Source organism: Chelonia mydas, chromosome 8 (assembly GCF_015237465.2).
Source record: "Chelonia mydas isolate rCheMyd1 chromosome 8, rCheMyd1.pri.v2, whole genome shotgun sequence".
NCBI lineage: Eukaryota > Metazoa > Chordata > Testudines > Cheloniidae > Chelonia > Chelonia mydas.
In genome coordinates, this window is record NC_057854.1 from 93467741 (window position 1) to 93589636 (window position 121896).

The 121896-nt window shown below is 46.5% G+C and overlaps 2 protein-coding genes across 10 annotated transcripts in view; one reads left to right on the top strand and one right to left on the bottom strand.

Moving 5' to 3' along the window:
* The window catches only part of FAM151A (family with sequence similarity 151 member A), a 12818-nt gene extending 7884 nt beyond the window's left edge, over nt 1-4934 (top strand). Inside the window, exons 6-8 of the mRNA XM_007062210.3 lie at nt 835-974; nt 2591-2734; nt 4083-4934. Coding sequence (XP_007062272.2) covers nt 835-974; nt 2591-2734; nt 4083-4750 — 952 coding nt within the window. The 3' untranslated portion in view covers nt 4751-4934. The remainder of the gene's footprint in view (nt 1-834; nt 975-2590; nt 2735-4082) is intronic.
* Nucleotides 4935-6109: 1175 nt separating this feature from the next.
* On the bottom strand, nt 6110-120952 carry ACOT11 (acyl-CoA thioesterase 11). 9 transcript variants are annotated; one of them, XM_043552760.1, is made up of 18 exons: nt 120795-120926; nt 111522-111645; nt 44595-44784; nt 40825-40894; nt 33778-33828; nt 32270-32330; nt 31481-31582; nt 28475-28610; nt 27164-27320; nt 24642-24761; nt 23476-23620; nt 22063-22118; nt 14918-14984; nt 14591-14674; nt 13794-13927; nt 10370-10501; nt 8435-8561; nt 6110-7234 (listed from the first exon to the last, which is right to left on the bottom strand). In XM_043552760.1, the coding sequence occupies exons 1-18, from the start codon at nt 120845-120847 to the stop codon at nt 7079-7081; spliced, it is 1965 nt and encodes a 654-aa protein (XP_043408695.1). In that variant the 5' UTR covers nt 120848-120926; the 3' UTR covers nt 6110-7078. The 9 variants fall into 9 exon arrangements, with proteins under 9 accessions (XP_043408695.1, XP_043408696.1, XP_043408701.1 ...); XM_043552761.1 differs by lacking the exon at nt 33778-33828 and having other exon boundaries at nt 120795-120952; XM_043552766.1 differs by lacking the exons at nt 33778-33828; nt 120795-120926 and adding an exon at nt 118666-118716.
* Between the last annotated feature and the right edge of the window lie 944 nt (nt 120953-121896).

Genomic DNA, 121896 nt, shown 5'->3' on the forward strand with positions numbered 1-121896 from the left:
CTTGAGTACCCCCGGTATCACCTAACTCAATAACTACTTGCCAACAAAGTCAGAAATAAAATTCAAAAGAGTGTCACAGCCCACGATTACTGAAAAATTGCTGACTTTCTCATTTTTACCGTAGAATTATAAAATAAATCCATTGGAATATAAGTATTGTACTTCCATTTCCCTGTGATGCTTGAGCCTGTTTTTCCACTGGTGAGCCGGGTCTGAAGCCCAAGCCCTGCCATCCAGGGCTGGAGCATGTAACTGTTTCGTGGGGGAACCCTGTGGCATGGGTCCCCGGGCAGTTGCCTTGCTTGCCACCTCCTAATGCCAGCCCTGCATCTGTGACCCCCCTAAACCCATCCCATGACCACCCTTGGGGCTGCACGCTCCAGGTTGAGAAACACTGATCTAGATGAGTTGAGTATGCCCTAGAAGACTTCTGAGTACCCCCAAGGGTCCACATACCCCTAGTTGAGAACCACTGACTTAAAGAACAGTACCGGCCACCAGCACCTTGCCTACACTGCAGCTCCAAGTGGTCGGGCCTCTAAGTACAAATTATTCCCATGTCACAGAAACCTTTCTATAGTCAGACACTTGCAAATAAACAACCCTTCTACAGTGTCTCTCATTAAAAGAGAGCTGCTCAGGATGCTGGACAGTGTCGTCTTTCCAGATCCCTAAACCTACAGAGCATCACTTATTTTCAGAACTAAAATCTTCCATTTGAAAGGGACCAAACTAGCGATGGCTAATTAGACAACTGTACCTCCAACTATTGAAAAGCCAGCCAGAGAACCTGCGAGAATCCCAGGCCAGCTCAACGCTCTCTCTTCTCCACAGGTATAGCCTGACTCTGTGGCAGGGGAAGATGGATCCAATCACAGTGGAAGATCTCCTGTTCATCCGGGATAATAGCCATACTGAACAAATCTTTTACGACATTTACAATCCTGTTCTGTCTCAGTTCAAGGAAGCAGCATGTATGTTTGTATTACAGTAGCGCCCAGAGGCACCAAATGAGATTGGGACCCCACTGTGCTAGGTGCTGTACATACACATAGGAGGAGACAGTCCCCGCTCCAAAAAAGCTTATTTAAATAGACAAGACAAAGGGTGTGAGAAGAAACTGAGGCTCAGAGAGGTGAAGTGACTTGTGTAAGGTGACAGCAGCTCAGTGGCAGAGCTGGGAATAGAAGCCAGGGCTACTGACTCCCCTTCCATTGCCCTGTCCCCAAGGCCACACTGCCTCCTAAAGCGACACCAATTTCAAAGGGGCTCAGACCCACGGTGGTGAGACCGTCCAAGTGCGTCTTTGCTAGCAGCTAACTTGAGCCCACTTGAAAGAACAATTATGAAAGGCAGAGAAAATGTCCTGGCTATATTTTGATGTGCACTTATGCAGTGAGGGTGCTCTATACTGTAAATAGGCACTTGCTCTGGGACCTGTAACAAAGTTTCTTTGTTTTAAAGAAAGGGGTTGTGCTCTTTTTTCTCCTTTTTTGATACACAGGAGGCCTGAAAGATTGTTTAAAGGTTTCTTCTGCTAGTTTTTTACCTTGAAGATATCATAAGTCTGGTTTCCAGTTAGTGTTGCCGGAAGACTTGTTGGGGCCATAAAGGATATCTGACTGATGGCACACACTGACTGAAAAGGCACAGGTGTTGAATCTAGAACAAAGGCATCCTTTCTCCTGAGCATCCATTACCCATTAGAGTTAAGTAGGTGTTAACCAAAACAAATTCCCAGAGTTTTAAACAGTCTGGGCTAAAAAAAAGGTCTTCCTCCTTCAGTAGCTCCTAAGCTAGTCTTTTGTGATGTCATGATTTCATTAGATCTCTGGGTTCTTCCAAGGTAGAGAAGACCTACATTTCTAAAGTCATAAAATTAAAGTAGAAGAATTAAAAAGTAAATTCAAGGTTTCCATTATACATCGAAGAAACAAACAAGGAATCATTAGAGAGACAATAATCCATTTTCTCCCCTGCCTTTTGCAGGTTACTCATCCTGTACAGTCAGGAAGTATTCGTCCCAAGCTCTGCTCTCAGGTCCCTCTGCACAACACATGGGATTGGCAGAATTTGAGGCTGACCCTTTCAGTTTGGGAGCAATGAGTCTCTCCACCTTCCCCTACCGCCTCCCGAACTAGTAGGCACCCTTTTCTCAGAAGTGTACTTGCTTCCCCTCTGGTACAAGAAGGATAAACAGCTGTACTCCACTTAGTCAAGATGGGGTTTTATTGGCTCTATTCCAGAGACCCAACTTAGCTTAATGATCATGTGTACTACTTAAGACTATTAGCTAAATTGCTGCTTATTGGGAACACATTCAAGCTAGGTCAAGAGACTAAGCAGTGTTTAACTATATGTGAAATTCTAGGCTGTGATCTAGTTTGAGCAGAGTCAGATGACAAAGTGGTAAATATGGTCTACACGACAGTTTCAACTGTTACCATAGTTGGTACAGCTGTCATGATGGCAAGTTACGGCTCCTACATGGTATCCTACCGTAGCCATAGCCCTAAAGACAAAAGCGCACACAGTACTCTGAAAGGGAATGATTTTACTCAGCATTTCCCCCCTCCTCTCAACCCAACAGTGAATTCAACAAGAAAGAGATTCTACTATCCTGGAGGCAATTTGCTAGATTACTTTCACCCAGCAGACTCCGATGAACTATGGATAGAGTGGTATGGGATGGATCACTATGAGAACAGGCTGGAAACACTGTCAGTTCTTAAAGGTGAGTAACACGTCTTTCCCATGTACCGATCTAACAGAACTGGAGGGGTTTTCATAAGTCGTCACAGACTTGGCAGTTCCTAAGAGGTGTAGCTCATGCTACAGTTCTCAGACTAGGGTCAGTAAGTCCCAGCGAACTTTCTGGTGGCCTATAAACCCAATTTACAGACAGCAGTGAGGCAGGTTAGGTAATTGAGAGCTTGGGAATGGATGACAGGAGTAGTCTATGCATCTCCTAGAACAAAGCCTGCAGAACATGTTGCAGAAAACACCACAATAATGAGAACAGTGTAAGGAGACAGGGTGAAACAAGGGGATATAAATGGGATTAAACTGAGCACAAGGTTATTGTAGGGGGGTTTCAGTACTGCTAACCTTACTGCTGCAGGCGGTGGCGCTGCCTTCAGAACTGGGCAGCTGGAGAGGGGTGGCTGCTGGCCAGGAGCCTAGTGCTGAAAGCAGCAGCGCAGAAGGGTGGCAGGGTACGGTTTTGCCACCCTTACTTCAGCGCTGCTCCTGGCAGGGCGCTGCCTTCAGAGCTGGGCACCCGGCCAACAGTGGCTGCTCTCTGGCCGCCCAGCTCTGAAGGCAACGCACAAATAAGGGTGGCAATACTGTGACTCCCCTGCAACTCCCTTTTGGGTCAGGACCTCCAATTTGAGAAACGCTGGTCTCCCCATGAAATCTGTGTAGTATAAGGTAAAAGCACGCAAGACCAGATTTCATGGGGGGAAACCAGATTTCACGGGTCCTGACATGTTTTTCATGTTGGTGAATTTGGTAGGGCCCTATCTATGACATAGTCTATGAAAGCAGTAGGAGAAGACCCATTGCTGGAGTAATATAAAACCAGGCTGTTTCAGGCAATGAAGAATCTATATGAGGAACAATCCTGGGTTAGGTTAGAAGCAGGATTAAGATTCCCTAATGCTACTGGTCGAAAGGCCAAAAGGTGGAAGGTTACCTCTTACCCTACTATGGATCTCACTATGCTACCAGATATGAATCAATTATTTTCCCCATCCCCAATTAACTATCTGGAGAGGATACACTAGGAACTGGTGGATGATGCACAGAACAGTGAAAGCGCTTGTTACCTGCAGTTAAGAATACACTTTGAATCAATTACGCAGGCAATCAGTATCTATCATTGTTGTATATTAAATATCATAGTCCAATGAAAATTAGCGGTTGAATTGTTTCTACCAAACACATATAATGGAGCCGTGTAGCTCCTTTCCTCCCTTTAAATCTTAGTGCTAATTACACCTAACAAATACATTGCTACGTTAAAGGGATCACTGAGGCTCAGGCTGTTATGTACTATCTCCCTTTCCTTTGTTCTCCAGAAAAGAGGGGCATGATTGCCTTGGACATTGCATTACAGAACAGCACCAGTGGAAATCTCATTCCCGTTGCACTGTATCCATCAGCAGGCCTCCCCCTGGAACAGTGTCTAGTTACAGTATACAGACATCTCAATCCTTGGGGGATATTCCTGAACATAACAGAACCTGGAGCACTTCGCCCTACTCTTGAGCTCCTTAGTAAGCTATATGCCCAGAATCTCTTATGGAACCCCATCTGGATAAGCATGGCTCTCTCCTTTGGAAGCTTTGAGACACCGGGATACATGCAAGGTGAAGAATTCTTAACAGCCATCAACATCATTTTCCCGTATGTTACCATAGCCCCTGGCTGGCCCAGGGAAGTGCTAACTGCTGGTTACACCGGCCCATTGGTAGAAGATATGCTCACACTCTGTAAGGATCTCTGGCAACAAGTGTCATTTCAGCTGGAGGCTGTGGCGCTGAGTAGATCATGGCTGGCAACTACAAAGCTGTTGGAGATTTCACCCAGCTACACCATCACTGTGCAACACAGTTACACAGAGGGTAGCTACTGTGGTGGCTTCCCAGGACTCCGGTCTATCCGAACACATACACAAAAGGGGGTCTATTATAACATACCAAGACAATGCAGAAATGCTTTGATGGTGGACGTCGGGGAGGGATAGCTCAGTGGTTTGAACATTGGCCTGCTAAACCCAGGGTTGTGAGCTTAATCCTTGAGGGGGCCATTTAGGGATCTGGGGCAAAAAGTGGGGATTGGTCCTGCTTTGAGCAGGGAGTTGGACTAGATGACCTCCTGAGGTCCCTTCCAACCCTGATATTCTGTGATCACTGTGTTTTCAAACCAACTTCTTACTCTGGCAATTACAGTAGTGGCAGGTCTGTCACTGACTCCTGACTTGGGGGACTGGGCAGTAGAACTATTCTCTGAGTAGAGTTTAATTTATTTGGTTGTACTTTTTGCTTAGAACACGTCTCCCAAACAGATCCCCTTTTGGTTTGTAGTGTCAGCCTGTTCAGTAGTTCACAAGCTGGCGGGGCGGGGCGGAAGGGACGGGCTTCTCTCTTTAAGGAAGGATGGTTTGTGGTTAAGGCAGTGCACTTGGACTCAAATCCTGGCTCTACCACCACACACACTGTGATCCCGAGCAAATCCGATGGGGCTAGATTATCAAAAGAAGCTCAAAACCCCACCGCTCCCAGTGGGATACTTCTGACTAGATTTTTGAGATTAAGCACCCAACATACCGAGCCCTTTTGAAAAAAAAAAAATCAGTCCTTAATCTCTGTGTCTCCGTTTTCCCCATCTGTAAAATGGAGATGGGATTTTCTCTCTCCTGTCTTTTGTCTGTTTGAGCAGATTGTAAACTCGTGGGGGCAAGGACTGTCTTTCTGCAGGTAGGTGTAACCTCTAGGAGCTGCTGTCAGACAAATAATTGTTTTAAATAAATGTAATTTCATCTGCTTGAGCTGGAGGCCTGTTTTCTGGACACAGTTTGGTTGTGGGGTTTTATCTACGGCTAGTTATTGCTAAGGTGGAACTCTCCACATAGCCCAGTTTCTCCCCCTTTCGCCTTGGAGGGACATTTTCTTTACAGTGGTTTGCTTCAGGTAACCCCCAGGAGATAAGCACAGACTCTAGCTCGTCAGCATCCAGCTCGCTCCCACACCAGTTTCACAGGCACTGTAGTTTGTGATCAGCCTCCACGACAAAAGTAAAGAAGTGGTGGGGAGAGGGGCATATTTCTTCTTCCCAGCTAGGATCTGCCAGTACCTTTCAGAAAAGCGTATGTATCCAGAGTGCGGGCACGGTGTATTTTTGGGTGTGCTTTAATGGTCCCTTCTCCATACACACCTATGGCCGTAGTCAGCAGCAAGAAGTCTTGAGCCTGCCGGAAGAGATCTGGAACTCAGCCACGAATCCAGGAGATGCCTGGCTTGGATGACTAATATTTTAATCAGATATTTGAGTTGCACAGTTGAACATCACAGAATAAAGGCCCAAAAAGCAGGAAGACTGGAAATCCATCCCCGTAGTTGTGCTTTATTTACCAACAAAGGAGGGGAAAATCCTTCAGACAGCAGCAGTGCAGGTTTAAAAATTCTTAAACAAGAAGAATCAATTTCCCACAGAAAACAGTTCAATTTCCCTTACTCTGGGGCTGATCAAGAAAAATACTCAGTAACTAAAGAAAACCCGGCGAGACGAACTCCTGAGGTCAGAAGGTGAATGGGGCTTCTTTATTACCACTCCCATTCTTTTTATGGTGTGTGAAAGACAGAACATGGAATTGCAGCACATCAATGAGGTATCCTGCATCATAATGCCTAGTGTGTCAAATACAACAGTACCGTGTTACAGGAGACCAGGCTGGCCTTCTCCCCCACCCAAATCCTGTCCTGATTTACTTCATTGGATTAAAAGATGGACAATTCCTCCATTGGATTACAAGAACTGGTGAAAAAAATAATCCATTTAGTAACCTTTACTTTTGTACAAAGGTTCAAGTGCGGGTGATGCTGTCAGAAAGTCAATTCCTGAACATGAGGTTACAAGACGGAATACAAATAAAATAAGGCTAGTGCTTTTTAAGCAGATTACACGCTGCTCTAGCCCTAGACCTTAGAGTGAGCTGACTGACTTCACAATGAAACACTGGCCATGTAGGAACCACGTGGACCTCTCTCCCCATCCCACCCCAGGCCAAATTTTGCACTCGGATAAACCATAATAGTTGCCACAGAGTTTGGCCCTAATAATCCCTCTCCCTGATTAGGTAGATTGGCTCCAGCCATTACATTTCTCACCATCATCAAGCACACTAGAGAGAAGAGCGGATTTTAGTCATCCTACAATAGATGATTTCAAGTCATTGTGCTCCTAGCAATGCCACTATCTAAGTAATTACTCTCCATGTGCTCTCACCTACACAGACCAATCGCTTCAATATGTACAAGATAGTCACACACCACTGTGCAAAAAGGGCCAGCAGTCACAGATTCTGAAGCCCGACTGCGATCTCATCCTTGTTCTTCTGCAGGAATCCCTCACAGGCTTTGAAGGTAACATAGAAGTCCGAGGACAGTCCTGCAATGTTAGTTGTGACGTAAGCTAGGTATCCTGGAGCAGCCTGGTTGTAATAGGACACCTGAAATCCACAACACATTAAGACAGCTATGGAGACATCCACAGGCGGAAACCTACATAAGTCATTTTCTAATAAGTACAGCAGCAGCATAGGTACTGGCTTCCTCTTCCCATGGTTCAGCAGGGGCTCTCTCCCCAGTGGCTCTGAATAGCGGAGAGGTTTGGGGATGTACAGACCGTAGAACAGCCAGTTCCTCTGATCCAGTGGCCGTGAACCCCCCTTGGGTGCAGAAGGGTAGTAGCCACTATTCCAGCCCATAACTTGGAATAGCAGCTGTGGAAAGGTTCCTCTGCGGCCTGGGGGCAATGAATACCCAGCTTCTCGCTTAGTTCCCACCAATCCCTCTGGCTTTGTGTGGGCAAGGGTGAATTCCAGCCTTAGTGCTCAAAGCAAAGCCAGCACACGAGGGCTTGGAAAAGTTGGGGTTGGACACAAATACGGTGGCCCAGACTGTTCTGATAGCATGGAAAGGGGACATTTTGAAAAGGTTTTTAGAATTTGAAAAAACCTTTCAGTCCAGACTACAGTAGTTGAAAAGCAGTTCAACTATTAGGCCTCCATTACTTGAACTGTCCGTAGTATTAACATTTCCTCTTGTCAAAGTGACTTGAGTTCACACTCAGACCACACTGGTACATCCACTCGGCAGGGGACAGCCTGGGACATGCAGCCCTTTGGCAAGGGAGGGTTATTGGGACAGGGCTGGAAGTCAGAAAATCTGGGATCCATTTTCAATTCAATGCTTCCTCTGTCCCCGTGTCACGGAATCATGCTGTGCCTCAGTTTCCCCACCTGTAAAATGGGGGTAGCATAATTTATCCACCTGAGCAATGTGGGCAAACGTGTGCACACAAAGGTGAGGTGTTATGTGAGAGTAAGAAGGAGGGTGTTGGAGGGGGGGATGGGGAGAGATTTTTGTTTTGTTTTTTTTAAAAAGGGAGGGGCTTGAAAATTGAAGGACTCCAGATATTCCCCCAAATCCCCAACCCAGCACAGACAGGGATGTGCAGCACCAGACTTGCAGGCCCTTCTGTTTGCCCCCTCTGAACCGGGCACTGGGGAGCTGAACTAAAGCACACTAGTACCAACCACAGGTCAGCATGCACGAGCTCTTGGTTATGGAACACGGGTAAAGGCCACAGTGATCGTCGCTGGGGGACACAGCTATCCTGAGATAGCTGAGAGAGCCGAAAGCCTCACCTTGGTTAGCTCAGCTGTCTCCTGCCAAATACAGAAGCCAGAACACATCGTCTCCCCTCGGGTGTACTCGGAGTTGGGTGGATGGGTGGGCAGCGTGACCGACCTGAACGCGACGACATATGGGTCACTGTAAGAGAAGGAAGCCTGCTTAGGAGCAGTTCACAAAAGTGTATTGAAAAGGTGAGAAAGGAGCAGGATTTTATGCCAACTCTCGAGTTAACCCTGCTCAGATCAATGCCAGGAAAGGCAGGTGGCAGAACTGCCCCACAACTGCTGGCCCAACACATGCTCAGTGACAGAATGGAAATGACCTCTGCCTAGAGATTCATGCATGGAAACACAGCACTACACGGTCACAGTCCACCTTCTGCTTCTGCATTTCTTCTTGTATTGACTTCAAAATAAGTAACATCCAAGATATCTTGGAGTGATTTAAAAAAAAAAAAAATCCAACTGAAAACAATGAGAACAGAAGGTGGGGTGGGGCGGGGCGGGAGGGAAGCTGGCTGTGATCTGGCCTCTATCTACAAATCTCATCACTGTGGCTTCAGTGTCCCCTGTGTTTTCATCATATTGGGTACTGAAAGCAGGTAAGGTATCCCTTCCCCAGGCACACTAAGGCAAATACATTGCAGTCAGAGCGAGAGCTCCCATTCCACTTGGTGCCAAGGGACTGGAGTCTCGGATTTTCAGGAGCCTAAGGAAGTCAGGCACCCAGCTCCTACTGAAATTCAGTCTCCTTGAGACTCCTCTGAAATTCCCAGCCAAAGAACTGGGCTAAAAAGAAGGCTAGGGTGAGAATAGTCAGGATGTGACAAGTATTCATCTCCTAAACGGCACGCCTATGCTCACCCTTCTCTAGGAAGGGGTAACTGGAATGAGTTCCCCGAGTCTTTCGCCAGAAGGCATGATGTCCAGACCCTGAATCATTCTGTGGTTCTTCTCAGAACCATCTCCAATACAAACTCCTTCTGGACTCGTGGGCCCCAGAACGGGGCACAGGATTCTAGTAGCAGTCGCACCAGTGCCAAATAGAGAGGTAATAAACCCTGCCTACTCCCATTTGATAGTCTCTTTTTTAATAGAGCCAAGGATCACACCAGCCCTTTTGGCCACAACATGGGGACTCATGTTCAGCTGATTGTCCCCCAGGATCCCAGTCATTTTCACAGTCACTGCTTCCCAGGAGAGAGTCCCCCATTTCTGTAAGTAGGCTGTACGAGCTTACATTTAGCCATACTGAAATCCATACTTGCTTACACATAGCTTACCAAGCAATCTAGAGTGCTCTGTATCAATCTAGATCTTACCTGCAATACAAAAAGCTACCTATTGAAACACACCCATATTCTATATGCAACAAGTAACTTTAGAACCCTCTTGCAGCCAATTGTGCAGTAAAAAGGAAGTTGTGTAGCAGTGCCAATCACTCCTCTGTGCGATGTTTTCGGATCCACAGAGATGAGGCTATGAATTAATTATTTTCATGGTAAAGTATTTTTTCACTCACTGGCTCATTGTAAATATTTGCCATGAAAATGATCCTTTCTTCAGCAGGTCATAAACCAACCATCTTGCAAGGGCTGTGCGTCATTGGACCTAAGTATGGGGTTCCAGCAACTGATCAATACACTGCACTTGTCTACCACAGGCACTGAAAGACAGCCCAGACACATTTGAACAGGAGAGAAAGCACCATCTGTGGGGATTTTAGAGGGAGCGTAAATACCAAGCTAATACTAAGCACAGACTTTGTAGCTCTAAAAGCTACCACCACACTGACCAAACACGAGACGTTTCCAGCCCCATGGGCTAGTCCCAGCACTGCTGTCCCTGTTCTGTGCATTGACTGCCAGCGAGTGAAGAACGCGGAGCCCTGCACAGGGCAAGCCCGCTAGACCCAACATGCCACTGGAGCCCTGCTAATCTACGTACCCTTCATCACAAGGTTTTCTTCGTGACGCCAGGATGACAAAGTCCTGAGGCTTCTTTTCCTGACTAACCGTCTGACTAAGCACGTGGTAGATCATGTCGTCTTCATCAACTTGCTGCACGAGCTCAGCGCTCCTGGAAAGAGGCAAAAGGACATCCCAGAAAGGATTCAGGCTGACTTCCAAGATGATGTCATCTTCCCAGCACCAGGACACCAGACACCTTCCCTTAAAAGATGTCCTCCCTCTCTCTCTCTTTCAAGAGTGTTCCATCGTACGTAGGGCCCTACCAAATTCACAGCTGTGAAAAATGCATCCAACCATGAGATCTGATCTCCCCCAAGAAAGCTGGTGTCCAGCCGGGGGCTCCTACCCTGTGCATGGTCCAGCTGCTAGTCCCAGCCAGGGACGGGGATGGACCAAACATCCTCTTCCCCTGCAAAGACTGCTCCCAGGGCAGGTCAGACCCACCTCAGGGAACCACCCCAGCCTCTCCATGGCTCCAGCTGTTATTACGCCCACCCCTATGCGGGGAGCCAGTATCTCCAGCTGTTGTCACCTCTCCATGCAGGCAGCTGTGGTTCCAGCTGTCAGCCCCCCACTCAGACAAGAAACAGACAGAAAACCCAGGCCTATGGTAATCTGTCCCCCATACCCCGTGACCCTCACTTCTCTGCTGCTGCTGGCAGTGGTGTTCGTTTTAGAGCTGGGCACCTGGCTAGCAGCCTTCCAGCTCTGAAGGCAGCACCCCTGCCAGCAGTAGGGCAGGGGTAAGGGTGGCAACCCCATGAGCCCCCCCACAGTAGCCTTGTGACCCTCCCACTCTGACCACCTTTTGGGTCAGGACCCCCGCAGTTACAATACTGTAATATTTTAGATGGAAATATCTGAAAACCTGAAACTGACTAATTTTAAACCCCCTTGGCTGTGAAATTGGCCAAAATGGGCCATGAATTTGGTAGAGCCCTAACCATATGGTGTTACTCAGCAGTAACCCAGAGACTTCAGATAGAAGCAGTTCAAAGCCAGAGAAATAACAGCCAAACAAAAGCCAGTTAGGACAAACTTACAATCAGTCATAGGGATCAGGAAAAAAAAAGCTTTCTCCACTGAAGTAGAGCCACCTTCCCAGATATATCAGCTTTCCCAGGGACTACAGGCCAGATTTTTAAACACATCTAAGCACCTAAAGATGCAGGTCATGAAAATCCCCCTGGGCGCCTACCTGCCACTTTGGAAATCTGACTCCATTTGACTACCTGTAGTACAGCATTTTCTTAACAAAATTAATTGCTCCAAACAATTCTCTTTTAGTCACATCCCGAAATCCTTACTTAGGCTAAATATCTGTTGCCTTCTGTGGAAGTTCATACTTGGCTCTCCCTTGGCAAGAGGCTGAGCCAAACCCCACTACTGTCAACAAGCTTTGGATCAGGCCCTGAGTTCTTCAGCTTCTGACCCCAAACATTTCAATTGTATTGTCAAGTAGGATGCAAATCCTTTTCACGTATCGTGACATGACACCTCCTGTACCTTCTCGGTCTGGTTTTGTTTATCTTTGAAGGATGGGATTGGCCTGAAATTAGAGGTCGTTTCTGAGCCTTTCACTGGGATGATTTGGTTTTGGTGGAGGACACGAGGTTCGTGGCTGGGATCAGAGCCACAAAGATCACCGGCTCACTGTGTGACCTGGGAAAGTCATTTCACCTCCTTGTAGCTCATTCAACCCAGCAGTAAAACTGACTAAAAGTCCAGAACGCTCCCACTGACGCGCACACGCACCCCACCCTCTTGGAGCTGACAGTCCCTGGGAAAATAAGTTACAGCTCCTTAAACTTCACAGGCTGCTCCTGGGAGCGGAGAAGTCCTGGATTCAGTGCAAATGAACAACAGGACAGGCCACCCACCCGAGGCTGTAGTACTGGAAGAATGAGGAGCCCTTATAGAGGTGCCCTCTGTGACGGATGCTCTAAAGACTATGGTATCCATTTTATAAGTGTTTTATGTATCTGAATGGGCTAGGGATTGTATTTCTGGCTCCATGGGGCAGTTACAGCATTTCCTGCAGGAACTACAACCACTGGGGGATAATTCATGCAAATTCCCATACAGCTAAGTCTGGAGAAGCCTCATCCCCTGGGGGAAATTGCATAGACTGGTTTGATGGGATTCATGAGGCCTGGCAAACAAAGAATTGAAAACTGTATAAAGTGACCACTTTGATGTAGGGAGAGGGCCCCCCTGCCCACACACTCACACTTTTTCCAAGACCTGCAGGACATGAGACAGTGACCCAGACACACAAGACCTGCTAAGGACCTGAATGACTCTGAAGCCTGCCAGGGTCTCTATGCTGAAGATGGGTGACTGCCTGCTAAGCAAAGACTTGCATGTAAACTGTTCATTGTTCTTAAAAACATTTTCTCTGTAATGCTTTTCTTCTGAATAACTAGTACTTGATTTATGGAGGCTGACTGGTTGCTGGTTAACCCTGCCATTGCCTTAGAGAGAACAGGGCTTGGCCTAAAGTTAGATCTGCTGAGGTGATTACCATGAATTGCAGTCTACAATCCCCAGCCCAGAGAGAATGGACAGTGGGATCCTGCCCCAAGGAGAGCTGAAATCTCAAGAAGGCCACAAAGGGATCAGAGGTGCAGTTACTTTGGGAACTGTGATACCCTCCTGCAAAGGATATTTTAAACCAGACAGGCATATGATCCTGGCATAAGATTCCCCCTCTCAGTAAAACCAATTCTAATGACCATCCAAGGACACGGGAGAGCTAAGAACATATGTTGGTCATAGTGTATAGTCACAGTACAGCAACTTCATGGAGTTGGGAAGAGGAGTACGGCACACTTTACAGGAAGTTCGACCCCTTTATAGAGGACAGCAACAGAATGTTAAAGCTACGGGCCAGCTCACTGCTGTGGTTACACGCCTCTGCCAGCTCGGAGTCTCAACTGCAGTCCTAGGCTAACAAGACTAGAGGTGTCACCAGCATGCGGGCAGAACACTTGACTAACTTGTGCCCGGGGCTGGTCTCCAGAAGATAAAAGCCTTGCTACTGTCACCAACAGCTAAAGGAGAGTCTTCTTCCGCTCAAGTGGCAGAAACTTGTGCTTTAGGAGATAAAGGTCCTGGATTCTATTCCACCGTACAACCCGTGAGCAGTGTGGCAGCCAGCTCCGCCGTCGGTACATATCCAACCACGGACTCCCTACGCTGTACGCTACTGGTTTTGGAGTGGGGTGGATGATGGAGGGGAAAAAGCACTTTGCATGGCTTGAATGAAGAACCGTTTTGGAATGGGAAGTTGCTTTGAGGCAGGAAAGCCAAAGGAAAGAAATTGGGGGCCTTTCTCCCCCCATCCCCAGTAAAACAGGGACCATCACTCCTAACATGTTAGCTGCCCTCCAAGTACTCACGCATAATATCTATCCCATTCGTGCCTCTTTCTTAAGTCTGACAGAAGGAAGAAGGCCTGCGTTGCATCAATGCAGATGGACATCTCTATTCGGAAGGAGAGGTACTGGTCTTCCTCCAGCGTGTACATCCTGACCTTTGAGAGGGAGACAGACAGAACAGGTGAGAGGCACAGCTTGATGTCTTTGTTAAAATGACATTTGATTTTCCCCAAAAAGATTCCTTCATATTTTTACTTTATTATAATATAACCAAACAGCTTTGATCTCTCTCTCCCCCCATTACATTAACATGAAGAATCACATATCCCTGGTGGTACACAAGGCCTGTTTTATGAGCTGGTTCTGGTGACACCATTAAGCCCCAGGAGTAAAGCACAAAACAGTTGTCCAAGAGAAGTTTACAGGCTAGCTAGCCTGGGTGTTGAATGGAAATGGGTGAAATTGAGGACAGCTCTGGTTGGTGGGTTCCGTGGGATTTACTACAGCAGATCATACGGCATCGCTGGAAACCATGTATTTTACATGTACATAAGTGTGTGTATGCAGTGTACATTTGGACGTATATGGAACGTTGATAGTATAGACACATTCATTGAATACATGCGGTACAACCCCATTTATTCAAAGTGTTGTGGGGACATCAAACGCTTTTGGATACACTAGGATTCAAGTAACTGGGGGTGGGGAATGACTGCAACATTTCCTCTGATCTTAACATGAGTTGTTTCCACTCACTGTAGGCAGCTCAAGAGACTAAGAAGGCCGTGTTTACTTGGGGGTGTGGCAGGGTTAAGTACCTTGTCTATTTCTGTGGCGAGTACCCAATTGGTTTTCGCTACAAGAGTCTTCAGTGCAGAAACATTGTTGTAGCTCAGATAAACCTACATTAAAACATCATAAGAAAACATAGTAGAAATCACTCTGACCTTCGGTTATGTTTTCCTATATCTAAACTCATTGCTGTTTTAGGTAAGGTTTCATCCTTCTTGTTTCCATAGAACATATTTATTCATGTATAAACTGCTAGCTGCTACTTAGTACCTGCTGCTGGGCCTTCCTACAGCACATGGGGATTAGATGCCAAGGGAGGATATGGCCAATACCTACAGAGACAGTTATTTTACCTTGTTACTTTGGTCCCAGGGCACTGATAATGGCACTTTTGTCTGTTCACAGGAAATGATGTATTTTCTAGGGAAAGCAAAGAGAATTGCTTTAGTTACAGCAGTACTGATCTTCAGCATGTGGCAGGGAAAAGGACATCTCAAACCCATGCTGGTGAAAGAGAGAGAGACAGTGAAGTTAGCAGCAGTGTTTTTGACTTCAACAGCTTCTCCAGCAATGATCTACAAAAGGAGTGGAGGAAAAACACGGTCATCTTATGAATATCTTGGGACCAGGATCCCAGTGGATTGAAACAGCCATTTCTTCTTGGCTCAACTTGAGGGAGCTCAGAGCAACAAAAGCCTCAGAAATCCTGCACATCATTTGCCGGCGGAAGGGAGAGGCACAGGGTGAAAAGAACCTTTAAGGATTACTTCTGACAAAGGCCAGCAGTGGTCTGGATGGGGCAAGACTAAGGCCTCGTCTACACTAACACTTCTGTTGGTCAGGGATGGGAGGGGCCTAAGCCACAAAGTTCAGGGCTGGATTGGAACAGGAAGGGCTCCCAGCTGGGCTTTCTGGTCAGGCAGGCCGATCTCTGCAGGTGGTCAGGGAGTGGCATAGGCAAGCTATAAATGCATGGCTTCCACCCAGGCACCCCCTCACGGCAGCCCTGCAAGTGGCCCTTGGCCTCATTTTCCCTTGATTTCTCAAATAACCCACGTACTCTGAAGGCTCTACTGAGTTTAATTTATTACCAACAGTCCCACTACCATGAACCAGAATCCCCTCAGCACAGTGCTAACAGTACATTCATCCTAACAGTCCAACTCCTGCATCTCTCCCCCACAGCCCAGCCCAGCCCAGCCCCCAGGTACAGCTGTGGTGTTTCCCACCCCACCCCGTCCCTCTAGCTGGGGTGTTTCTCTGCCCTGTTTCCTTCCTAGCTATGGTTCCAGCTCTTGCCCAGACACATCAGCAGGCTCACGCCTCCATTGTACCCCAGGCTTTGGCCCTCTCTGGCCAGCAGGCATCTCCCTGGGCTGCTCTCAGCCTTCAGCACTCTCTGGCCTGGGGACATTTGCAGATGACCCTCTGATCGCCCTCCTCTTTCACCAGCCTGATCTAATGCCATTGCTCAACCAGGGAACTCTTACCACTCCGTCCTCCAAGGGAATCCCCTCCCTGCAGCTCTGCCTGTGAACTCGCTTTACTTTGGATTCTCCCCCATCCTGAACTCTGGGTTCTAAGCTCGCCTGCCAAGCTCCCTCTCGGAGTTCTCAACTCCCCTCTCAGGCCCCTGAACTCTCATTTATAACTCCCCCAGGCACCCCACCCTCCTCCTCACACCAAGCTGGGGCACACTTGGACAGGAACAGGAGAGCTGAGCCTACTTTCATTTAATGGGCCAGCTACCCTGTTACACAAGCAGACAAGACCCCGAACTAGGAGCCAGGAGATCTGGGTTCTATTCCCAGCTCTTCCTCTAACTTACTGGATAACCCCTTTGGCAAGTCCCTCAGAGCCTCTCAGGGAAATGGTTTTGGGTGCCCACAATCCAGGACCTGGTGGTCTGAAGTGCTGAACACCCACCAACTCCAAATCAGATCAATGGGAACCACACCTGCCCAGGCCCTAGGGTCTAAAGCAGGGTGCCCAAAACAGGTTGCTTCTGAAATCTGGCCTTAGCATCTCCATTCCAGTTTCCCAGTCTGTTAAATGGGGATGGTACTTATCCACCTTTGTAAAGTGCTTTGAGAGCCACAGCGGACGTGTTACTGAAGAGTTCGTCATTCGGTTTGTAACAAAATCTGAATCGTCTGTGTTTGGAGGTGCACAGCAACCCAAGCTTGGATTAGAAGAGCTTGGGTTTTATCACTGGAGCAAACACTATATTTGAACTGTGCACAAACAGCAAGTCAAATTTCCAGGATGCTGTTTATTTAGGGTCATTTGATGGAAACCTTTACTGTAACAGAAAGGATCAGAATTCATCCCTGGACTGGTGTAGTGAGTGAACAGCTGATGCTAGACTCAGACAGATACAGCACTTCTTAGGGAGTTTGTTCTCATGTTGGCCTGGGGCTCAAGGGAAAGTTATGAAACTCCTGGAAGCAGGAGGGCAGATGCCACAAGACATTCCAAGAAGAAAATATTTTCACTGCTTAATTGCCACACTTCACTACAATCTTATTCTCAGGGACTGAGATACTGGGGTATAATTTGTCTGAGAACACCAGATCTGTAATCAGAGACATGATATAACCAAGGTGAAGAGTTGAAAAGTAACAAAATAAAGCAGCTGTCTCTTTTGCAAGGCTTCATTGCAACCACATGACCAGAGAGGACTCCAGGAATAGGGATTCACAATGGGCGGAGAAGACAGGACTCCAATTGCACAGGCAGACAAAACAAGTGGAGAGATTGGGAGAAAAATAACGTTCATAACAGATGTAAAACTGACCAGAGGCCAGCTTCCCACTTTCCTGCAGATCAGGGGCAGCAGTAAGAAGCCTGTTAGGGCGAGGAAAATTCAAGTCCAGAGAAGAGCCATTAAGGATCTAGAAAACAGGGCTGGCTCTAGGCACCAGCAAAACAAGCAGGTGCTTGGGGTGGCACATTTCTTGGGGCGGCATTCCGGCGCCAGCCATGCCGCCCCTAGAAATGTGCCCCCGCTGCCCAAACAGCTGTTTCGCGCGGCAAGCCTGGGAGGGAGGGAGGAGAAGCCAAGCGGTGGCACGCTCGGGGGAGGTGGCGGTGGTGGAGCGGAGGTGAGCTGGGACAGGGAGCGGTTCCTCTATCCCCCCTCCCCCATTACTTCCTGCGCTCCCCCGCCCACCCTTGCTCACCTCCGCTCTGCCTCCTCCCCTGAATGCGCTGCCTCTCCCTCGCCTGAGAGGGAAGGGAGAGAAGCGGAGCAGCAGAGCGGAGGTGAGCTGGGGCGGGGGGTTGCGGTGGGGGGAGCTGCAGGAAGCAATGGGGGGGAATGCGGCAGAGCCGGGGGCAGGACGAGCCATGAAAAAGAAGTGGGGGCAGCCAAAATTTTTTTTTGCTTGGGGCGGCAAAAATCCTAGAGCCAGCCCTGCTAGAAACCACGACCTATGAGGGAAGATTGAAAAAACTGGGTTTATTTAGTCTGGGGAAGAGAAGACTGAGGGGGGACATGATAACAATTTTCAAGTACATAAAAGGTTGTTACAAAGAGGAGGGAGAAAAATCATTTTCCTTAACCTCTTAGGCTAGGCCAAGAAGCAATGGGCTTAAATTGCAGCCAGGACGTTTTAGGTTGGACATAAGGAAAAGCTTCCTAATTGTCAAGGTGGTTACGCACTGGAATAAATTGCTAGGGAGGCTGTGGAATCTCCAGCATTAGAGACTTTTAAGAGCAGGTTAGACAAACACCTGGCAGGAATGGTCTAGATAATACTTAGTCCTGTCATGAGTGCAAGGGACTGGACTAGACGACCTCTCGAGGTTCCTTCCAGTCCTACAATTCTATGATTCTCCAAAACCCAGTCAATTACTGGTCTTGGATGCAACTAAGGCTATTATCAAGGTTCTGCAGATACTCCATTAAGCTGAAAATAGCAGCTTCCAGGGGGAAAAACTGACTATCCAATATGTTACTTTTTCACTGCTTGAGGGGACGACATAAGAGGTGTGTGCACTCTTGTAATAAATAATAAAAAATAATAAAATTTTGCACTTTTTACCCATAGTTCTAAAAGTTTTACAGAGGCAAATGAGCATCATTATGCCTGTTTTACTGAAGGGGAAACTGAGGCACAGAAATTCAATGATTTATTCAACTCTCACAGCAGAGCCAGGAATAAGGACAGCAAGAATATAAGGAGCAATACACAAATGGAACACATGATAGAAGTTGTTTATTTATTCCATCTTACCCACTAAACCGTACTGCTTCTCTTGTCCTCCGAGAGCACCAAATATTCAAGATCTTTAATCCTGGCTCTGGACAAATGCTTCGTAGTCTTGGGCAAATCACTTAGCTCTGCCTCAGTTTCCCCAAGAATAGAGTGAGGTTAATAAATTCTTCCCTTCATGCCCCACAGGAGGGAGATAAAACTGAATGATTATAAAGCACCTCTAAGATGCGTAGCACTAGAAAAGGGCTAATCACTATGATTATTACAGATTAATCTGGTCTAGCTATGTATTTTTGTGTTCTGTATGTGTGCAGATATTATAGTGCATTAATCACCAACGTATCTGGATATTATAGTGTGTTTCGACAATAATGGATGTATAAAATAAGCATAGCCCTGTGATGCTTTGTTTTATACACAGTTTCTCCTTCTGAATTCAGACAGACAGTTTCTCCTGTGCTGTCCCTACCATTTTCTCTCTCTCTCTCCAGTTCCCCTACAGAGATCTGCTTTATGTCTGTGTCTTCCTAACAGTCTATCGTTTGGCACTACACCACTTAGCCCTCAAGTACCTTTTCACAGAATCGTGGGAATGGGACCTCGAGAGGTCATCTGGTCCAGCCCCGTGCTGAAGCAGGACCAAGTTCATCTAGACCGTCCCTGAAAGATGTTTGTCCAACTTGTTCTTTAAAACCTCCAATGAATTACAGAGATTCCACAATCTCCGTCGGATCATCATCGTCTTTATAGCAGCCCTTAACGTATTTGAAGATTGGTCTTGAGAAAAGAAGTCTGGGGGAGGGACCTGATAACAAACACACCCACCTTTAACCTTTCCTCATACATCAGGCTTTCTATACCTTTTTTCATTTTTGTTGCTCTCCTCTGGACACACTCATATTTTTCCAAAAGTGTAGCACCCAGAACTGGTCACAGTACTCCAGCTGAGGCCTCACCAGTGCCGAGTAGAGTGGGACAACGACCTACTGTGTCCTACCTACAATACTTTGTTCATACACGGCAGACTGATGTCTCTTTAGCAACTGCATCACATTGTTGATTCATACTCAGTCTGTGATCCGTTATAACCCCCAGATCCTCTTCAGCCATACCACCACCTAGCCAGCTGTGCCCCATTCTGTAGTGCACTTGATTTTTCCTTCCTAAGAGAAGTACTTTGCACTTGTCTTTATTGAATTTCATCTTTGGATTTCAGACCAATTCTCTAATTTGTCAACGTCGTTTTGCATTCTAATCCTGTTCTCCAAAGTACTTGTAACCCTCTCCCAGCTTGGTTCCACAATAATCACACTTTCCACTCCATTATCCCACTCATTAATGAAAATATTGACTTGTACCAGACACAGGACAGACATCTAGAGGACCCCTCACAAATACCTCCAGTTTGACAGCAACCTGCTGACAATTACTCTTTGAGTACAATCATTCAGCCAGTTGTACACCTCTCTCATAGCCATTTCATCTGGAATGCATTTCCCTGGTTTGTTTATGAAAATGTCATGCGGGACTGACATTTTCCTTACTTAAAAATTCTCTCTCTCTCTCCAGGTAGATCATGTCTACTGCTTCCCCCTATTCACCTGGCCAATAACCCTGTCAAAGGAGGAAATCAGGTTGGTTTTTGCATAATCTGTTACTTGGGCTTGACAAATGCATGGTGTCTATTTCTTATAACCCTATTATCTCTAGGTGCTTACAAACTGATTGTTTAATAATTTGTTGCATATCTTTCCAGGTATCAAAGTTAGGCTGACTGGTCTATAATTCCCTGGGTCCTTTGTGTTCCCCTTTTTAAAGATAAGTACTATGTTCATTCTTCTCCAGTCCTCTGGGACCTCACATCCTCCATGAGTTCTTGAAAACAATTGCTAATGGGTCTGAGATTGTATCAGCTTGTTCCTTAAATATCCTAGGGTACATTTCATCAGGCCCTGCCAACTAATGCATCTAATTTATCTACCTATTCTTTAACTTGTTTTCTCTCTATTTTAGCTAGTTCCTTTCTCTTTGTTGCTAAGATTGCGTTAAGTATCTGGTCACAATTTACCTTCGTAGTGAAGACAAAATGGGCATTAAACACTTCATCCTTCTTGATGTCCATTATTAGCTCTTCCTCCCTGTTAAGTAGCAGCCTACAGTTTCCTTCATCTTTCTCTTCTTCCTAATGGATTTATAAGCCCATTTCTTATTGCCTTTTGTCCCTTGCTAGCTGAAACTCATTTTGTGCCTCAGACTTTCTGATTTTGTCCCTCCATGCTTGTGTGATTCTGGCGTACTCATCCTTAGCAACTTGTCCACGTCTGCCCTTTTTGATAGATTCCTTTCTGATTTTCAGATCCTTAAAGAGTTCCTGATGGAGCCATACTGACCTCTTACTATTCTTTCTATCTTTCCTTCCCATTGGGATAGTTGGGTTGCACCTTACTACTGTCTCTTTGAGCAACTGCCATCTCTCCTGCACTCCTTGGAGTGTCTTTCTGCTTCACGCTGAGCTCAGCGCCGAATACGTTGGGCTAAGAAGGCAACTGGGAGTCCGGCCTGAAGTCTAATCCTGTTTCCAACACTGACATGCTGGGGTGCTTTGAGGAAACCGCTTGAACTCTGGTCTCAAGTTTCCCCAACTGAATTCCCGGAGCGCTGGAAGTTTAAGTTCCTCCAGGCTTTGAGAAATCCTCACATGGAAGGTGCTATGTAAGTGCCAAATATTATCACAGCCAAAGCGTGCAACCTCTCCCCCACACATAGGTGCTGACTTTCTGCGTTCCCGGGGGGTGGTCCACCCCAGGCCCTAACCCCACTCCACCCCTTCCCCCAAAGCCCCCGCCCCATCCCTTCCCAGCACCGCTCCTCCCCCGCCCCGCACCTTCCGTATGCCGCTACACGGCGGGTGGGAGGAAGGGGGAGGAGCTGGTCAGTGGGGCCTGATGGCAGGTGGGAGGTGCTGGGGGGAGGGGAATTAGCTGATCCACAGGGCTGCCAATGGGTGCTGAGCACCCACTATTTTTTTTCCCCATGGGTGCTCCAGCCCCGGAGCACCCACGAGTTGGCGCCTAGGCTCCCCCCACCACCCACCCCTCTACCTTCCATGGTACAGAAAGCCATGGGTTACCTCCAATTATCCCAGCCTTTACCGAGTTACCCACATGTGATCATTCAGAGCAGAACATGGACTGGAATAAAAACACTGTTCTATTTAAAACGCCACATTCCCCCGTTATTTTTCCCTGCTTAGTTTGAGGCGGATCCGTTTCACTCACCTGTCCAATCGGATTTTTTTTCTAGCACTGGCTTCTCGGTACCGTCTCTCGCCATCCTGTGGAACGGAAACAAGTTCCTTAGGTTAAAGTTTTGGAAAAATAATTAAATGTGTTGACCGGAAAAAAAAAAAAAAAAAAAGATTTTTCAGCATTAAGGAAGCGTATGCGCGAACCAATCCCGCAGCCTCTGCTGGTCTTGGTAACGGCCATAGCTAGGGAAATGCATGGAATGTGAATGGAAACACAACACTGATCTTGTCCACGCTCTGGCTACCAAGTTTGTTCTTGGTTAGCTCTAACCAGGGCTATTGTTTGCACACACTATGGTTAACACATGGCAGGCAACCCTAGCCGTTACCAGTGTCTTGCCCCCACCAGCAGCTTAGGCTAGGACTGTCTTCCGGGCAGCAGGTCAGCAGCACTGGGTTTGTTGTTGTTTTCGCAGTATAGACAGAACCTCCCAACTGTGCCTGTGCGACCGGGCTGGCTGATTCTCCCACCGAGCAGTCCTCTCAGCAAGCCATCGCACATGCTGCTGGTGCTACTCCGTGTAGGTGCCTGGCCTGTGGGGAGTCTACCCCCTGAGGAGTCAGAACAGGGGAGTTGATCAGGTTTTTCCCAGAATGCACAGATGCAACAGAGCTATGCAATGTGGTAGAAGTGGATACCTAACGCAGCCGGCGCATCTGTGCTGTGTGGGAGAACGGGGGTGGGGGGCGGCGGCGGGGAGAACCTGCTGTGCAGACAACTCAGTTGTGTTTGTTGTAGCCAGGACACACGTGCATCCCAAATTGGTTACAAAAACGTGGTTGTACTTGTTATGTAGACAGGGCCACTGGCTGAAGGCAAGTTAGCACTGTGCAGCCATTTGACTTAGTGTAGAGGATACTGGTTAAATGCTTGTGTTGCATTACTTCCAGGCTCCCCTGCCACACTCTGCTGGGCAATGCTGCTGCTTGCCAGTTACTATGCTGGCTGTGAATTTCCTCTGATTTTCCAAAGGTGCTGATATAGCACCAACTGACTTACAGCAAATATTTCAGTTTTACTGCCGTTGGCATTAACATTCAAGTCACTCTACTGATTTCACAAGAACTTTTTAAACACACGAGTCCGTCTCCTTCAGATTCCATGATTTGTTTAAATCCACCATGGTTACTGAGAAATTCATTACAGTTGACTCAGCATTGCGCAGTATCTGAGATCTGCTGCTCCAGAGCCAGCCAACCACGATAGCAAGCTGCACTTGTTTCTCAGTGAATTAAATAAATGCAATACAATTAAAGGCTGTCAGGCTTGGGGCAAAACAAGAGTCAGCTACATCCTACTTCCCCAGATTCTTACATCACTGCACAAGACCACCGATGTGGGCAAGGTCACTTTCTAGGCCCTGATTATGGTTTCCATTCTTACCCCAGCTTCTGGTTTCACCATCGGAAGGGTACTGGGCTGACCCTCTCGATCCAAGACAACAAATGTCATAAAGGCACTGTTGATATGTCTTCGACTAACTTCCATTTCCTGTCGATAGGCCTCGACACAAACGCCAACCTCCATGCTGGAAAGAAAAAAGGGAAGCAGATCATCTCTAGTGCCTGGGGCATAAAGCAACGCTACTACCTAGCGAAAGGAATCCAGTGTGCCATACATTTCATTGCTTATTTACCAATAAATAAGCAGAGGAGCCTAAGAGTGGACCGACTAGATCAGTCCAGCTCAATCTGTAGGACACGAAAAAGGCAAGGACTGAAGCAGAGTGTGTGCAGCTTTTCAATTTTGATGCAAGTTTTCAACAACATTTGAAATGTCAACAAAAAAGAGAAATCTTTGCAATGAAATCTGAAATTTTCCCCTCCAGTTTTTTGACTAAATCTGGTCACTGGAACTGGATAAACCACTCTATTATGTCAAGTAAATTTTACCCACAGACACACAGCTCCCATGGATTTTAATGGATGTTGCATGTACTTTGTCTGAGAGCAGATTTAGGGCCCAAAAGTCTATTTTGAAAATTCACTGCTTCTCATATGAGATTTAAGGAGGTTGATTTTGAAAACCCACAGTAACACCGATTTTTTCCTGCCTGATGTTTAAACCTGGCCTGATCTATGTAGGAAGGAAGTAAATAAAGACACACAGTGATTGGCTGCAACAGACTAGATGATTTAACAGGTCTTTTTTATCTTTTATTCCTATTAATTTATTGATTGTGAATTTATTTTTATTTGAACCCATTTCAAGCTATTTGAGCCAATTCAGATTTATTCGCAGAACGATCTACAACCCGAACTTCTGAATCAACCTGATTTTACAGTCAGTAATGTATTCTGCAATTCAAGGGGAAAACATTGCTCTGCCTATCTGTTAACATAGCTGATCCCTTTATGTAGAACCAGATATTGCAATTGTTTTACAACAGATATTGAACATTGACAATTCCTTCCTGTTCGATTATTTTTCATTTGTGTAAATCCAGCAGTCAATAATTTTCACAGTTGTTTCCAAAGACAAGAGTGCAAGCTTCTGTTGAATGTTCTTATCAAAATCCACTCAAAACCCTGAACCAGAGAAAGATGTACCTGTTTTTGAATGCATTATTAACAATAGCTTTTAACAGGAGACGGTCCCCAACTTGTGATGGTCCCCTGAAATGGAACATTTCAATGGTCTTCAGAGTGGGGTGGGCATGGTATAGCCGGCTATGGGAAGGGAGAGATTTGATTTTAAAAAAGGCACTCAAAATGAGGAAACTATTTAGTCAAGCCAACATATCAACCAGTGTGCATGCCCTGCTGCTGGACAGAATAGCAGACCTGCACAAGTGTCTGTGCATAAAAGGGAAACAACTCAAGCCAGAAAGCCCTGAGAACAGGACAGGAGGCTGGTTCTTGCCAGGTGACACAGGTATATGCAGCCACCCCAAACCAAATACTTTGATGTGGCCCAGCTATCACCATTACACAGTCCCCAGCCACGCTCAGCCAGCCTGAGATATTTGGGGCTATTTGCTGCCCTCAGAAAGGCGGCCATTGAAGTCTGTATTCCCCTGAGAATACGTCTTTTGCCTCGGCCCCAAGCCTCTTGGCCCCGATTCCTCATGTTGTGACTAATCATTCTCCAAGCTCAGAGGGTCACTTGTGCAAAGAGAAGCACCCTTTTCCTAGCCAACTGAGGGAGCAAATGACAGGGACCACACTCTGCGTTTCCCATGCGGCAGGGCAAAACTCTACCAATAAGCCACGACCAGATCAGCTCATTACAAGCCAGTCTCTGTAGCCAGGTCACTGGTTATATCCCCTTTCCACTCAAAGAAGGATCCTTACCTCCCCCTTCGTCACTAGAGCTAGAGAGAAAGGAGCTTGATTTAAATAAACGTCATCTAAAGAACAGAGTCCTTCACAGTGCATTTTCCTCCTGCTACTGCACTGCAGTGTTAGCATTTGGTAGGCGCCCAAATGATGGCGCGGGACTTGGGCCCACATTTATTTTGGCAGAGAAGCAAGAATGCAACAGTCACACAGGCAGTGGAAGGATACCAGCAGCCAACCCAAGTGCACCTGGAGCGCTGTGTACATTTTATGATTAAATAATTGGGCAGGGGGGAAGGGGGAGAGAAATTTGGTCTGAATCTCTACCGGTGCCCTTCAAGTGCAGCTGTTCTGGGGCTATCGTTCCCATTCCACTGTAAAAATCAGAACAGAGATTACTCCTTGTTCAGTACAAGTCAACCTGAGAACTCAAAGTTAGTCTCTGAAGATCAAAAAACTAAACACAAAAAAGGTAGATGATGAAAAATGAGATAAGACATTTAACTCCTGCGCTACCTCCCTTCCCATCACATCACACACAGAGGATGCAGAATACCCATAATTAATGCATACAGAGCACCATCTAATGGACAACTGCTGATTTATCTATGACAAAATACATTAGTCCTGGACATCCTTCAAGGTTTATAATAAATATCGCCCAGTTCTTAAATAGCTCTTTTCATCAGTCACTCTCAACGTGCTTTATGAAGGCAGGAATCTTCACTATCCCCCTGTCTACAGATGGGGAACCAGAGGCCCAGAGCAGTGAAGTGACTTGCCCCAGGTCATGAAGAAATGTTTCCAGGATCACAACAATACACTAGAAATCTCTCCCTGGTCACGACATCGCACCAGACTATGCATTTGTACATGAATCAGAAACACTGCCCAGCTTTGCAGAAAAGCTGCTTCCAAACACACACAGGGGAAGAATCCTCACAGGGGAAACGTACTGCTACCGTCAGGCCAAGGGCGTTACGCTCCCCACAACAGAGCTGCCTCACCAGAAGGAAGGCGCACATGATACCGTGAAGCCACAGTCAAGCTGATTCTGTGGGATTTATTTCGATGGTGTGATTCCCACCTCGTGTGAAGTGAGGCTTATGGGACCCAGAGACACCCCTCCATCCCCCACGTCATCTTCCACACCTGACACAATGTGTTAAACCTTGTGGTGTGATGCAATGACGACATCGTGACATAGGAACTTGTCTCACTAGGCAAACGCCAAAGATGGCATCCCTTAGTCAGGCAGTCTATCCAAAGCTGGCTCCCCAAGAGTAGCGCTCGGAAAGGGCAGTTTGAGTCCACCCCATCTCAGGCTGTGAGGGACGGGCCTAGTCAGTATGCAGGGAGGAGATCCGCAAAGCTACATTGCCAGAGAGAGACAGTGCTCTTGGCACCTCAGTGGTGGCGCTCTTCCCTCTGACTCAATGCCAAACCCAGGCCCAAGCAGGGCGCTGGAGTGCTGGACTGTTGTAGGCCCAATGGCCTGACTGGAAAGAAAAATTAGGTCCTGACCATAGTGATCGTTAAAAGTTCAGAGGGTTTTTTCTTGGCAAGAACAGAGGAACTAACCGTTGAGTTGTGGGCAGATAATTACCTGGCACCCTCCCCACGTCATTTCAACTGCACAGAATTCTTCCTCCCTGACTGCTGTACCATCAGGCTGTGCCTCACTACAGGACTAGGTAATGAAGGAGCAGAAGATGCTAACAGCACACGCAATCAGAACCTCTCCTGTGACAGAGGCATCTCCAGCCTTGGGGAGGAGAAGCTCAGAACTGCACCTTGCTGCTATCGTGGCAACGTTTTCCATCCACGCCATGATCTGGCCGCCGAACGTGTTTCCCTGATGATTGGCATGAGGGGGCAGCACCAGTTCCACACTCTCCACCCTTGTCTTTTCAGCAGGCACCACGGTGTTGCAGTCTCCATTCTCACGCTCTGGCATGAAAGAAATACATGTTTATCAGAGTGGTGTGTGGAAAAGACTCACCCCACCGGGCTGATGTTATTTGCACAATTCATCCCTCAACTAATTGCTACAAAACAAAAAACAAACACCATTTTCTCATCCACCACCATGCCCTGCCCCCTTCCAGCCCAGGGGACCGTCTACTGCCTTGCTGCCTGCAGAAGGATTCCCCCACTACACCTATGCCAGTGTCACCAGCCATCCAACTGAGGCTTTGAGAGCAGCTCATTGTCCCCGCTCAATGGAGGAGAGCGTTCACTGGGGAGCAATGCAAGGTGCTCTTCCCCAAAAGAGATTGGATGCGTTCTTCTCAGCAAGCTCCGTCCCTGAAAGCCTATGGAGTGTGAGAGGAGGGATCAGATCCAGCTCATCTCTGTGGCTTTGCAGAACATTACCACCAAGTGCTTTGCACAGACAGCACCTTCCATCAGAGGAACTCTAAGCATGGTACAGACATTCATGCACTTGCCTCACAATTGTTGTGAGGCCGATATTCTCTCCATTTCATGGAGGCAGAGAGGTTCAGCACTGCCCAAGGGTCAAATCCATGACAGAGGCTGAAACAGGACCCTGATCTCCTTCCCCACAAGCCCTGTGCTGCAGACACAACATCACCCTTCTACTAGCCCACCGGAATAAGACAGTGCAACGTGGGGGCCTTTTTACAAAAGCAATAAGCCAAGGCAAGAAGCAGCGATACATGGGGAGTGTATTTTGGGTGGCTAGGACCTTATAGTGGAGGCCAGGTTTATAGGATAGAGGCAGCAGAGTCTGGAGGACAGCACTGGGAGCTAGGAAATGCTGTCTTTTAACCCCAGCTCTGCCAGCGACTCACTGTGTGGCCCTGGCAAAGTCACCGTCTCGCTCTGCCTCAATTTCTCCCACCTGTAAAACGGGGAGAGTATTTACTTACCTACCTGGCAGGGATATAGCAAGGAATAGTTAATACTTGTATAGCACTCTGAATATTGCTACCCGGTAACCGTACCCCAAGTTGTGGAATTATTTTCCTGACACAGACATGACAACTGTTTTTGGACACCAGCTCAAGGCAGTCAGGCAAGCACCGGGCACAGTTATTAGTTTGCTTTTGTTCAGGGGCAGGATCCGCAGGGCAGCTTACCAGTCTGCATGGTGCTGTTGGTGAGGAGATCCTTGAGGGTGTCAGTGTGGGCCAGCCGCATTCGGCGGCGCTCAGCAGCAATGCTGTATTCCATCTTCTCTTCCTCTGTCTGAGGAGTCAGCGGCTTTAGCTTCATCTACATGCCAAGAGAGGACAGAGTGTTAGTGTGTGGCTCTTTCCCCATCTCCATGCTGGTCCCAGGGGGATGCAGTTCAATGATTAAAGGGGACATAAAGGAGGGAAAATGTTCCTATTTATCTGAAGGACGTTTGTATTCTAACGGATGTTTCCAGTGATAAACTCCAACATTCCACATGGGGAAATCTGATTCCTTAGGGGACTGAATTCTTCTACTCGCTTTTAGAGGTGCTGCTTCTCTACGAGAGACAGAAATCCTCCTTGTGCCTTTCTTCCCAAACAGCCCTAAAGCACTTTAATCACTACACAAAGAAGTCCTTTGCATCCAAAGCACCTTCCATCAGGAAATCTCAAAGCACTTTACCAACACGAATGACTATTTGCTTTACAGTAGCACCTGCAGACCTCAGCTGAGGTCAGGACCTCATGGGACTAAGTCCTGTACAAACATGCAGCAAAAGATTGTCAGTTCTTTGGGGCAAGGACTATCTAAAAAAACAAGACAAGGGGTGAGTGGGGAAAATAGAAATGGACGTGACTAGCCCTCACACAGCAGGTCAGTGGTAGAGTTCGGCATGGAACCCAGGCTTTCTCACCCCCAACTCCAGTGGACGAGGTCCCTTTATCTGAGGCAGGCAAGTATTAACCTGACTTTACAGATGGGGAAACTGGCACACAAGTGAAAGGAAGGGGCGTGACTTGCCCACAGTTAGAAGGAAGCTTTTGTCAGAGCCACGAATAGAATACTGATCTCCCGACTCCCACCAGTTTTCCCTAACAACTACCTCATGCTTCTTCCACAAGAATCACTTCTGCCACTCAGATTAATCTGGACCCCTCTGTGCAGGGTGGAGAACAATTACATCAGGCTGATTTCTTTTTATTTAAATACAGACTTGTTTATTTTAAAAAATAGGCCTATTTAAATAAAATTTGAATTGACAACCTATGCTAAGGCTTAATTTAAAATATTTTACAGCAAATGTAAGTACAAAATACATTACGCCGTGTATATTTGCTCCCCAGTTTTAAAGAAAGTCATCCCAGTGAACTGGCAGGCAAGCACCTGGAGCCAGAGTTTGTGGAAGTGCTAAACTAGCTTTAGACAGCTGTAACCTCTTTTGCAGGTGCACAGAGAATATTTGCTTCCTTTCAGTTTATTCAGCTAGTTCAGTTCAATGACTAGTTCGTTCAAGGAGAAGAAATGAACTGGGAGTTGCAAAAGCAGGAGAGCTTGATTTTTATCTTCCAATATGTGAATAAAAACTAGGTGTGAAAGGATGAGATATGCTAGATCTAAAATCTTGAAGGACATGGTGACCGGAAACAATCTGTTCACTTTGCTAACTGAAGATGAACAGTTGATCATCTAAACTTAATAAATTGGTTTTAAAATGAAAAACATGTTCTGATAAGCTTTCTTTTAAGTATCCAGCACACTTAAGGCAGTTTTATTTAATAAATAAATTAAAAGTCTGTTTTTGTGCATTTTTAATTGCATTTCCATCCAAATACAAAATTGGAAGTAAAAATTAATGTAGGTGAATAAAAAAAATGCAACTTTCACCTTTTTCTAACACAAATGTAAAAAAAATCTGAATAAATGTAAATTAAGCTATCTAATTGCTTAAACAAACATATACAGATCCTCCTGGTTAGCAAAAAGCAGTACAAAATTTAGTGCAGGAGAGTATAGCTGGTTGAAACACAATGTGATTTAATGGTTACCAGCCACTGAGAATCAACCTATCTTTAGGAAAAGAATTTAAAAAGTACAAATGCAAAACATCATTGTTTAAAAAAAAAATAATTGATAAAGTCAGGGTTTTCTGCTTGATGGTTAAAATCATGACTAAAATTGGTGATTTAAATCAATCCACCCTGCCCTTATGCACATGTCAGCAGCTGAGCAGCACACTGCATTACTATACAGTGGTGTACGATGTGGGGTGAAGTCTACCCCATATTCACCTTAGACGACAGAGGAGGTTTTAGGTGAAAAGCAATTACCCAAATTGGAGTTTGGCTAGGACTCTGGGACTAGCTTCCAGCAAACTGTCGGATTTTTAATAGCCCTAAAGTATCAGGAATTAAGTTTTAGGTCTCATACAAGACTGAAGAGAAAGTTGGTTATCCCAAGAAATCCTCGGCTTTAAAAACATTCAGTAAACGAACAGGAATGCCATTTATTTGTTAATGTTTATAAGCCTACCTACCAACCCTTTGAGAAATCTAGTCCCTTCTACGAAGAGAACCAGCTAGGCAGGCAGCTAATCAAAAAACAGTTTATACAGATGTTACAGGGTAAGTTATTATTTCACATCGACACTGTGGTAGCACTTTGATGCCAGTCATATCAGGGCCCCATTCTGCTACAACATATACAAACACAGTCTATACAAAATGACCCACTGTCTTCGTACATATGCCAAAGAAATTGTCCTAAATGGTACAAAAATACAACTAAGAATTACATTGTGTCAGACTTAGAGTTCCAGCAGACATCAGTAGTGTCACATTAAAAATAATCTTCACTTGATTTTATGGGCCTAATCAGGGCCGGCTCTAGGTTTTTTGCAGCCCCAGGCAAAAAATTTGCCACCTCAAGCTCCGAGAGCGCAACTGCCCATGCAAAAAAAAAAAAAAAAAGGAATGGCTGGAACGCCGCCCCTGGAATTGTGCCGCCCCGAGCATGTGCTTGCTTTGCTCGTGCCTAGAGCCAGTCCTGGGCCTAATCCAGTGCCCTTTGAAGCACTGGATGTCTTTCCAATAGATGCTGGATCAGATCCCAAAAGTAGGTTCTTGTCAGTGCCAAGAACTGACAGGTAGAAATTACACCAGCTTGATTTCTGCAGGATCTGTTCCTACCTTGCCAGTTGCTTTGCCTTGTGCAACAAAAGTAGCATAGGCCTTACACACATTCCACTGCTTCCCGCTGCACAGATCTTCATAGCTGACCTGTATGCCAACCTGGAGGGGATCACAACAGAAAGGCATTGAACAGAACACGACCGATAGGGGAGACTTGTTCAGTTTGAGTTATTTCTATTGGGGGAAAAGAGGGTTTGAACGACCTGACAAGGCACTACGTGAGAAGTCTGAGGATTCAAATCCAGCGAAGAATTATTTGGAAGAGGAAGAGGTTGTGTTTGTATGCTAGCTCTACACAGCGTCCTGGTGCTTGGTCCCAGTTTAGTAACTGATCATTTTGATTCCCTTTAACAGGAACAGTGAGAGCAACAACTGCATTGCAAGTTACCCTGTTTTCTAGTGAACAGATCACAAGGCTAGTTCCCTGGTCACCAAAATGAAAACCAGACACCCACTGTTCCCTCTAAACACCGCGCACATGGCGAAACACCGCGTGCACAAAAATTTGCACAGATGAAATTTTTTGCGCACACGGCCTGTCAAAAATTAGAGCGAACGTTGATACTGACACTCCCCTGAACAAAGGAGACCAACACACACACCAAAGACTAGCAGACTAGAATCACCCTCTAGGGATTACTACTCGATTATTAAAATGGTCAAAGTTAAGGAAAGAGAAAAGAAGAATCCCTTATACTTGGATACACAGTAGGCACTGACATGCAGGGTCACAGTAAAGCTGGAGAGTAGGAAGCCCCAAAAGATAGCAGGTTAAAGCATACAAACCTCCATGCTAGAGTTAAAGGCTCGGTTTACTTTGGCTTTGATGTTAACAACTTGCCCAACACTGGAAAAAAGAATACAATAAGGTGTCAGTGGAAGATGCCAATCGTCCTTGCTAGAGACACAAAACACAAGTTGGAAACCAACAGTGTTACAACAGAAAGCAGCACCTTTCGCAGCCTGACTGGTAGGAGCAGCATTGCAGGTACCTTCCTCTATTGATAAGAAATGCAGCAGCTTTTGTGCAAAGCTGCCATCATATTGGCCTTAAACTAACTATAAAAGTGCACACACGCAGCACCCTTACTACCTAAAGAAATCAGACCAATCCCTGTTCAGAAAATTGCATTTCTTGATTTAGGATACTGCTAGACACCAGCTAGACTTTGCCAACTAATGTGTTATAAAACTGAACATCCTCCCATCGCCTTTAAAAAAAACAACTAGAAATTAAAGGCAAAAAAAACGTTAATGCTACTGCAACACGGCACAGGTAATCCCTCAAAAGTCAGGAACTGCGAAAGTTAAGTAAATCAGCCTGTTAAAAGACAAAATCAACTTGAAATCTAGTCAGTTTTTACAAGAGTTGGATTCAAAGTAATTTCAGACCCCACTCCTGCCCCCAAGCTTCTTTACTAGTTTTGGGGGATTTAAAACCCAATTTTCTTGTTTTTCCAAAATGTTTCTGTCCCCCAAGGGAAAGACCCAAGGAAACTGATGGGCCCACTCTACACGGAAAACAAGGAAACGGCCAAACAAGATGCAAAAAGAGAGAAACATTTTCCTTCCTTCAGTTCTATTTCCGTTGTAGCCATCTTAGGCGCTATGCGTAAGCAGCGGCATGTAATAGGCACTACTGTAGAACAGTCAGGGCTCTCTTGTAGAACGTGATCAGTGTTGTTGTGTCAGCTCCCGCTAACAAGAAAAAACAATTTGCAAAAAGCTGACAAATATTACGTTTGTGATCACTGCAGCAAGCGTGCGAGTATGGAAGTGGATGTACTGTAAAGTTTCACTACAATTTCATTCCAGTTGAGCATGACACATGCCATACCTATGCCCTCTTAGTGAGGAAAACCATCTGCCTCTGATATAGTGCACATTGGAGATTCAATCCTACAAGATGCAGAACACCCTAGATTCTGGGAGCCGCCCTGAGAGTTTGTAGGCACAGACATGAGCCCTTGGTCCGAGAGAAGAAGCTGCATATCGTTAGTTACGTTTTCTAGAAGCCAGAGCAGTGAACGGCCAGCTAACACTACATTTTACATCACACCTCCTTGGGACCGGCAGCTCTTCTCAATTCCAGTAGAGGCTGGCTTGGTGTTGGCATAAAAGTGATCTCAGATTACAGAAAAAATGCAGAGTTTAAGAGAATGGCCTCAGTGCATGTCAAAGCCAGTAGGTACTGAATACTGGTGTCAATCAGGTTAATGCTACTCTAACACACCGCCACTAGGTTAGGCCAGCTGCTAAATCTAGTCTACTGCTGTAACTTTCCGTATTCATACCAGACATCGTTCTTCCCATGCTGCTGCCAGGGAGGCATTATTTGAATCTGTCTGATACAAAAGAAAAGGAGGGTATGGGTACAAAGGACATTGTCCGCTCTCAGTGTATTGTACGTCATCTACAGAACTCACTTCACCACATTTTAGGAATAACCTTTGGTTTTGTTGGATTCATGGATTATTTCTGTTGCTGTCACCCTGACTGGGAACTCTGGGGATCAGGGTCCCAGTGTGGTAAGAACTATGCAAACAGGGTAACAAGATTACAATTCCTGCCCCTAGAGAGCTCACACTTTAAGTTTACGATAAGATGCATAAGGTGAATGGACTAGACTCAGTAGACAAAGGGAAGGGATGTGGAAGGAGACTAGGAAGAGGTGGTAACACAGTAGAACATTCCCACTTTGTATGGTAAAAAGTAGCCCCAGATTGCCCCCTGCCTAGCCTAGTGTTTGCTGTTTATCCAATACTGTGCATTTTTAGAAGTAGTTTTCCATTTGCTCACGTTGATTTTTGCTGTAGACTGCATTAGAATGGACAGAACTGGAGTCAGGAAGTCAAATCCTTAGTGGGATAGACCTCTGGCCTTAGAGCTCCCCTAACCCCATGAGACCCAATCAGCTTTCTCTCTTCACTTCTTGCACCTCATGGACTGATACAGCCCAGTGCTGTAAAAGCTAAGGGCCGGTGCCAGGGTGCATGAACTCACTCACAGGTCTCTTCTTGAGATGAGCCCACAGTCGAGCCCTCTGACACACATACCAGCACACACGTAAAGGGACACTGTCAATCTGAAATCTAGTCAGTTCTTCTTAAAAGCTAGGTGAGTAGTTTCAGGAACTGCACGTACCCACTGCCAATATCTGTGGTTTTACAAAGTCATATTTTCCTGGGTTTTTTTAAGTGTCTCTCTCTCCCCGGTTGTGGGGTGTGTGGAGGGGGAAATAAAACACACCATGCCCTCAAAGGAAACAAAGAGACAGACTATGGAACTGATCCAAAGCCCACTGGAATTAATATAAAGGCTCCCATTGGCTTCAGTGGCCTTTGGATCAGGTCCTTGGATAAGGCCCACCCTGGGAGGAAGGACAGCCTTGTGCAGAAGGCCCTGAACTAGGGCTTAGGAAATCTGGGTTCAGTTCCAGGTTCTACCACAGACTCCCTTAAGGGATCCCTGCAGGTGAGCCCACAGCGCCCACTGAAACCTCTGGAGCGGTGAACATACAAAGCTTTCCAAGGGGACAGGTTACTGGCCCAATGAACTTTCAGATCTTCTCTGGAGCGGTGTGTGCTCAGCAATCCCAACACTCCTGCAGTAGCAGTGACTAAAGGCAGGAACGTTATGGCACAGACAGCAGCAGGGTTCAGACCTGCTTTAAGATACCGGTGAAATCAATCTAGATGAGCTTACTGAAACAGGACCTCATGTTTCAGGTAATTCCTCCACAGATAAAGATGGCTACAGCTTTTCGGCAGAAGAGCTATACATTGTTCCAGTTTAATCCCTGCTGCCTGCGTTCCCTCCCACCTCACCACGTTTTACATGATGGATCTTCTCCAAAGATACACATGGCTGGCCCACAAGTCCTGGCAAGCACGTATACACACACCGGCACAGCACATGCAATCAGGTGTCCTAGCAGTTGGCTGCAGGGTCTGTAGCAGACGGCTCATTACATACAGCTTCCAGGCTCTCTCCTTGCTTTCGAGTGGGAGGGGCACGTGCTTTATTACTGAAGGCCCGGAGTTCTATCTCCATCGATGACCAAGGGGTGTGTGTATGCAAGTGGCGACTGCTGGCTCTTTATACAAAGCAGACACCACCCCGAGGCAGTGACCACACATGAGGCCCGATAGCACTAATTGTAACGATCACTTCTAACTGTTTCAATCCCGCTCCGTCTACAACAGGAGCCCATTAACCAGCCAACAGAGGCTCAGGCACCCCTAACCTTCGGCCTCTGACCCTCAGATTATGTTATTATTAATCCTGTTTATTATGGTGATGTTTAAGGGCCAACCAAGGTGGTGATTGGCATGGTACAAACACAATAGTAGGTGGTCCCTGCCCCAAAGAGATTACAGTCCAACTAGACAAGACAGACGCCGAGCGAGGGAAGGGGAAGAACACACAAGCCGGGTGACCAATGTGATGAACAGCACACTAGCTCCAGTACATTTTGCGGGGCTCGGTTTAGTTACGACGGGATCAGCTAAAAGGAAAGAAAAGTGAAGGGAGAGGGGACACAGAAGGGAAGGGGGGCGGGGAAGAAGAGAGTAACAGGACAGGTGTGGAGCAAAGATGTGAAGAGATGAGGGAGGGGGAAGGAGAGGGCAGACATCCCGACCTCTACAGCGCTCCCGATCATCCCAAGACACAAACCAACAGCACAGCACACACTGATTTAGTGAGATCACTAGACTGCCCCTGACTCCCATGACTAGGCAGGAGTCCCAGCGAGCTGGATTTCTCTGCCCAGACAGTTCCAAGTCCCGTACAAGGTCTTGGTCTGCACCAAAATCAGCCATGGAAGTCAAAGCAGCAGAGAGCCATTGTTCCGCCCCAGCCTGGAAGTGCAAAAACACGGGCTGCGATGTTTTTACCTTTTTTGTTCTAAGCTGACATTGGGCTCCCGAGTGACCCCAGTCATGCTCTAGAGACAGAGAGCCTTGCCTAGGAAGAGCGTTTTAGAAAAAGAACTCCTCAGCTAGCTGCTTTCTCCAGATCATTCAGTACACCACCAAGCAGGAAAGCGCAGCCCTGGCCCATCTTCACTAGGAGATCTAAACACGACTGAACGCAATTCTCCACAGTGCGTTTGGTGACAGGACAGTGTCGAAGAGGACAAGCCAGGATCAGCATCGGGTCAGCTAGTCGGGGGTAAACCCTGCTCCTAGCATGAAGCTCAATGTGACTAGTCCACATCAAGTCCCCTGGCTCAATTGTTAAAAATAGGAGTTTAAGCTTCATTAAAAGGTTTCTTTTTGAAGAGGATGAGACCTTAGAACAACGTCAAGCTTCCAGCCCAGGACAAGCTGGCAATGATAGTGCCATGACTTTGGAGAAGGAGAATTCTGGCTCTCTACTGTGGCCAGTCACTGGAGCGGTACCAACTACAGCCCTGTGCGGGACCACTTGTAATCCCGCTCAGTTTCGCAGAACACAGCTGTCCCCCTCACATCTGCCTAATGCCTGAATGGAGGAATAGCAAGGATTAGCCTCTATTCCTGGTTTCTATGAAGGTGAATTCTTGAGAACCTCTCAGCCCCTCTCCACCCCAAATGCCTGTGGACAGTTTTGTGATCTCTACTTGGAAGATATAGTTTGGACTCTAACCCTCCTAGGAAAATGGCAACTCTCTCACTCTCATCAAAATTTGCTACGTCAGGCATCTAACTATCATCATACTGGGTGGCAAGGGAGAGTCCCCAAAAGGCCATTCCAAACAAAACAGCCAGCTTTTGGAGATTTCACTCATTTTCAGCTAATTCATTTTTCATATAGGGATCTTTTCCCTGCACCACAGTGGAGAAGCAGCAAGGGCAGGTCAGCAGGATTACAGGGTTTCCACCATGGAGTCCAAATCTATATAGGTCCAAACTTGATGAGTTTTCCCTGAATGTTTGTAGAAACTCTTATGGGAGAACTACTAGTCAGCCCTGATCTATTAGATGGCAAACTGCCTTCCTACCTAGCTGACAAGCAATGCCAGGCCTGAGCCTGGAAACAAATACAAACACAAGACTCCTTTCAGGAGGGCAAGGGAATCTCTCCCCACCCCTCTCAGGTTTGGATCTTGTTCAGTCTTACTCCATGCAGAGTAACCAGCTCAATGGCTGTCCTGGAGAAAGGTGGCCAACTCCCATCAGCCACTGGGGCTGGCAGGTTTAAACCAGGTTCAAGCTTGAAGCCTGCTCCCAGTGGCTGATGGGAGTTGAAGGTAGCCAGCTAGCTTAGATCTCTCCATACCATCTATCGCAACTGGGTCCAACCGCTACCTAGCTTCAGCGCCAGTAGACTACAGAATTAAAAAGGAACGTTAAAACAAGAGTCACAAATACCTGTGTTTAAAGCTTATTTAGAGTAAGTGGTTGAATCCAGAGGCTTGATTTAGTTACTTTAACATTTTTAAGAAGCCTCAGAGCACTCTCTAAGACATACTGGTAAGGCTGTATGTTCCCACGGCATTCTATTTATCAGCCGTCTGCTATTTATCAGCTGTCTACATAACAAGGGCCATAAATTCCTAACACACACATAAAAGGTGGCACATTACATGATGGTGTCTCCATCTCTGGAGCACAAACAAGATGTAGAGGAATTGGTCTTCAAGATTAAATTATTTTAAACAATCACCTGGCCATTTTTCACTTTATTTCATCAAATAAATCAAAGTCTATTAACACAATTACCAAAAGATTAGTGGGAGATTCCAAAACCACCAATCCGCCTCTTTTTTTTTTTTTAAAAAAAGCTTCTCACAAATTTACATTTCCCTTTATTAATTTGATTTTTACTAATATTGGCTACTATCTTGGATCCCCTTCGTGATTTTGCTATAGATTTTAAATGGAATGGAGGATTGCTGAGAGACGTCAAAGTGATTGCACGTGAGACAGATCTCCATTTATCCACTTAAAAGTTAGCAGCATGAGCAGAGGCAATGCCTGCTTCTAGGAACAGGGCTCTGTTTCTCATCTAGTCAATCTCACATAAGGATGATCTAAGAAACCAACCAAAATACCCAAATCATTTCGCACAGGCCACCTATCAGTAGCCAAAGTGGGAACTTTTATCACTACTGGCCTAGGACAGATTGAAACTATTGCTCAAGGGAGAAGTCTCCACAGCTACTCCCAATTCCTGAGCCATCTAGATGTCATTTGTCTATATTTTATATACTGACAGAGCAACAAAAGTACAGTTAAACATATGACATGTTAATGTTCTGTCTGGGGCACTGTAACACTGAAGAAGTCTTGCCAAAGGATTTTTCATCCCGTACATGACTGGTATGCCTGTAATTAATCCTGTGCCACTCCATTATTGAACTAGCTGCCCTTCTGGATCTCTTTCAAACAGAAGAGAGGGGTTTGATCTAGCTTATTATTACTTCACTAAGTTTGCTGCTGGATAGTCTACTCCAGCTGCTGCAGATTAGCAATGAGACACACTTAAAAAAAAATAAAAATAAATAGATGTCAAGGTTTGGTTTAGAAAACAATCCGAACAGGTGACTGAATGCTCATCTCAAGCTCTCAAGGCTCAAGAGCTGGCTGCTTGTCTCCGGAGAACAGACGGGTGTGAAATTTCTGGTACTGTGCCTTCTACCTCCTGTCAGGTTAGAGATACAGGTACCACCTCTCCTCTCCTTCCTGCGTCTGACTGGGACAAGAATCAGATGTAAAATAAATGGAATACATTAAAAAATAAGCCTCCAATAAAGGCTTGAGGTTTGGGTCAAGGTTCAGGTCAGTTCTCCTATCTGAATCAGTTTACCCATCAAGGGACTGTCCATTAGCAGTTAATGCACCATCAGGATTTTCCTAGGACGTCTGACAGAACAGAAGACGCATGACTGCTGGATGCAGCCACTACCTTCAGGAGCAGCCGCGCATTTAGAGCCATATGGGATGGTTTAGAACTGCGATGGTAGCCCCTAATCATGCCATGGACGTTAGAAGAAAGGAAGATATGCAATGAACTAACTGACCTTTTCTAAATTGTAAAGAGGCTTGAGGACATTAAGATATCTTGTATCTACAGCTCTCAAATCTGCTGATGGACAAATGTTGGCCCGAGCTCACGAACTGTGTGTGTCCCTTTACTAATGCAATACCTGCAAATCACAGGGAGCCTTTAACACAGTATTAACATTTTCAGAGAAATGGCATCTGAGATTGCTTGCACTCAAAAGTTCAGAAACTTCGCTGGATCTGAAGTTATACATTCAGTTCTTCACAGAGCCACACAGTGCTCTCACTGTAGGAGGCATTAGGTCTTGTAAGCCAGTAAGATTATGAATAAGTCCACATGCAGTGCAGTACAGTATTTCATTCAACAAAGCTTATGGAGACAGCAAGGAGTTTAGAATTAAAAGTACTTCTTCACTTCTGACTGCACACTAGAATGTTACATTATCACATGCCATTAGACAACTTCTGGGTGTTCCACCCCAGAGCTGGCTGCATTTCAGCTGTGGGTGAAGCAATGATCCCTATATCTCCTTACCTACTCTTCCTGGCATGTTGTCGGGTTTAGTTAATGGTTATCAAGGGACTGGAGATCCTTGAATGAAAAGGTGCTACAGAGGTATTTACAGACAGCCTTGTCTTCTGGGCTATAAGCACTACATGTACACCGCAAAATGCAAACAAAAAAAAGCCATCCCTGCAGCAGCAAGGCTCAAAGCCAGGGTGAAGTGACTCGGGCTCCTGCTGTGAGGCTAAAATTACCAGTGTTAAACATTCCCACTCAGGCAGGAGCCTCGGCTCTGCAACCCTGTGCGGGGGATGAGTCTCAGAGCCCAGGCTCCAGCCCAAGTGGGAACACTGCTATTTTTAGCTCCATGGCATAAGCACAAGTCAGTTGAGCTGGCGCTAAGACTCACTGCCACGGGTACTGAGGTGAGTTTTTGGCAGTGTAGATATACCCTTAATCAACGGGGGCTGCTTGAACAAATAAAAGAGCAGCTAGATGATGAGAAAAAACAAGGAGGATAACCAAGCAAGAGCCTCCCAAATGAACTAAACATCAATATTATTAGATAAGTAACATGAGGTTGTTCATTGTCAGATCCCCGGGGGATTCTAGCCCTTAACATGTAGGCATATTGTAGGGTCCGTCTCAGATTCTGGGTTCAGAGCCACTGTGTCTTACATTCCCTTCCCTCTGGACTGGGTTGAGGGGATGTGGTTTATTTGTCCAGAACAAAAGGTATAATTAACATGGTGTACAAACTCCAGCTCCTGAATATTTGCTGCATGCAGAAGAAGAGACTTTTTTCAAAGCCAGCAAACTGCAAGAGAGGAAAGCAAGACATTTACCTAATCGTGTGCTCAAAATAGATATCATCCACGGAAGCCGTGACGCAGGGGCAGCCAGCATGTCTCTCGGCTAAAAAGGAGAACAAACCGCATCAGTTACCTTCAGACAATCAGTGCACCAAATAAATGGACTTGTTCTGTTCTTGCAACTCTAGTTGCAGATTTTGAACAGACATATGGAACTCTGGTCTCTGCAGATCCACATTGTCCAGTGTGCGTAGGACACAAGATTTCCTCTATGTTGAGGGTCACCACAGGTTGCATGGAGAAGATGCCCATTTGTACTTCCCTTAATCAAAGGCTGTCTGTGTTTAACATCGGCCAGCACACAGATTACCTGTCTGATCTTTCCAGTCAACAGACATACTGATCCCAGTACACTAACTGATCAAATTAATGGAGCAGTTTTCTTAGCTGATTTTCCCCCTAAATCTGTCGAACATATTGTAACAGTTAAACCAATTGTACATTCTACTAAACAGAGATAAATTAGATTAGATTTTAAAAAAAATTATATCCCTGTGTCCTCAAGTCTCCCTCCACATTCTTGTCTGTTGCTAGGATGTCTATTTATCTTGTAAGCAATTGGTGGGTAGTTTATATTTTAAAGACATCCTAGCTATACCTTGGAAACTGCCTTGTTATCTCCTGTGGCTAGAAGATCTCCAAGAGCGTGGGTTCTATAAATACCAATACCTACCTCTTATATGGTGCTTTTCGTCAGCAGACCTTAAAGAGCTTCACAAGCGTGAGCGTATTTAGCCTCAAAACACCCTTGTGAGGTCGGGAAGTGCCATCATCCCCATTTTTACAGATGGGGAACTGAAGCACCGAAAGATTAAGTGACTTGCCTACGGTCACACGGAAAGTCTGTGGCAGAACAGTGAATTGAACCTGGGACTTCCAAGTCCTAGCCTACTTCCCTAATCACTGGCCCATCCTCCCTCTAAAGCTTTCTTGGAAGTGCAATCCCCAAACTGGAAACCCAATTAAGGACAGCATCATGTATCAAACTCTTGCCAACATTTTATTTTAAATCCCAATGCCTATTTGGTTTTTACAACCTCATTTGATAAGGAAACGTGACAGCGGGCAAAGGCCCTGGGTACCAAGTTTCAGCTAGAAGCTATGCTTAGGGCCCTACCAAATTCACGGCCACGAAAAACGTGTCATGGACTGTGAAATCTGGTCTTCTGTATAGTATAGGGTAAAAACACATAAATTTCACAGGGGAGACCAGCGTTTCTCAAATTTAGGGTCCTGACCCAAAAGGGAGTTGCAGGGGGGGCATCACAAAGTTATTTGGAGGGGGAGGGAGTTGGGGAATTGCCACCCTGACTTCCGCACTGTCTTCAGAGCTGGGCAGCTGGAAAGCAGCAGCTGTTGGCTGGGCGCCCAGCTCTGCAGTTAGCAGTGCAGTAGTAAGGGTGGCAATACTCTACCATGCCATCCTGACTTCTGCGCTGCTGCTGGGGGCGGCTCTGCTTGGATCCCGGCCACAATAATCTTGCGACCACTCCCCACACCCTCCCAAACTCCTTTTTAGGTCAGGACGCCTACAATGACAACAGCATGACATTTCAGATTTAAATAGCTGAAATCATGACATTTACGATTTTAAAAATCCTATGACTGCGAAATTGACCGAAATGGAGGGTGAGTTTGGTAGCTATGCTGTATGTAAGGACAGATAACCCTTGAAAACATGGTACTGCAAGATGAGTGGTGACTCAGCCTTAGCAAGCGCTGCATGAACACCATGCTGTGACAGCACCTACAGCTGGACACTGCAGACGGCTAATCTACAGGACTATTACATCTGAGTCTCTCATACACACGGGGGGACAATGTCACCATTTCGGCCCTGCCAGCGTTACATTTTCTAAGAGGGGGTTCTCCAACCTTTTCCTTCTGTGGACCACTTCATAAGAGCCTTCCACAGACCCACTTCCCAGACCACAAGGAAGAACTCAAACTGTGGCATCAGAGTCTTAATCCTAGAGCAGAGTTTCATTACAGTAAATTGCACAATTGTGTTATCTTTGGGAGAGCTCTCAGATCCACCCATCCACCTTTTAAGAAGCAGGATCCTCTTCCATGCTAACCCTACTGGGATCTCACTTCTTCGGTTTCTGGGGAACTCCCGTGAGAGCAGTTTGCCAGGATTTCCCTCACCATCTCACTGATGCTTTGTTCTGAATTGCACCCCAGCTCACCTTCATATTTGATCCCCCAGTAATTTGAAAACCCTTTCATTTAAGGACTAGATCAGTCATCCCCTTTTATTTGCTTCTCCTCCACATTTAAGTTTTCCTGTTTGTTCTCCCCCTTTGTTGTCATGTTAAGATACAGAACCTGTCAACCATATGTCCCACAGTCTGAACACACTCATAGACATAACCCTGTTCTACTGGGACAGAACTGCCGTACCTGACAAGGTTATTGGTTCATCTAGTTTAGCGTCCTCCCCTTGGCCCCAGTTCAGCAAAACACTTCAGCAGATGAGAGTAATCCCACCCCTCACCACCAAAGCACTACTCGCACGTGCTAAACTTTAAGCCTGGTTTCAATGGCACACACTTAACCGTTCTGCTGAACTGGTGTCGTAGGATTGGGATGCAGGCAGTCTGGCCTAGTGGTTAGACCAGGAGTCTGCTCCGAGGTTGGCACTCATGCTCTTGAGCCACTACAGACTGCTTGACAAGCACACTCCTGTATTAGCCAGGAAAGGGACTGGACCTTTTAATAGCAGGAACACATCTGCTAGCTAGTTTTTACCAATGCTGTTCCTACATATTCTCTTTATAGATCACGTTTCCTCTGTTAATACTTGATCAGATGAAACTCCTGTACCAAAGGCTGTACTTTTAGCTCTCTATTATATTTTAGGCTGTCCCTTTTCAGAGGTATCCTGTCCACAACAACTTCCATCCCGATAGTTTGAGCTCTTATGACCTCATCAGATGGGCAGAGAGGAGAAGGAGCTGGGGGGGGGGGGGGAGATCCCACAGAATGGGGGACCCCATGACTCATTTGAAGACAAGCAACGGAGACGGTACCATGGTGGTGTCCCATAGATGTTCAGACCAAGCACTGAACAGATCACTATTGAGGTACCTGGGAATAGAAATCTGTGACAAGTTATTAGAAGGTTACATCCTTTATTCAGGGATGTTCTCTAGTCTCTATAGAGAAATGAGGGGGTACATCAGCTGATTTCATGGCCAACAGGAAGGCGGGCGAGTTCTATGGAGAATGGAGGTGAGTGAAAGAAAACAAGGGTCAGGCAGTGCACAAAACGTGGTTTGGATCAGAACCGGCCTGGCCTACTTTACAAGCAGCCCTGAAGCCCCGAGCTAGCCCAGCGGATGCCCGCGTTGCCAGATGTCCAGTTGAAAGGGGCCCAGTACACAGTGTCTGATCGCATGTACTGACTGGACACCAAAAGTCCAGCTACCACAGGTCAGGGGGCCAAGGGAGGAGGGGCTGGGTCGTCAACCCCCCTGCTCAGCTAGGGCACCTCCTACCTGCATCTCGTGGGCAGGCAGGCTCCTGTCCTAGCCCTGGAGCAGAGGAAACCCAGCTGGTTGGGGGAAGGGATCCAGCGAGGAGGAAGGGGGAGGGGAGAGAGGGCCTCGGGGAAAGAAGTGGGGTGGGGAGAGGTTCCGGCTCTCCTGCTGTAGCGTCCAGTTTTCAGAAATGAGCAAGTTGGCATCCTTAGGGCGTAGCTCCTGGTGGGCGGCCAAACTCCGCGGCGCCGCTCCGCTTACCAGAAAGGCAGGCTGTGGTGTCGATCCACTTCAGCAGCTGCCCGACGCTCAGCTCGCCGCGGTGGTTTGTGTGGCACGGCAGCACCAGCTGGCTCATCTGCACCTCGGTGGGATTGCGATACCGCTCCCTGCTCTCCATGCCCAGCGCTGGATCGGCCAGGTCCCCAGCGGGCAGTGCAGACCCTGAGCCCTATTGGGGAGAACACACTGGAACTCAGTTCCTGGGGCAGCAAGCAGGGGCCCAGCTGCAGCCTGCCCCACGCCACAGCCACAGGTGTGCAAAGGGGCAGGAAGGGCTCATGTCCACCTCAGGCAAGGTGCTTTGGAGAGAGGGACTCTCCCACACCCCGTTGATAGAAGCAGCGTCTGCTTGCCCCTTAAGGCTCAGGGCTGGAAAGGCCCCATGCCATCAGCTTGCAAGGCTTGGGGCTAAGAAATAGCCCCCTACTATAAAGCATTTGGGGGAGCCACAGCAGGAACGCATGCAACAGTCCAGGTTAAAAAAATATTTTCTTTAAAAAGCAAGATTCCCTTTTCCCATTAGCCTCGGGGGAGGAGAGAACCACACACTTTGCTCAGCTAGAATGCAAAGATAGGGAGTGTCAAAGGAGGCCCAGGGTGGTAAGCCCCCAATTCCCCAGCGACACTGAAATTTCATGGAACTGAGCATCTAACTCGTTAAAATCCCTCCCAAAGCATGGCTGTTATCAGAAGAACGCCTGTGTAAAAGTGGCACCTTCTTACATGTCTATCACTTACCTGACTGGCAAACAAGCCGTTTCTCCTTTCTGGTTAGCACAGCAGAACCAGCCCAGATAGGGAGAGTGGGCAGCATTCGGTTCTGCCTTGGGCATCATTATTTATCATCTATACAGCACCAAGAATGGGGCTGAGCACCAAGTGGCCCCTAAGAGCTCGCAGCCAGGGTGGGCAGAATTGTCAGCCAAGTTCCAAATGAATCTTCACTCCTGGAGATGGGGCTAAGCCAGGCCACAAACTGGGTCTGGACCCATACTGCCCCAAAGTTTGGGGTGCAGTGGTGACTGGGGAGGTTTTGGTTCTGGCTCACCTCTTGCTACCAGGCAGGAATTGGAAATAGTGCTGGGCAGAAAATACTCTCTTCTTTTCTCCCTAGGAAAATCTCCACTATGAAAACCAAAATATTTTGATTCAAATGGCACCTTGTGGCTGCTGTAGTCCCATGGTAGGCCAGGGCCAGGGGCTCCTGACAAACTTCCTCCCCTCACCAAGAGCAGAGAAAGTAGTGCATTGTGGAAGGTATAGTCCAGCCAGAGAGTTTAATCCCACGAAAGAGAATGGGAGCATAAGGCAGCTGAGACTACAACTCCCATGAGGCCCCACAATGCCATTTTTAAAACAAAATATTTCAGTTTTCAGTATAGCACGAAATATAAATTCTCCACAGAAAGCCAACACTTTTCAAAAGAAAAAAAATCATTTATTCAAAGACCCAATTTTCTGTTAAAAATAGTTTAGATGGAAAATTTTCCACCACCCTGCTTTTAAATCAGAAAGAGCACAGCATGGTTTTCAGATCACAGCCTGTTTGCAGGGCTGGCCACTCTAGTACTCTCTGAACACTATCAGATCAAAATACAGACCCTACGTTGCCATGCCCGTCTACAGTCAGACTGATAGGAACAGCAACAACTCCTGCAGTAGTTTATTCCACTTACTATGTACCATATTTGAGCCTTGGGCTCTTTGAAACAGGATACATTCCACATCTTTAATAAATAAAAGAGAAAATAGCAACACACTAATCTACTTCTCAGAATTCAGTGTTTTACTAGCCAGATTATCCATAGATCTGGACCTGTCTACTTCTCCATTTGTCCGGCTGCTTTGGCTTTATGCAAATTGAACGTCTCTGACTCATGAAGCCAGATTTGTTCCTGAGTGCAACTCCAAGTAAAGGGACACTAACCTAAAAAAAAAAAAAAAAAGTTTAGAGAGTGGGGGGAGGGGCGGGGGGGAGGAAAGCATATTTATTTTAGTTTGCTTTGTGGATGCACAGTAGTTTGTACCTATCCAGTTTCATAGCTTCCCCTGTAAAGTCAGTTTCCCCTGTTTCAGAGTAGCAGCCGTGTTAGTCTGTATTCGCAAAAAGAAAAGGAGTACTTGTGGCACCTTAGAAACTAACCAATTTATTTGAGCATAAGCTTTCATGAGCTAGCTGTAGCTCACGAAAGCTTATGCTCAAATAAATTGGTTAGTCTCTAAGGTGCCACAAGTACTCCTTTTCTTTTTCCCCTGTTTGAGAATCTTTTACAAAGCAACAGGGGAGAGGAAAAAACCCACCAAAAAACAAACAAACAATCTAAAAAAATGGAAGCTGTGATTGTAAAACCACAAAAACACAGCCAGGGAAAAGTAATTTTTTAAACTGACTGGACAACCACGCTTTGTCCTTTTAGATCAGTGAAGTTACAGCAGGGATGAACTTGACCTCTGATGAGTAACTGACCAGACACCCGTCTAGATTTTGTTCCTCAACTTTCTTCCTCTTTCTGAGCGAGCAGCATCTCTTTATACAAAGTCCGTGCTGCAGCAGCTTCTCTTTCGTACGGTCTGCAGGCGACATCTAAATGGTTTTGTTTTCAAAATTAAGCCTTTGCTGTTGAAATGTCCCTGTCCTTTTGGGCTTGGCACAGCTGAATGCAGCGCATTCTCTCAAAGTAGCTTTATCCTCCTTCCTGCTTGTCTAATAGGAGAGCTCTGTTTCCATAGCTACTGTTATACGACGTTCCAGAAATGGTTCAATTCTCAGGTTAGAGATTACAATGTGTGTCAAGTACATTCGTATTAAAATATCACACCGTCACCCATGAACTGGATTCCAGGTCCTCCACTAGCCACAGCGCACTGCAGGATCGCTGCATTCCGTGGAATTCACAGGCTATAAGTGTTACATGCCAGGAAGAGCTCCGTTTTCATTAACTCTTGCGGAGTCTTTTTAAAATCAAACCTGCTAGTCCATTTTGTGACTTCCCAACCTCCCCATGCTGGCAACATGCAGGAAGACTATTTTTAGAAGTCAGCCTTAAAGTTACAAACCAGCCAATGGCGGTTCAAGATCTGCGATGGAGAGTAAGCAGTATGTGTCTCTGCGGAGACTCCTCCTTTTGACGGGCTCTTTGTTTTGCTAGACCTATAGGAAATAAACTGATGGTACCTATTGGTTTAAGAATGAATTTCCTCGTCCCACACTAACTCTCACACTGATATAGCACTGGCCTGGCCAGGTATATTATGGAGAAGTTATGCCTTTGGTATTGGCTACAGCCAGAAGAATGACACAAGGCTAGGACCAATGGCCTGCCCCTGCTTGACAACGCCTCTGTTCCTGACATCTATGCAATCCACAATCACATGGCATTATCTGCTGTGCCAGAAGAGAAGAATACCTCTGATTAAATTACAGCATGCTGCACAGGACAAGGTTTATGAGTAGCCACAGAGCCCCGGCAGTCTGCAGGATTATTCCAATGGTGAGCAGGGAAGCTGGATGCCATTGCAACAGAAAATACAAGATCATCTCAGTGGCCACACTATTTATTAAGCATTTTTATGACCTTTAGAGACCGGCAGAATGGAAGCTCAAACCAGACTCCGAGGTTCAAAACCCTCCCAAACTTCAGTTCACGTTCCCCCAGCCCTCGAGTCCCATTGGTCATTCTGTACTCCTGGCACGCAGCCAGTGCCAGAAGCAAAAAGTTCCACCAAAAAAAAAAAAAAATGCCACGAGACAGGTCGTTCTTGCTTTATTTCTGGTCCTTCTGAAGCAGGAAGCATTGGGAATCTCAACCAGCCGGGTCATGGGAGATTTCCAGACTCAAGAGCTTTTTGAAGAGGAGAATCTAGGTCAGGCTTTTCAGACTCAGTTGCCTAATGTTAGGTACAGGAATAAGTGGCCTGATTGTCAGCGATGCCGAGTACCTGCAGCGCCCCTTTGAAATCAGTGCAAGTCATGGGTGCTCAGAGCCTTTGGAAGAAGAACAAGAAAGAGTCAGGCCACTTATTCCAGTGCCTCACTTTATGCTCTTGAGCTTGAAAACTCTAACCCATGTATTTAAGTGCCTAAATATGGAGCCAGCTACTGAATGTTAGGCCCTCAACTTTGAAAATTCTGGCCACAAACTTTTGGGGGCTTCTGTGAACTGCTGCCTGCAAGGTAAACTCAGCAGTTACCTTGGCTCTACTTTGGTGAACAAAACGTTTATACAGATTGAAGTTTGCTACTTGATCATTTATAATCCTCTTGTTTTGGTTTGGATGGACTCAGCCTTAGACTTGTATGGAGAAAGCTATTCTTTAGGCAAGTCATACCCTGGAATGTATTTGCAACATACAGATTTTCAAAATGACTGCCCCATAGGGTGACCAGATGTCCCGATTTTCTAGGGACAGTCACGATTTTTGGGTCTTTTTCTTATATAGGCTCCTATTACCCCCCACCCCCTGTCCCGATTTTTCACACTTGCTGTCTGGTCACCCTACTGCCCCATCCTAAAACTATCTAGCGTCTGGGCTTCAACCGCTCCCCCTAAAAGCCTCAGATATTTACACTTACAAATAAGATCTCCCTCTCCTCCACATCTCCCAAAAGATAATTTTGCTTTTTGGGCCCTAATAGATCAACATAGCTCCATTTGAATCTAGTCTTCTGGTGGTTGGATTTTTGTACCTCACAGCTCCTGCAAACCTTGAGCTGGCCTTTCCTTGAACGCCAGCAGGTTTGTCCCTTACAGCGGAAAGCGAAGATGTACATAGAACACAGCCTCTTTCATTTAAAGAATGAAGTTGCTAACCTGGCAGCCTACAAGATGCAAGCCACACACACACACACACACACACACACACAAAAGAGAGCGAGCGAGACACACACACACACACACACACACACAGACCAATGGGATTCAGATTTAGAACGTGGCACCATGCGTGCAAGTGAATTGGGGAAAGACAGCAGCAGCTGATTTCAGGGGCAGGCAGTTTGTTTCTGCCTGGGAGGGACATAACAAGTCTCTCCCATCACTGCACTAACTAGGCTACTGCGCACAGCCATCACCATGCCCTGCTTGGGGGAATGCATGTGACTTTTCTGACTCCTGCCGCTGCGCGCTTTCTCCACCAGTGCAGCAGAAGGTACATGAGAAAAGAGCCCACTGAAGGTGTACCGGGGAAAGCAGGAAGAGAGCAGAAGAAGGGTAGTAGTGTGGGAACAGGAGAACAGCACATAAGTGAGGCATAGCTCTTCCCCCTACTTCCTGGCTCACTGAAGATATCCACGAATGTACCACTCAGGTGACATGGCTTGCAGTGAGACTTCTGGTTATTGAATTGCCACATTCTGCCTACGTGCGTGTGTGTGTATGGGTGTGTACACACACACACACACACACACACATATATATAGGCAGAATGTGGCAATATCTAAACATATGCGTCATACTTCCCTCATTTTACCCACCATACTATTCTTACCCCTAAAGTATTTCATAACTCAGGGCTACTACATTTTCAGAGGTTTATCTGGTCCAACCCTCAAATACTTTTTGCTAGTGGTCCCGGTGCTTGAGAGACAGACAGATTAGAGCAGTGGTTTTCAAACTTTTTGTATTGGGGACTCCTTTCACACAGCAAGCCTCTGAGTCTAACCCCCGCCCTTATAAATTAAAAAAGGGGGGGGGTAATTTAATGGGGGCTCAGAGCTGTCAGCTGCATGGAGCTGAAGCTCATGACCCCCATGTAACAACCTTGTAACCCCCGAGAGGTCACGACCCCCCATTTGAGAACCCCTGGATTAGAGGGATACATACGCTCTCAACTGGAAAATCCTCAAAAATAAACCCTCTCTCTAAAATAATGGTGCCCTCCTCCCCAAATAGGGAGACTGCTGGGGCTGAGTCAGTCTCTCACACACACACAAATTAAATCCCAGGTCTGATTAAGTCTTGTTGTGCAGCTAGTAGCTCAAGGAGTCAAAAGAGAAGCAATGACCCATGAAACTTTCATGCTCGTCACGAATCTTGTATCAGTGTCACCAGGAGCTTGCTGCAAGAGCCAGGCTGCTCTGTGGTCTAGGGCAGTACTTCTCAAGCGATCTGATGTGGGGGACCGGCAATTCCCCCTCCCCCCCCCCGTGTGTGCGCAGACCGGCAACCGATGGCTCGCGGACCGGCACCGGTCCGCAGACCACCACTTTGAGTAGCACTGGTCTAGGGAGAACAATTCCTCCAAAAGAACATGCCATGCCCCTGAAAGACTCCAAGTGCAGGATTCACCAGAACTCCCTGGGACTAGGAATGAGGCTTTTGCTCACTCGAAGGAGCTTAACTCATTAGAGAGTACTCCTATCTGCATATATGTAAATTAGTTACTAGATAACACGCTGGGAAATAGTGCTCAAGAACACGGCATTATTCCTTGGATTTGTAGGACCAAGGCAACTTATTGTGCACTGCAAATATCTTACTTGGGCTGCTCTTCACACCAGTTGATAACAGTTACCCAGCACAAGCCATCATGCTCCAAAATTATGTATCACTTATGTATCCGAGTTGGCTTCTTAAATACCTTCATGCTGTTTCACATCTGATACTCCTTGAGGAAACATAGGAGCCCTTATAACAGGGTTATTCAAAGTGATACAAGGTACAAAAGTGAGATCTTGGAAGAGTGTTGCCATTTTCATAATGTAATAAAAATACTGTAATGGTAAATAATAAATTATAAACAGTGTGTAATAAGCATGTCATAAAAACAAATTTTATATTTCCAAGATCACTGCTTTTATAATTTATACTCAGGTAAAGGAGAAAATCCCTGGAAGTATTCATTTTTAGGAGGTGGTTTGCGAGACTTGACCTTTTAGTGAAAGGGGTTCACAGGTTGTTAAAGTTTGGGAACCACTGCCCTAAAGAGATGGGAGAGGTTTGAAGGAAAGTATATAGCGAAGTTCAGATAAATACCAGATAAACCAAGACGTCGCTGGAGAGTTGTCTGAAGCCCTGTCCTACAATACAATGTTTCTTGTGATCCAAAACGGCTTTCATGAGATGATCTTGGAAGGGATTTCAAGAAGCAGGTTGGTGCTGGAGGGATGCGTGGAGGGGGCTTGGCATGGCCGATACTCTGCCTTTGAACAGCCATTTTTTATTAACCCAACACCCCACCTTCACAGGCTTAAAGTGACCAGAAATCAGACCTTGAAAAACATTGTAGGACACAAAAAAACATTTGGAATGGTGCGTGGGGCTTTAGGTTCACACTTTAGAGTCACAAAGTGACTCTATAGATTACTATTAAGCAATGGAGACACTGTCTCCCCCCCGCACAGGTGGGGAATATGCTGCCTCCATACACATAATACTCAGTCCTGTACGGCCCCAGAGAATGAGAATCAAAAGGCTTGTGGTAAGATAGCACTCCACCACTAGAGTCAGCTGATCACCATATGACAGGGGTATTAACCCTTATTAGAGCAACAGGAGGCAACTGGGAAGAGAGCAATCTTCATTATATGAGGACTAGATCCAGAGATTATATGAAAAAAAAAAAATCCAGTGAGTAGCTTCCTTTAAGGCAAAGTGCTCTCTCTTAATGAGCCAAGGAACAAGGCAAAACTACGGGGTACACATACAGTATTCACATTCAGCTGCACTTCCCTGGAGAGGTTTAGATTCTTCAGGCACAAGTGATGAGTCCATGGAGGTCTACAGCAACGTTACTACAGCCCCACAGGGATGCGCACCTGAGGCAGCCTGTAGTTGGCGAGCCTTGGGTTGGGGGAATACAGAGTGGTCAGCTCATTTCCACATTCTTTCTTGTAGCTCCCAAATGACTGTCAGAAGCTGGCATTTAGAGCAGCGTTTCTCCATCTCAGAGACTGATCTCTGCCAGGGAAGGCATGAGCAACATCAGGGTGGTGGAGGGACTGGTAGGAGAGCTGTTTGTGATCTACGGACCAGTATAAAAAGTTGAGAGAGAGTCCCAAGTGAAAATAACCCAGCAAGAAAGAAGCAGCAGCAGCCCCTGCTCATATATTTGAAAGAGACTAACAAACTATACTGCCGTTTTCTTTGGAGGAGAGGGTAGAAGAGATTCCTTGCAATCAGCATTATAAGGTAACCTGTGAAAGATACATGAGCACTGAGCCAAGCCAAGCCATCTGTGGCAAGTGTTTCCACTAACCGGGTGTCCAGCATGTTTGGTTATAAAGGAATAATGAATCTAAAAACCACATCACATATGAGAAAACTTGACCAAGCTCAGATCTTTATGTTCCAAGTAATAGCAGGACTTTCAGTGCAGAAGTCCCAGAACGATTGCATCCCAGGATATCCACAGCAAACTTTGGACCACATCCAACCTCCTCTTCCTGACTCCACATCCCAAAACACTTTCGGCATTAAGACTTGAGCTGCTGTTGTAACACACAAATAACTTGAGACCCCATTCAGGATTGGCATCCCATTGTGCTAGGTGCTCAGACTTGAAGGTAAACAGTCAGGTGGAAAGTTCCCCCCTCCAGATTTTTTTGGGGGAGGGTAGGGGGGAAGGAGAGGAGGATTTAGTGCTTCTTTCTGGTCTTGATTTAGTTCTCTTTCAAGCAGCTTCTTCATTGAAGGGGTCTGAACTGCTTGCCCCACAATAGCTCCTTTGCTTTGGAGGAAAGGGCCAAGATTTTCAGAAGTGGACTAGTGATTTTGGGTGCCCAACTTGAGACAGAAGCCTGACTTTCAGAGCATGGGAGGCTCAGCACCTTCTGGGGAAGAAAAGCCAAAAAAACCCACACAAAAAACACACCTAGGGCTAACGAGTGATTAAAAAAATTAATTGCAATTAATCGCACTGTTTGTTAAATAGAATACTATTTATTTAAATATTTTTGTATGTTTTCTACATTTTCCAATACAACACAGAATACAAAAAGTGTACAGTGCTCACTTTATTTTTATTTTTGATTATAAATATTTGCACCATAAAAAAGTTGTATTTTTCAATTAATTCAATACAAATACTGTAGTCCAATCTCTTTATCGTGGAAGTGCAACTTACAAATGTAGAATTATGTGCAAGAAAACCTGCATTCAAAAAAGAGAACAAACAATGTAAAATTTTAGAGCCTGCACGTCCACTCAGTCCTACTTCTTGTTCAGCCAATAGCTCAGACAACCAAGTTTGTTTACATTTGCAGGAGATAATGCTGCCTGCTTCTTGTTTACAGTGTCACCTGAAAGTGAGAACAGGCGTTCACATGGCACTGTTGTAGCCAGTGTCACAAGATATTGACATGCCAGATGCGCTAAAGATTCATATGTCCCTTCATGCTTCCACCGCCATTCCAGGGGTCATGCATCCATGCTGATGATGGGTTCTGCTCGATAACGATCCAAAGCAGTGCAGACCGATGCATGTTCGTTTTCATCATTGGAGTCAGATGCCACCAGCAGAAGGTTGATTTTCTTTTTTGGTGGTTCAAGTTCTGTAGTTTCCACATCAGAGTGTTGGTCTTTTAAGACTTCTGAAAGCATGCTCTATGCCTCGTCCATCTCAGATTTTGGAAGGCACTTCAGATTCTTAAACTTTGGGTCGAGTGATGTAGCTATCTTTAGAAATCTCACATTGGTACCTTCTTTGCATTTTGTCAAATCTGCAGCGAAAGTGTTCTTAAAATGCACAATATGTGCTGGGTCATCATCCGAGACTTCTATAACATGAAATATGTCCTCTGGAATGGTGGCCAAAGCATGAAGGGGCATACGATGTTTAGCATATCTGGCATGCAAATACCTTGAAATGCTGGCTACAAAAGTGCCATTCAAATGCCTGTTCTCACTTTCTGGTAACAAGATAAACAAGAAGCGGGCAGCATTATCTCCTGAAAATCTAAACAACCTTGTTTGTCTGAGCGATTGGCTGAACAAGAAGTAGGACTGAGCGGACTTGTAGGCTCTGAAGTTTAACATTGCTTTGTTTTTGAGTGCAGTTATGTAACAACAAAAATCTACATTTGTAAGTTGCACTTTCACAACAAAGAGACTGCACTACAGTACTTGTATAAGGTGAATTGAAAAATACTATTTCTTTTGTTTATCATTTTCAGTGCAAATATTTGTAATCAAAAATAATATACACTTGGATTTCAATTACAACACAGAATAAAATATGTGAAAATGTAGGAAAACATCTAAAATATTTAATAAATTTCAGTTGGTATTCTATTGTTTAACAGTGCAATTAAAACTGTGATTAATTTTTTTGAGTTAATCATGCGAGTTAACTGCAATTAAATCAACAGCCCTAAAAAAAAACAATACACCCTTTTAAAGGGGCACTCTAAAATCACTAGTGTCTTCTGAAAGCCCTGGTTGGCATACTATGCAAGCACTCGGGTAAATCCTGAAAAGCAAGGAGAGACCAAAATGAACAAGGCAATTTGGAGAGGGGTAAAGGCACTTCCAAGTTACCTACTCAATGTTTTAAAAAGCTGGAGGCTCAAGGAAGACCTGCAGAAAATGCACCTTTCCCTGCCTGGTTAGAATTAATTCTAACCAAGGTTTTGATCAGTTTTCAGAAGATAGGCTTTTGTTTACTTGCCCTTCAGGAAGGGAAAGATAATGACACTAATAAACGACTATTCAATCTGAACAATAAGAGCAAGAGAAGTGACAAGCAGTTAACTAGACAGGCGCTATAATTAAGACCATGCCAGTGGTGGGGGCTGACTCCCCCCCAGCCCCAGGAAGGTAGGAATCAGGAGCTACAGCAAAATGTCTAAGTTTAAAAATAAAGTATACTTTTTAACATAACGAAGACAGAAACTTGTCATCCCTCAGTTGTCACATTAAATTGGCCTCGTTCACATTTATTTAGCCACACAGAAAGGAATTAAGGGATAGGTGCTTATTGCTCCAGTTTCCTACAAGGAATTTGTTAAAAGGTTTAATCTTTTAAAGAGAGACAACACACGGTCTCCGCCTTTATCGGTTCCATGCTCCCAAAATGAGCAGATCCAGCTGGCGGACGGGATCCTGCCCTACCCAGGGGTAGAATGATGGACGGGGTGATCAGAAGAGGTAGAAGCTTCCAACAAAGCACACACTCAGACGTAGACAGTTCAGTAGCAGTCATTTTTAAAAAGGACTGCAATAGCACCGGAGACATTTAAAGCCACTGGAGAAAACACACTGCAGGAGGGATGGGTCCCCCGCCCACCATCTCCAAGTTCTAGCCTGGGCTGGTTCAGGCCAGCAATCCCGAGCATGTGCGAGATTCATTTAATATTCACCGTACACACTGAGGAGTCACTGCACAGCTGCGTGCCTGCAGGGATTGTTGTTCTTTTCTAACATGCCTTGGGTAGCGTGCGGCGTGCTGGACTCTGGGTCGGCCGAGGCAGCATGCTTAGTCCTGGAAAAGGGCAGGAGATAGAAGCACCAATGCTAGCTGTGCTAAGGGCACTGGTATCGAGGCCAGCTCCTCTGGTCCTCGGAGCACCAACTCCCAGGGCTCAGACGTGAGTCCAGGCACCCAAAAAATGGTCCAGCAACGAATGCAGTGAGCGGTGCTGCCCCAGTGGATAGGTGGGGGGTGGCCTTTCCCTCTGCTTCCCCCCAAGGAACAGTGGGTTTGGTACCCAGGCCCCACAGATCTCAGGTATCTACCAGCACAGCTTCACACTCCCTTGCAGGCAGAGGAGCCAGGGCTTCCATTTTACAGGGTCTCCCATAGTGAAGGAGGTCTATAGTGATGAGTTCACACAATCTAAGGCGCTGTTAATTCCTAAGCAGACCCCCCACAGGGCTGAGGAAAGTGGGTTACATTTCATAAGCACTTTAGTCACATCAGAGCCCAAGTCCCAATGGGACTTTGTGAGGAGCAGTGACAGGGCCCTAAGTTAACAGGACAGGTGGCTTCCTCACTCCGTTTCAGGCACTTGGCTGCACCAGCTGGGAGACAGGTCAGCCAAGAAACACCTGAGCAGAAACCACCCAGGGCTACCAGCATGGAGAGGCCGGAAGGTGACGAGAGTGCACTCAACTTCACCCTTTGCTGTCTTACAAATTGCTCTACTGGGTCAGACCAACAGCCTATCTAGCTTAGTATCCTGTCTTCCGACAGTGACCAATGCCAGATGCTTCAGAGGGAATTAACAGAACAGGACAATTATCAAGTGATCCATCGCCCGTCATCAAGTCCCAGCTTCTGGCACTCAGAGGTTTAGGGACATCGCAGAACATGGGGTTGGATCCTGACCATCAGGGCTAATAGCCATTGATGGGCCTATCCTCCCTGAACATATCAAATTCCTTTTTTAAACTCTTTTATAATTTTGGCCTTTGCAATGAGTTCCACAGGTTGATGGTGTGTTGTTGAAGTCTTGAAGTCTTTCCTTTTGTTTGCTTTAAACCTGCTGCCTACTAATTCCACTGGGTGACCCCTAGTTCTTGTGTTATGTGAAGAGGTAAATAACACTTCCTTATTCACTTTCTCTACACCAGTCATGATTCTGTAGATCTCTGTCATCCTGCTCCCCCTGAAGCATCTCCTTTCTAAGATGAACAGTCCAAGTCTTTTTAATCTCTCCCCCCCCCATCTGGAAGCGGTTCCATTTCCCTAATCATTTTTGTTGCCCTTCTCTGTACTTTTCCCAATTCTAACATTTTTTGAAATGGGGCAACCAGAACTGCCTGCAGTATTCAGCCCTATAATAAAGTTGGCACCAGCTTTCACAGAGCCCCTGCCAAGTCCCAACCACAGATAAACTCCCCTAGTGGCAGTCAGCTACAGAGGGTTGGAAGTGAGGCAAAACCAAGGGGTGCTAAACCCATAGGTAGGACAGTGCTGCCCCTGCCAAGAACAGCTGCCACAGGCTATTGCTCCACTTCCTCCTCTCCAAGCTCCGGGGCTGTCAGACTTTGGCACCAGCTGCGAAGCCACTAAATGGAAACAGCAGTTTCAGCTCATGAAACATCAGTAATTCCCAGGCCTGGTGTTTGTGTGACTGACTGAGCAGCCCCCTTTGTGTACAGCACTAAGCCAGGCTGCTCTGGGCGCAGCACAGAGACAAATCCAAGTTGCACCCATTGAGCTCTTCAAGGGTTTCGTACCGAACATGCCTCATTAAAGCTGCAGGCCTTCCAGCAGCTCTGCACATTGCTGTTTAAGAACCTCTCCTAATAGGGGCTTGTAATTCAGTGTTGGGAGCTTGCTTGAAGCTCGCACACACAAGAGACCAGTGTTTGGAGTTAAATCTCTTCAGAAAGGATGTTCTGTTTTCCACTATTCTAGACAGAGACACTGGATTGACTCCAGAGGGGATGTATAATGCGGTGCAAGTTACACATTACTGAGTCTAAAAGAACCTGTGGCTTTCATCCTGAGGAACCAGAAAAGAGGGGGTGTAGCAGGAAAACATTTTCTCATGCTCTGCTGCTGTTTAGGTAGCTTCCCCTCACCCAACACTTTAATGTAAGTTGGTATAACTTGCATACTGATGAAGGCATAAATAGGTTTAAGGGAGTATAACTGATCAAGAGTGATGCACGGGGTCACACCGCCACTCAAATTTGACCCAGCCACCCTTCCGTCATAGCGAGCAGCAGTGCCAGGATGAGCAGCTGGTTCCAGTGGATCCACAGCATGGCCAGCCTCCCTGCAGGGAGTGGTCTGAATGGCTGTTATTCACATTAGAAGATAAGGGCCCAGTGCTGGGACAATCCAGCCCTGCCGCCAGGTGCTATCGTGTAATACGAACAATTAACGTCACAGGGTGATGGAGGAGATGAAGGACCCACAATTCAAGTCCTCACAGAGTGTCAATCAGATTACTTCCCCAGCAGTTGCAAATATTCTTAGTTATATCAACACTCCAGCAGGCACTGAGCAGATGGAGGTATTTGGGAAGTACTTATTGTCCGGTTATTCCAGCATTAAGTGGGGTAAGGGAAAATGAGGGGGCAGGAGGTTCCACATTAAAGGAGGGGGAAAAGAAAAAAAAAGTCAGTCATGGCTTAGGAGTTTGCTGGTCAGTGGAAACCACAAACAGGAGAACTGAACTATGCTATTATCATCTCAACAGCTGGGATGCACTCAGCTTTGACAGAATATTCCAGGGTGTCAAGAACTGCAAAGAAAGTGCCTAGGTTATGTACATTAATTTACACTCTGGAGACCCGGAAATATTAACAAGATGGAAGGGTATTTTTAGAATATTCGGCTATTGAAACTAAGCAAGGAAGTGTCTGTCCTCATTAAAATCTTCACTCTCGCTCAACTGTCAAATTTTTAAAGCTGTTGACTGATGCAGCCTTTAGCGGTCACCATGGCAACAAGATACATTACCTAGGCGATGATGCTCTTATGCTGTCACCCCTTGAGTGACCCAGTTCTACAAAAAAAAAAAAAAAAAAAAAAAAAAACCACCTTCAAGTGGAATTTTTTTCTTGGCTTCTGCCATGTTCAGTTTCTGTGCTGCTGAAGGCGTAATGAGCCTACATGCCTCCAACATGCCAGCAAGATCAAAACCAGGACAGCTGGTGGGAGAGAGAGAAGATTCCAGAATATCTCCACAAATAAGGATTACACTGGATTAAGTGCAATTTGGAGGTGGTGATGATTTATCTGTGGGTAAGTCGAGAGCTGGCTACTCGGGAAGCTATTATTCCAATCAGCCGTTTTAGCGCACACACTCAATCTCCTGAAACTTCACAACATAGATTCGCTGGTTAGTTTCTTGCTGGAAAAATGTGTTGTCCAGTCAGGAAGCAGAAACAATACCACCTGACCAATCGCAACCCCAGCCGAGAGGAGACGGCTGTTTGTTTTGGAAACCTACTGGCTGAGCAGACTGTGGAGTGGGCGCTCCGGTTGGCAGAGAAGGACAGGGACGACCGCTCCATCGCCCTGCTCCTCCTTTAACCCGTGGGGGCGCAGGAGAAGACATCATTTCACCCTTGTTACGTACAGAGCTTTGAGAACAGTGCGGACGGCATGTGAGTGGTGACTGTACCTTTACGGTCTGGAACATGCTTGGTTGGATCCGCACAAGGAGAATGTGGGTCTTTGTCCCCCTCTTGTGGCTGGCCCACCAAAAAGGATCACGAGCTGCGACTGCTTGTTGCTCTGAGGCAGAGTCACGGTTAGGTGAAGTGCTAGGAGCTTGTGCTTTTAGCACGGTGAAGACTGGACTCAAGATCACCCCAAAGAGGGTCAGTTACAGGTATTTCACACTGAGTTACTTGGAGACCGAGCTGGAAACAGAGCGGGTCAGACGTGACTTGTGAACAAAGAGCATCCCGGTGCTGACCATTCACTTCTGTTGCTCGTCTCCAAGTAGTCATGGCACCTGGACTGCAAAAGGCACGATTCGGCTGACTGGAATCTGGAAAAACAACATCCCTCCCCCTCTCTTACTCCCTTCATGGCTTTCTCCCAGAGCCAGCGTCTTCACCTCTCCCCCTTCCCCCCCCCCCCCCGGTCACAAGCCCCCCTCCATCTTTTAATCTCACTGCTCTAAATCCTACCATACCTTACTCTAGCTCCTCTCATTTTGCTCTTCTCTCATCCAGCGGAGATTTGGTGACCCTTACAGGAGATGAGTTTGGTAGGTCTCTGATCCGTCTCTCATCACAAACCAACCACCGCACTTTGCACTAACTGAGAAAAATTGCATGGGCCACAGAGATTGAACTGCTATCCTACCCAGAGGGGAAGTCTGTCCCTCCTTCAGTTCAAATGCTGTTCCCCGCCCCTCCCCCTCCCTCCACCATGTCCTGCCTTTCATGGCTCCCTCTGCCAGCACTGTGAGCAGACTGAAGATCTGCTGGGCCAGCAGCAGAAAAGCTGCACGGGACTCTGGGACGCTGAGCAGCCTGCAGAAGATGCACAGTCATCCTGAATGCCTCTCAGCAGATGTCACTTGCGAGGCAGGATAGGAGGACGGGCAAAACTTAGGGTTGCCAACTTTGGTTGGATGAATGCCTGGAGATTTCATCACATGACATAATCTTTAGTTAAAGATCAATCTTTCATTCCTGGAGACTCCAGAACAACCCTGGAGGGTTGGCAAACCTTGGCAAAAGCAGCTGACTGCAGGAGGCCCCCTTCCTTTGATAGAATACATCCAGAGACAGGCTGGCCTCATTTCCCAGCTTCCTTTCTGAAAGATACTCCTTCTCTTTACCTTAGCCCGACCCCCATGCCGCCAACTTTCATGCCAACTCTCCCCATCCCCTTCAGGCTCTTCACCGGAGCTCTCTCCTATCCCTCAGGAGAACTCCCTTCCAGCTGCTGGTCTGGCCTTGCTGGGGCAAGCCAGAAGGAAAAATGCCACCTACAAAGTCAAACACTTTCCTACCGCACCCTGGGATTTTCTCTGAAGTCTCCCATCCAAGTTCCGAGCAGGTCCAGTCCTGCTTAGTTTGAGGAGTTCAAGCAGATTGCAACATGATTGCGGTCACTCATATCCATTCCAGAGTGAGGCCACACCCACATACCAGCTCCTAAGACGGAGCTATCCTCAGCCTGCTAACTGCTCACTATAAAAGTGGCCGAGCTTCTATGCACTGCCTGTTTCCAGGCTGGTCTCTTATTGCCACGGGATTGTCCCTTTCTATGCAGCCTCGTTCAAGGCAACGGTGCTCAGGAGAGACCGGTGCAGAGGCAGAGTGGAGACTGAGAAACAGGGCGTGGCGAGCGTGGGGGCGCTAGGTGGGGATTGTTGATCTGTACCCCGAGGTGAGGTTTATTCAGAGCATTTCGGAGATGGAATGGTGGAATGTCAGAGCAGAGCAGACAGACCCAGCAGACTCCCTCCCAGGCAGGAGAGTAGTGACTGCAAGCCAGTAAAGCTGAATGGGTCTAAACCGGCAAACAGCAAAGCATCATGGGGGCACTCTCTTAAGGCTTGTCAGCATGGAGAAGTTCACCAGCAGTACTAGGTGATGGGATTTTAATGTTATATGTAGTTATCCTGGTGTAACGCCCCATGTGGACACATCTGAAATAAGGGGCCTTTGGGGTTTATTATTATTTATCTGTGTTATCATTGTTCCGAGGAGCCCCAGTCATGGACCAGGACCCCATTGTGCTAGGTACTGTACAAACAGAAGAGACGTGCCCCAAAGAGTGTAAGACAAGAGACAGACAGACAGACAGGGGAGTACAGGGAGTCAACGTAATAGGCAAGGTCTCAGCACACCAGCAACCTAACTCTTGTCAATTTTTTTGTAGGCATGGCAAAGGATGAAAAGACTTCACACCTAGGCCCCGTAACAAAAGCCAATGAATACGAGGGTAATTGGCCTCAAGCACACACCGAGGAGGCAGGGCTTTGAGAAAAGGGAATTTCCTTACTGAGGGGTGGAGGGGGTAGGAAGACAGGAAGGAAGAAAGACCTCACTAGCAAATGAACAAAAAAAGTGCTCTTATAATTGAGTTAACACCATTTTTTCTGCAGTGAAGACAAGGCTGGATTCCAAGAGCACATTGGCCTCCTAAAAGAACTTAAGTTTGGTCTTTTCTTTTCCTGCAACTGCAGAAGGAAGCCCATCTAACTAAGGCCTGGGCTACATTTCAAAGTTAGAACAACTAGCTACGTTGCTCAGGGCAGTGAAAAATTGTGCCATCATTAGGGTGACCTAAGCCAAGCCCCACTGTGCTGCAGGTTGACAGAAGAATTCTTCCATCAGTCAAGCTACTGCCTCTCAAAACTACATCAATGGGGGGGGGGGCCGCACGCGGGACACACACACACACACACACACACACACCCCTTCTGTCAATGTAGGAAGTATCTACACTATGGGGCTACATCGGCACAGCTGCAGTTGTGTAGCTGTATGGTAGACGTATCCATAGTGTCAGGTTTCAGAGTAACAGCCGTGTTAGTCTGTATTCGCAAAAAGAAAAGGAGTACTTGTGGCACCTTAGAGACTAACCAATTTATCATGCTCAAATAAATTGGTTAGTCTCTAAGGTGCCACAAGTACTCCTTTTCTTATATTCATAGTGTGTAGTGAAGTGTAAGGTTAGTCTCCACTAGCTACGCATGGCTCTTTGTTGTTTTCACAGCAGTTTCTCTAACACTTTGTTCTGTTTACGAATAAACCCGCTTGTTTTTGAAAAGTGGTTGGTTGCTATCTCATGGCCATAGGCGCCTGAAGAGAAGAGAGACAGATATCCATTCAGACCTGTGCAGTATTAAGTGGCTAGCACAGGCAGGGTGCTGTATCCATATCCTGGTCTAAAAGTGGGAGAAGTGCAAAATCTCAGTCCCAAGACAGGTAAAGGCATGAGGGCTGACAGCTGAGGGGATGCATGAAGAGAGGCCAGAGATGCAATCAGCTCCATAATCCTGACACAGGTTTTGCACCAATATAGCCAAGCACCTTCCACCCCTAGCTAGGTCACTTTGCTTATTCGTGTAGGTGACCAATGGCACATCACCACATGGTATCCTTTCTGCTCCATGTTTAGATGACAAATGTGAATAGGGGAGCCAGTAAATGGAAGGCAGTGTGACCTAGTGAATAGGGCACTGGACTGGAATTCAGAAGACCTTGGTTCTATTCCCAGCTCTGCCATTGGGTGACCTTGGGCAAAAATCACTTCACATCATGCCTCAGTTAGCCCATCTGTAAGATGGGGATAATGACACTGACTTCCTTTGTAAAGCACTTTGAGATCTATAGAAGGAGAGCTAGGTATTAGTAATTAAACAAACCATGGATGCTCTCATCCACACACAAATGCCTTGATCACAAAGGAGACATTCATGCATGGCAAATAAAAATGGAGTGGGAGGGAGGAAGTATTTACATGGCTGAACTGCCATTCAGAATGTAAGTGAACTCTGTTCTTACCAACTCCAAACAGCTGGAAATTAGAAGTGGAAGAGACGTTCATGATCATCTCGTCTGTCAACCATGCACGGGCGGGAAGAGGTCAGATTAATAAAAATCTCGTGCTCTGTGCAGCAGAGTTTTAGACAACACAAGAAACACACTACCTCCTTTGGGAGACCATCCCACCGTCTTACAGAATACACGTCTTTGCCCTGATATTTAACCTGCATTTTCCTTTGTTCAGCTTCATCCCGTTACTCCTCATTCTACCCCCTTGAAGAATTCTTTCCAGTTCCTGGGGATATTTAAAAATGGGAAAAAATGAGCAGCGACCATGTAGATCTCATGGGGGATTATTGGTGTGTAATTAAGCAATATCCATAGTAACAAGCAAATCTGCATGTGTTAAAAAATTAACTTGACCTAGTTTGAGAAATTCTAGCATCTCAACAGTGCATCGTGATTCCCAGAAATTCACCAGTGCCAACAAAGGGCTCTGTTCTGAGGAGAAGGAGCTTTAAATAAATTATCTGCGGCAAAGGAGGAGGGTCAGGGAGAATTGGGGAAGGATGGTGGTTCAGTGAGTCAAGTCACCTAATGATTGCTGACATTTTACACATCACATCACAAGGCTCCTCAGTAGAGAGAGAAACAGAACAGCCAGTTTCCTGCCAGAACAAAAGGTACACTCAGCGCTGGTCACCAAGCCTTGCTCTGGAGCAGATGAAGTTTAAAGATGTTGTGAAAGTTTAAAGATGGTCACCATGAGAAAACAGGAAAAACGCAAACGATCCAGCAGACGTAGCAACTGAGGTCAGGAGATATATTGATACACTCAGTGGTTCTGAGATGTTTTTCCCTTCACCTCCCTTTCTAGAGAGGCCATCGTTGTAATGTGTGGCCTCTATTTATGGGTTTTACACAGCTGCAGTTTACCATAGTATCTGAGTGCCTTCCATGTAGAAAAACTCATGAGCAGCAGCGAAGTCTGTAATGGACTTTATTGTCTGAGACCCTGGTATTTGTATTTTATTGGTACCTGGTATTTTATCATCGTTGAACACGTATATTGCAGTAGCCTCCGATGGCAACATGCAGGCTGGCCCCTGCATCATGCCATGCAACATACAAACACATCACAAGTGCCCCATAGTTTTAGCCCTTTTTATCTTAACTGAATCTTTGAATGCTGCTTTTTTATGTTGTTTTGTTGAACTAGTGGAGCTGCCTGTCCAAGGAACAGGCTTTAGAAGTTAGTCCTCCTAACTGACTTGCTCCTGGTAAAAAGTTAATGAAATAAAGCACTAGCAAATAAAAGTTTTTCAAATGCACAGTTACCTGCAATGAAGCCACTCTCACGCTACCGAGCGGGGCAAATTCAAGACCTTACAGGTCATTTCAGGACTATAATTTGTGCTGATCTTCGAAGGTCAGTCTTGGGCATCAGGCAAGGCTGCTGATCTTCAAAGAACCCGAGCAATCCATTTAGACTGGGTTGGATCAGTTTTCACATCCAAGGATGACTCAGCAAGCGAGAGGGATAGAATTTGTTTGTTAAATTAAAAGCTAATACCATGGCTCCCCCTGACTTTTGTAGGCCTGGCAAGAGACCCCATGAGGGCACTAGCTGAAGAGGGTAAGAACAGGATTAGCGGACTGATCCCAGACTAGGTGAGGGAAGCAAAGCCTAGCACACTCCCTCCTGAAGGCTGAGAACAGGAGTGTCTGTCTGAAAGTAGCGAGTGTGGTAGTTAGCGGCTGGGCCACCCCACATAAGGGCAAAAGCAAGGACACCCTGCAAAGATTCATCGCCCTTTGGAGAATCCCCCACCCATTGCAAGGATAACCCCTGCAGACGGGTGCCACTGAAAGACACCATTGTAGGGCACTATCAGAAGGTAGCCCTCTCTCTTCCCTCTCCATGCGGAGTATATTAGCTCAAATAAACATCTGATTCTTTTCGGCACCTGTTGTGGCTCAACCTACACGCCCTTGGGAACTGGTCCCCTTAGGGCCCATTAGACAGCAGGGCTTGTTTACGGTTTTCAAAAAAGGTCTTGCCAGCTTGGAAGAAAGAAATCAGTGTGCAAATCCAATGCCTTCCAAGACCTTCCCGTACACTGCTGCCTGCCTGAATGCATTGCTTTCGCTACACTCCCACGCTCGTTTCACACTCGGCCCGTAAAATGACGTAGAGCATTGTTCAGAGGCAGCAGCCTGCTAAGGCACCACACGCTGACCCCACGCAATTCGCAACGTAGGAGCCACTAAGAGACAAGCTGAGTCATATAGCAAGGACACACACCAGAAAAACAAATGGACTAGAATGAAGTCCAATTTGGCTCTGGACGAGCTGGATTTTGAGTGTTCTCTGGCAGCACATACGATGCTGAACTATGATTTGGTTCAGCATTTGAGCCATGCTGTGCTCTAGGCAATTAGGAGAAAGGTAGGGCCAAAACCAACCCTGGCGTAAGTGGATCAGCTTCAGTTTGTTAGCTGAATGGCTCATTTGAAATGGACAGCCCAAGCCACATGAGAAGCCTTTACCACTGACAATCATGGGTTTCTGGTCTGTGTCAGATCCCCTTTCTCCCCACCCTCATCTGTGTCAGATTCCTTTCCTCCTCTCCCCATCTTCGGGGACCCACTTAAATAACCCACCAAACAGCAATAAAGAATAGGGTCAATAGCACAACAGGTAACTAACTACCTTGCTTATTGCAAGCCTGTTGTGTACATGTGCAAGAGGTAACTCTTCCTCCGAGCATTGCAGTTCCAAGAGTAATTTTGTTGGTTTCCAACTGACTATTGTTACTGCCCCTGTGCTCGTTAATTTCTTAAGATCACCTCACAAAAGGATGCCCACAAAAGCTGAAATGAAAGTCAGCTTGTCAAGTCACTTGAAAACAAGTTGTGAAGCATAAGGATAATAAAAAAGGAGCACTTGCATGCTGGGATTTGTGCAGAGATGGAAGGTTTCATTATACAGCCGTCCTACTGAGGATTCCAAAGTCCCTACTGATTACTTTGTGCAAAAAGAGCCTTAACACAGCATGCCCTGAATGCAAAGGTCAGAATACTATTATCACATGTGTTGTAGCAGCTTTCATCTAGAAAGATTCCAAAGCATGGTGGGAAGCGGTTGGTAAACCTCACTGGCAGACAGGCATTGCTGGGGTAGAGCAAAGTATGTGTTTAAACCTCACACAGGAACACCACACAACTGCTCGACAGCAGCAAGTTAATGCTTGACATTTGTGTAGCTTACAGTTACAATTTGCACACAAAACCAGAGTCTGTGATGCCTCTGCCATCTCCTTGGCCCTCCTTAAAAAAACCTGTGTCTTCCAAAAGGCCTGTAAATTCGGTCCTTTCCCCAAAGGGATATTTTTAAAAAGCACCTGAAAGGGTTAAAGAACACAGGATGCCTGCTAGACAACTCCTCTCAGTCACTACCGGTTGCATCCCATTCCCCATCCCCCATCTATATGGTGCATGGTTTTAATTAAAGCCTGGTCCTGCACCACTATGGTCAATGCAAGTTTTTCCATGGACTTCAAAGTCAGCAGGATCATGGCCTCAGACTGTAAGCTCCTCAGCACTGTAAGATATCTCTTGCGTTTGATAATTAATGGTCTCCAGCAGCTCCTGAGGTTGAAACAGGAGCAGATTTTCAAGAGCAGCTCCAGGCCAGATTTTTGACCACTTAGCACCCACAGCTGGGCCAGATTTTCACAACAGCTCAGCTCCCACTGAGGCATCAAAATACAAGTCTAGACATTCACGAGTTTCATTCAATGTGCGAGGAGTTCCTCTGAAAAGTACAGCCTCAATTTAATGAAAGGTTTAAGATTTTTGTCCAGTATTTCACCCAGTTGAGCTCTCTTATTGCTGCAATGCTAACAGCACAATTAGGAGTAATACACCCTGCTGGAATAATCAGTTAGCTGCAGAAATCTGGTTCTGGCACCTTCTTCTGGTGCCCACGCCGTAGATTAATGCTACCAAATTGTAAATCTGCATCCTGCATCCACACAAGTGGCTTCCCCTGGCGATTTGCACACTATTTATGAAATTAACCAATACAGATCATAAGCGTGCTGTATGTGACATGCAGCATGTATACAGGCTGCATGGTTTCATGTTACATCCTCCTCCAGGGCACTGCACTGTGCCACACAGCACACCCAAAACCCAGAGCTTTCTGCTCTATGCAGAGCAAGTTTAAAAAGTTAATTAGTTTCACTAGAGCTAAAAGCCACCCTAAGTTACTTCCTCATCTAGGAAATGTTTGAAAGTTTTTGTCACTTTCCTTCCCAAGTCAAACACCAGCCGAAGCCAAAACAGAAAGCTGTGTAAAGTTCTGCATGGAGGCAGCTGTGTCAATGCAGAAAGGATTTAGCACTAAACATGTGTACATCCCGCTGGCAGCGCTCTCTCAGCTGCCTCACCAAAACCAGGTGCTCCCCAGGATCAACAGCTGCCCCCTTTAACAGGCTTCTCACTTCCCAGCAAAACTGCCTAACAGTTTAGCCTCCCAATCTCACCTCAGCCAGAAGGAGCTTCGCATTTGCTGAACAGGCCAGAGTAATGTTCCTCTGCAACAGACCAGAATTGTAACAACAGGATCAGGCAGTGACCTGTCGTGAAGGAGGAATACCAGACCACCTGCTTGTACTTTTCACCCCCCTGCTCTCTCTCTCTCTCACTCTTTTTCCTCTCCAGGCCTTTCAGGCAGAGCCCCTGCCAGAACTGTCCTTTGGATCAGAGGAAGCGGCACTCTCCTCAGTTCCTTACAAACAGTCAGCTGAAGTTTTCTTAAGGTGGCACCTATAAGTTCTTCCAGATAGCTACTTTGCTTTGTTTACTGGCCAATTCTTTGACTCGCTGGCTCTACTTTCGAACTTAGATTTTTGCTTCCCCTAATCTTTTTCTTCATATATATATATTACACACACACACACACACACTCTATTGGACCCTCAGTAAGACACAATATTCATGAGAAACTGCTACAAATGTGATTAGGAACAAAACTACCAGTTTCGAAATTAAATCACCCAGTACAAGTAAAATTATAAAAGGAAATGGTTGTCAGACAAGGCTTCCACAGGTATGACACAGATACCCAGATCTAACACCTACATGTGTCATTTGACAGAAGTATTAAGAGAGAAGGTTGAGCAGACTTTCGGGAATTGATTTTCTTTTAATCTTTTTTCAGGAAGCAGCTAGTCTGTGAATTCTAATGTTTTTCCACCTGTTCCTCAGCTTTGGGTTTAAGACCTACTTACACACAGGTATGACAAGCTTGTAACACACTAAAAGAAAAGGAGTACTTGTGGCACCTTAGAGACTAACCAATTTATTTGAGCATAAGCTTTCGTGAGCTACAGCTCACTTCATCGGATGCATACTGTGGAAACTGCAGAAGACATTATATACACAGAGACCATGAAACAATACCTCCTCCCACCCCACTCTCCTGCTGGTAATAGCTTATCTAAAGTGATCACAATGTGTGGAGAGTGATCACTTTAGATAAGCTATTACCAGCAGGAGAGTGGGGTGGGAGGAGGTATTGTTTCATGGTCTCTGTGTATATAATGTCTTCTGCAGTTTCCACAGTATGCATCCGATGAAGTGAGCTGTAGCTCACGAAAGCTTATGCTCAAATAAATTGGTTAGTCTCTAAGGTACCACAAGTACTCCTTTTCTTTTTGCGAATACAGACTAACATGGCTGTTACTCTGAAACTTGTAACACACTGTGCATTTGCAGTGGAGTTTTTATTCCATCTCCCACCTTGAATAAAATAAAAGTTCAGTGGGTTATTCCAGGTTAGCCCTGGATTCCTTATACATGTGGTGTATGTGACCCCACTGAAAGTGTTAACTTGTAAATGCCAGCTTTGAGAAACTGCTTGATCAGCTATTTTGAGGGTGGTCCATTGTTGCCTAGCAATGTCGGTTTGTTCTGATGACAATGTTTGTAAGGTGGGTGGGAAACTTGAACGGGTGCAGACTTTAGCAGGCCTGAACTGGTTGTCTTCTGCAGTTTAATTTATCTCAATCTTGTAAATTTACCTCTGGTATCTAAGGGGTACAAATCCACACAGCTTTATTGGCTTCAATGGAGTTATGCCAATTTACAATAGCTGAGAATCTGGCCCTATTATTATTATTATTGAGCTAAATATAACAATATTGATTATTAAAAACAAAAAGGTACAAGTGATAAAATACTCTTTTCACTGTGCCATTGCAAGACAGGTAGAAAGACTCAATGGAGCTTACAAGGAAGAGGAGAATGGCTGTTTTTGTAACACACCATACACCCTCTCTAGGAGTCAAATCAACTTTATACAAATATATATTGAGCCATATTCTTACACTCCTTTAAAAGGAGCCTTGGAAATAAGAAAATTAAAAGAGCTACACTTTTACACACACATGCGGCTTAATTTTTACCATTTGATTTCTAATGCAGACATTAAATTCAAACTGGAAACAAATGTGCACTTTTTTTTTTTTTAATATACAGTGAGAGTAATTACCCATTGGAACATCTTCCCACGAGATGTGGGGGAATCACTGTCACTAGGCATCTTTAAATCAAGGTTAAATTAATAACTTTGATGCACGTGCATAAGCATCTGCCGCATCAGGGCCTTACTTTGGTATTTACTATGGTAAATAGTTGGGGGGGGGCGTTAAATTATGTGCTAAGTGTTTGCAGGCTTGGGGCCTAAAAGCAATAGTCTGTTCAACTATAGATTATTGGGTTGGAGACAGGAGTCACTTGAAGAAGTTGCGTGGCTTGTGCTGTGCTGGAGACCAGACTTGGTCCCACCTGGCTGCCCAGGAAGCACAATTGATGAATGGTTTCAGAGTAGCAGCCGTGTTAGTCTGTATTCGCAAAAAGAAGAGGAGTACTTGTGGCACCTTAGAGACTAACCAATCTGATGAATGAACATTCACCCGCAGTTTCAGTTTTTAAAGTTGCCGTTGTTCAGAGGTTCAAAAAGCTGAATAGCACTAACCTCTCCTGACATGATCCAGGGAGGCCAAAGCTGACTACTGAGTAAATGTGTCCATTTTTAGCCTGCTGAGAAGGTGGGGGGGGGGGGGTTTTCTACTTAGATATTCTTTACTCTTGAGCGGTTGGGGCTTTTTGTTGGGTGTTGCCTGACTGCACATCTTTTGCCAAGGCTTAAAGAAAGAGCGATCAGAGCATTTTATAACTAGGGACAAAACTCAGCAGGGGAATAGTGTTAAAATCTCCACAGGAATTATTCTGTGCTTTCGATTTTGCTTGGTTCTGTTTGTAAGGGGACATCAGTGATTTAAAAATAAAATCAGACTGAAGTCGAGTTCTAACTTACAGTTAACTCTTACAGTTACCGTAACAATAGCAACAAGAATAAGAGGAAAATAGTGGATTGCTTTTCAGTTTATTTTATGCATTTAATAGCCCTTTGACTAGTCATTGTTTCCCCTGGATCAGGTCCTAATGGACTCCACAAAGGATGTAAGTCAATGGAAAGGCTCCTATTGACTTGAGGTCTGAGTGATTAGGGTCTGATCCACAGCCACCCATGTATTCTACAATTAGAGCCATCTTAGGGACCCCAGTTCCAGTGCAGTTGTAACTGTATATTTAAGATGGTCTGGTCTCCCCAGGCAAAGCCACAACGTCTTATAAACATGGTCAGAGCACATTGTGTGGCCACTGCATCCCCTAAGAGGTCTGTAACAGGCAAAGTTTTTGGGTGCTTCCAGAGAGGATTTTAAAAGAATTCTCCCACCATCTGTGCTAACAAGGATGGGAGTGCCGAAATACCCCAGCCCCCAGTTTTCTCAAGACCTAACATGCTCCAGGGATATGTACTGTTTCTTTAAGTCTGGCACAGGAAGCCAAGCAGGAGTGGGGCTGAGGGAGGTTCTAGGCAGAAGAGATTACAGCGAAGCAAAGACTGGTTTTAGGAACAGCGCTGTTTTCCTTCGTCTAATTCCATTAGAGTTCCTTGTTCAGTATTAGTAGAAAGTGTCTGATTATTTTGCCAATGTCATGGGTCACTGGGCTCCGCCATTTTACCCCATACCATCTAATCTTACTCTGCAAATCCCTGCTTGAAGAGCTTAACCTCCATTCTCTTCATAGGCCTCTCCCCTCCCACAGAAAGCAAAAAAAGTCCTAAAGTGAGTCTGTTTTTCCACATCAGTCTGCAAAGGGAACATTAGGTAGCAAACAACAAAAAGGTAAGAACATAGGACAGGTCATACCTGCTTGGACCCAATCCTGTGCTGAAATGGTTCATCTGAACGCTCGCCATGGGAAAGGGGCAGGGGAGTGCTATTTTGCCTTCACGGCTGCGTTTGCATCGTTTTGGTGGCCGGCAAGAAATCTCCGAAACAAGCCAGGATTGGGGGAGCCTGCTACATGTCCGTATCCATGAGACGGACACAGAGTAAGAACCATGTTTGAAACAAAAACGGGGAGCATCCAATCGCCCAGGATCAATGTGCTTGCTTCCAATCAACCCTGTTTTGCAGCACTAACCTGGCTGTTCCTGAAGGGCGGGGAGGGCCATAGGTTGGCTGTGTCTCTTTATACGCTGTGGGCCTGATTCTCCACTGCCATGCACCTAGCATCATCACCTGTGACAAATGGATACCAAACCAGAATGGGAGCATTTTACACCCATTCTGCACTGGTGTAAGTGATGGTGAACAGGAATGGAGCACCAGGCCCTGCCTATCCCACCCCTGCCACGAGGATATTGTTTTTACATTGAAATGTGGAGGCAGTGTGGCTTAGTGGACAGAACACTGGACTGAGACTCAGGAGATCTGGTTTCTATTCCTTGCTTTGCCACTGGCCTGCTGGATGACCTTGGTCAAGTCACCCCCCGCCACACACACACACTTTGTGTCTCATTTTCCCTACCTATAAAATGGGGATGCTGTTGCTTTGTAAAGTGCTTTGAGATCTACTGATGAAGAGTGCTACATAAGAGGTATTAAGAGTCCCAACATGCTATAGGATGGCTTTTACTGTCTTCTTCAGGTTAAGATAAAGGACCACCAGTTGGACATCTTTTCTGCAGCCCCTTTGAGATGTTGAAAACCAAAACAATGTTCTATGAGGTGGCATTTATATGGCATGTTTTCAGGCATGGAACAATCTCCGAGCAGAGACTCTTTCATATGTTATCCTTAAATCCTAACCAGCCCGTTAATCCAGTTTTAGCTATAGACACCATGGAATGAAGACCTGAGCTTCTAATCTTTGAAGTGTATTGAAGAACCCAACACTACCTGCCCGTGAACCAAGAAGATAAGGTAGACCACAAAATCCCTAGTCCCTTTGACAGAATTTCACACCGGATGGAGTTTCGGACCAACTGAGGGTCAGCGTTTAGAAAGCCCTGGTAGGTAAAACAACTTTATGACTTGCCCGACAAATACAAAGGTGGATCCCAAGCTTAAGGAGCAACCTTTGGATCACTCATATTCTGTGCAGGTCTTTCAGGCTCTCAGTCCATGAGGAAGCCACTCACCACCCAAGAACCTGCCCTTGGTATCTAGGATATCCCTCATCAGCCACTTCTAAAGCCATGGGGGGCATTATGGTGCATCTGTTATATAGATTAGCCCCTACTCACTGAGTAGTATCGCTGAGGTCAATGGGACTACTCACCCAAGTGCTCCTCTACATGACTAAGCACGGCACAATCAGCCCCTCAAGCCTTGTCTAGGCTAAGTTACCCACTGCTGACAATGGCTGACCACAGGCTGTCATCCCCACTTCTGAAATGGTGCTGGGCATGCAGTTTGTCCTGGTCTATGCACTAACCTGCATTCAGCACAGGCTCAGCTGCAGCCATCAGGGATATTTTCTTAGCACAGACAAGGCTTTAGTATTCTCATATCAGCCCAAGGGCAATGCAACTCAGCAGCATTTGTCCTACTGTCCCTCTTCCACAGAGCCATAGAAAGTGGAAGTTAGAGACTGAGGGAGGGATGGACGGTCATCCCGTAGGGTCACAGCTAGTCTACCTCCCTGCCTCTGCAGGCTGGCTCCCTACAGAACGGCTCTTTCAGGATTAGGAAGACCTGTTCTAGACCCTCTGAGATCTCCCTCCACCCCAAGAGATGTTGCCATTAGATATTACTGGACAAGTCACTAGGAGTCCAAGATACAGACTGGCCTTTGCCTTGTTTTGTGCTCGGTGTTTCAAACAGTCCCAGGCTGGAATTCAGGTGAGATCACAGCCTGCCCTCCTCCTCTCCCGGACCGCAACGTGCGTTGGCCGTCTGCTGTTAGCGCCACTCGCCCTACCTCCCCATAGTTGATTCATCCACAACTCTGGCCCTGGAGCCACTTCTTTTCAAAACAGCGCAACTGCATGCTGGGCAGGTGGCAAGCTGGGATCGCTACTAGTGAAAGGTTATGTTCACTACTAAAAATTCTAGTGGTTTCTCAATCACTGCTTGTTTGTTAGATGCCTCCATCCCAGTGTCTCTCATCAGGCTAAGCTCTTTGGGGCAAGCACTGTAATTTATTATGTACATGCACAAGACAATAAGGCCCATCCTGGCTGAGGGCTCCGGGCGTTACTGCAATTTAAAGCATTAACAAGATGTTTAACAACCAACCAGTGATCCTGTCTATGACCCCAGGCTCCCTCTTCCAGAAACGTCAGACCAATCTCCTTGCACTTTGACAAGTCTAGTTTAAAAAAAAAAAAAAAAAAAAAAAAAAAGAGTGTCCCAACCAATGGAGTTTGCGCCAATTTTCTCGCATCTCACAGTCCTATAAATAGATAAGCCAATTGCTGTGTTGTTTCCACTTGCTTTCACATCAGGCACATTCCTGGCTGAAGATACAGGGAAAAGAAAGTTTCATAAAAATAATTCAATGCAAAAAACTCTATTGTATTCTAAACCTCTTTTTTCAGTAGTCTTGGGCAGCTACCAGAGAAATTACATTAGACTGCTTACGTCTCTACAGTGTGCTTGATGTTCAAACAGTAGTCATAAACCAAGCCTCTCTCACTGGACTGTTTTTGCGTTTAAAGCAGAACTCTACCTTCCAACCAGATTTGAACCGATTCCTGCTCTGTGTTTCCAATCGTGGAAATATCCTTCCACATGCATCACACACTGTACAAACACCGCACCGGCCCTGATCCCACATCAAGTGCCACATCCAAGGATCCTGTGCCTGCATCAGTGCAGGACCAGGGCCCTATTGCATACTGGGATTCCCACACTGCAGTCCCAAGAAACCTGAGGCAACCAAAACCTGCTTCTACTCACCAGCTGTTTAAGGAGGAGCCTGAGCTCAGAGTCAAACCGTGGCCCCCTGCACAAAGCCCAGCTAGACAAGGTTTGCACAGGGAATGTCCAAGGAGTGCAGAGAAACTGACTCCTCCTCCCATATCCACAGTGCCAGGCTCGAGCCTGGGGTGGGGAGGCAAAGCAGCTGCTACCAAGTCATGCACCATGTGAAATTAGAGCCAGGTGAACTTCAAATGCAATGTTTCAGAGTAACAGCCGTGTTAGTCTGTATTCGCTCGGAGCATCGGATGCATCCGATGAAGTGAGCTGTAGCTCACGAAAGCTTATGCTCAAATAAATTGGTTAGTCTCTAAGGTGCCACAAGTACTCCTTTTCTTTTTTCAAATGCAAATGCAAAACTAATGCAAAACTCTGACACAGCTCTTCTGACCCCCCCACACCAAGTTGGCTGGGGCTATGAGCCTGCTCCTGTTCTCCATCTCCTCTGCTCAGCCAAGCCTCAGAGGCAGAGAGCTCCCAAAACCCACCCCACAGATTCTCACCCCATGGGAGGCAGTGGAAGGGACTCTGAGCTACTCAGGAGCCAGTTGCAAGTGGCTCTTTGAGACGAAGACATCCCTCCTATCTGATACAGTGCCAAGTTATATCAGCCCCCACTGGCACAAGGGTTCCCAGCCACAGAAAGCCCACCTGGAAGACTGCACGAGGCCCCTGCAATCTCTGCTCTCCTGAGAGCCGCCACAAGAGCAAATAAGGTCAGCCAGGAGAACACGAGAAGGAGCCAGAAGATGCAATGATTCAGTACATCCAAACCAGACAGACTGGGCAGCCTCTGGTAGTGCAGCTATGGAGACCTGGCCACAAGTCAAAACAGCACTGCCTCAGCTAAGCCCCTCAATGCAGACACCTCCCTCTCCCCACGGCCCCGGGGTCAAATCCTCCCCAGACATGCCTGCTCCCAAAGGTGCAGAGTTCCTGAACTGGCAGGGCGAGAGATATCAAGTAAGCCCTGTGTATGAAGGGAGTACCCAAGAATAGTAGTAGATACAGAGCAACATCTTGCACAAGCCAGTCTTATCATGGCTTCAGGTAGCAGGGGACAGGTGATGTGTTACTCAAGCAATCGTTAACTCCGAGACAGGGCACAGAGCTGATGCAGTACATCATACTTGAGACTTCAGTGTCTCAGCATGCTCTATCCAACAGAGACGCCTCTGACCCGCAGCCGAAGATGGCATGGGCTCTTTGGCACCACATCCAATGCCGTAATACCAGTCTGTATCAGTGAACCAGAGATTAGCTGTGTAGGTTCAGGGTACCTTTGTTTAGTATATTTCTGATTTGCCAGAGCTCTGTGGTAAATATTGGAAAAAAAGAACTGTTCGCTAAAACTGGCACTACCCTTATTTTGTCATAGCAGACAGACAAGTGCTTGCAGTAGCTATCAACGTGCTATTGATTGCATGCCATCCATCTGGCTTGGGTTTCAGCTGGAGTACACATCCTTCAGTCCCACTGCATCTCCTGAGAGGTGCCGTTTCCAGAACATTTTATGGCATGCTTTTCTTTTGCACAGGCTTATTTACAATGTGGACGGCTTTATGACTGGGGAAAGAAAATAACCTCCATAATCATGCACTACCATCAGCCCTCATTATTTACTCTTAATGATTTTACAGTATTTTAACATTAGTCCCCGAGAAATTTTAGTTGTCCCAAGGAGAATAGCTGCTTGTAACCATTTGCTAATTACAAGTATGAATGTCAATTAATTCATTTAGCTAATTATCCACTCTATGAGCATCATGCACCAAAGAACTGTAAAAGACAGGCATATGGTGATAGATTGGAAACAAGAACATAGTGTGTGTGTCTGTGTATTCATCCAGTAGACTGGGGGGACGTGTGTATGTTTAGTTAGCACGCCAGAACACCCCAGATGAATGTATTTAGTCAGTGTAATAGCTAGGGGAATACAACTGCTATAAACCATAATTACAGCATTATGCTAATTGTGCCTGAAAAGCATCAGACCTATCTTTGCAACTTTTGTTTGGAGACTTGAGCATAGGTCAAGCATCTAAAGCGTTTCTAATTGTGCTGCTGCCTTCAACGTGGGGGGGGGGGGGACTGTTTTCAATTGCATTTAGAAAACCTCTCAAAAATAATCACTTGTCGCTCAAACAAACAGCCTAACAAGGAAAAGGAAGTCTCTCACAAGCCTAATTCCAAAGAGATGTAAAAGTTAAAGTGGAAGGTTATGAAATGTAATTTTGCTTTATGTTTTTACATGGCATCTTTGGGGGGAAACTATGGAACAAGCCAATAGGAAAAGCAACACCTCAAAAAAAAAAAAAAAATAGTAAGCCTGTTTGCTGCCCAAGACGACATGACAAATTAGTATAAGTCTCTAAAGGGAAATCATCATTACAAGTTGGTGTGCAAAATTAACTGTGATGCATTAAAGGAGATGTGTTAGGAGATCAAAAAAATTATTGATTCTTCCTCCTGCTCTCTGAAAGTCACAGGACAAAGAACTGCAAGTTTTTTACTAAACCCAATCAACTCGTGTTCAATGAGATTAAAGTTTTCTATTACAACAGGACAATAACGGGTTTCCAGAAGGAATCTCTAATACAGCGTTCAAAGAAAAATCACACACAGTAATGCGGTCTTCCTCCCCTCCCCCCACGTCTGAATGCTCCTAAACATTAAAGCAGACAAGGTTCAACAGAGCACTCCAGTTACAGACTAACCACTTGTAGAGGGTAACAGATAACTTCCAGATCGGAATTCTAAAGACTCTGGAAGGACTAATACCAAATTCTGCCTGTGAAGTAACACCACTGGCCTTCAGTGGAGGTATTCGGGACTGATCCTTGTGGTGCTACATTAAAATCAAATGTTGCTAGTACGGATTTACCTGGCTTTAATGAAAAATTTGACCAAGGACTTCCACAACTAGAAAATCCAATTCAGTGAGGGTGAACTATTAGCAAACAAGCCAACTGCATGTGTGTGATCCAAGGTAAAATAAAAAATGCAGCTTGCAAAAATATTTGCATCTCTAATCAAGAACCAGGAGCACTAGTAAGAATGTTTCCCTGAGTGGGAATAAACTCTCACATTAGATGGTCTTTGACTTGGAAAAAAATATGAACTGCAAAGAACAACAACAAAAAGTTTTGCTAGGGCTCTTTATACATCCCAGAGGAATAGTAAAGATAACTCCAAGTTGTGTTTGGGTTTTTACATTTGAAATAGCAGGTCCTGATTGGGTAGCTTTGGCAAGACTTTTGGAGGGTTGTGATCATGACTTGGCAGATGATCCCAAACAGGAGCTCCAGCTCTGCTAGCCCCCCAGTGAGGGAGGAGGAGATAATGAATCCTGGAATTGAGTCCCTCCAGGAAAGGCAAAGGGAGTAAGGGGAGTTATATATTTCTGATCTAAAACAAGCTGACTGGTTTTCAACTGCTGAGGCCATTGCCAGACATTAGAAGGTGCAGGAAGGGGCACCAACTGGCTTCTCATTTCCTTTTGAGCATGGAGTTGTGTGAAACCAGCCCATTGGGCAAGGGGACTATTTACAAAGGAAGCTTTTTATTGCTCTCTGGAATGAAGCATGGAAAGGCCCTCATGGAGGGCCCTCCATGGAGCCAGGAGCAGCTCAAGGACTGTTTTTGAGTATTCATGGCCCGCCATACAATTTCCATATCCAGATGTGGCCCTTGGGCCAAAAAGTTTGCCCATCCCTGACCTAGAGGGTGGGAGGGGAATAGAACTCATCTATATAGGTTGAAATCTGAGGCAGCAGTGGTCTCTGACTATGGGTTTGTCAAGTGCTTATTACGCAGGGGCCCTGCTGAGCTGGGAACTTTACGGATTCTACTGTAATACAAATTAATAAATACTCATAATAAAAAAGTCTCTGGTGTCGTTCATCCAAACACTTTATACCAAGAATTTTTTTTAAGATTAAAAAAAAAAAAAAAGGCAGCCAAAATTCAAGTCTCGTCCAGAACATCTCTACTTCCACCAGGCACAACGACTGTTAGACTAATCTTTTAAAAAGCTGCCTGCAAACATTTATGACCCCCCTACATTAGAACCACTATGTGTGGCATTACTCCTCTGGCCGCCGATGGGTCTAGAGATACTATTGGTGTGTTTTATTCTCTCTCTTTGCGAGAGGAAAGAACTGACTGAACAACGTTATTTGAAAAATACCCAAAAAGGTCAGGATCTCTTTGATGCTCACAAGTTACTTGTGACTAAAGCCGATTACTCTGCATAAATTAAAACTCCTTCATTGCAAGTGCTGGAGCTGAGCTAACTACAGGGCAAAATATTGGATTTTGTGCTCTTGTGAAAAACGATCATTACTTCCCAGATGTGCCGGTTCTTCCGTGGGATCATTCGTCAGTGGGCTTCTCGCGCAAAGAAATCGAAATTTAATGATGTCATGACACTACTGATTAAAATTGTTAATTACTTTTGAGCGAAGACTCTGACCTATCAGCAGTTCCGTGGCTTCTTAGAGTATGTTAAACAAGAAAAAAAAAATTTAAGTCATGTTCATTGGCTCAGTAGAAGGTGAACAGAGTTGTACAGACATTCTGATCTTTAATGAAAATCTCAAATAACCTTCAGCAAGCAACAAGACAAGGTAAATTCTCTCCATTCTCAACCCCTCACCCAGCCAAGCACCACGCTGATTGCTGACTGAACACATCATTCCGACTATATACACATTACCTAACCCCCATGGGCTGACTGCAGGCTTTGAACCCAGGACCCAAGAGTGTGGGCCTTTACGGCTTAGTTTAGCCTAGGTCCATCAGCTGGAAGCAGCAACACACACAAAACTTGTATATGGCTCAGCCACTAGAGGCAGACAGAGACTCTCTTCCGGAACTAGCCTAGGTTATATGCAGCAGAACCAAGTGCAGAACCATCCTCATCCTTCACACAGAGCTGCGGCCTAGAGGAAAACGTCCCATCAAGAGAAACACAAGTTGGCCTTTTCAGCGCCGTTTAGAATCAAGGAACATCTGCGTTCATTGGACAGAATCTGCTCGGACACGCTCACTGGGAGCTGACCTGAACAGCAGCCAGCCAGGCCAAAGCATTTCAAATGTGGGTCCTCAACTCATAAACGCTGACTCGGTGAAAAATTAGTGGGTGCTCTGCACCCACCGGCAGCCAAGCTCCCCGCTCCGCTTCACTTCCTCCTTCGCCTCATCCCCTGAGCGCGCCACATCCCCACTCCTCCGCCTACCTCCCGGTGCTTGCCGGCGCCAAACAGCTGTAGCAAGCTCCAGGAGGACAGGGGAAGGAGCGGGAACGCGGCTCGCTCAGGGGAGGAGGCGGGGCGAGCACCCACTGGCGCCAGTAGAAGTCGTTGCCTATGATTCAAATCATGCAACTAACTCCACATGAAGCATCTCACTACGTGGCCTGATTTGCAGAGGTACAAACACCCTGAAGCCACTGGCTTGAGTACCTAGATGCTGCAAGGTCAGGAAACAATGGGATTCACAGAAGTTTCATTTAGCCAATTCTTTGCATAATGCTGAAGGCAGCCCACTTGTTCTAATAGGAGCCAGGGGTCCTCAGTACCTCTGAAAAAAGCTAGGCAATCTAGTAATGTCTTCACTCAGAAAAGAGGGTGTACTCTTAATGCGAGTTAGCTAACAGCAGGACTGGGCTCCCCCACCGCAGATAGAGTTAAGATGACTAGGGGGAGTCTAGCTTAACTCGACTTGCTAACGCAGTCGAAAGCAGCAAGCGGCCGTGTCTTCACTAGGATTTTGCCTCGGGTTAGCGAAGCTAAGACGAGTTTCTCCTAACGAGACACCGAGGGAAACTCTGCGGGACTGCAGAAAATGCCCCCCACCCCCTGCAGAATTCCTGCACAAGGTGGGGGGGACGACCACGGCTCAGTGGCGGGGGGGGATTGTTCCCCAGAGGCCAGGCATGGGGGGTACACAGGGTTACCTGTCACTACCCGCCCCGCATACCTGAAAGCCCAGAGCTGCCCAGCCGAAGGAGGCTACTAGTCTTGGCTGCGCTGCAGCCGAACGCTGCCTCCTGGGTCTTAGTGCCAGTTTGCTCCTGTGTTCTGGGAGCCTTCCCGTTTTCTGTGCACCAGTGAGTGCCTGTGGTGGGGCCCAGCTGGGTAAGGGGTGGGGAGGGGGAGGAAACGGGATGAGACGGGGAAGAAGAGGAGTTGCGGGAATCGCAGAGGGAAGTGAGAGCCTGGCATGTGGCGTCCCCTCGGCAGCAGCTGGGGCTTCCCCGATGGTAAGCAGGCCCACCTAACCCGTACCCTGACAAGCCCTACCCCCCTACATCTGGATCCCCCTGCTGAGCCCCAACCAGCTGCACCTGGACCCCCACCCCATCAAGCCCCACACCCAGACCCCCCACTCAGCCCCATATCCCTACACCCGGACACTCCTGCCAAGCCACATCTCCCCACATCCAGACACCCCACCACCACACACACACACACACAGAGCCCCAACCATTTTCACCTGCAGAATCCCACTGCCCCTGCACCCGGAACCACCCCCTCCCCCCCCCCCAACGAGCCTGTGCATCCACATCTCCCCTCAGCTGCCCCCACCCAGAGTGCCCCACATAGAAACCTGTCACCCCACACCTGGATCCCCCCCACACACACTAAGCCCCTCCACACTTGGATCCTGCAGGACTGAGCCTACCCACCCACACCCGGTTTGCCTGCTAGGGGTGCTGGAACAATTTATATAGTGGGGGTGCTGAGAGCCACTGAACCAAACCGTGAACCCGTTATAGAATGGAAACCACTTCAAGCTAGGGGGTGCTGCAGCACCCCCTGCGTCCCTAGTTTCAGCACCTATATGCCTGGCACAGAGGCGCAGGGTCCCAGGATGTTCCTGGAGCAGGCCCAGCCCTTGCATTGTCAGTGTCAGGTGGAGCCGCTGAGTCCCTGTACCAGGGGAGGTGGGGGCCTGCTGCAGCCACATTTATTTGTTGACAAATAAAATTTGCAGAATTTTAAAATATTGTGTGCGTATTTGGGGGGGGGGGGGGCGTGCAGAATTCCCTCAGGAGTATATAGTGAAAACAAGGCCTTAGTTAGGCATCTGATGCTGCTGTCCTCATCTTGAAGCCTTTTTTCCGAATTTACAAGAGGACGATTCAGATGCTTTCCATAGCTATGAAGTACTGAGGTCACAATTGGCTGTCAGGAATCAGGGCCTGCAGCCAGTCTCTGGGCAACCTAATGAGTGCAGCTGCCCTGCCTAATTGGCTACAAGGAGCAGCAAACCGGCTCTAAAACCCAACAAGAGTTGCCAAGTCAGCTTATTACAAGCTACTTTTGGCTGTTTTCATGCAGTTGCAACCTGCAGTTTTTTCCGCTGGTCTCTGAGGTCTGCCCTTTTTTTTCCCCCCTGTTGGACTTCACCCCTTGGCGTTTTTTGCCCCAAACCCCACCCAGCATCACAATGCATGGTTTCAAACCCCCACCCCGCTTATTTCTTGCGGTTTTCACAGGTTTTTTGGACCCAGTCCCACTGGTCTGGATGGCAAGCTGCAGGAGGAGTTCAGCAGCTGCCCACAACAGGCACTGACTCTGTGGGTGCTCCGGGGCTGGAGCATCCACAAAAAGAAAAAAAAAAAAAAGAGATAGTGGGTGCTCAGCACCTACCAGCCACCCACCGATCAGCTGTTCAGTGGCAGGCGGGAGGCGCTACCGGGGGAGGGAGAGGAGCATGGTGGGAAGGGGCAGAGAGAGGGTGGGGCCTTGTAGGAAGGGGCAGAGTGGGGGCAGGGCCTCAGGGCACACACCCAGAAAGAAGAAAGTCATGCCTTTGTGGCCCAAAACACACTCCCACAGCTGCAAAAGCTCCAGCCTGGTTGTTCCAGCTCTGCCCCTGCCTGGCTTCTTGCCAGGTAACCCAGTCTCCAGCTCAGATTCCTGACTGACTGTTGGCTTATCTTCTAACCCCTAGGCATGACTCCTGGACTACGGACAATCTTTGTTCTGTGCTTGTACTGTACCTAGCACAATGGGGTCCTGCTCATGACTAGGGCTCCTAGGCACTACGGTAAAAGCTCTCATGCTGTGTAACTGTGCATCGCTACTGTAATTCATAGAACACACACGCTGGTCATCCAGATTGATGGGTCAGCGCAGGGCTGTTCCTTTCTGTGTTTTTTCTCTAAGGTTCACTCTAGTTTTTGATGTCCCAAATGATGGGGCTTCTAACACTTCCTTAGGGTGGTGTCTATACCACAGCGTCCATGGTTCTGCCCCGCACTCTACTCCAGGACAGAAATAGGGGTTTTGAGAGGCTTGTCTAGGTTTTTTGCAAGTGACCCATTACACTTGCACTGGAAATCATGTTCTCACACATGGCGAAGGCTGGACATAAGTACTACTCATCACCTGCACTTCTAGGAGGTCACTCTACAACACGCTGTTACTCCCCAGCTGCAAGAACTGTAGCTATACACAGAAAATGGTCTTTAGCCAACCACCCCTCCCCTGCCAAAAATAAAACCGTCTATGACTTGGAAACCTGATTACAAATGGTTTTATAGAGATCTCCAGAAAGGTTCATTATCAAATGACAAAACCTACTAGCACATTAGCTTAGTAAATCAAAATCTTGGGTAGTCTATGCTAGCCTCTGAGACATCTGCATTTCTCATGGAGATGGGAATCCTTACCACCGCATTAATCCTCCTGCTGCTAGAAGTCTCCTGCCCCACCCTGCATTCCCAACCAATCATGCCTTGAAATCCATGGAACCTTGTCTCAAACACTGAGCAGCCTCCAGCAAGTTACATAGCAGATCCAGCTAGCTAGTTGATGCAAGAGCAACCCTCCCAGTCTGCTGGCCCACACTTACACTTTTAGAAAAGGAGTACTTGTGGCACCTTAGAGACTAACCAATTTATTTGAGCATAAGCTTTCGTGAGCTACAGCTCACTTCGTCGGATGCATACTGTGGAAAGTACAGAAGATCTTTTTATACACACAAAGCATGAAAAAATGGGTGTTTATCACTACAAAAGGTTTTCTCTGCCCCCCCCCCCACTCTCCTGCTGGTAATAGCTTATCTAAAGTGATCACTCTCCTTACAACGTGTGTGATAATCAAGTTGGGCCATTTCCAGCACAAATCCAGGGTTTAACAAGAACGTCTTGGGGGGGGGGCAGGGTTAGGAAAAAACAAGGGGAAATTGGTTACCTTGCATAATGACTTAGCCACTCCCAGTCTCTATATGTGCTGGAAATGGCCCAACTTGATTATCACACACGTTGTAAGGAGAGTGATCACTTTAGATAAGCTATTTTCAGCAGGAGAGTGGGGTGAGGGAAGAGAAAACCTTTTGTAGTGGTAAACACCCATTTTTTCATGCTTTGTGTGTATAAAAAGATCTTCTGTACTTTCCACAGTATGCATCCGATGAAGTGAGCTGTAGCTCACGAAAGCTTATGCTCAAATAAATTGGTTAGTCTCTAAGGTGCCACAAGTACTCCTTTCTTTTTGCGAATACAGACTAACACGGCTGTTACTCTGAAACTTACACTTTTGTATCATTGCCGACAAAAAGGCACGTATTCCTTGCTATCAGTGTATCTTGGACTCTTTCAGAGCCGGTACGACATGTTTGATCACTTTTAGCTAACGTGTGCCTGATACAACAGGAAGCAATTGTTATATTTTAAAGGATTTTTCCCCCACCAGAGCCAGGAAGACATGATTCAAAGCTAGGCATGTGTAATTCTTCTCTCTCACACACACACAAACCACGTCTCATGCTTGACTTAACTTCCATATATCCTGTGTGTATATATGGTATTTGCACATGCCAATAGCCAGCGAGGTCTAGCTAACCACAGGCATGCACAAATACCCCTCTGGCACGTGCTTATCAATGTTTACACCTGTAAATTGGATATGTGAAAATGCACAAGCATAATTTCACACACTTAACTTTGCATGCCTGAGCCAGGCTTTCAATCAGCTACTCTTGGCTACAGGGAACCTGGCCTCAGAGCGAGGCACTTGTGGGCAGCACCCACTCCTGCGCTAGTCTGTGTCTAGAGTGATATCTAAAACCTCCAAGCAATAACAAAAGTTAGCTGCCACACTGTGTGCCTTCAGTCAAGGCCTAGTCTATTGATTCCACCCCTGCTTTCACATACTTGCAATTAGAATCGGTACATTAGGGGACTGGCTGGCACAGGGTTCTATTCATGCACAGCGGGCACGCTTTCCAATTGCAGGATTTTTGTTTTAGAGAAGGGAAAGCCAAGAATGGAACAAGAGTAGCATCTCCAGGAGAGAGCACAGCACGTGTCCTCTGTACAGGCTGCAGCTGCTCGGAGAGCAAAATGGCTGTAGCCTCTACAGAGCGCTTAGCACGCTAATGCTCCAGAACACAAAAAACAGACATCAGTTCCACAACTACATCTGGCCCGAGGTGTAGTAATAGGAGAGACAGCCTTTCACCTACAACTTGAATCCAGACAAACAGAGACCTCTCCAGTGGTTATCAGATAGTGATCTCAGTCCAGTTCTTGGAGGACAAGTTCCACATCACAAAAATCCACCACTTCGGTCAGGCCCTCTGGGGGCGGTTTCCGAGAGGTGAAGACCCCTGGTGGATGTGAGGCAGGGAGACCATAAAGACTCAAGCTACCTTTTCACCTGTTGGGGTGGGGTCCCATCACATTGCGCTGTGAGTGCACCCTGCTGTCTGGATAAGTAGTGCTAGCTGCACAGAGCTGTCAATCCTGTAGACTTCGCCGGCATGACATTTATTTTAAAAGGAAAACAAAAAGGAAGGAGGAGGAGGAGGAGTGAATAACTTTAAAGTCTGAGCCACGTCTGTCATGCCACCCTTTCAGCTAGCTATTCCACACACTGAGAAGTTCTCAAACACCGACCACACAAAATAGCAGGAGGGCTAATTTTTCCTTTAGTGGCAGGGGGGGAAATTCAATTACAAGGTAACCTGTTTTTCCAACTCCTCCATTGATATTTATTTAATTTTCTAAATCCAGAGCTCATGCCCCACAATGAAAAAAAAAAGAAGAATTCATTTGACATTTAGTCAGAGCTTGGATATGTAAAAAAGTTTTAGAAAACGGGAGGAAACACGCAGTTGGTTTGAACACACATCAGTGAACAACATTTCATCCGTGACAAAACAAAACTACCTTACGGCCAGAGAAGACGACAAATGGGGTGCTGCAGTTTCAAACATCTGGCCATTCTCCATCACCAAGTCCAGCCCACATCCCCTTTCCTTTGTGGAGGGGTAGCAGGGTAAGAGAGTGGGAGCCAATGCACAGAGCTCTCTGTATTTCCACCTTCTCATTGGTGATTGAGGACTGATCTCACAAAGGCAAAGCACGCAATACACTCAAGCGCCGCGCAGTTGGGCTGCATCAGCTGGAGGCCAGAGACCTTCCCCCAAGCTTCATGTGGCTGACACCTCCATCAACCGATGAGCATCACATCAATCCTGAACGGTTCCTGCAGCACCACCACTTTGCCTTGCATTCAGCGCCAAAGGGAGCTTGGAGAGCAGAAACAGAAGGGGTCAAAGACAGGGTACGGTCTTCTTAAAAAAACGTCTACAACACTTTATTCTGTCACTTAACTCGTGTGCGAGCCGTACTGCCTGCTACTGGATGCAATCAGAAACACTCAACTGTGTCTCATAGCTCCTCAGCCATTAGCCGGCTTTTGTGCCCACACGCTGGTCATACGCAAGGCTAAGTAAAACATGAAAGGGTGCGTGCAGTTACACACTCCCAATTGCCAGCACCTAACAAAGTCTCCTCTAGCTCAAGTACTACAGGGCCAAGGCCTTTGGAGCAGGAGGCTCAGCGTTCTAGCCCTGCTCTCCCCACAAAGCTCAAGGGGCCATGGTGGTCAGCGGACAGGCAACTGTGGGCCAGTCCTTTTTAAAAAGCAAAACCACTCACAACTTGGAATCATTTACCAACATCAGCCCTCAGCTCCAAGGAAGACCTGGGAACTAAAGTGCCTCCAAATAGAAACAGGAGGTAGTTTGCCGATTCCATTACCATCTGTGAAGGGGGCTTCACACAGATCAGCGCCCATGGCTACGCCCAGCCAGAGCAAACTCTACTCCATCTCAAAAGCCATTGCTTGCGGCAGTAATAGGGGAACTCTGAGGCAAACCGGTCTGCCTGATAGGCTTTGTTCTCATGTTATTACCCAGAATGCTCTTCCAGCTCATTAACTGTTAACAGCTGCGCTTCTGCCATAGTCCGTGTTCTAGGCTGGATGCAAAAGCTTTCAGGGGCACTCTGTCCATACTACTCCTGAAAGGCTTTGTCCACATTCATTGCCATGGCTTAAGCAATGCTGAGCACCCATATCTCCCATCAGTGGAAGTCAGTCCCATCAGGATCAGACAATTAGTTTCCAGGCCTGTAGTGTGTCTATTAATGGGATCAAGTACAACTCCACCCTGAAAATCCCTGTCTACTGAACAATCTGACAAGGCAGACTGATACACTTTGGTACTTGAGTGGATTCTCTACGGGCATTGGCTACAAACACTGGCCAGCCATTGCTAGCCAAAATCCATAAGACATTCCTTGAGCAGAGCACAACCAACAACAGATATTCAAGTTACCCCTTTATTTTGTAGCTAGATTATTCAGTTTCGATCTTATAAAACAGACCTTAAGTTGTACATGAGTCCTCTATTTGGGAACTTGTATTTCAGTCCCATTGGTTTGGGGAAAAGTAAATGCTTCCTCTTTTGTTAGAAAGAGATTACAAATCTCAGTTGGGACCCAGAAGCTTTTCCCAGCCTCCTCTACAAACAGCATCTATGGACCATGTTACGGCCAAACTCACTCCCCTCCCCTTCCTGAAAAACAAAAATGGAACAGAGATCAGCTCAAACCCATTACCTTACAGGTTCCTCCCTCAGGAATGCTCAGCTCACACTCTAGATCCTCCTTCTCAGAAAGCCACTCCCATCTCCTTAGTTATCCAGGTGAGTTAATAAGTCACCTGCCTCATTGACCTAGAAGAGCCCAATTATCCTTTTTCATGGGGGATCAACCTGTTAATATGACATTTCGGGCAAACACTACCAGCCTACTGCACACAAGAGTCCTGTAATCTCAATGGATGTCCCTAAACTAAATGGGTGTGGAAACCAACCTCACCACTAGTGGCCCCCCTCTCCAAAGTCATGTTTTCAGGGAACACCATGGGGAAGCTTCCTGGCTGCACACCCTGTGGCCAGAAGGAATTGTCACATGGGTCCCTTCACCAGCTCTGAATTCACTTCAAACTGTGCAGGTTCCAGGCAGGAGAGGGAGCCTCAACAAAGACTGTGAGGAAGGGCTAGATCATCTGACCTAAGTTAAAGGGGAAAGTTTTTCCATCATTAGATCATCAGGCCAAATCCAGCCCAGATCAGGAATAATAATAATCTGAAGCAGCTATCCGATGCTGCCTGTTTTGTGACCAGTGTGAAATGATTTCACAGTCTCGCTCAATTGCCTAGCAAAAAGGTTTCCATATCACAAAACATGGATCAGCACGGTTGTCAGCATTCCCAGCAAAGAGGCGAGGGACTGAATAGACCTTTGTGCCGGTTAAGTGGGATAACACGTAGGTAGGGGAAGCTTACATACATAAGCCAAAGAATAGCACAGGAAGCAAACAGAAGAATTCAGTCTACAGGGTTGTCTCGGGTACCCTCAAGATGGATTAGGCAGGTGAGACTGAAATCCCTTTACTCCTAGGTAGTCTCTAGGTCAGGACAGAGGCCTTTCAACAGGGGAGTTTGCAATGCCATCATCCATGCAGTACCCTCCTCTATGGGCCCGTGCTTTGCATAAATGCTGATTTTCACACAAGGGAGAGAAAGATATATTTTTCTGGAAGCATTTTCGTGCCCAGACTGCATCTCCATTCCAGATTGCATCCAAAATTGAGTGGGAGGAGGGGGAAAAGGGAAGAGGCAGGATGCTCCCAGGAAGCTAACCCTCTCCCAGACAACTGCAGCTGCTTCTTCCCTGGACTACTCTTTGGGCCCTCTCTTTGCATGCATCCTGCCCTCATGCCTGTGATGAGACGCTGCTCCCGAGGAATGATTTGCTGCCAATTCACACCGGCCTTCTGCAATCTCCCAGCCCAGCTCCTCTTCCCTCCCCAGCACCTTTACATTTCGACAAACTCTGAGCATCTAAGTCACCACTAGAGACTATTTCCAAAGACAGTACATTCTTCTGTAGCAAATATGCCTCCCACACCTGCCCCCAGCTTTCCAGTGCTTATATAACACTAGCAGAGGAACAAAGATTGCTCCCCAAACCATGGGGATTAAAAATGCCTCCAAATTACAGACTACAGCCAGGCACAGCAAATGGGCTTGATCATCCTTCACACCACATAACGTCTCCCACAAACAGACCCTCCAAAGTAGGAGAAAGTCCTCCCTTTGGGAAAGGAACTGGTTGTCGTCTGAAGTATCAGGCACGTGCCTCCAGGGGGCAATGTTGCTCCGAGCTTCTGAAGCTCACCCACGGTGATGTTCTCAGGATGTTTTTTTTCCCTCTCCCCCCCTCCCCTTTTTCCTCCTCCCTCCCTAGTGCCAAATGTCAGCCTCAGGAGGAATTAGCCATCGCAAAAGCCCTGGGGAGGAGAAGAGAGCTGGGAATGCAGAAAGTGTCAGGGTCTCTTAGGCAGGGCATTACACTTCTCAGCTTCACTCTCCCCATCACACCAGGCATTAATTTGCAGCTCCCAGGCAAGCCTGCAGGAGCTCTGATCCGGGGGGGGGGGAGGGAGCGGGGGAATCTAGTTTCCACCCTTCCAGATAGTTGGTGCCTCCTCCCTTTCTCTCTTCTCCCTTTGCAGCTTAATGTGCAATAAAAACAGCATTGACCCACCAATGCAGCTGATTTATTTTCGCCCCTCCCCCCACATCAACAAGCTATTTCTACACTTCCCCGGCCCCCCACCCCACCCAAATCCCAACCACAGACCTCTCGGCAGCTGTGGCGGTTACTTGACCGAGAGAGAGGGGGTCAGCACTGGATTTTAATTCTATCGGAGTACAACCATTTTTGAATGGGGGAGCTGCCTTAGAGCTGGTCCCAAATTGAAGGAGTTTCCGTGCACGAGGAAACAAGATTTGGCAACTGCCAGGGTGATCTTTGCACTTGAGATTCCCCTAGCTCTGCCCAGAGCAGCGGGAGCGGGGAAGGGGGATTGCACTGTTGTTGTGTGTGTGTTTGTTTTTTAATTAAAAGAGGGGCAGGGAGGCCGGCGAGAGCAAATAAGTTTTGCATCTGATCGCCGAGAATAACTTAAACCCACCAAACCAAGCCCCCCCCCCCCCCGCCCATGTTTAATTGAAACCATCTCTGCAGTGGGAAAAGCCAGGACCCTTTTCCTCGGTGTCCTATGAAGCCATCATCATAAGGAGCATGCAGAAGGGGGGGTGGGAGTGGGGCTGGGAGGGATAAAATGCCGCGGATGGGGGGGGGGGGGGCGTCACCGTTTTGATACTGTGGTTACTCGATCTGACCAAAACAGGCAGGAGAGCAGCGGCGACAAACAACAATAGATCAAGCACCAGCGGCAGAGGAAATTCCTTCCGGGATGGACAAAGCAGAGGGAGGAGGGTTCCATGGATGGAACGCTGAGACACCGGGCTCCGCCAATCAGCAACCAGCAGCCAGCAGTTTCAAGATGCCCTTTCTCTTCCTCCTCCCCGCCCCCCCCCCCCCCCCCCCCCCCTTTCGCTGCTCTACACAAGAATTGCTGAGACGTTTCCCTACACACGTCTGGGTAACCCTGACAGTGCTGCTGCAGTAGAGATTTCTTGCTTTCTCCACACACCAGCATTGCGCAGCCCCCAAGCTGCACAAGTTGGAATGTTTTAAAGGGCATGGATTTTTCCAACCATTTGGTTTTATTTTATTTAAAATCATGGTTTTGCAACAGCCGGGGGCGAAGGGTGGGGGGTTGGCCATCTCTAGCTCTAGGGGTTATTATATAATAAAGTTGTGTTATTGATATTGTCAGTGTTGGCCAAAGCACCTACCGCACAGATGACTTTGCTACATCCAAGGACAAAAAAAAACATACATACATCTTCATAACATAATATGAAAATGAATCGGCAGAAATGTTAAGTCAGAGAAAGTGAGCTCAGCCCTTCCACAGATTTTAGGGGTATTATTCCACTAGCTGGTAGCTTAAAGAAATGGTCAGATGAACTTTCCAGACAGACTTGGGTTTTAATTTACACCACTGCTATTTCACACAGTGAATGGTTCAGGATCAGCTCTCATTCAAGAATCCATGGAGTCACACATAACCAAAAAGGAATGAGATTGGGGATGGGGGAGAAGGACAAAATCCAGTGTATTCTAAACCTAGTCTCACAAGGATGACAACTTCTTTAGCCAGATGGGACATAGAACGTAGCTCTTGACAAACGTATGCCTAATACATCTGTACATTAACCGACAGTGAACTTAGTGTGCACTCACTGTTTTCATAAAAGGGGCATCCCCAGTTCTACTGTTCTTTATAAATTAATGAAGAGAATTTATTAATTATGCACTTACAGTATCTGCAAGCAGATTGCTACTTTTTTGCTGCGTCTCTAGGTACTCCATAAAAACCCTTCATACACTAAAGCTTATTCTTTTTCTGGAAGTTCCAGAACTTCAAGGGCCATATGTTTTCCAAGAAGAGAGAAATAGAAAACATTTAAAAGATCTTTAACTCAGTCCCAGTCTAGAAACTGGTTGAAACAAAAGTGTCAAGAGAGCTGGATGCTTTGGTACATTATTAGTGGCTTGTCTAACAACACTAACGTTCCTAAGGCTATATACGCAGCTGCTGTAGTAAACAGGAAACTAGCTGTAGCATAAGAGAGTTTTATGCTTGCTCTTTTCGGCCCAGTGAAACATCTAGAGTTTCTGACTTGGTTGTAAAAAGTCCATTTAAAAAAAAAAAGGATTTCCCTTTGGAGTCCAATCCTTGTACGTCCAGATCTTCCACTGAAATTAATTTGCTCCGAGAGGAGTTTTGGGTAAGCAAGAAAGGTTAGTACCTCCACTATCCCCCATGCCAAATACACATATTTTTAAGGGTACAGGTAATTAACCATTGTAACAGCTCACCATTCTGCATCACTGGGAATCTTTGCATCAAAACTGGAAGTCTTTCCAAAAAAAGAGATGCTCTAGTTTCAACCACAAAAATATTGGCCTTGAAGCAGCAATTTGTGGGTGAAATTCTATGGTCAGTGTCATGCAGGAGGAGATTGGGCTAGATGATCATAATGGTCCCTTCTGGCCTTAAACAAAAACCTCAAACACATAGAGTTCTACCTGCAAGGCCAAAAAGGGGTGATGGTTCTTTACAATACTTCAAGAGGATTGTCGCTGATTTGCATTAAGGAGACTTACAAGTGACAGTCAGGTTACTATCCTGGCAACAGCTTTCTGGAGCACTTGAGTGTGTCATTTGGGCTGTACTTATTCTTGACATTTCTTTAGTTTCTCTTCTCAGTGGTGGGAATCCCCCATTAAGGCAAGAATCTGAGCTGGAATTGTGGGAAACGAGTGTCCAAATCCTTCAGCGGATTCGCAAAAATCTCAACCCAGATCTTTAGCCATTTTTAAGACTAAAGAGTAATTTGGGATATTAAACACAATATTTAAAAAACTTATAGTTAGTAATCCATTTGCATTTCTATTGCATTACTGTGTCTGACAACAGCAGCCATTGCAGGCTAGAGGACTTTAGTAGGGGAGAAAAAAAAAAAAAAAATCTAAAAAGAAAATCTCTGGCTTGTTTCACAAAAGTTACAAATATACATTTTAATGGGTATTAAACCTCATTAAATACTCAACCTGAGCATGTACATATGTGAGCTAGAGACATACCACAATTCAACAGAGGATGGCTGGATGGCTCTAAGGATTAGCAATGGGATAAGGAATCTTTCGCCACTGGATCAAATCTAGCAAAAGGTCAGTTTTGCTGCCAACCCAACACTGCTTAGTGGCCTGCTGGAAATGAATTGTTTTTTTCTCAGTCCAGTTCCCAGTGAGCTACCATATCAGACGCCACCAATAAGAAGCCAAGACTGAGCGTGGAATCTGAGCTCTCTTCATGCAGAGGCGTCTGCCCTCATATAAAAGAGCAAGGCTCCTTGACAGGGCAGTATGAAGATGTCACACTTACCTGTCCCCTGAGCTGTGTCCTTACACTGGCAGTAGATTCCACCTTCTGCCCCACCGCCACACACCACAAGATAACATGGATGAAAAATTCCAGGTATTTCAAACAAACAAACAGTAGATTTCAACCTCTCCAGACACTGTCTGGAATGGTTCCTTGTGATGACTTCATTTAAATGCAATCCATGTAGAGTGTTCTCCACTGCCACTGATGTGTGAAAATCTCACAGAACCAAGAGTATTTTCTTCCTGGTAACTGGTCTGAATAAATGCTTATTAAAAATAATAGCAATTTGGATCTCAGATTATAGATCCACAATAACTGAAAAACCCACCCACATCCTATAGATTTCTAAAGGAGAAAGCACTATGAGAATTTGAAAACAGTTTGTTAAAATCCAATCATACTGCAAAGTAAGGGACTTCGAGATCTTGGTGACATGCACGCAATTCCATTTATCAGTGGGAGAAAGCACAGGGCCCTAAGCATTTCGCTCTGTATGAAACGTTACATTACATGCTAACCTGGTACAGTACATCAGTCTATTACTGCAGGCTTTCCCATCTAACTTAACCCCTGGGAAGCGATCCCTCAACCATTTCACTAACAAATAAAGGCGATCAGAGGAGGGGATTAAAAACAACAAACAACATGTAAAGCTCTATTTGGTTTTCATTAGGGAAACAGCCATTCAAGCAAGCAAGGGAAATTCGGAATCAAAGTTCAGAAGCACCATTTGTCCATTAGGCCTTCCTAAAATGAAGCCAGAGAGCACAGCATGGCTAGATGGAAGGCAAGCTGGAGGAATCTGAATGCAGGAAGGAGTGGATGTTTGAGATATTCTAGACTCGTGTAACTTGAGCCCATCTCCCTTTGCTTTTTTGCTTGCTCTTCCCCCCAAGTTTTTGGCACCATTAGGATCTAGCTCTTGAGCTCAAACTTTCAAACCTAGCCACAGCAACCTGATCAGCGACCTAACCCTCCTGAAGTCTTCTTGCACTAGAGCGCTGCTTCGTTATGGCCTGATACAGACAAAGGAGTGTTGACTTTAATTGACTTTAATGGAAGCTGGGTCAGATCCTTTAGAGAAAGTAAGTGCAGCCATCTCTTACATACCTTGTTTTGCTTCCTGCAAGTCCAATCTACCTGCCATTCTTCACCCTTACAACAAGGATCATACCAGGGGAGAAACATTGCCTACTGCAAAACTTAACTTCATCTGGTGCAAAATGGCAACTCGGAGTGCCATAGGTCTGGTCTATACTTAACATTTAGACCAACGTAGCTGCAGCACTCAGGCATAAAAAATTCACCCCCAAGTGCTGTATGCTGACCTAATCCCTGGTGTAGATGCAGCAAGGTCAATGGAAGAATGCTTCCCTCTATTAGGGTGAGCAGATGTACTGTCCCAATTTTTCGTTCTTTGTCCCGACCGATGCACAGTCAGGACGCCATTTGCTCCGATATTGCGGCTTTGGCCGCTCCGGCTTTTTTTTCTTTTTGCTTCCCCCATGCGTCCTGATATTTTGTCTGTTTCATCTGGTCACTCTACCCTCTATGTACCTACCGTCATTTGGGGAGGTGGTATTACTACAAAAAACCCCTTCCGTCACTGTAGTCTGTCTGCATCTACACTGCAAGGTTATACCGGCCTAGCTACAGCGCGGGAGCAATGCTGCTGTAGGCCCCGGAGAATTAGACACAGCCTGACTGTGTCCACTGTTAAAATTCTTTTTACCGATTAAGGAAACCGCACATTTTGTTTAAATGCCTTCTCTACTTTGCATCAGAAGTCTAATGGTTTCAACACCCTAAAATGTAGAAGTCATGGGTGGTGATGGTTGTAGTAGTCGTATCATCCAGAGCTTTTACACTTGCTCTTTATAAAAAAAAAAAAAAAAAAAGGAAACAAATTCTGCATATTCTATGAGAAGAAAAATTCCTACTGTGCAACTTGCAGTCCAATCAATAAAATTAAACCCACTCTTTCAGTAAAGCAAAATCCTTCTGAAAGAAAATTTGGGCTTTTAGCATCAGGTCTTTTGGGGGACAGAAAATACCTGAACAATGATTAAATATCTTACAAAAAAACAAAGATCTACAATTTATCCAAAAGAAGTCATCTGTACAGGTTTGCCCTGGTAATACGGAACAAGATCCACTGCGTGAAAGAACACAGGGTTGAGAGATACACAGAACAAGGCCATCCCTCTTAAGGACAAGGTCTACTCTTAAACCCCCACCAGGAAGCTGTGTCAACATTCTCCAGGCCCAGGTGATCACCGCTGGTCTTTCTGTGGCATGTTTACCTTACAGCACATTTAATCTATGGGGATTTCTCTCTCCACCCCTTCCATCTGTTCAGTCACTCTGGGTGGCAGAACCATAAATAGAGATCTTCCCATCACTTTGTCTGCCTGCGTGCTAAAAACAGAAAATGCATCATTGATGCCTGTAAAGCCTCCAACCCCAAGTGCCATAGGTAACAATCTTATTAACAAAAAATCAAGGGATTCTCTCTCTCTCTCTCTCTTTCCCCTACAGCGATAAAGCAGCTGACTTTACAGGCTTCAGTATTAAAGACTTGGCTGGCCTACAGATGGACTAACTTCGACAGTCGGCCCATGTCGGAGGGCTTTCCCAGAGGCACCTATGTTGTGCCTTGTGTACAGTGCATGGAAGCTTTGCTAGGTGGTGAGCTACCAGGACCCCTTTTGCACCCACAACTGTTACGGAATCACAACCCACACAAAGAGGCATCTTGCTGTTCAGGAGTAGGGTGTTGCCTGGCTTAGGGTATGAACACTCCCAGACTCAGAGCCTCGATGACAGCCAAGTGACCCATGCCTTCGAACTGATGGCAAGGACTGTCCATTGGGTCAGAACAGGGGAATGAATAGGAGACCTGCATTCAATTGCAGCCTGACCCTGTTTCTAACACTTCACACGCTGAGCGATCCTGGCTATAAAATTAGGGCTCTCAGTGTCCGCTAGGACTTCTAGCTGCTACAAATAATCAATCGAAAGACTCTCACTGACTCCAGTGGACATTGGATCAGGCAGCATGGGAACTATTTTCCGCCGCCAGTAAGCCAACACTCTCTGGACAAGGCTTGACGTGCCAAATCTGTTGTAACAAAACATGAAGGGGACAGGGAAGCGTTTTCTAAAGGAAGTAAAAGACAAAACTCCTAAGGTGAAACACGTCTGCATTAGCCTGCAGAGAAGCTGATCAGGGAAGGAACTACAGCAACAGCATCCAGGTGCACTGCCAATCCCCAACTCACTAAACGGAGCTCAAACTGGGAGGGAAAGAGCTGTGCTTCTCCTCCGAGCTCCACCTCCTGCCCAGGTCCCGCCAACTTGAGGAGACAGCGCAATGCCACTTGCAGTAGATCATGTTCTGAACTGCACAATCTTACCTGCAGGGCTGGGCTCCTCAGGTTTGCCCACGCTCCCTCAGCTATACCCACAGGCAGAACTAGATTAAGACCCAAGCATGACAGCCACATGCCTAGGTCACTGCCAAATGTCAAGATGCACAGGTGTGTGCCACCCCCAGAAGATTAGCTAATGAGTCCAGGACATTTTCCAGGCTTCAGTGTTCCCAGAGTCGTGTCCTCCCAATAGAGATATTTTCCTGCTCTTTTCAGACTAGCCATTTCGCTCCCTGTTCTCTGGGCAAGGACAGCTATTGTTGAATAGCCACATCACTCCCCACCCTAGTCAACTGATTCCTATATCCACACAGAGATATCCCAGAGATTAAAGTTGGAACATTTGGACCAGTCTACCAGGGTCCAGTGTTCTTGAAGGGCAACGGTGACCCAAGGACCTCAATATGCCAACTGGCAGAGAGTACAGGGATCCCCTAGGTTCACCCAAAGAACACCATGCAAGGTCTCTAATAAAAGCCTGTATCACACAGGTCATCATAACAACTGCAAAATTTCCATACGGATGTTGTATAAGGAATTATGTATATACACCAAAAATATGTTCTTAAGGTCTATGACTAGGGACTGGTCACCAGAAAGGTGAAAGGCAGGTTTTCTTTCAGACAAGAAATGTTTGTCTGTCTGTTTACATGTAAATTAAGTATGGTTCACAATGGGCCTTCATTTGCAGTCTGAGCCAAATGTTAGAGAAGGATTGTGAGATCTTCAAAAGAGGAAATTTGCAGGATGAAGTGAACCAGCCAGGGAGAGCCCTGGTTACAAGTAAGGACAATTTGGGGGGTATAACTAATGGGTATGGAGGTGCACCCTCATCCTTCACTTAGGAAGTAAGCCAACAGTGGGTTTGCTTCATGAAAAAGGGATCTCAGATAGGTTTGGTTGAAAATGTCGAAAAAACTTTAGGTGAGAAACATTTTTAGACAGGAGGATAACTGGTTAGTTAAGTTTAGGTTCTAGAATGCATGTTATGATTTTGTTTCATATGGAACCAGTGCTTCATCTGTAATGAAAGAGGTGCCAGGGCTCAAGCAATTTTTTATTTTCATAACAGACTTGGCAAACCCAGAGGTGCCAGGGCTATGAACTGCCAGCCTAGAGGTGCCAGGGCTCAGCCCTGGCACAAATTAAGCCCTGTGTGTAAACTTTCGTTCCCATCTCTCACACTGGTAATTACTTGAACCTCTTCATTCTTAAAATAAGTTTCCTTTTGTTTTACTGTTGAACCCAAGTGCTGTGTGCATTACGGGAACAGGGGTCGAAGGTAAAACTGGTTAACTGTGGTACGCTGTTCCTTTGGGAACAGGGCATCTGGGATTTCTGAGGATATCTAGTGATCAGGGGCTGGACACTTCGGAGGGACTCAGGGGCTGGGGTGCATCTACTGCCAACCTTCAAGGCAGGGTTGGGGTAGCTCAGAGGAGTGGACAGGCTGGTTGGGTTAAGGAGCAAACACCCGGCTAGCACATACCAGACTCCCTCACGCTGAAAGCTGGTGGTAACAAGGTGGCTCACAGCCCTGGGTCCCCCAAAAAGTGTCATAGCAACCCAACCACATCTCAAGGGGTGGCGGGGGGGCAGATCTGAGCTAGTCTAAACATAGCTACAGATCAGCTCCATTGGGATATTCTACTTACATGGTTTAAGTCAAGTCTAGGAGGCTGCCTGAAGTCAAGTTGTACTAGACCTCTGGTACCTAAAGAGCTGCTACTTGATATCCATTATTTAAACTATTTTTATTGTAAGTGCGAGGGGGAATCAAGCATTAATTTTACCATTGGTCTTGGAAACGCTGCTGGATTAGCACGTTCATAAACACCGCCCTTGGATACCACGGTGTAGGCACTTTACATATACTTAAGGATAGACCTAGGCTGGCCTCAGTTATCTGCAGAATAGTCACAGCTGGCTGATGACTATGTATGAGGAGCAGTTCTCATGCAGTGGGGCAAAGACGACCATTTGGAAGTACTGCTTACAGGACCACAGGCTGATGTTCATGGCTACTTGTCTGAAGACAGGAAGAGACAGACAGAAGTGGCACTTGAAAAGCAACATACTTTGTACTATGAATGAGAACACCCCCCTGAAAGGAAGTTACCTTACTGCACCAGTTGCACCCCTGTAGCATTTCTAGTGAAGATGCTCTATGCCAACGGGACAGACCTCTCCCAGAAGCAGAATAAAACCACCTCTGTGAGCGGTAGTATAGCCCTGTCCACACAGCACTTATGTCAGTGTAACTTATGTCACTCAGGGGGTGGTTTATTCACACCCAAGTGACGTAAGGTAGGCTGACATAAGCTGTAGTGTAGACATAGCCTCAGAAGCAGTAGAGCCAGGAGTAGGTAATGGCTCAGATACAAGATCTCCCTCCCCAAACAATGCCACAGAAAGGACCTTTGAGCATGGGGAAGAATTGAATGATCTGAGAGGGAGAAGGTGCTAGTGCCCACTCATGAATGGGTGTAATGAAGGTGCAAGTAGATCTGGGCTATACTTGATATTTCCTCTCTCTTTCTGGGATTTAAAGAACAGTTTTCTCCACCCCCACCCCACATGTACGTGGATCTCCGGGGCACTTTTGGAACATACAGCAGCCAAACTGTCCAGGTTCACCTAGTTCAAGGTCAGATGATCTGCTGGAGTGAAGAGAACACGTGGGTGACAAAATGCAGCTTGAAACTCTCTTAACATTCACCTTCAGAAACACATTCCTACTGCATTTGTAATGGAGAACGCAGTTGGGTATTTTCACACTGCAAAGAGATGTCATTTCATAATTTTACCATAAACTGCAGGTCATAAATGAAACAGTGGAGCAGAGACTTGGATCATATGTCCAAATAAATCACTTCATGGAAGCCCACATACAGGCAGAGATAGCAATAAACTCTTCCTTGTGCCTTTTGAAATACCACTTTGCTTGGCCGTGGCCTCCTTACATCTAACAAAGCTTCAGAAATATCCAAAGGGCAGTGCACAAACAAAAGCAGCAGATATTAACTGGTTACTGCTTTATCAAAGAGGGTCTTCACTACCTCTGTTTTTCTCCCCCTTCAGTCGTTTCCCACTCACCCCCTTTTGAAAAGATCTGATCATTTTTTCTAGTGATCACCCCATTTCTCTCTCTCATGCTCGCTTGTCCTGTTTTCCTCCTCTCCCCCTTGGCTTCACCTTGTAGCACTTAACGGAGGACACCACTGGTAGTGATAAAATGGCTGTTCCTGAAAATTTATGGAGTTTATCAGTGAATAACTCCTGGAGGTGAAGTGGTCATTGAGCTGTAAGTGGGAGCTGTTTATTTAGTCATAAACTCCTACAATACCACTGGTATGGCTCCTTTCCCCAGGATTTCTTCTCAAGAAACGTTTAGGATAGTGGACTTTTAAAAGTCACAAGAATTATCTCCATATGAGGAGAGATTAATAAGACTGGGACTTTTCAGCTTGGAAAAGAGGCGACTAAGGGGGGGTGAGGGGAGAGATATGATAGAGGTCTATAAAATCCTGACTGCTGTGGAGAAAGTAAATAAGGAAGTGTTATTTACTCCTTCGCATAATACAAGAACAAGGGGCTACCAAATGAAATTAATGGGTATCAGGTTTAAAACAAACACAAGGAAGTATTTTTTCAAGCAACGCATGGTCAACCTCTGGAACTCCCTGCCAGAGGGTGTTGTGAAGGCCAATACTATAACAGGGTTCAAAAGGGAGCTAGATAGATTCATGGAAGATAGGTCCACCAATGCTATTAGCCAGGATGGGCAGGGATGGTGTCCCTAGTCTCTGTTTGCCAGAAGCTGGGATTGGGTGACAGGGAATGGATCACTTCATGATACCCTGTCTGTTCATTCCCTTTGGGGCACCTGCCATTGGCCACTGTCAGAGGACAGGATACTGGGCTTGGTGGACCTTTGGTCTGACCCAGTATGGCTGTTCTTATCTGTTTGGGGATTTTCAGGGAGATGACAGATTCCTGGCCTGGTCCAGGCAAGTATTAACATTCAGCCCCAGTTTAAACCTCAAGAGGAGGTACGAGTATGACACAGCATGCGTTTCCTATTTCCCATAATTTGTGAGATTTGGTTTTTGGAATGAGGAGGAACCTCATGTAAAAGTGGGAGAGAAAGGGTTAAGTACAGTTTCTCAGGGCTGGGCACAGCACAGAGATAGGGCAAACCATTTGAATTCATATCATGATTAGGGGAGGGGACTTCAGGGCTGGAGCCATCAAGTTTGCAGCTCCTAGCCAAAGGGGGTTGGTTGTGTCTCAGCAAGAACAATCTTGGCAAGTCCTCCTCTAGAACCTGGTGATCCCTGCATCAGACTTGAAGGGTTCTCCACCCCCACGGGGTACAGCGTGAGAAATAAGCCACATGAAACCTACATCATCCTTGCATTGCTGCGTGACTAGGGTGTGGCTGTTTGCTCAAAGCAGCACAAGCCTGGACGGGTTTGCCCCAGGTAAGCACCCAAAAGCCTGGATGATTAGACCACCCTTAGCTGAACAGCTTGTTCTGCAAAATTAAAACTAAAAGCCCGGCAAGAACAGGGTCTTGAACAACTTTCGCACTCCCCTTGAATGCACACACACACACACACACACACACTCAAAAAGCCCAGTTGAGTCCTAGCTTACGGTGGACACTGTGCAATTCGTTATGTAACGCTATCTTTCCAGAAGCGGTTTTATTTCACATCCAGGCCAGCTACTGTGTCTTCCTGGTTTATCTGTTTTTTGAATTTATGATTTAACAACATTTGCAGATCCCTCGATTGTTTCTTCAAAGTAGGAATGACTGAAAGATCTGCAAATACCCTGGATATTTGAGTGACTGGAGTCTGACAGTTCTCCAAACTCATAAGTTTTACATGTAAGCTATGGTTCAATATTAATCATTGTATTGTCTCCCATTGATACTGTACACAGGGGAAACACTGTTGCCTTTCAGTGTCAAGATCCTTTCTAGGGAACAGTACCCATCAATATTCTGTAAGACGACATCTAGAGTTCATCCCACCTCATTCTCAAATGTGAACCAAGAAGCCTCCACCGCATTTTCACCTACCACATGCAGTATGTTCCCCACAGGTTTCTAAGGCTCCTTCTATCATTCTGCAGACATTTAATAAATCAAAAGTCATTTCAACTCTTGTCCAGCAACATTTCCTCTTGCAGCAGGTTTATCTTTGAAGGGCAGGTAGTTCCAGATTGTTGGACTTTTAAGCCCATCCTGCCACCACATTGCATCTAGGAGACACACAAGGTGGATCCTCCTTATTACAACAATTGAGCTATGTATCAAGTGCCACCATTAGGTGGGTCTCTTGGAGTAAGAGAGCATTGCACTGGTAAACAACAGTTCGTCCTCTTGCTGGAGCAGCACCATTAGCCTAAATTGCCATGCAATGCCTTGAGTTTGAAAGGCGTTCTACCAAACCTTGATTCCATTCTGTGGGAACTAAGAGGAAGGACACATGCAGTGACCATGCTGATGTCAGTTTGGGGACCAGGATCAAGGATTTTGTATCCCTCTCTCTACAAACTGTTTGTCAGACTTCAACAGTCTGGGAGAGACACACCAATGTCATCGGGGAGTCCTTAGCAAACCAGCTCCTTATCAATGGAGATACCCTGACACTGAGTAGTACTCTTACCCCATGACTACTTGTGGAGTAAGACACTGTTCCGTGTGAGTAAGAGGATTGCAGTCCAGCCTTATGAAAGTTTGGCTGACCCCCCGAACCCGCCCCCCCCCCAGCCCCAAGGCTGTCGCAGGTTGCCAGGCATGTGTAGATAAAAGAAGGGATCCCCGAGCAATAGTCAGGCTGAATCTAGTCAACTGCCAGTTCAGAAAACCCGTCTGTCAAGAATGGAAGAGCTTTGTTTTGTTGACCCCTCCACCCACGAATCTGTCTGCATCTGAGACACTGCCATTCACTTCTGTCTCTTGGAGCCTCTCTCTAAAACTCCAGCCACATCACCTGGTTCCAGTGGTGCCTGAGGGTAGATCTACACATCTACACTTCAAAGAGAAACCCAGGGCACCCCGTCTCAGAGCCCCGGGCAATTGACTCAGACTTGAGCTAAAGGCTACAAGTAGCAGCATAGATATTGGAGCCCAGGCTCCAGCCCTAACATCTATGTGCTATCATTATACCCACAGCCTGAGCCCCACAAGCTGGAGACACGGAGCTTTCTATGGTTTGGATGGAACATTCTTGTATCCTGGGCTGATGGTTTACTCCAGCCCTTTCCCCTTCCTTTCAATCTTCACCTCAGCTCAATACCCACATCTCCCCGCCCCAGCCCTCCAACTCCACTTCCCTTCCATGTCCCCTCTCCCTTCACTCTCTTCCATTTAGCTGATCCCCTTCTCCACCGCCGCTCCCAAAAATCATGGCACTAACATGCTGTTTGCTGCCATCACATTGTTCACTTTGCTCGTGTGTTCTACCCCTTCCACCATCCTGTAGGTGGTGTCTATTTAGATTCTAAGCTCTTCAGGACGGGGACTCTGACCCTGTTTGTACAGGGCCTAGCACCATGGAGCCCCATTTCTGGTTGCGCCTTACACGCTACAGAAACAAACAGGATTAACACCAACAGGCACTGAAGCTCGGGCTTCTTCATTTTTACACGGTAATTAAAGTGCATTAGTTACCTTATTGTAAAAACCTAGTGGAGACAAGGCACTGTCGTTTTACTGCAATGCTGTCTAGGCAAGGTGAACCACAGGTGGAGTGCAGGGAGATTTGTGTTGACCTCACCTAGCTACCTTGCAGTACAAACTACCTGCAACTTATCTCCACTAGAATTTTACAGCGAGGTAGCCAGTGTGCACTAGTTACCTCATTAAAACCCTGCACCTTTTTGGACAGTGAAGACACTGTCTCAGTCTCCTCTGATGTATTTTTCTGAGCCATTTTGCATGCATCCACACTAGACCAAGATTGTGGAGGGAAAGTGCATTAAACTGAGCAACTGCCACGGGAGACTGCCCGCTTCCCCTTTAGCAGTATTCCAATCCTGTTCTGTAACTATTCTACCAACCACGCACAGGTGCACACCACGAACACAAATACAGTTCACTTTCACAGTGACTAAGTAGAGACAGGCAAAGAGTCCTGTGGCACCTTATAGACTAACAGACATATTGAAGCATAAGCTTTTGTGGGTGAATACCCACTTCATAGGATGCAAGCAGAGACAGACCCACACCTGTAATTCAGATCCTAATGTGCAATTCCCCTGAGCTGGAGGTATTTAGACTGGCAGTTTGGATTCAGACCCACAGTGCCAGTGGGGACTGGGCTTAAGATACAGAGATAAAGTCATTTTTAAAATAAATACCCTCAGTTCAGAGGCTTCTGAACCTCCTACCATGTCAGCTGTTCACTCTTGGTATTTCACTCAGCGCAGACAGCAAAAACAGACTAGTCAGTTTCTCTCCTTGGTTCTCAGTGCTGCAGGGGAGTGTTTGAACCCAAACGAAAATCTGCTTTTACCCTGAAAGATGTGAAGACAAATATCATGAGGGTTTTTTTTTGTTGTTTTTTTTTGTAAAAATAGGGTCTAAGTCAGCGGGTCTCAAACTGGGGTCTGTGGACCCCTGGCACTCTGCGAGGGTACTCCAGGGGGTCCACAAGTCATGTTCAGGGCCACTGACCCCATTGATCAACTCCTCCACTCCCTCCCAGCCATGTGCAGGAGGTGCTGGGAGGAAAGGGGAGGAGCAGGGACGGGGCACAGAGGCGGGGCAAGGGGGCAGGGCAGGGGTTGAGCACCCCCAGGGAAAATTAGAAGCCAGTTTGGGGGTCCATGAACATTTTTAAATCAAAATGAGGGTCTTCAGGTTCCTCAAGTTTGAGAGCTGCTGGTCTAAGTGAATGATCCTTTAGGTCAAACTGCCTAGTAGCAATGCAAGATTTAAGGTGGTGGTGGGGGGAACGAAAACCCACTTGACCCCAAACAATTGGGGGGGGGGGAAGGGGAGAAATTGTTGTAGGGTTAACAGTTTCCTTTATACGGCATTAGGATTTTCTGCCCAGTACTGAGCTCCAGGTAGCGAAGTAGGATCCAGGATTCCTAGGTTGTCTTTCCATCTCCATCAAGTTACCTTGGGCAAATCATTTCATTGTGCCTTAAGAATTTTTCAGATGGAAATTCTAAGTTACAAACTTAGCTGCTTCCCAAGGGTGTCTGAGAGACTTAATGTATGTGAGGCATTTGGAGACCCTGAGATGAAACAGGCCATACATCGGAAGTATAAATTATGTATTTTTAACTCTCAGGGAGACTAATAAGCTGGTCTACATTCTCTAAAAGAAAAGGAGTACTTGTGGCACCTCAGAGACTAACAAATTTTACTACATTCTGCGTCTGGCTAAGATAAACATCGAGCCGGTCATGGTCACAGGGCTGGTTCCACCTCTGCCCCCCTCCCTGAGAGCACTGCCGCTGAGCTCAGGCCTTCACCTCTCCTGAGGTGGAATTGGGCAATGCTTCCACTCCTAGAGCAGGATCTAGGCTGCAATACCCTGTGTTTCAACTTTGCTTACCCAGCAGCTCCAGCTGGGTTCAGCAACTCCTGTTCTTCCCTTTGAGACACGAAAGATTGGTGAACAGTGCGACCAGAAAACCTGCTTACACCAAAGTACTGGTATTTACCACTTTGGGAACAAAGCACAAGAGAAAAAGCTTAAAAAAAAAAAAAACCCCACCAATTGTCTAAATGCACATCTATCTTCCCTAGGGCTTACCGTCCCTCCGACGTTAACCCAGGCAGGCCCAGCTTCTTCAGACCCCCAAGCAGGTGCCTGTGACAGCCTGGTTCCTCTCCAAACAGCAACTCTGCAATTACCTCCCTCCTCTTCAGAGAGTCCCCTCGGTTTCCTGGTTCTCAGCCTTGGCCCTGCTCATCAAAACCAGCTCAGCAGGAGGTCAAGCCAGACTCCTCAGAGCCAATGGCTTTGCGCCATTGTCCTATAACAACCCTCAAGCATTTACTAAGGGTTAGTTTGCCCTGGGTTATTCATCTCCCCCCTCCTGCTTGCTCCTCCCGACAGCCTGCTATTTCACAGTAGCCATTCCCATATGCAGTACGTACAAGTTACAATATTGGACCAATGTCTCGAAAGAGAGAGAGAGAAACCTTCGAGCCGCACAGAGCTCGTTTTCTCTTATGCATTGTTCCTAATGTGACCCGAAGAAGAGCTCTGGGCGGCTCAAAAGCGTGTCTCTCTCACCAAGATAAGTTGGTCCAATAAAAGATTTTACCTCACCCACCTGGTCTTGAATACCCTGGGACCAACATGGCGACAGCTACACTGCATCAAGCAGCTCCATGTCCACCTCACTCCCCTCTCTGTATGGAGATACAAGATCACCAGAGACACCCTGCCTGCCTCATGCAAACTGTCGGCCAAAAGCAGTAGCAACTCATGAGTGTACTGTGAGTACTGAGAGAGTCCACGGTTTTCTTAAAGGCCCAGGTCTGGAGACAAGCAATGACATGAAAATCTCAGGTTTCAGAGTAACAGCCGTGTTAGTCTGTATTCGCAAAAAGAAAAGGAGTACTTGTGGCACCTTAGAGACTAACCAATTTATTTGAGCATAAGCTTTCGTGAGCTACAACTCTCTTCATCGGATGCATACTGTGGAAAGTGTAGAAGATCTTATTATATACACACAAAGCATGAAAAAATACCTCTAAAGTGTAAGGAGAGTGATCACTTTAGATAAGCTATTACCAGCAGGAGAGTGGGGTGGGAGGAGGTATTTTTTCATGCTTTGTGTGTATATAAGATCGGATGCATATTGTGGAAAGTGTAGAAGAAGTGAGCTGTAGCTCACGAAAGCTTATGCTCAAATAAATTGGTTAGTCTCTAAGGTGCCACAAGTACTCCTTTTCTTTTTATGAAAATCTCAGCTTTCATTACGTAAGTGAGTTTCCAGCCGTCATGGTTGTAGAGAAAAGCTTGAACATGTGACCCGAGGGAACACTAACTGCTCAAACCCCAGAAGGCAAACTCAATTTTTTTGGAGCCTGACTCATGATTTTGAATGCCTGGAGTTGGTGATACAACAACTACCAGCAGGGCTCAGTGTGGTATTTCTAGGAAACAGCTGGGCCTGGAAAAGTCAAGACCATTGCTATACAGATGCTCATTCCATTGAATATCGCACTAACGTTTTTCCAAACTAGGGGGCCATGCCTATGCTTCTCTTTGTAACCAATCCTTCTCTGTAGGAACAGACTGTGTTTAGTACCGTCCTTTCAGTTATGAAGCCACATTTTGCTACCTATGCACATAACGGTTGAGGGGATTATGCCCTCTGTGCAGAAGGGAGCTAACGGCCGCATCCCCCATTTACAGAGGAGGAAGGAAGTCTCCTTCCTAAATTGCTACATTAGCCCACCCAGTTACAAATGCCATTCTGCTCTGAGAAGTGCAGACAGAAAATCCTTGGGGGGGGCGGGGGGGACGGTGTTTACATGTTTCTCAGTCCCCAGCAACTCTCAGCTGAAATTTGCCAAGTTTATCAGTAGTATCTAAAAAACAAACAAACAAACAAACAAAACCACACAACATTTCCCTCTCTGAGAGCCCCACAAACTCACCCTGGGCTCAGAGTCAAGCTGGGATCTTCCTGTCTTGTACATCACAGTAAAGATTCTGCAGAACAGGGTTAGGTAGGTATATGAGAGCAGAACTTGAGCATCCTCAGAATTGTTAACTCAACTGCAGAGTCAAGCCAAGGTAGTATCCAGCTCATTCTTCCACTACTGCTGCTGTGCTAATAGGAGAAGAAAACCTCTTTTGGTCACCAGTGGCATAGAGACCATTACCCACAGGAAGCAGGTGGGGTATTCCTTACATTGGGGGTGTGTGCGCGTGTGGGGGAGGGGGTGTTGGCTAAAACAAACCCAAGTTCTTTCTAAAAAGAAAAGGAGTACTTGTGGCACCTTAGAGACTAACCAATTTATCTGAGCATAAGCTTTCGTGAGCTACAGCTCACTTTTTTCTAATTTCCATGGAAGGCTTTCAGAATTCCCCTCCCAAACCAACTCTTGAGCTCAGGCAGAAGACCCCAAAGACACTTGGCTCTCAGCTCCCCCAACAGCTGATTTATCAGGATCGTGTCCCTTTAAGAGAGGGGCCACCAGCAGGATTTGAGAGAAAGGGCTTAAACGAAGGTTCCTCTCTCCTAGGATTGTACACTGGGTATGTTAGTCACAGATCAACCCCAGGCTAGCCCTGCCCCGAGGCACCAAATAGCAAAGCCTGAGCCAGGAAGGACACTTGGAGCCAAAGCACCAGCACAGTACAAGCAAAACTGAAGGTGGGCTCATCAGCCCTTTTTTGGCTCTCTCTGTGGGTGGCGGTGGGGAAGCATCCCATATAAAAGCATGTTGGGCCCGGTTTGACTTTGGCTGGCTGTGCTCTAAGTCGTGTTAGTCATCCTGTTTTCTAACAGACTGATTTTTCCTAGCATTGACCTGGCTGCAAACTCTTCTCGCTACCCCAATTCCACCCTGCCCTGCAGAGACACTGCGCCTTTTCTTCATGTAACTAGATACAACGCTTGACACTCACCAGCAGGAGAAAAACCCTTATTGTCCACAAAGCTTGAACCGTAGCTCTAAGTGGCTGTGGAACGGCCGGACGTGTGGCTCAAACAAGCAACGTTTTGAAGATGCTCCCAAGCAGAGCTTGGGAGCCCCATTGGCGCTCACCTGGGAGCTTGGAATACAAGCCCAGCTACTCTCTGGCTTGGCGGCCACGGGGCTTGTCCTGCTGTCGAGCTCAGCTCACAACACAGGGAGAGACAGTTAGCGGTGTACATTTGGTCTAGCTGCTGTGGCCATTTCCTGGTCTCTCTGAAGAGAAAATAAGACCCCTGAGGTTAAAGCACTGGACTGCACTCAGCTTCCTGCTCTGCTACAGATGTGCTGTGCAGCCTTGGGCAAGTCACTTAGGGTAGGTCTACACCGCCAACAGCTGGGAGCGAACCTCCCCACCCGGGCGGGCAGATTCGCACCATCAGGACTCGAGCGAGCACTAAAAATAGCAGCATAGACATTGCAGCTCAGGCTGGAGCTTGGGTGGGCTTGAGAGCACAAGTCACAATGTCTCCTGCTCTTTTTATCAGGCTAGCTTGAGCCCCAACTAGCACAAGTTGGTCTCCCTGGGCTGGGGCTCTCTCCCAGTGGCAGCACAGACATACCATTAGCCTCCCTGTGCTGCAGTTTTTGCTCTGGTAAGGGGAATGATACCACCTACCTCCCTGCGGCAAGGACAGGCTTAGTGAACTGACCTTCGTGCAGTGCTTCGAGCTCCTGGGATGGGATGCTGCGTAGCACAGAACGGTGAAATGACAGTGTCCAGAACAGGCACCTGATTACACTCAGAGTCAACTGGAGACCTGAGTGCCTCGGGGTGGAGATTTTACTGGGTTCTTAACCCTCGTACAGCTCTCAGCTACTGCAGCGACAGATGCCACAGAAATGCCTTCTGAGACAGAAGCCTGCTGTGGTATTCCCCAGCTGCTGTGCTCTTATTTTGTAGCGTGGGACTTTCGGTCAGGGAAAATGTTGCTTTAAGGGAGGTTTCCCCTCGTTTATTTACTAGTGCAATCCACAGGGGGATTGATGCCTTGGCCAGAGTGCTGGAAATTGTGCAGCTGAGAAGTAAGTGTATGGTTTGGGTCAACTGTACAGCATCCCTGTGTCCCAATTAGCCATGACTGTTCTCTTCCAAAGTAATGCTAACTGCTTATTCACACTCGTATGCCTCTTGCTGCCTCCCCAGGGAGTAGGTTACCTACAGGAGCCATCCAGACCTCTAGGGGCAGAGCCACAGCAGAGCTATGACAATTTACAGCTGCTGAGGAGCTGCCACCCTCGTATTTACTGTAAGGAAAATGACGTGGTTTTTATAGATCAGAACCAAGTTAGTGCTTTGAGCAGTGGGAGCCCCGGAGAGCCAAGTCCTCTCTCCAAAGCGCAGGGACAACACGGACAGCAGCAGTGCTGGCTTCAGCGAGCTGACCCCTGGCCGCCACACACACACCCCTCTTTCCTGCAAAGAGGAGAGCCAGTAGTTCAGCAGCCATAACCCATTCAGTCCCTGTCTGGGGAAATTAAGTCAGGCGTAAAAGCTGGACACACATCAACTTGAGCTGGAATCCCAGCAGCTTAATTTTACACCCACTACTACAGTAAATGGACGACAACGACGACAACACTGGGCCAGATCTGGATTAGTTAACCTGAGGTGAAGAGCTCCCAAACCTTTTAATCAACAGCATAAGTCTTGCTTTATTCCCAGAGAGCCTGGTGTAGGGTTAGAGAGGGAAGCCAAGGCTAGCGGATAGGGAGCTACATGGGAACTCCTCCTCTGACCTGCTGTGTCACCTTGGGCCAGTCACTTCCCCTCTCTGCGCCAGCTTCCTCTCCCACCATTGGCCTGGCCTATTTCAGATACACACCCACCCCTGACTGCAGCAGACGTAGGCCTACCCGAGCCAGCTTGCTGAAAATAGCAGTGTGCCCATGGCAGCTGCCCAAGTACAACCCTGCCTATGCCCTTGGCTACGTACTCAGGTGGCCAGCCTGGCTTCCCAGCTATGGTTAGCGATCCAGCTTACATGTGCTTCAGTCAGACACCCTGACTGCAGCGTGGACACACCCTTAGACTGGAAACTTTATAGCCGTACTAGGTGTTAGTACACTACCTGGCCCAACGGGGCTCTGATCTCAGTCGGGGCTACGTGGAATTGTAATACAGACAAGACTTCTGCTTCTAGATACAGTGGATTCCACGTGCCAGTCCCTCCCCCATAGTTCTCAGCTTGGAACCTGCTCAGAAGGAAAGATCGGAAGCTGTCTGAAGTCACAGGACTGCACCATTTATTTCTTTTTGCCTCTTGTGGAAGCCAGTTAATGCAGCTTCCAAGGGCTCAGAAAGCCAGCAAGGAGGTTATCTAATGGTGACACACCAAGTTTTACTGATCTGGTAATCAGGAGACTCCTCAGTGCTGTGACTCACCTGAGGCAAATCTAACCGGATTCTCTCTCTCTCTCTCTCTCTCTCAAAAAAAAAATAGCCCCTACTCCGAAAGCCTGCTCGACTCAGAGAGTAACAAGCCTCCCTCAAGCCAGTCCCCAGCCTAGCGGCCGCTCCTCCTCTGTGATTCCACCTTGGAAACCCACCACTGTGCACCTGCCCCACCCATTCAGCAACTGGGGAACAAACTCTGGCACATCCTGTTCTGAGCCCTGGACCCTAGAAATCAACCTCCCAGAGCAAGCCAAGCCAACATACCACCTGCTCCAACAGCAGCATTGCTGCCCCCTTGGAACCACTGCCAGGCAGACTGGAATGGGAGTCCAAGAGGAATGAGCTCCCCCTGGAAGAGGCAGGAGAGCCGCTTTCTGGCTAGGGGACAGCCCAAATCAATGCTTTCTATGAAGGGAGGCGAACCGCCCCTGTTATAGCAGGGGAGGTGGGAATCGCAATTCTCCCAGCTTTGTCACAACCCAGCATGGCCTCGAGAAGAAGGTGATTAGAGCCCTGCTCCAGTGCCTTAGCCACCAGGAGATCTGGGGTCAGTCCTAGCTTAGGCACAGGCTTCCTGGGTGAGCTCGGGCAAACCACGGTGCCTCAGTCCCCTATCTGTGAAGTGGGGATACTCCTTCCTGTCTTCTACTGTGTGTCTGCTCTAGTTAACTGGCAAGTTCTGCAGGGAAGGGAAAAATCTCTTACCATGTATAGGTACCCCTAGCACAGTAGGGTTCTGATCTTGGTCCAGAGCCTCTAGGTGTTACTGTAAGACAAGTAGTAATACTATTCTGTGCACCTCTGGGCCCATCCAAACTCAGTGCCTCAGACTCCCAATACCATCCACCTCACCCGGGGACGACGAGACTTACAACACATCAAGATCCTTGGATTAGAAGCCCTGTATCATTGCGGGAGGGCCATTAGGACACATCTTTCTGCCTTACCTGCATGTTGGCTCTCAGATGTGGTCTCAGGAGCTTTGTTCCCCCTGCACTCCACCGCCACCCATATTTCCTGCTGGTAGTCTTCTTCTGCGACATCTTGCTCAGATGTTTGCAGCTGGATAACCTGTAGACAAAGGTTGCCTGGAATTAGCATATCAGGCATAATTTGTATTTTTTATAAGACAGTACTAGCTAGAGACCCCAGCCCAGGTTGGGGGCCCATTGTGATCAGCACCATAAAGACACATTAAGAGAGATTTCCTGCACCTCAGAGTTTACTGCATGTATGCCTCCCTCCTTCAAATGAGATGAAAAAGGGACGTCCTGATGAGTTATGGTCATTAAAGATCCATGGCACTTTGAGGAAATAGGGCATTTCACCTCAGTGTCCTACTGGCCACATTTTAATTTTGATTGTTGCACTCCAGCCACTTCCATTCCATGCCAACGGCAGGAGAAGCCATTCCGGGGTGGTAGGTGCACAGCTTGCAGGGAGCTTTGGCACCCTTCCCAATGAGGTGCTGTATCAACGCAACACATCACCACATCTCATTCAAAGCTAAGGCCCATCCAGCCTAGCAGAACGTTCACGTCTCTGCTCTATGAGAGGAGCAAAGCGCCGTGGGAACCTGGTCCTCAGCTTAGAGCTCATCCTGACCTCTCCCCCAACAAAGGAGGAGCTTGCAAGCCAAGGGATACTTGCAGGTGTTTGCAAGCTGGTTTGTAGAGTACTAAGCAAGCCAGGGAGGCATAACACCTTCCTAGCAAGAAGCTTGTCTAAGTACGATTCACTAGAAAGCGATACCAGCACCGGCTCCCTTGCCAGGGAGGATCGGTCACAGAGCCAAGTCAAGCAAGACACCCAGGGTAGCCCAGTGGCTTCCATTCTCGGGCTGAGGAATACCAGCTTCTCTTTCAGACAAGGTTTAAGTGAACCTGGGCAAGTTAAACAGGATCAGACCCTGAACCTTCCTCAAACCTCAGACTGGGGTGGAGCCTATAAGAAATTGGTTAACATTGGATAGAGGTTAAGTTTTTGTTTCCCTGAGTTTCTGCCCTTCCTGGTTCAAGCCAGAAGCACTAGTGGCTAGATGCTCAGAGAAAGGCTGGAGATGCTGCAGGAACAACTAACCTGGCAGTTTCAAAAGGTGTGGAACCAAGGAAGCACCTGGAAGTCTAGATGCCTCTCAGAGAACCTTGCAAGTTCACCATTCACAGACAGGAGCATTGACAATTTGTCTGAGTTTTCACTCAGAGGAGCTACCAACTCCAAACCAGGGCTCCCATGCCAGTCCTGAAGAGCACACTGGTCAAGAGACATGGTAGGCATTCGTGACCTTTGGGCTGTGAGCTATGACCTGGATAACCCAGCAGTACTTCATGAAATCCTTCTCAGCCACAAACTCACACCAGAGTTTCCTGGGGTGACCAAATAGCAAGCTCATGTCAAGGTTTGAAAAAGCTCTGAGGGAAGATTTGAAGCATGGAGAGAGGAGCATGATTAGAGAAGAGGACCGAGCTCTGGATTCCATCACTGGGTCAGTCACTCAACAATCCCGGGCAAGTCACAATTTTACGTACAGCGGATAGTTTGATGGCTACCTTTAACAGCACTATTAATTATGTTACTACTTGGTCCATATTCATTTCCCTTCCCCTGCCATCTTCCCTTTTTCTGTTGGGAAAACAATCTTGGGTGTTTGTTTTGAAAATGCTGTTTAAAGAAATATAGACTAGTCAAGTCAGACGAAAGTCCTTGGGGAAACATAGCTATTGGCTATTGCCATAAATCCCAGCTAAGGTCAATGGAAGCTGGTATGTGCTCAGGATTCTTGAAAACCTAGCCGTTTCTTGAGTTACCCAAATACAGGAAAGTGAAAAAAATATGTAGGAATTTAGGGTTAGGACTCTAGGCCAAGATCGGGAGGAGGGGAAGGGGGAATAAATGCTTATCCAATCCTTTTGGTTTTTCATAAAGACAAAAAAAAAAACCATTCAAAAACGTATAGGATTATTTTGCTTAGTAACAGTCAAGTGTTAAAATGGGGGTGAATGCACCAAGATTGTTCCCCCACCAAAAACTTTAAAAAAAATTTACAGATGAGTTTGTTTTAGTTATATGCCCCAGTCTCATCAGCAATCTGATCATCATCCTGGTTTTAAGAAGTCAGAACAACTCCAAGTGTGGCTCGCTGGATTGTCTAAAGTTTCTAAGAAAATTTTTAACTTGCACCAAATGAATTAGAAATTAATAACTTAATTCACTTCACCTCTTTCTGGGAGCAAGTTTTCCGGAACAGATAAAAATTATCTCAAAATGTATTCACTATTCAGAATTATTTGCTAAGTAGTTTCTGTGAATAATTCTTGTTTGGTGCATCATTGACAGCTTGGAGCTATTGGATAGTCAACCTCTAAGCTGTTTGATTGGACATCAGAAGCAGAAATGTATCACATGACCTGTTTAGCTAAGCATGACACTTAGGTCAGGTTTACAATGCAGAGTTAGGTATGTTGCATTTGCTCTGCACACACACACTCCTGGCAGTAAACAGTCACCAGAACACCTGCAGAACAGAGACATAAAAGAAGTGCAAAGAGCTCTAGATCTGCAAGGTGCTCAGATACCACAGCAACTGGCAATATAGAAATGTCTTCTCAGCAGTCTGCGTTCCCCACCTCCTCTAAAAGCAGAGTCCACACAACATGTGAAGCCTAAAAATCATCCCCTTCCCGAGTTTGGCTTTATTAACTAACAAGCGAGCAAGAAAGAGGACATCAAACCTTCTCTGTGGGTTTGGCTGTTCAGTTCCTCTGTTAGGACACAGCCCATATCCTAAATCCCCTCAGACCAAGAGATTTCAGACTGGTCCATACTTAAAATGCTATAGAAGCACAGCTGCACGGATGGAGCTGCACCGCTGTAGTTAATATCAATGGGAGAAGCCCTCCCATCGATAGAGCACTGTCTACACTGGGGATTAGGCATCGCTCATAGGGTGTGGATTTTTTATACTCAGAGTGACATAGGTAAGTTTGCAGTGTTGACCAGGGCTCAGTGAGTTAGCAGAACCCCCTTAACCCTTTCCCGTCTGGAACACCGCATGCTAACGGAGTGGGGCATTTCAGGCGAACACTGACAGCCTGTAGCAAGTCTATAAATAAACTGAGCAAACAGCCACACCAAGTTGCAGCTTCACATGAACAGTCCCAGCACATTTTGCGGTAGGAGCTCGGCTGGGATTACTGAGAATCTGAACACACTCGGATCCATGGAACATTTCGATCTGGAGCCAAACTTTGTGCTTCAGCCCACTTCTGGATGCAATCTAACCCTTCCAATTTACTCTGTTAGCACCCTGTAATATGCTTCAGAACAGTGTACCAGTCCCATTAACACTATGTCCACATGTAAACGGATTTTTAAGAGAAAGCTGCATTCAAAATGGGTGCCTGGGACCGGGGACTTCCCCAGGCAATAAAAAAAAAAAAAAAAAATTGCTTCGAACATGGCTTCACAGCCACCAGGCTCATCCAGTGACATCACATGGAAGATGTGATACAAGAATACATTTGTTATGCCAGCCACATGGTCAGTGAAGCTGTATACTGAGGAACACAATTTCAGGAGTTCCCCAGGCAAAGGCCTTATCTCTAAAGCAAACCAGTTCTGCTCTGTTCCCCAGAATAGCACTTGCAGCTCCTCACGGTGCTTCTCTCTCCCCTCCCCATCATTTAGATGATCTCACTAAAGCAGAGACACCCTCAGTTCCCTGCTGGGTTAGCTTCCTGTATACCAATAAATCACAGCCGATTTGACTGCTGTGACAAAGAACTACTGTTTCAATTAAAGAAGCAGGGGGAAAAAATTAAGCTGCTTAAACCAATGTACTTTTCATAGGTCCATGGAAAATGAGAGTCTGGAAAGCCCTGCATTTCATACAACTGGCAGACAAAAGGTATTCTGCGGGGTCATAACAGGACCCCAACCCCAGGCAGATTCAGCAGGGGACAAGTAGGAAATCCAAAATAAAAGGAAAAAAGGAAATCAACAAGCCACAAACAAACACTGGCAGTTAAAAGGAGGGATTCTACCGCACATAGGTGCTCGGAGGGTTCATTCATGCACGTGTACGAGGTGGAAATACTATGTGAGCAGTACTAGAGAAATACCTCTAAGTTGCATCACTTGCAAGGAACTGATCTCGTGCAAGTACAAGCTCTAAGGAGACACTGCACACAAACTGAAGTGAAACCTGTGTAGATACTACAGAAGCTAAGTTCAGAGGCTAAATGTTATGAGACAGCCATCTTACTGCAGCGACTGCTGGTAACAGTTCAGCAAGGATTCCACAGTCCGAAACATTTGTAGCATAAAATGCAACCATTACAGAATTGATGTTGGGGGAGGGGAGTAGAGATAAAGAGGGGACACGCTTGTACCTGAGCTATCGTTCCAGAAACCTTATGTGAAAGCTTTAGTAAATCTCAGTGGTTAGTATATAAATGCTATGCAATTCTTTACCAAGAGAAGGAGTATTCGATGGCGCTTTTTAATTTCACATTCTTTTGTTTTTCGGCTAGCAATAGATCATACAGAACGTGACAGACATTGACGGTCTTCCTAGAACTACTGTAGGTGCAGCAGCAGTCCCACTATCGCTCCATCACAATGGTGGAGCAGCCAGACTGAATTTGAGTGAGTGGCGCTGTGACCTGGCACACAGAGTCACAACACCGCTTAAGTGCGGTTGTTTCAGTGCACATGCAAACCCACACCCGTGGATGAGTGGGCAAAGGTTGTCTTCCCCCCCACAGCTGAGACTCATTTCCTATTCCCAACAGAGCCCAGGAGGGAGGAAGGAAGTGGGTAAAGGAACCACTTCCTTCTCCAGCAGCATTAAGCTATCAGGCAGAGATGGGAATTCGCTAGCACTTACTGGAGGGGAACATCACTGAAGTGTATACCCCCCTCCCCCCCAATCTTTATGTTTCTTTCCTTCCATCTCTGCTCCTCCTCACTTTTACTACTGCATTTCCTGTCATTGTGACTTTTATAGCAAACAATGCCTCTTTCGGGGGCACCAAGGCATATAAAGAAGGAACCAGAGCAAGAAAAATGCAAGTAGCAAAGGGTGGCATTAGAAAGACTTTTACAAATCAGAAATATTGGCTGAAATGCACGCATATGTATATATTGGCTGTTTGTGGTTATTCACATTAAAAGGTAGGAGCCCAGAAGTGAATGTTTGCCTAGGGCCCAGTGATGGGTCAGTCTGGCCCTGTTTAGGGGGAGAATCTGGATTTCTGTGCATTAGTTGAAGGCTCCAGAACAGGCAAAGATGCAGAGGCCTCATTTGGATAAGACCCAGGCCTTGGGCTGCTTTCTTGGAGCCACCCGATTCTACAGCATTAGGTAAAGCTCAACATTTTCACCTCTTCCCTTTCTCCCTTATGGAAAAGGCCTATAGAATTTAGCAGGGATGGAACAGAGAGCCAGATAGAATTGACTCTTAAAAGCTACAGAAGTTGATGGAAAATGCTGCCCTTTCTGTAGGGTGACTGAAACATGCTATGGAGCTCTCTAACAAGTTCTGTAAGATGGACCAAAAGCCTATAAAAAAAAAGTCATAATTTGCTATGGCACTTCTCCATGACACTCCCCCTCCCCCGCACACCCCTGTAGGGAACAGAAAGGGCCTTTTCCCATTAATGATTAGCTGAGATGAAAGATCAGTGAGCAAGTCCCACCAATGAATTCCAGAGGGAACACTCTGGTGACAAGCCCAGCTCCCTCTCACATCTTCTGGGCTTCCCCTCAGGGCGCAGTCCCTGGGCTCCATCTTTTGGATCAGTCTCTAGCTAGTAGGGTTCCAGTTAATGGGATGCCCCCAAGGCCCTTCTTGCTCTCCTTGCCCATCCCCACCACTGCTTTTAGAGGGCGAGACACACAGCTCTATTACTCAGCTCTTCCCCCAGCCCACTTGTCAGTCTTCCTCCCTGCAGATAGTTCCACTACCTGATTTTGCTGCTGTTCAGAGATTTCCCCAAGCAGCCCCACAGCAAAATGGGCAGGACTCTTTTCAGCTTCACTGCGGGCCACCTGGCTGTGCATAGCAGATGTGGAAGTGCCAGGTTCCCCTCTGCTGCTGTGGAAAGGCAGGATCAGCAGCAGAGGCCCTGGAGCGCTGTCTGCAGACTCAGTAACGCAGCTGTGCCTGGGCTCATTTTGGCAAAGTCTCCTCACAACATTTTAAAAACAAAACAAAAGCTGGAAGGCTGCAGAAACCGATAACGGATTCCCTGCTTCCCCCCTCCGCAAAGTCACCAGAACTCACCAGTGGCAAAAAAAGGGAGGTTTTCCCCGAGCTCACCCTGATGCTGCTCCTCTGCAGTATTGCCTCAGTGCAGTCCACACCCTTCTCCTGCTGTATCCGTCACAGAGCTGGAGGGCCCAACATTCCACATGGGGGACTCTCTTTTCCTTCCTTCATTGCCCCCATTATTAACTGTAGCATTGGTCCCACCTGATGTTCCAGGTGTGCTGGGCGTGAACACATCCTGCTCCATTGCTAACCCACAGACCGACTAAGTCTCCTATGACCTGACAGCATTGACACCTCAGCAGCAGCCATTACATAGCAAGAATCAGCAGCGAAAGGGTTAAAATAACTTCTGACAATATGAAGGGTGTTCCTCCCACAATCCACTGCACTCCTGCCCCGCAAGGAACTCAAGCCAAACTCAGTTTGTGCAGCATGTCTCCAGGTGACCTGGCTTCTTCCATCCTAGAACTGAAGCCAGGCAGTCCTACAGATGAACAGAAGAGGAAGGTAATACCAGGTGCCAAGGAAAAAGAAAAGGGAAATATTTGCAGAGTTCAATAAGAGACCCACGGAAGGAAAGTCACAACTGAGAATTCAGTTAAGATGAAGCAAGAACCAGAGTAAAAAGTCTTTCTATTAAAGGTGCAAAAGATCTGTGGGGTCATTGGACAGGGCCTCAGCTGAACCCTCCCCAGGACAGTTTAGCAGCAAAGGAGGTGCACACGCTGCAGAATAATGTAAACAAGCAGTCCGGGAGTTAAGGGGACTAGCCCCTGAGACAGACTTTGGAAAGGAAAAAAGAGACATGACAGGATCACCTCACAAAAGGAATAAGAAAGTTAGGTTTCCTCCACACTGGGGGTGGAAACTGCAAGGTCTTTAAGTACAGCTGTTAGAGCTTTAACTCAGCCAGGATTGCCCCTAATTAAAGCCTAGGCCAATCTAATTAACTTGGGAAGTGCCCAGATCCTATGGGGATGGGTGCCAATACTCTTCTCTGTTCCTGTCAGGTTTTGTATCTCCGGTAATCAGTAGCATGGCTTGATTTTAATAAGTGACTATTGATTACAAAACAATTATACTAAACATAGGGACAACATGAACTACAGACAAGCAGAACCCCCCCCCCACACACACACACATACACCCACACAGTGTCCTGGATGCTATGCCCCCACCCCTTAGTACCTTATGTATCCCTCATTAGCACATCTGCATGGCTCTTTAGAGACGACAGAAGTTCTTCAATTCCTCAATGATGTCACAATTCTTAAGAGGCTCATAGAGAGTAGTTTTTTACCATATAAACAACCACCACCACCACCTTTTGAGAGTGGGAAAACCAACAGTTTTTCCACCTTCTCAGGATCAGTCTCTTGACACCACCCAGAGCAGCTACAATCCTTTTTTCAAAAGAGGTTTTGTAAGCCCCACATACTGCAGAAAAAGCCATAGAGCAAATCTGAGTTCCCATCACATAAGGCTCTGCATGATTGCAGGGATTTGCCCACGCGAAGCCTATTGAAGGATCCCAGCCATAATTCTAGGTCAACTGGTACGTTTTATACTGTTGCAAAATCCAACCTCAGCACCAAATATGAGGACGCTACCAAATAATGAGTCCACCATTCCCAGAACCCTGCCTGTGCTATAGACCACATTTGTAGCAGTTCAGTAAGTTCCATGTAGGACATTAAGTTGTTGCAATTCCATTTTAGATCCAGTAGCATATCTTGTTATCTAGTTCAGCTTATACAGCCTGGCTTTATAACACCCGTACAAAACAAAACATCTTGGCCTACATAGGGTAGGGAGATTGTTTTAGAAATTTGCTCGCTACAGCCACATTGAAATCAGTTCAGCCAGCATGTGTGTGCTCCCAGCCTAGATAGGAGTTTAGAGTTACCAAGGTAGGCAAGGTACCAGTGCCCTTAGAGCTCAGACTCCCGAGGTAGGCAGCAGAGAATAGAATAAGACTAGTGATGGGCAAATCTCCAAAGTAGAGAATCAGAAGGTCCTTTGATCTAGAAATCAGGTTGGAAATCCGAGGAGAACACACATGTGAAGATTTGATGCTGTCTGTCCTGGACAAAATCAAGAAGTGCAAAGATATGTGGAACTAAAGCTTCGACCAACAGTAAGGAACACATGCCTAACAATTCTGGTAGGATTTTACAAGGGAGTTTGGGGCGGGGAGAGATCAGTGGTGGAGTCAAATCAAGAATGGAACCAGCTCAAGGAAATTAACTGTACTTATGAGCTTTCAGGACAGCATCAGATAAAAGATCAATGTAGCAGGAGGAAAGATGTACTTGGGCTGAGGCATAGGACTGAGAGTTAGGAGACCGAGATTCTAATTCTAGTTTCACCACAGGCTTCTTGTTTGACCTTGGGGAAGTAAAGGAACCTCCCGATCTGCAAAATAAGAGCAAGAACAGTCCCCTACCTCTAAGGGGTGGTGGGAGGGCCAGTTCATTAGCATGTGGCCAGGCCTGAGAGTAGTGAGGCACACCCCAGCAGTGCCTGCAGATAAATGGGCAGGGTGTGGGAACAGTGACAGGGCAAGCAAGAGTATCTTTCCCTTTACTGTGGTAGGAGAAACGCTAAAACCGGAAAGCAGAAGTCAAATGGGAGTTGGCCACTTTCCCTTTCCTATCACTGTTTAGGATATGGTCAGCCTACTGTGCAGCCACAGACTTTTAGGTCTCACTACCTGTTTACTCTGACCTTTCCACAAGCTAGTGAACTCCCCTTGCCCACCCCACCCCAGAGCTCACCACTGTTGCCCATTAGAAATCAGGAAAAACCATGTGCTAGCATCACAGGGCTCCACATGCTGAAGTGGGTCTGTCCCCTCAGAAGCCTCCCCTAGTCAAACAGAGGACAATGTGGTTTTATGTCAGTCTTGTATAAGGTATTTCTATATCTAAACCAAACACACACCTACCAGCTCCTTTTCAACAGCCCTGTCAGAAATCCCTTGTGCGCAGCACCCACCATTTTGATCACTTTATGCACTGAGGCTGTATTGCCCTGTGGGAGCAATAATGACTCAGCTGTCTGGAGGATTTTTCCATGATGCTGGTTTGCTCATTAAGGGGATATTTAATTGCAAAACTAGATATCCCTTTAAGGGAGAGAAAAGCTAGAAGGAAAGCAGGTGTAGAACACAATAGAAAGGTCTGACTCACCAGACTCTCAGCAGCTGCCACTGATGTACACAAGTGGGGTAAGAAAACTGGATAGAGAGGCAGGACCTTATCCAAGGTATCAGGGTGATTAGAATGTGATGTTTTGCTGTTAATTTGCTTGCTATTTACTGCATCAAGTTTTCTCTGGAGTCAACCCTGCCCTGCCGACTCTGTAGCAATTGAGAATGGAGAACAGAAATACGGTTATCCACTTTAGTTTGAGATCAGAAGCAAAATATGACTACTCAGTAATGGTCACTTTAGGCTAGGTTCTCAAAGCGGAGTCAAGTGTCCTAACACCTAATTCCTAACACCCTGCTTCCTAGTAGAATTCACAGTCCGCAGCTGGGTGCCCAGGTTCCCCATGCATTGTGTGGGGAGAGTTAGGCACCGAAAAAAGGGATTCACAGAAACCACCAAAGTGAACAGGGAGCCGCTTAAGCTAGCCAGGAGTGAAACACAGAGAACAGAAGTAGGACGTAGGGACCAAATCCACAATAGTACTTAGGTGCCTGGTTCCCATGATCTGGGTCTAGACAGGGTCCTCCTGCCCTCAAACAAATTATTTTGCCCTTACATAAATAGTTTTTAAGTATCTAATCAGATATTCAGGCTAAGTTCACAACAATCCTGGGGAACAATATAGTTTGGTCTTAACGTACCAAATGGAGAATGCCCCCAGAGACAGTTCACTCTCAAAGGCGCAATCTCTGTTAGAAACTCTGGACAGAAAGGCATACAGAAGACAGCATAACAGAAGTGCTCTGTCATTTGTGTTTTCAGCTCTGTGGTCGATAATAGTGATTATTTTGCTTCGTTATAACAGTGGCATAGCTAGGAATGGAAATTTGGGTGAGC

Coding starts and splice junctions, on each gene's coding strand:
- ACOT11 (XM_043552768.1), bottom strand. CDS start 118,091: ATGGAGCAGGATGTGTTCACGCCCAGCACACCTGGAACATCAGGTGGG. Junction 14,985..22,062: donor AAAAAAATCCGATTGGACAG/GTGAGTGAAACG, acceptor TGCTTTCCCTAG/AAAATACATCATTTCCTGTG. Junction 8,562..10,369: donor AGAAAACCTTGTGATGAAGG/GTACGTAGATTA, acceptor CTTCTCTTACAG/TGACCCATATGTCGTCGCGT.